At 37.0% G+C, this 126,482-nt stretch overlaps 1 protein-coding gene across 1 annotated transcript; it reads right to left on the bottom strand.

Moving 5' to 3' along the window:
- Window positions 1-10,058: 10,058 nt before the first annotated feature.
- LOC123665999 (nucleolysin TIA-1) lies at window positions 10,059-103,364 on the bottom strand. The gene is made up of 9 exons (XM_045600215.1): window positions 103,163-103,364; window positions 44,573-44,660; window positions 24,577-24,652; window positions 21,090-21,192; window positions 16,292-16,472; window positions 15,147-15,276; window positions 11,522-11,694; window positions 10,610-10,742; window positions 10,059-10,100 (listed from the first exon to the last, which is right to left on the bottom strand). The coding sequence occupies exons 1-9, from the start codon at window positions 103,362-103,364 to the stop codon at window positions 10,059-10,061; spliced, it is 1,128 nt and encodes a 375-aa protein (XP_045456171.1).
- Window positions 103,365-126,482: the final 23,118 nt, after the last annotated feature.

The following is a 126,482-nucleotide window of genomic DNA, read 5'->3' as shown; positions in this document are numbered from 1 at the left end:
TAACTTGTCACTGGGTTTATCGATTTTGATGATTATTACTTTAATTAATAGCTAATAAATTATTATTTATTATTATTAGTAATAATTGGCATGTAGTCTCATTAAAATTTGATCAAGATCTGATTACTATTTTTTAGTAATTTTTGATAACGCGTATTTACTTGACACTTTTTTAACCGAATTCCAAAAAAGGAGGAGGTTCTCAATTCGACTGTATTTTTTTTTGTTTTTTTTTTTTATGTATGTTTCATCACAACTTTTGCCCGTGTGGACCGATTTCGACAAATTTTCTTTTAATCGAAAGGTGGTGTATGCCAATTGGTCCCCTTTAAATTTATTTGAGATCTAACAACTACTCTAATAATGCGTTTTTACTTGACGCTTTTTTCGTCGACCTACGTTGTATTATACCGCATAACTTTCTACTGGATATACCGATTTTGATAATTCTTGTTTTGTTGGAAAAGAGATACCCCAAGTTTAGTACCATGATAAGGAAACCAGGATCTGATGATGCGATCCTAGAGAAATCGAGGAAAACTCTTGAAAATTTGCAATAACTTTTTACTCGGTGTACCGATTTTGATAATTCTTTTTTTGTTGGAAAGAAGATATCCCTAGTTTAGTACCATGATAAGGAAACCAGGATCTGATGATGGGATCTCAGAGAAATCGAGGGAACTTCTTGAAAATCCGCAATAACTTTTTATTAGGTGTACCGATTTTAATGATTTTTAATTTAATCGAAAGCCGATGTTTATCATGTGGTCACATTTAAATTTTATCGAAACCTGATAACTACTTTTTGAGTAATCTTTGACAATGCGTTGTTACTTGACTATTTTTTCGTCGATCTACGTTGTATTACTCGTCGATGTAATTGAAGTCGGTTTTTTTTCGTTTGCGAGCAAACACAATTATTGTATTATGCACTGTGGATTTTGATGTTTTCTTTTATAAATCGAAAGCTAATACTTGTCATGTGGTCTCATTTAAATATTATCGAGATATAATGAGTACTCTTTGAGTAATCTTTGATGACAAGTATTTGTGAGACAGTGCGACGCCACGCCATACCAATGCCATCTGTATGACTTCATTAAAACTACTTCAGTGAAGGATCGATCGAAGCATACATCTACTATAACGTAGTGAGCTGTATTATCCACTAGGGTACCAGTTTATTCTTTGTAAATAATTTTGAGAGTCTTGTTTTAATCGAATGCTGACGCTCGTCTTGTGTTCAAATTTAAATTTGATCGAGATTTACTTGACTATTTTTTCGTCTACTTACGCTGTATTACTTGTCGATGCAATTGAAGTCGGTTTTTTTTTTCATTTGTGAGCAAACATCATTATTTCCTTAAATTAACGCGCGTGAAACCTCAGGGCACGGCTAGTATATTATAATTATAAAGCTGAAAAGTTTGTTTGCTTAAACACTAATCTCAAGAATTACTGGTTCGTATTGAAAAATTCATTTCTTCTTCTTTTACTTTGGCTCCCTGAAGGATTTGCCAATATCTAAGTGAAGCTTAGTTAAAAAATTCGTTTTGTGTTAGATAGTGTGTTTTTAGGAAGGCTATAGGATACTGTAATATTAAAACAAGTCTTGATTTTTTATTACTGTTATGTGTGTTGTGCTGTGTGGCTACGGCACTAAAGAATTTAGCCACCCCCTCTCTTCCCGTGGGTGTCGTAAGAGGCGACTAAGGGATAACAAGGTTCCACAACCACCTTGGAACTTAAGAAGCCGACCGATGGCGGGATAACCATCCAACTGCTGGCTTTGAAATACACAGGCCGAAGACGGGCAGCAGCGTCTTCGGTGCGACAAAGCCAGTACTGCGGTCACCAACCCGCCTGCACAGCGTGGTGACTATGGGCAAAACACATGAGTTCGCGTTATTTTTCGCGCAAACTTGTGGAGGCCTATGCCCAGCAGTGGACTGTATAGGCTGTAATGATTGATGTGTGTTTTCTTTTTTCTATTGCTTATATTCGCTTAACATTAATTGGTAAAATAATAAATCGTTGTATTTGATTTGTATTACATATTGTTTTATGAATTATATTTTGCTGTGTTATTACTTCAAAACTAATAAATTAGTCCACAGAATGTCATTTTGTCATTGTCATTTTTGATATAAAATGTACTAAAATTAACCACATAAGAATTATTATTAAGCGCGGCATATCAACCATTTATGATTACAACTATAGTACTATAACAATGGTGAGTTTTTTAAGAAATATAATGTTATAGGAAGTGTTGGGATAAGGATGAAATAAAACACGTAATTCCCTTTATTTTATTTGTTATCGCATCTTATAATTCTTAGTCTATAGTATATTATATCTAAATTAATCTATAGGTAGGTACGGAGTATCATATCATTATGTCTAATTATATTTCATTTACATAAAAGAAACAGTCCAAATCAACAAATAAATGAAGTCGGAAGAAAATCGTCTCATTCTCGTTTTAAATGAATAATGAAAATCGGAAATACATTTAAATGAAAATAACAATAGAATAACGTCGATTTTCATTATAACGATAGAGATTTTTAAATTAAGTTATCGAAAAAATAAAAAACGTTCCTTTGAAACGATTTCCTCCACGCCTCATCTGTTTACGGATCAACAGAATTGTTTTTTCAGAAAACATAACCGTTTGAAACGAGACGAAATAACGTACAAGCGAATTCTTATCATTACTTCATTTAACACACTATTTAACTGACAATTAATCTAAAAATGCGACCTGAAATCAAAATACAATAAAAAAGGGGGGGGGTATAGAAAAACCTAAATTAATCCTAAGACCGATCACGTCGAGAAACGAAATAGTTTCGATCATATTTTACATTTTAAATCGATAATTTCATTTATTTCTCGACATTTATCGGCCAGAATGTATATATCATGCCCTAACATCACATTATGATATATGTATAAGTCGCGTAAGGATAGTCACTTTTTTTTTAATAAAAATACAAAATGGGGAAATCGTGTAAATCACTAACATTTCATGGTCATTTTGAGTAAGTTCACAAGATCACATAGGTACACTCTCTTCTTAAATAAAGCTCGGGTATTCTAATGAGAAATATTACAAAATGTGCGTTAGCATTGTTAAATAAAATATGAGCGAACGTAAATACTATGTCTACTGACAACATTCATGGACGGTAGAAAAAAGGAGGGGAAAGGGGAGCGTAAAATATTTACGTGCGATAGCCTATTGAACACGACCGGATTATTTGTGTACATCTTGACCAAGTGTTAAGGGACCCAACGGAATATAAGACAAAAATAACATATTTGAGCATTTTTAATAATAATATGTAATGCAAATAACATATTGTTATAATCTTTCAAACGAATATTAAATTAATTAGTTAAACATAATTAAGTAAAAATATGAAATTTTAGAAGATCCCAAAACAGTTCAGAGACATAGATGTCTTAATCCGGCCTTGTCGATAAACGTTAGTAAGTTATTAATTACATCCAAATAAAACGAGTTCAAATATTATTACCGTTAACATCAAACTAGCAGTACATGAAATAAAAACATCTACAACACCTATTGCATTATTATTGCTGTGAATTTTTAATATACTAAAATAATAATTGACATCTGAAACATTCGTTACGTTCGTTTCATAATTACATGTATATCATTCATTTAAATGTATAATTATTTTTATTTATTAAATGAATACATGTCAATTATTATTTCGTATATCTTTACAGTATATCATTAAAGATACTGTTAGATAAAGTACTTAGACCATAATTGACATAATATATAAATTGACATACATTTAATACGATTAATCTTAGTAAATTGTCTTTTATAACAAGTTGAGAACATTGTCATATCTTTGATCTTAAATGACAATAATTCTTTGAATTTAGATTCTTTCGTTTTCATTGAGTTATGTGGAAATATTGAAAAAAAAAAATCCTTTTTATAACATATAGTATTATATGTCATAAAGACGGATATATATACCATTTGTTGTTATGACCGTCTATATTAGTTATTGTGCGTAAAATAACTTCATAATTATTGATTTATCATTTTTATAAATATTAATATTGTACAGAATAATGAAAGAAAGAGATAAAAAAGGTCCAGAGTTACTGTAACTTTAAAAAAACTATTTGAAATATTTATAAATATTTCAGTGTTGATATAATAGAAAATACGAGTGACTTCTAGTCTTGTGCAAGTAATTTCTTAAATTATCGCAACCAATAAGTTAATTAATCAGATTATGTTGCAATCGACAAATATACAAATAATAACAGTCGGTACCGTTGTATGTATGTCATATTTATGTATTATGTCGAATTCTCACCACATAAGAAACGATGTCTTAGCCACACTATATTTTCCACAGATTTAAAAAGAAACATCTACAAGACATCGAATGGATTGGATATATCCATTTATTATAAACATCAAAAAATATTTATATATTTTTTTGTGTTTAAAACAATGTTTCTTAAGCACGCGATCTTTGGGATTTTATTACACTACAAAACATCAAAAGTCTAGCTTTTTCTAAAACAAAGGTAAAAACACTACTAGATTTTTTTTAAATAAAATGAAAACATTAAGTAAATATTATTCACGAACTATAGACTACGTATTTTACAGCCCTGAATAATAAAATATTCATTTGCATGTAAATTAAAATTAATTCATAAAATATATGTAAAAATAAACAACATATATAACAACATTATAACATTTACGGATGACATTGACAAAACGACGTTCATTTAAGAATGTAAATTAAATAATTATATAAATAAAAACACAATTACATTCATATATTATACGAATAAATGAAATGTATATAAAGTTCGTTTATTACTATTCTTATTATATTCAAGGCTGTAAAAGTTCAATTTAGAATCGCTCTTAGAGGATTATTCGCTTAAGTCTGATCATTGGTGTTATATTTTTTTTATATCGGAAAGACTGTATAGAAATTTAAATAAAATATTTATAACAAAATATTTTGGCACTTTGTGTGCTTAAAATGGTATATTCAACGTGCAACAGTCTTTGTTATTTCTTCATTTAAATCGATAATTATTAAAATATCCTTTACATTCTTTATTCATTTATGTAAATAGTATTTTTTTGTACAAAGCAGATGTATGTCGTAATCGTTAATCATGGTTGGTTATCAGATAAATGTGATAAAAATTATAACGATTTGAAGATACCATTTCAAACACAATGCTACATTTAATTTGAAAATGAAAATAAATGAATGGTAGAGAACGTTTTAAATATATAAGGCATTGTAAGTTTAGTTTTTTTTTTCATTTAAGATGAAAATGGATTTGCCGTTCCTACATTACGTTTACGAGGATTATATAATATTTGGTGTTATATTTGGGACTTAAAATTATATATCGTACCTTAGCATCGATGGAATGGACATAAAAGAAAAAAATATATATGAAAATAATACAAATGAATATAACCAAACTAAATACACATAAATTTTCATACCCTATCTAAACAACGTAAGATATTTGCTCAATAATTTTGTATATATAATATAATTCAATAAATCTTGGAATTTATCTAGCTAAACGTATTATTAATCCATTTTATAATGGAGTATTTTTTCATCGTTTTTTTTAAATTATTATTATATGTTTATTACCTAAGTCTTTATACCTATCAAGAACAAAAGAGCCGTACCTTATTATATTCTTACATTATATGTAGCACATAACTATATTTAAAGGAAGTATATAGCAACAAGAGAAAGGCAACGACACGTCGAAATATGGACAAAAGTTACAACTTTTGTCCAATAAACCTCAAATGATATTGTAAAAAAATTCTGTCAGAACTAACAGATACTGTCAGATTATTCAGGCTAATTTCATGGCAGCTGTCGAGAACTGAGGTTGTTGGTTGTTGAGCATGCAATGTATATAAGAGTCAATCAATTTTGTTCTATTACTGAATAAATAGCTTTCATTAAACATCACTGTTCATCAAGTTCCTGCTCCAGTTCAAACATATCATTTGAGTCGAGTTCTTTAGCCGACTCAAAAGATCAATTCTTCTGAGAAATATACCAAAAACGAGTGAATTATGTTTAGGCAGTGACAAGTTAGTAATAATAATAATAAATTATTATGACTAGCTGCAACCAGCCTGTTAGCTTCTAAGTATAAGTTACTGATTTAACCAAGTCTATTTTCTTTCGTATTCTGTCCATCTTTAATATTTCATTACACGTTATTGTTACTGATTCATGGGATCAACAGGTTCATACTTGTCATTGAGTTCATCTAAAAAAAATCCTCTTAAACAATATAATCTGTTTAAATACTATCATTGAGTGTTTGAGTGTTGAGAGTTTTAGTTAAATATTTTACTCAACTAAGGTACTGACAGTTTGAAGTAACCTTTTAAAGGGAACGTCAAGGTAATATCTGTGTAGTAGTACAAAAACTATACACGAAATAATTCTGTTAGAATTTATGTAACAGAACTTTTTTACAATATTCAAGGTAAATGACCGTCGGCAACATCTTACGATATATGATTTTTTTCCTTACAACTACTTGGATATATATGTAGCTAGCTATGAATCCTAATCAAGCAATTATAGGCGTAAATGAATTCATTTCGTAATCAATTTCTAGCAATTTATACGTCAACTACACCTAAAATTGTCTATCTAACGCCATTTCTTGACTATCATACATTTTTTTTGATACTATCTTTTTAAATTTTCGAAAGGGTCTTTTTATAATTTTTAATTATTAATAGTACAATTGCGTGTACTGTTAAATGAATTTCAAATATTAATAGTACATTCATATATTCTATTAATAAATGAAATATGAAACTCCGATTGACTGGGTGAAAGGAATTGACTTATGAATTTGTTCCTTAGCGGCAATAATACATAATTTTTATTAACATTATTATACATAATCCTATCATATAATTTTTTTTCTAGCGATATGTTTCACAGTATTTTCTACGCGAGAAATTATAAATTAAAAAATGCTAATCGAAACAATTCTACGACAGTCAAACGATAAATAATTATATTTTAAATATAATATATAAAATATAATTTCATTACAAATTACCGTATGATAGACGACGATACCGTCGGATTTTATTTTATTTTATTTATTTTTTATTAAAAAGTTTTCAAAAAAGACGCGGTAGTGTATAATGACTACCGCTTTTTTGTTCAAATAGTTATGCTTCAAAAAATTCTATTTTTTTCGCCTCTAACGAGGTACAAACACGAAGAAAAAAATTATAATAAAATAAAAAACAGCAAAATTTTATTTTCTTCCTCCCGAAGAGAGACGCAACGTCACACACCAGACACACGTTTAAACACTAACTACAGTAAATGATTAAATGCCTCTTATGTACTAAACAATAAATATTCTTCTTTTCGCTTATTCATTAAATATATCTAATATTTTGACTAAGTATAACAAACGCAGCCAACGATGACTGAAAAAATCGCACGATCAAACCGATAACTGGAGTATACATTTTTACTGCCTTTCATCGTTTCCTAGATCAGACATTTAATAAATATTTTTGCCATATACACAACGTCTTTTCCTAAGCATCAATCTTAAGCCTGTATTTTAAGTATCAGCTTACTTATAAATGATTTATTTAAAAAACATAGGTTGATAAGTAAATTAATAGACAATCATGACAGTCAGTGATGTTGCGACCTTAACTCGCGCCCGGGGCACAATAATCTTTTTAATAATAATAATAATAATAAATGTTTCTTTGCAAGAACGTGGTAGTTAGCATTAGTATAGTCAAAATATATTCTACCTTACAGTGTGCAAATATTAAATATCAATGTGGTTCAATACAGCTTTAGCAGGCCCTCCATTCGAAAACCATATATGTCAAGCAATTTTTTATTCGTACCATTGTAAGTAGCGCCCTTGCCCCCGCCTCGCTACGCCACTAATGCCATTGTTTTATTGGTTTGAGGTATACAAATATCATTTTCAACAATGCAATGCAATACAAAGCCATGTAAATTAAATAGTCATTCATAGACACACATTGCAGATTTAATTCATATATCATCAACTCTTCGATATCAGATTTAATCTGAAAGCAATACAAGAATAATCTAATGAACCTTCTAGGCTCATATACTTCATACCATCATCGCTTCAAGAGGTAATGACCGCTAAATCTTACGACGAGTTAGTAACTTGTCGCTTACCCATACAAAAGACGAGTTGCGTATACGGTAAATATCTAAATATATAAAAACCAATTACTGTCCGTTTGTCTTGCTAACTCGAGTATGGTTGGACCGATTCGGTTGATTTTGATATTGAAATATTTGTGGAAGTTCAGGGAAGGTTTAAAAGGTAAGAAATATAAATATGACAATTCAATTTTCAAATACAAAATGTTCCTAGTTGGTAAACATTTGAGGAGTATTACTATGCTCTGTGATTTGATGTCTTTTGTTTTTTCAGAAATAAAAAAATGTCACTTGGTTGTCAAATATTTACAGATGCGTTCAGTAAGTCTGTTCACAAGTATATGTAGGTAAGACGAAACGAACGAAGTTCATCGGGTCATCTAGTAAGCGATAAAAAATTATAAGCTGTATTATATTGTATCATTTTCGTCGCGTAAAACATTATTTGCATTATTTTACATCACTTCACGACGAATATCGATTCTCGTCATGTTTTTTCATGTCAGTATTGACATTGACATTTATGTTCTATTTTCAGTTATTAAGTTGGCAGTAAAAATGTATTTTCTGTAAACAAGTTCGAATAATTCGATTCTTGATGAGTCGTCGTTAGCTGCGGTTGCTGCATCGGCTATTTTTTATTTCTCCAAGATTTTTTATGATCTCAAGCCCATTTTTTTTTATATTAGACACAACCTTTTATTAAACAGTATTAGTATATCATAATAAGTCATGTTCGTACGGATCAGATTTGGCATTGTTGGTAAATTTTGGACAAAAAAAAAACAAAAACAAAAGTCAATAAAGTAATAAAAAAAATCGACTAAAAACTCTTTGTATAGCTTCCGTCTATTCGTATATACTTTTTTTTTTAAATATCTATTTGTCTTACCTTCCACAGTTGATATAAAATTTCTTAAAAAAGGTTTCTCACTCGCGTTCTGTACCATTCCTACGTTTTTTCTCCTAGGTTTTCTATTAAACATTTTTCCAAAAATCTACATTTTTTTCCACTAATCTTAGCCTAGACTTGTGCTAACAGATGTTTTGGTACCTTAGCTTTTATCATCGAAAAAAAAACAAACACTTTTTTTTTCACATATTTTTCGCAACCTTTTGGCCCTCGTCCGTCTGATATAACCTTAAGCCTATCTTAAATACGCTTAACTCATATAACTATATAATATTCTCTAAAAGTTACCACGTAATTAATAAACGCACGCATATGCAGTCATAAGCAGCGGTAGAAATAAATATTTCGTTAGTTGTGACTCACATTTTTTTTCCATATTTCGTCAAATATATATCTACGTACTGTAAAACAGACGTAATTCTCTATTCAAGGCTTAGCCTTTTTGCGCCGAATGCCTCACCTGCCACTGACAAAACCCCTCAGACAAAAAAACATAAAGAAAAACTCGAATAATCAATTGAATTAACTTTTTAAACAAAATTAAAAACAAGTAGCAGATATAGAAGACGAATTTTATTTCAATTGATTATCCGTAGTTTTAATAAGCGATAACGAATAATAAACTACGGTAAAACAAAACAATAAATTACAGGAATGACTAGAATAACAACAGAATCGTTACAATAACAACACAATCGCTACAATAACAACACAATCGTTACAATAACAACAGAATTGCCAAGAATAACGAGAATCGGCAAAAATAACAACAGAACGACTAGAATGTTGTCGTTTGAATATAGTACAGAGGGGGTTTACATCCACTCTTTGTGTACACAGCAGCAGGGGTCTTGGGGAGCGGCGCGTTGACCTCACACAAGCAAACTCGGTGCCAGCCATTCATCTTCTCCGATCTGTAATTATAGAAAAATATCGTAATTATTATATATATCAAAATCTCAAGTAAAAAGTATATACGATATTAATTTACATCACCAATTAATAATAGGAGTAAGTCAGTTAAATATCTATACTAATATTATAAAGCTGAAGAGTTTGTTTGTTTGCTTGAACGCGCTAATCTCAGGAACTACTTGTCCGATTTGAAAAATTCTTTAAATGTTAGATAGCGTTTTAGGCTGTATATCATCACGCTAAAACCAATAGGAGCTGAGCACCAATGAAGAATATTTCAAAATCCGAGTTTTTTCCCTTTTGAGAGCTCCGCTGCGTGCGCTGCGTAGACAGTTAAAGTTTCGCAAACGATTAAAGTTAAAGTCAGCCCAAAGTAACTTTTCCACGCAGACGAAGTCGTGGGCAGAAGCTAATTAAGAATATAGCCTGAAATATCTTTCTTAAAACCTGTAGCAGCCCGACAGGATTACGTTAAGGAAGGTAATGGTACAATAACACTGCAACTTACTGGTTGAACTTGAAAGTGCTGAACTGGGTAGTGCAGCACTTGAGGTGGTTGGGACATAGCAGCGACCCCTCCCACTCCTCCTACTCCGCCAACACCGCCACCTAGAGCCCACGGGAGCTGGACTCCTCCCATACTGCAAATATGTTATAATCATTTAGGGCTTATAAATTACAGATAATTAATAGCATGTGTTCTTATGCAATAATTGTTACCAAATAAATGATACTTTTCCAAAATTTGTTTTGATATGACATTGAAATGAAAATATTTATTTTGCATAGAATTTATTATCTACGTTACAAAAAGAAAAAAAAATGCAATTAAAATATTGATTGTAAAGTGAAGGTGTTGTGGCGACATCTATCGCGCGACTACTAGCTACGTAATTAGAGAAAACTGACGTATGCTACATCGCGCTATCAGAGATTTCAAAGTGATTGAGTATATATACAAGATCCCGACAACAACCGTCGGGCCAGTAGCCCACCAGACACAACACCCGTCTGGTCGGAGGATCCTCCCTTTTCGATGGGGGATGAGGGACTCAACACCATGGTTCTTACGCACCCCCAAAGTGTGAAATTCGCACACGGTAGAAGTGTAACATCTGAAAAGCTGTAGGAAGATAGGCCGTTGTGATTTGTTCTATCGACGATGATCAGGGTCTCGTGAGAAGCTCGTAAGTGCGCGTCGTAGTTACGCGTTTTGAGCAGTAATATAATCTAATCTATTTCTTTCTTAATCACGACGCAATTACGTTTCATCGAGTTTCAAATCAAAACGAATTCAAAGAAGATCCACTTCAAAAATATTTTCAAAGGCAAAGTAGTTTCGCCAATTTTCATTACATTTTCGTAATCATTTAGAAAGGCTTTGGTAATACTTAAAAAAATCATTTATCACAAATCTTACCCCATATACTGTTGCTGGTAGCCCGCGAACTGGCCCGCATAGGAGTAGCCCTGGACACCTTGCACGCCTTGCAGGAACCCTCCCAGTTGCTGAGGGTATGTATTGTACCAGTACGACGCGGGGGGAACGCCTCCGGTGTACGCTCCGAATGGGCTGTACGCTGTACCGCCGAGCTAGACGTATAATTTTCATTTATTAATAAGAGAAATAGACCTATGTCCAGTAGTGGACTGCGATAGGCTGAAATAATGATGATGATGAAGTAATGACATGGTGACATGATGTGGTGTAGTTGTGCGTGTTTGGCCAATTCCAGGTTCGATTCCCGCTCGGGATGGACATTTTTATTTGTGCAAATATTTCTTTTCAGTCTGGTTATAGGACAGACGTCCTTGTGGGTCTTTTTACTTGTGGTCTCATTTAAATTTGATTGACTGATAACTAATTTTTGAGTAATCTTTGATAACCTACATTTACTTGACTACTTTTTCGTCTTGAGTATCGTAAAACATGATAAAAGTTCACGCAAAAATTACCGATAGCAAGGAAACTTGGTACATAAATATCTGGAGTTCCAGATTAACAAATTTTGTCTTGGCACTTATGCGAGTAAAACTGAAAGAAACAGCTAGTATATTGAGGCTCAAATCTCAACTCTCAACTCACTAACTCAAGCTAAACCTCGAGGGGCTACAAGTCTTATCTTATCCTAATAGTATAAAGTTGAAAGGTTTGTTTGTTTGTTTGTTTAATCGCTGAAATTAAAAATTCTCTTTGTGTTGGACAGCCCATTTAACGAGGAAGGCCGAGACCAGCATCTTTATAAAATTGAAATGTATTCACGAAGTTGAGTAAAAAAAATACAGAAACTACATTATGATACAAAAGTTTAAATTAAATTTTGTTTGAACTGGAAATTGAAAACAAACACGCTTCAATACGTTTTATATTCCAGCTATTATCGTGGTATCGCCTGCTTCGAGCTAAGAGGGTTTGATGTAAAACAAATAAAGTCGCGGTTGTAAGCATGGGTATTTACCCTACGGCCAAAACGGCCATGGCCCAGAAGTTATGATTAGGTGAACGGTTTTCCATGATTTTTTTAAGCGAAAGGTGGCGCGGTTGATGCGGTGCGATTTAAATTTAATTGACTTCTAATAAATACTTTTTGATTAATGTCTAATAATGCGTATTTACTTAACTATTTTTTCGTCGATCGTCGTTGTATTACCCTTATAACTTTTTATTGCTTAGACAGGTTTCGATAATATGATTTTTAAACGATAGTTGGTGTTATTCGCATAGTTTCAATTAAATTTCATCAAGATTTGATTAGTACTTTTTGAGTAATCTTTGATAACTCAAATTTACTTGACTATTTTTTCGTCTATGTACGTTGTATTACTTGTCGATGTAATTGAAGTCGGGTTTATCTCGTTTGCAAGCAAACACAATTATTTCAACTAAAAGGTCAATCCTAAAAGCCTTTAAAACGTAATTAATATAAGCTATAGATATTATTTTAATCAAATAGAAAATCTACATACTAATTATGTTATTTCAATTATTAATCGTTCAATTAACATCAAAGCGCTTACAGAGACGAAAACGGAATTTTAATCCAACATAAATAATGTCAAAAGATATCTGAGGATCTTAGAAATGCAAAATCGGTAATGGATGAGACGGGAGGCTGTATTACCTAATAAAGCGGAAAAGTAAGTTTGTACGTGACGATTTCATGATTACGAAATTGTTTCGATAAAATTTAGATATTTTTTTGCAATGAATCAAGTTTGCACGCTTGACTTGGGGAGTAAGGTGAATGTGTGACGAGAGCGTTACGAAAAGTGTGATCGGGCGAGGCGAACGGAGCTTGAGAGTATTAGCACACATTTTCTTTCTCTCTCTCTCTCATAGCCAGTTACCACTATATCTAAGACACAGTGCAGGCCTATTGTGCAGAAGTTTTACTTCTGTCGTGTGGTCTAAAGCACACTCGTTTTTTATTTTCTGTTTGTTTGTTATGCGCGAACATCATCATTTCATCAACATTACAGCCTATACAGTCCACTGCTGGACATAGGCCTCCACAAGTTTACGCCAAAACTAACGTGAACTCATGTGTGTTGCCCATAGTCACCACGCTGGGCAGGCGGGTTGGTGACCGCAGGACTGGCTTTGTCGCACCGAAGACGCTGCTGCCCGTCTTCGGCCTGTGTATTTTAAAGCCAGCAGTTGGATGGTTATCCCGCCACCGGGTCGGCTTTTTAAGTTCCAAGGTGGTAGTGGAACTGTGTTATCCCTTAGTCGCCTCTTACGACACCCACGGGAAGAGAGGGGGTGGCTATATTCTTTAGTACCGTAGCCACACAGTATGCGCGAACATGTCCACGATTAATTATTATTTCTACATAATTCCTAGTCATACTTTTCTAGTTAATAATTAACATATTAAAAATAAATTGACACCATCGTTTTGTCCTTATATACAAGCAAAAAAAAAATCAATTTATTCATTTTTGTCCCCTAGGGGTCAAAATCAGAAACTTTGACAATCACTTTCAACTTTACTGGCCCTAATTAAGGTCCTAAATAAATATAATTTAAACATTACGTACAATCACATAATAAAGTGCAAATATTTATAAAACCTTTACAAAAATGTCATGTTAGAGAGAGGTTAGCTTATAATCTAATAATCCCGTGTCAACAAATAAATTATTAATTTTATTGTTGATTTTAAAGCGGTTACACACTGTCAATATTGGGGATAGAGTACGTCAATAATAGGAGAGGACAATGGGAATGGATATTTGTTATTATAAATAGTATGTATTTAGGATTGAAATTTGTAGTCAAATGAGACATTATTATATTATCTGTATATTATACTATACTAATATTACAAAGATTGATTTGATTTTTGTAGTTTAACTTTAAGTATCTTCTTTCCAACAAAAAAAAAAATGATTATCAAAATCGGTTCATAAACGACGAAGTTATCCCCGAACATACATTAAAAAAAAATTATATATGGTCGAATTGAGTAACCTTCCACCTTTTTTGGAAGTTAGAGTAAAATCGTGGGAAACAGTTACAAGACAGAGGGCTCAGGAGGTCGTCTGAGAGTTCTCTGAGAGAGAGAGATCTCTTGCAACAGTCAGAGTAAACATTCTTGAGGAGTACCAGTTGCGTGTCGGAGTGATATCATTAATTATAAATGTACAATATATAAGATATCTTAATGTATTATTCAAGTGAAAACGCGCGGTATACCGTGGTGTATATTGAATACCGTATACCTAGGTTTATATTTAATCCCAAAAACAAAGGCTTACATATGGCTGTGAAATATTTGCATTGTTTTGTATTTCAATATTTTTAACGCGAGCGATTTCAATATTTTTAACGTAAGCGATTATTATAGCTTATGGACGTTTGCAGCACCAAGTGTATTACTAAACTATTGGCGACTGACCCACGATAAACACATCCTTGGACTTAGAGTAAGATTCGAAGTCAAAGTTCTGGAGCAGAAAAGTGCCACTGCCAAACAGTTCTAGGAAAAAAGTAGCGAAATTGCTCATTCTACCAATATGGCAGTTAATCAAAATCAACGTACCTGTCCTTGTGTTTGAGCGTTGTTTGGGTCCCCGGATTCCTTGCCCCAGGAGCACTTAACTGGTTGCCCGTTGACATCAGTGTTATGAACAGCGACGATAGCATGGGTCGCACTCTCTTTTGTTGAGAATCTGGTGAAATTGGAAAAGAAATGTTAATGTCATTTTAGCGTATTGACAAACTATTTGTTATAAAGTTGTTTGAGTAAGACATATGTAAATCATTTGATCGGCAGAACACTGTACCGTAACATGGACAGGTTTGTGGACATACTCTGTGGCAGTCGAGTAAGCGAGCTGATATGAGTGGAAGATCAGCAGAACAGAAGAACAGTACTGTCCTTGAAAGAATTATTGGAGTTGAAAATTTACCAATTTTGTCATTGGCCGATCACAAAACTTTGGTATAGCTGCAAGTGCAAATTAATGGATACACTCAAAACTATGATGTTAAAATGATCATCGCGAAATATGGTAAATGTGACGTTTAAAGTCTCAGTGATACTGGTAGTGTCCAAGAATTATTAATAATATTTAATTACTAGCTGACTCGGCAAACGTTGTCTTGCCGCTAAACGCTATTAAAAATAGGGGTTGGTGGTAGAAGGGTGAAAATTTAGGGTTGTGTGTATTTTTTTAACGCCAAATCATAATAAAATAAAAAATAATTTACAATAGGCTCAAAAAATTTCACGAGCATCGGTCAAGCCGTTTCGGAGGAGTTTAACTACAAACACCGCGACACGAGAATTTTATATATTGGATAATAATATTTTATTGTTTCATTCTATTTTATTCTGTTTTGTTATCCTGGATAGATAAACAACTTTATTATTATTATTATATCATTACAAATTCTTACTTCAGAAGAGCCAGCTATTGTCCACAAATTAGGCTTTTGAATGTAGATGCAGCTGTTATAGTAGTTACAGCCTAATTTTTAAGGTCCTTTATATATCTACCTAATAAAATAAAAAAAAGCAAACCCTACCTACTTTACCTACTAAATTAAATATACCTCTTTGACAAGAGATTGGATGTACTAGTCTTAGGCATAGAGCGTTGCCGGATTTTTTTGATAAAAATCTTTTAAAAAAGTTAGAGATAAGAATTATATGGAACCCCTGGAGTGACTTTAAAGACGTACCTTATAAAAGCATATCCTTTGTCCTTAAACACACGGATCTCCTGAATGGTACCGAAGGGCTGGAAGGTCTTCTGCATGAGTTCCTCCGTAAGACCGGTGGTCAGACCGCCGCAGTAGACCGTGCAGTTGGTCGGTGAGCTCTGGTTGTAGACCTCGTCGAAGGTGAGTGGCTTTGAGTTCACTGTAGGTAAGAGGAAGAAAATTAAATGTTTGCGTTTTCTGGAAAACCGATAAAACCCGACTTCAAATTATAATTCAAAGAATAGTACAATACAAATTATTGAAGATAACTCAATAACTACTTGTCAGATCTCAATCAAATTTCAATAGGTCTACATGACGAGTACCACCTTTCAATTTAATAATAAATTATCTAAATTGATGCATCTACACAAAAGGTAAAAGGTAACGTAAGGAAAGGAAAGGTAAGGTAACGGTAAGGAAAGGTAAGGTAAGGAATTTGGATCAGACCGAATGGGGCAGTACAGCAACCTTACAGATGATCACAGCTAAATAACACAGTTCTCAAGCAGTGAGGGCTCCTGAGGGTAAGCAAATAGCTCCTTGTATTGCAGCCGTCCATAGAGGCGACCCAAACTCGCCTAAGCGAGCAGGTCGCCCGTAGTCCGAATTAGCGCTCCGCATAGCGTTCACTCCGTTCCGACTTTGTCTTAAGCCAAGGTGCGATCTCGTTAGGAAACTCTTAGGACGAACGACCTTCCCGAGCTCTTTAGTAGGGGTCTCATTTTCTTTCGCGGCTAGGTCTTTGGGGGTGTGATGGACAGGGTGTTAAATTCCTCATACCCCATTGAAAAGGGAGGATCCTCCAACCAGACGGATGTTGTGTCTGGTGGGCTAGCGCCCCAACGGTTGCTGTCGGGTTCTTGTATATATACTCAATCGCTCTGATAACTTTGATATAGCGATGTAGGATACGTCAGTTCTTAGTTCGTAATTCATATGTTGCTCGATAGATGTCGCTACAGGTCTAAATACTCGGTCACCCCGCCCGGTGACATAGTAAACTGTAAATGTGTCCATAGACTGGTATCCGCTTACCATAGGTTCTTTGCCACCCTAGTCGCATAAAAAAGCCAAATTGGTTTTTTTTCGGTTTGTATAAATATCCTCTAGGTATTTATTTAATTTCCTTTTAAGGAACATTTACAATTATTTCAACATAAATTGCGATAACAACTACGCTAATATTATTTTTTCACAAAACTTTATCACAAAGATATAATTAATAATATCTTAAGATTAAATTATTCTTTTTGTCATGTCTCTTAGCAAACGTAAAACTTATTTTTATTCTCTTTGATATTTAATTAATTTATATAATTTAATGAACATTGAAATTAGTTTCATTCCTTTTTATTTATAATATTAGCTGACGCGGCAATCGTTGTCTTGCTGCTATTAAAATTAAAATGCTATTATTATTAAAAATAGGGGTTGGTGGTAGAGGGTTGAAAATTTAGGGCTGTATGTATTTTTTTATATTGTATCATAAAAAAATAAAAATACTAATTTATCTAAAAATTAAAAAAAAAAAATTAGGAGTGGACTATCCTAAAAATTTAGGGGGATGAAAAATAGATGTTGTTCAATTCTCAGACCTACCCAATATGCACACAAAATTTCATGAGAATCGGTCAAACCGTTTCGGAGGAGTTTAACTACAAACACCGTGACACGAGAATTTTATATATTAGATATTTTGAATGACGCGTTGGCGCAACGGTCGATCCCCGCACATGACAAACATTGGCCATACAAATGTTTGCCGTGGTCTGGGTGCTTGTACAGTCCCTGTGGGTCTCCTCACCGTGCCTGGGAGAGCGAGTTAAGCTGTCGGTCCCGGTTGTTATCATGAACACCTGATAGTGATCTTTATACATAGTAGGGATCCGCCAAACCGCATTGGAGCAGCGTGGTCGATTAAGCTCTTCTCTCTCTTTATCCTTCTCCTACACGAGGAAAGAGGTCTATGCTCAGCAGTGGGATATTGCAGGCTGAAGCGATATTTTGGATAGTTCAAGTTTATCTTCACAAACAAGTTACTGGCAGATTATCGAAGACTGATATTTTTTACAGCAAGAGGTAATAATACTCTTAGAATTAGAAGCTTTTTCCTCTTGAAGAACACATTTTTAAATACTTTTTCATTAAGTATTGGAAGACATACGTAGGTCGTGTATATATATGTATTCAATTGTATTTCCAATCTTTTATAAATTAACTATGCAGAATCAAAAAATCATCAATCAAAACGATGGCACTTGCCAAATGATGATGCAATATTTAGAACAGACACGCAAACATGAATTACCACAAAATAAAAAGAGAGGTCAATAAATTAAAATGGCGAGCATGCAACTGCTCTCGTACAAATTGTAATCTAGATTTCAGCGCGCTTATTCCGAAACATACACGATTAGTCCCAATGCGTACTGGCGTTGTACATTATGGAACAAGATATACTTCTATGTTACTACAAATTATACGCGAGTATATGCGTACTGCTCTTCTATGGATTGGAAGAACTTCGTAAGAAAGCTTATTTCCAATCTATACGTGATTGTAAGATTTTAGATTAACATGTTTACTTCTATTATGAAAATTATTCGAGATGAGAGCTAAAGCCGTCAACATCTACCCGCAAACTCCAGTCTCGTGATCAAAACATTCGAAGTCCATGTCCCAATAAATATGGTAAATATCCAGTTTTCGAATAATTTTCGTAATATACGTGATTAGTTTCACACCCTTACGTTCTGATCTTGTACAGAATAGAAAGACGCGTCGTGACATAGACGATAAAAACATAAATTTTTACGTTTCAGCCTGTAATATCCCACTACTGGGCATAGGCCTCTTTCTCCATGTAGGAGAAGGATCAGAGCTTAATCCACCACGCTGCTCCAATGCGGGTTGGCGGATATATTCCCTACTTTGAGTAACGATCGCTATCAGGTGTATATGATAACAACCGGGACCGACGGCTTAACGTGCTCACCGAGGCACGGTGGGGAGACCCACAAGGACTGCACGAACACCCAGACCACGGCAAACACCTGTATGGCCAATACAAATGTTTGTCATGTGCGGGGGTCGAACCCGCAACCGCCAACGCAACTGATACAATCCATGGCTGTAACCGTTGCGCCAACGCGGCGTCAAAAACATAAATATCAAAATGAAAATTATTATCTTTCTACAAATAGGCTTCAAAAACACCTTCGAATCGTCAGTTTACAGATTAAAACCTTAATCATCGTTACAAATGAAGCTACCAACGGTTCGGAATGTAGATTCTGCAAAAAAGAATCGGTAGTATTCGTTTCAATATCATCATTGGCCTTAGTCCGTCTATTGCAGACGATTTAGACAGTGTCAAACAGACACCGTGTCGCCTAGGACACTCTTCAGGAAAACGCAGAGTTGCCTAAGCTCTGCGCCACCCTCTCGACCTCATTGGCTAGGCCCACAGGAACGACGAGTCAAACGTGTGGAGCCAGTTTGGCAGCAGGAGTCTTTCGCATTTTAGAGCTATGCCACGAATGCTTGACGGAGACCCCATTCCGGGTTTCAAATGAAGTTTTCCCTCTCCAGGACCCTGATGATTTTGAGCCAGGTTCATCCCTCACTCGACTTTGACGACCCCGCACGGAAAGAAAGGGAATTCAATATAAAATTGGTAATAATATGTTTTATTGCCACCTCAAAAAATCCACACATCTTTACTATTGATGTAATCCCGCTAGCTTTAGCTATTAATTTCTATGTAATCACGGCGTAATGTTCAAAAGGCCTTAAACCAGCTTTAAGCACGTCTCTGTTACGCTAAAATATCAAGGAGATATTTCTATAATCTCAAATCGCAAAAATTAATTTCTCACGCCACAGAGCGCGCCATCATTAATTCACTTTCAATATTAACTTTAAAGTTTCAGAAGCTTCGACCGCAAGCTCGGCTGGCTTTTCAAAGTTCATAATATATTAATGATAGTGTGTTAGACTTAGACAATAACCTTTGATTATGCAAAACGTTTAATGTTTAATCTATTCAAATATGTAGTATATATGTTGTAATTAAACTAGCTGTTGTCCGCTGTTTGGCTCGCGTTAACTTCAAGAAAAAAACATCATCATCATCATTACAGCCTATACAGTCCACTGCTGGATATAGGCCTCCACAAGTTTACACCAAAAATAACGTGAATTCATGTGTTTTGCCCATAGTCACCACGCTGGGCAGGCGGGTTGGTGACCGCAGTACTGGCTTTGTCGCACCGAAGACGCTGCTGCCCGTCTTCGGCCTGTGTATTTCAAAGCCAGCAGTTGGATGGTTATCCCGCCATCGGTCGGCTTCTTAAGTTCCAAGGTGGTTGTGGAACCTTGTTATCCCTTAGTCGCCTCTTACGACACCCACGGGAAGAGAGGGAGTGGCTAAATTCTTTAGTGCCCTAGCCACACAGCACGAAAAAACATACAAAAATTTAATATAGCCTATAGCTAAGAAGGCTTTCTTCAGTAATTAAACATAAAAATATATTTTAATTCGAACCATTAGTACCTGAGATTAGCGTGTAATAACATACAACATAAATAAAATGCATATTGAAATTAGGAATCTTAAAAAAAAATCTTAATAAAAATGGCATAAACTCATGTGTTTTGCCCATAGTCACCACGTTGGACAGGCGGTTGGGTGACCGCAGGGCTGGCTTTGTCGCACCGTCGCATGAGCGATCCTCAAGTACAGCAAGCAGTGTATAGTTGATAGATGACTTACGTTCATTTTTGGGCGCCGGAGGTTTCCTCGTAGCCCAGTTCGTTCTGATGGATCTTGAGCCCAGCCACTGACCATTCATCGCCGTGATCGCAGACTCTGCCTCCTAGAAAGAACGAAAATTATTGTAAAAGGCGTAGTTTTGTAGCGGAAGGTACCCAAATAAAAGTCAGGGATTGTAATGTTTTTACTGAAGTAAAACTACTTTACGCACGCTTGATTTGGAGAGGAAGCTGGTGAATGCGTGACGAGAGCGTTACGAAAAGTGTGATCGGGCGTGGTGAACGTTGAAGTTATGTTTCGTATATTACTGTAGGGACGATAAAAGAAGTTTTACTTCAGTCGTGTGGTCTAAAGCACACTGGTTTTTTATTAAATGACAAAAGCAATTATTTATTTACTATTGTATTTAATAAACTCATCGTCTCGGCTAATTATAGTCTTATTAAATCGTGAGAAAGGTCACATGTGCGCAATCGACGTTCGTACATTATTGATTAAAAATTTGCAATTATCGAAATCGATTTTAAATTAATTATATGTAATTAATTCTTCGGAATAATTATTCGGATATCGTGTGAAATTTTTACTTCAAAAATTAAAAGAGAACGTCGTGAACGTAGTTGAAAAAAATGACCAATTACACTGCAAAACAGCATTTTTGTTACATGGAATGTTTTTTATGAATCTAGCTGCATTTTCTGATTCTATATCTGTACTCATATTTTTGCTAGCAGCTCTACTTTTTGAGATATAAAGGGTAGCTATTTTAATCAAAAAAACATGGTATCCCGTCATAGAACAATTTATTTTGCTATCTAATTAGAACAAAACTTTCTTTAGTCAGCCATCATATTTTCACTCTAATAGCCCTTGGAACGCTCCTCCATGAAGCGAATATCCTGATGAAAGCGCTCTGTGTGCTCATGACATCGATCTAGGCGGCTATGTATAGAATGCATCTTAATGCCCATGTTGCATCCAAGTTGCTGAAAGTATAATAGTTACTGCTTGACGTGATCAAGAAAGTCGATGGACTTCTTATTTCTCCAAAAGTTCTTTGCGAGCCAAACAAAGTCATTCTAGGCATTTTTTCCAGCGGCTGTCATTTGTCATACTTTCAGTCAAACTTCCATAGTTTATTAAATTTCTAATTTGCGGTTCTTCGAAAATTCCAGCTTCTAAATTCTCAGCACTCAATTTTGGAAATGATCTGGATATATACTAAAATGCACTGAGATGTACTTGGTTGGGGTTCTAAGGTAACATATTTTAATTTATATTTGTTCGGGCGCTTATTACTTTTATTGGTATCTAATGTAACAGTTGAACGAAGGAAAGGCCTAGTAACTGATGGCACTGTAGGATAAACCCACTTGGAACGATTTTGGCGGTTAATTCCTGTTATGTTTACAACGCAGAAATAATAGTCATTGTGGTCGTTCGACGGTTCACGCCAAATAATAGGACTAATGAGATTCAAAGGATCCTTCATTTTATTTTACCATAAACGGAAAGACTCCACACACGTTTTACACACCATATTCGGTATCCAGGGCTTGTTGTTTGTTTCTAATGGCCGTTGATAGTACTCATGTAGGCATTTTTTAAGAAATCCGACACATTTAAACAGAATTTTTTAAGTGTATGTTTGCCACAAATGTGACAAAATCTATTTCTAAATCTATTTGCATTGTTTACATAGGTCCTTTTAGACGAAGCCATTGTAAAAAAGAAACAGATATTAGTAACACGGTAACGATAGCGATATCAACAGTCAAATGTAGAGTACATTTTAAGGTGGCACCTGTATCTCTTAAACTAGAGCTGCTAGAAAAAATCTGAGGGTAGATTTAAAACAAGCGAGCCTAAATTAGTAATTAACAGTTAAAAAATCTCATGCAACAAAAAAGGTCGATTTTGTTGTGCGGTATTACAAATACGCATTGTTAGGGGTAACTCAAAAACTACTAGATTGATTTTGATATATAAATCATAGTAGCATACACAAAAATACATTACAAACAACTTTTTTACATGGTCCTCCCGTGACCAAGCTTGCTATAGAGTTGTAAAGTATCAGAAACGTCGGGCATCTAAAAAACTTAATAAGCCGCGATAAAGTCTGAAAATGTTTCATTGTTATGAGTGAAATTCGCGGAAACATTAGAATATAATTGTGTTTGCTCGCAAACGAAAAAAAAACCGACTTCAATTACATCGACGACAACATACAACGTAAATCGACGAAAAAATAGTCAAGTAACTACGCTTTATCAAAGATTACTCAAAAAGTAGTTATCAGATCTCAATAAAATTTATATGTGACCACACGACAAACATCAGCTTTCGATTAAATAAAAAATTATTATAGTCGGTACACCCAGTAAAAAGTCATTGCATTTTCTTATCATGGTTCTAAACTAAGGATATCTCCTTTCTAACAAAAAAAGAATTATCAAAATCGGTACATCCAGTAGAAATTTATGCGATATAATACAACGTAGGTCGACGAAAAAAGCGTCAAGTAAAAATGCATTATTAGATATAACTCGAAAAGTTATCTTTAGACCTCAAATAAATTTTAATGGTACGTACGTTTTAATGGTATGCTAATGGTATGGTTTTAATGTAATTGACACACACCATCTTTTGATTAAAAAAAAATTGTCGAAATCGGTCCACGCGGTCAAAAGTTCTGATGTAACATACACAAAAAAATACAGTCGAATTGAGAACCTCCTCCTTTTTTGGAAGTCGGTTAAAAATACATAAAAATGGGCTTTGCTTGGGGTTTCTCTCAAAGATAGATTAGAGAGAGAGTGAAAGTAACCGATATAGCCCACATAATTATCAAGTTGAAGTGCCAGTAGGCTGATCATCTAAGTCGCAGGACCGATGGGCGTTGGAGTAGACGGGTCCTAGCGTGGAAACCGCGTCTTGGCAAACGCAGTGTGGGACGTCCTCCGGCCCGTTGGACCGACGATCTACGTAAGATTGGCGGTGTAGGCTGGATGAGGATTGCGGAAAATTGGGATGTTTGGCGCGAACTTGGGGAGGCCTATGTCTAGCAGTGGACTACAATAGGCTGAACTAACTGACTGACCGACTGACATAAAAATATAGTCAAATTCAGAAACTCCTTCTTTTTTGAAGTATTTTAACAAAATGTGTCTTTTAAAATATATTGAGTGCCTTTATTTATCTATAGAAATAAATAAAATTGGAGTGTCAATATGGATGCATACACGGTACGTATACCAAAATATAATTTTTTTTACAATTTTGTCTGTCTGTTTATTCCGGCTAATCTCTGAAACGGCTGGACCGATTTTGACGGGACTTTTACTGGCAGATAGCCGATGTAATAAGGTGTAACTTAGGTTACTTTTATTTTAGTTTTTTTTTTGTTACCGGGTACTGAACATTTTTTTAATTCCACGCGGACGAAGTCGCGAGCACAGATTTTTATATTAAAATCTTTACTTACCGATTTCTTTAAGAAGGAGACGAAGCCATATCCTTTCGATTTTAGCGTTTGTGGATCTCTCACGACGCGGCAGTCCCTGAAACAAAACAGTTAAGTTTAGACAGTCACTGATTGAGATTACTTCTCCAATGGTAACACTATAATAAAAAATGTACGCGTATAAGTAAAAAAATCCATGATGAATATAAAGGCACGGACAGCTAAAAACCCGTGGATGCTCTCGACACTTAACAGTAAAAAAATATGAAGTTAAAAATCGATTTTTCAGTGAAAAGATCATCATAGCTATTTTAAGTTGGTATATCTCACTTCAGCCTATCGAAGTCCACACTGCTGGACATAGGCCTCCACAAGTTTGCGCTATAATTGCGTGAACTCATGTGTGTTGCCCATGTCACCACGCTGGACAGGCGGGTTGGTAGGTATATCTAGACATGCTTTTTAACCCCCGAAGCAAAAAGAGGGGTGTTATAAGTTTGACGTGTCTGTCTGTAGCTCCGTAGCTCGCAAACGGATGAAGATATGAGCGGTCATCAACGCGATGTATTTTTTTTTGAATTATTAATACTCGTACATACTTAGATACTGTAAGGTTGAGTTTCTTTAATTACTTTTTACTTTTTAAAGGCAACTCAGGGTATTGTGTCGGGGGTTTTTCTAAATTTTTATTTTTATTTTTATTATACGTCATTCCGTCAGCTTAGACGTTGCAACACTTTGAAATTATACAACTAAAGCAAGCAGGCAAGCATTCAGCTTGTAACATCCCACTGCTGGGCATAGGTCTCTTTCTCGATATAGGAGAAGGAATGGAGCTTAATCCGCCAAGCTGCTCCACTGCGGGTTGGATATGTTGCCTACTATGAGTAACGATCGCTATCAGGTACATGATAACAACTGGGACCGACGGCTTAACGTGCTCTCCGAGGCACGGTGGGGAGACCCACAAGGAAAGACATCCAAACTGTAAAGAAATATTTTTACAAATACAAATATCAATCCCAAATGGAAATCGAACCTGCAAATCGTCGAACGAAATACAACAAAAATTGTATAGTAGTGAAGAGATATCTTGTGTTAGCGCAGCGGTCACAATACTGGCTCTTGCGCTAACAGTCGCGGAATCCGATCCGCGTACATGACATACATTTATATTGACCATATATATATGTGTGTGTTTTCATACTCCCGACACAAGAGAAAATCGTACTGAGGGCCGTTGAGTGTGAATCGTTTGTTATTATTTTATTATTATAATAATAATTATTATTAAGTTTATTAATATTACACAGCCTTTTTATTACTTATGAAGTTTCCAAAAATAATTTAATTACATCGACCAGTAATACAACGTAGGAAGACGAAAAGAATACTCAAGTAAATACGCATTATTAGAGACTAGCTTCTGTCTACGACTTCGTCCGCGTGGAATAGGAACAATTCCGTTACACATGACTTTTGCAAAACTTTTACTGTTTACGCAGGGCACGCAGCGGAAGCTCTCAAAAGAAAAAAAACGATTTTAAAACATTCTTCAGTGGTGCTCTGCTCCTATTGGTCTTAGCGTTATGATATATCTAACACTGAAATAATTTTTCAAATTGGACCAGTAGCTGCTGAGATTAGCGCGAACAAACAAACTCTTCAGCTTTATACTATTAGTATAGATTAGCGATTTAGAGATTATGCCACGAGTAACACCTTTCAATAAATACAAAAAAAAACAAAATCGGTCAACTCAGTAACAAGTTATGAAATAACAAATACGAAAATACAATCGAATCGTAGAACTTATTTTTTTAAGTCGGTTAAAAACAAGGCATTTAAAAATATATCTTCCTACGTCATTCTATCAACGCTTGATTTTCAGGAAATGTAGGCGTCTGTCAATCCCACGAAAGCTGCAGAGTGCTATATGACAATGCAACGTGTAGCTTGCTTGGAGGCAGTGTTGACAGCTGTGTCCCATTTGCCTAATGGCTCCCAGAGGCCTATCGACCTAAAAGTGTGTCTCCGTTACCTCTCTAATATATTAAATGACACAGATTTTAAAATTATCTGATTAGATTGATGTGACTTCAAAAACAAGAGGTTAATCAATTCGACCGAATGTATATATATATATATATATATATATATATATATATATATATATATATATATATATATATATATATATATATATCTATCTATAATCTATAATATATATAAAAGCGAAAGGTCACTCACTCATCACGAAATCTCCGAAACTATAACACCTACAAACTTGAAATTTGGCAGGTAGGCTCCTTATAAGACGTAGGCATCCGCTAAGAACGGATTTTACGAAACTCGACCCCTAAGGGGGTAAAACGGGGGTTGCAAGTTTGTATGAAAGTCCTATGTTTTTGAAGTAAGAGACTTGAAATTTAAAATGTATGCTTTATAGATAATGAGAAGGTGTCCAAATAATGTATTTTTAGAAATCAACTCCCTTTTGGGGTTAAAACGGGGTATGGTAGGTTGACTCACTCATCACGAAATCTCCGAAACTATAATACCTACATACTTGAAATTTGACAGGAAGGCTCCTTATAGGGCGTAATCTATTGCTAAGAATGGATTTGACGAAACTCGACCCCTAAGGGGGTAAAACGGGGGTTGGAAGTTTGTATGAAACTTGAAATTTAAAATGTATGCTCTATAGATGGTAACAAGGTGCCCAAATAATGTTTCTTAGAAATCAACTCCCTTTTGGGGTTAAAACGGGGGATGTTACGTTGACCCACTCATCACGAAATCTCCGAAACTATGTAACAGCTACAAATTTGACATTTGGCAGGTAGGTTCCATATAAAGCGTAGTCATATGCTAAGAACTGATTTAACGTAACTCGACCCTTAAAGGGGTAAAACGGGGGTTGGAACTTTGTATGAAAGTCCTATGTTTTTGAAGTAAGAGATTTGAAATTTAAAATGTATGTATAGATAGTAAAAAGGTATCCAAATAATGTATCTTTAGAAATCAACTCCTTTTTGGGGTTAAAACGGGGGATGGTACGTTGACTCACTGATCACGAAATCTCCGAAACTATAACACCTACAAACTTGAAATTTGGCAGGCAGGTTCCTTACAGGGCGTAGACACTTTTTAAGAACTGATTTTATGAAATTCGACCCTTAAGGGGGTAAAACGGGGATTGGAAGTTTGTGTGAAAGACCCATGTTTTTGAAGTAAGAGACTTGAGATTTAAAATGTATACCTTATAGATGATGAGAAGGTGTCCAAATAATGTATCTTAGAAATCAACTCTCTTTTTGAGTTAAAACGGGAGATGGTAGGTTGACTCACTTATCACGAAACCTCCAAAACTATAACAGCTATAAACTTGAAATTTGGCAGGTACGTTCCTTATAGGGCGTAGACATCCGTTAATCTAAAGGGATAAAACGGGGGTCGGAAGTTCGTATGAAAGTCTTATGTTTTTGAAGTAAGAGACTTGAAATTTAAAATATATGCTCTATAGATGGTGAGGAGGTGTCCAAATAATGTATCTTAATCTATAAATATAAAAGAGAAAGGTCACTAACTCACTCATCACGAGAACTCAAAAACCGCTGGATGGTCTATCCATCCAGGTTGGACAAAGATAAAATTTGGCACGGAGGTAGATTATAGTTAGCAGACGTCCGCTAAGAACGGATTTTACGATATTCCACCGCTAAGGGGGTTTAATGGGGTTGATAGTTTGTATGAAACATATACAGCCTGAAAATAAAACTAAAAATGTGGTGTATAGAGAGGTTTTATAAAAATAACTATTAAATTATACTAAATTGTGCCTTTTAAAAAGTTACTCAGTTTGATAAGCATTTCAAGTGATTGAAATAAAAAAATAATTTGCGTTAAACAACTTAATGGTAATGCATATCTTCATAACCACGCGGACGTAATCGCGGGCAACAGTTAGTGTATTATAAAACAAAGTCCCCAAAAGTGTATGTGACCGATTTGCTCAAAATCTACTGAACGGATTTTCATGCGGTTTCACCATTGGAGAGAGGGCTAATAGGAAGGTTTACGGAACGGCTAAGCCGATTTTGATGAGAGTTTAACTATAATTTTGCCGGGAAAACTTTGTGACACACTAATTTCAACGCGGGCGAAGCCGCGGGCACAGCTAGTATATATATATATATATATACTAGGTGTAGTATATATATATATATATATATATTCGGGGATAACTTCGTCGTTTATGAATCGATTTTGATAATTCTTTTTTTGTTGGAAAGGAGATATCCCAAGTGTGGTACCATGATAAGGAAACCAGGATTTGATGATGGGACACTGATCTGACGAGGGAAACCCTATAAAATCGTAGTGACATCTAGTGCGTTTATTAATTTTTTTCATCTACTTACGTTGTATTACTTGTGTTAATTGAAGTCGTTTTTTTTTCGTTTACGAACTAATAATATATCAAATATTAAGTTTAAAAAGGGATTCTAGAAGGACACTGCAAATTTTATTAATTAAATATTATATATATACTAGTTATTTATATATGTATTAAGGACCTTACTGTATACCTAATGTGTTTATAAATATGTAGAAATATGTATATTGTTAGTATGCTTAAATAAATAAATAAAATTATATTAAATCTGATACAGAAAATACATACCCTCTTTATTCACACAATCAGTTAAAACCCTATTCAAGAAATAGATCGTAAATTCACTAAAAACTTTGAAATACCGACAAAATTCTTATCAAAAGATATAAAGTTTAATTTCCCAATGACGAGCGAGCGAGGTAGATGCATATTTCGCCTTGAGAGTGAACGAGACGCAATATTTCTTAAAATATCGCCATCCTGCTCGTTTGAATGGAAAGGAAAGGGATGGGTATATATTCGCCTCGTAATTAAAACGTCGTTTATAATTATGACTTGCTATTTGTAGGACTTTGGTAACGTTTAAGTGACTTTTGATAATAAAAGGCTGTATTTGATCACAGTTTCTCAAATTCTTTTATAGAAAATTATCAATTTTCGGTGGTCTACTTTTGATTTTCTCATAAGTTATAATAGACTATAAAATCAATCAGTACTGCAACGTGGGTAGACGAAAAAATAGTCAAGTAAATACATGTTATCAAAGATATCTCAAAAAGTACTAGACAGAATTCGATCAAATTTATACGTTACCACATGACAAGTACCACCTTTTGATTAAAAATTAATTATTACAATTGTTCACTAATTAGTAAAAAGTTATAAGATAACACATATAAAAAAAAAATGAAAAATTACAGTCTAATTGAGAGCCTTCTCCTTTTTGGAGTTTAGTTGGTATATGTGTGCTACCTCCTAACTTGGTTCTGGACCGATTGACTGACGACGCATTGGCGCAACAATCACAGCACTGGTGTGGCTGTTGCGCTGGCGGGTTCGATCCCCGCACATTACAAAGTATTGACCATACAGATGTTTGCCGTGGTCTGGGTGTTTGTGCAGTCCTTGTGGGTCTTCCCACCGTGCCTCGGAGTCCACGTTAAGTTCAATCCGATGCTGACTACCGAGCTTAAATCGATGGCCGACGGTACATGATAACAAGTTGTTATCATGTACCGTCGGCCAAGAAAGTGGTGACCTGATAGCGATCGTTACTCATAGTAGGGAATACATCCGTCAACCCGCATTGGATTGGCGTGGTGGATTAGCTCTGATCATTCTCCTACACAGTCGATGTAATTGAAGTCGGTTTTTTTTTCGTTTTACAAACACAATTATTCCTATACAGAAAGGTCTTGGCCTAGCGATAGGGCTTTTAAAGATTGTTTCAATTCTGACATACTTTTTATGTAATAAGTGTTGTAACAATTGCGTAATTTTTGGCACGGCGCACTTGTAACAATAGTAAATATTCTCTTTACAAGAAACCTTGTGTTAGAGCCAAGATAGGTTAACATTTGAACTATAGACGAGACATATTTATAACTTATTAAATTTGTTTCTTTGATATTATTATTTATAACGCTAAGGTTGGGACGGTTTTTGAAGAGAAACTTTAGAATAATTGTGATTTGAAACTCGATGAAACGAAAATGCGTCACGGTAAAGCGAAAAACACATGAATATATAGGAGATATTTTGATACAATACATAACTGCTCAAGCGAGTAAGCGACATGTTTTGCATGATCCTTTTTTACGAGATTGTGATCCTTGATAAAGCAAATTGCACCAGCCTACCTTCCTCCGATTTTTTAGGAGTTTCACTTCTGCCGTGTGTGAAATGGACACACACACATTTTTAGATAAAGGCCAACTCATTAAGAAATAAAATTAGAGAAAACGAGTGGGCTTTAGTCCACACGACTGAAGTAAAATTTACGAAACGTAACTCTCTCTTTCCATCTTTACTAACTCATCGAGATCTGACGAGCCAATAATGCCAAATAATGTTTTTGTAATTGACTATTTTCTCAACTACCTTGTATTACTGGTCGATGTAACTGAAGTCGGTTTTTTTATTTGTCAGCAAACAAAATCACATGCATTATGTATTAATATAAATAAATTCATATACATATATTTATGTAGGTGAACATATAACGTCGAGGTAAACCACATTATCCTATATATCAGAATAATGTCCGCCATATTTCAGAATCAGCTCCGCATTATGAAAAACGAAATTTATCTTTATATAGTTATTTCCTGAAACTGAAATCGACTCTAAATTGATATGCTTAACGAGCTGGGGGCCCTAGTAAAGAGTAATGAGGGGCTGGTAATTTGGTTTAATGGAACCCTTGGTTACTGTTGATATGGAAAGTATTTTAGGGCTAACCTAATGGATGGCAATGAAAACTCAGTTGGGATATTTTGTTGATTTTGCTTACTTGAAATATTCTGAATGTAAGCTGTTGGCAAATCAAACAAGTGAGAAGCAATAGAGAAGGAAATATTTGTGTCATAATTTGAAGCATCTCAACCTCACAAAAGATCACAGCTAAATAATACTTATCTCAGGTAAGGCTTTAGATTAACAACCGTCAAATTACCTAAGCTCAAATTTTGACTATTTATCGACATGATTTCGTTACAAAAAAGACCCTAACCTATTTAACTTCAAAATGACGGTTCTTAATCTAAAGCCTAGCCCTACCTTTGAGTCGTGTTGTGTTCTTATGGTTAGTACGATAGCTAAATCATCAGAGGATCGGGGGTAATGTACGCTCAAGAAAAAGGCAATGCAAGTGTCTAAAGGCTAGGGTAATCGCTTACCATTAGTTGGGCCATACGTTTGCCACTTTAGTCGTGTAAGAAAAAGCGGTAGACACTATTGTTATTGTTGAAATGCCGTGTCCAACTGAGGTAGGGCACAGCAGGAATTTCCTGCTCAAAATAGATGGAGCAGCCCGACTGGGGTAGTATCTCGACCTTACAGAAGATCACAACAAAATAATACTGTTTTCAAGCAGTATTGTGTTCCTGTTGGTGAGTAAGGTGACCAGAGCTCCTGGGGGGGTTGGGGATTGGGTTGGCAACGCGCTTGCGATGCTTCTGGTGTTGCAGGCGTCTATAAGCTACGGTAATCGCTTACCATCAGGTGAGCCTTACGCTTGTTTGCCGACCTAGTGACATAAAAAAAAAGAAAAAAAGTCTTATCGTTTGTAAGGTTGAGCTTACCCAGTCTGATCAAAATATTGATCATGAATTTTTTTACTGAGATCGCTTATTGAAATAAAACTTACGTTACTTAACGTTTACGCACGCTTAATTTAGGGAGTGAGCTGGTGAATGCGTGACGAGGGCGTTGCTAAAAGTGTGATTGGGCGACGCGAACGGAGCAAGAGAGAGAGGTGCGAGCACACATCTTTCTCTGTTTCTGTCATAGCCGTGGCGTGTTTAAGATTGTAAATAGTACAACTCGACAAAAAAAACTACACCTGTTCTACGGGATTTACAAAATAAATACACCATTGCAAGGTGAGGTGCTATATTTGATAATATGAAGACATAACAATTTTTTTTTCGAATTGTCGAGTGCTGTTGGCCCTATCGGCGAGGGGTCGGGTACTGTAGACAGGGCTCGGGGAAAACGCACGTCCTAAGGGTGTCTCCTAGCGAGATCGCACCTCGGCTTAGAACGTCGTCGGAGAGGAGGAGGCGCTTTACGGAGCGCTGAGACGACTTACGGACGGTCCGCGACGCGCCCAGGTGCGTGCGAGCCGTCATAACGCGGGGACTTCGCCCTCGTCGGCGGGGGCGGTGTCTATGTGTCCTGTGTGTGGTGGTGTATATGGCGTTAAGCGCCGTGATTCTATCGTCAGGGTCGGTTAAGACGTGCATGGGACGTTTTTGTACTGTGTGTAAGTAACCTCTACCTATGTATTTGCAAGCCTCCGCTACGTGAGGCTTTGGGTGACTGCGCAACCCACTATACTGCGTACCTCAAAATATTCGCTACGGCGTATTTTAAAGTACTTCGCGATCGAATCGATCTTGAGGTCGCGACATAAGTCTATACAATTCATATGGAGACGCATATATCAAAACCGTAGAAGCAAACGATAGCGCGTTTTAAATGCGTACAACGACATCTATCGTTGAGTAGCATTATTACGTTATGAATTATATAAAATAACAAAACATTTAATTACTCTAGTATTAAACAAAGATACAGTGCAGGTTGTGCAGGCTTATTTATTAAGAAGTTTTACTTCAGTCCCGTGATCTAAAGCACACTTGTTTTTTTATAAGCCCTTAACGAAAGTTGTAACGGGTAGCAGTTAGGAAACGGATATTGTTACTGAAAATTAACATAAAAAATATATTTAATCAAAATACCGAGCACAAAACTTCGTGCTCCTTGTTCCCAATGGCTTTGACAGATATTTCCGGCGAGCCAACGTCTTATCATATTTTAAGGAAAAAAGAATGTTAATTAATTTTACCAACTTTAGTAATAATAATAAAAGTTAAGTATGCCATTTGGATGTTGGGGGAACATGACAAATAAAAATTATTTGACTAAGCTTCTATTAGTACGAGGGTTCAGTTAATTTGGCCTATTGTAGTCCATTGCTGGACATAAGTCTCCCCAAGTTTACGCCAGACATCCCGGTTTTCCGCAATCCTTATCCGGTCTACACCGGCAATCTTTTCATCGGCCATCGGTCCACAAGCCCATTGCCACTTCAAATTCTTCTGCAGGCTATGGTTACTTTCGCTCTCTCGCGGATAGCCTCATTTCTAATACTATATTTGAGAAAAACCCCAAGAATAGCCCGTTTCATTGCACGTTGAGCGACTTTGAATCTGTAGACCAGTCTCTTCATTGTCCACGTCTCGGCCGATTGGTAAAAGCAAAGAAATACAATCAAATTGAGAACCACCTTCTTTTTTGGAAGGGGTTAAAGAAAATCGACAAGTAATGAAATGAGAATATCAACGTAGGTAGTCGAAATTAATAGTGAATTAAATAGGCGTGCGTCATAAAAATGTAAATGTAGGTAATTAATTTTAGACCGAATTTTAATAAGCAGGAGGCTTTTTAATCGATTGTATTTTTTATATTATTTATTTATTTATTTATTTATTCTTAATGTACACAGAAATACACATAGACACATATAAAGAAGATACAATACGAGATGTATAAAGGCGATCTTATCGCTAAACAGCGATTTCTTTCAGATAACCTTTGGGTACTGGACACGATACAGTAGCAGCGGTTAGAAGTGTGCACAGATTAAGCAGGAAAAATCAATAATAAATAGATAAAAAGTACGATATGATAGACGTACATAATTATTAAAAAAAAACATATAAATAAGTAAATATTTATAATCTAATATATAAAATTCCGTGTTTGTAGTTAAACTCCTCCGAAACGGCTTGGCCGATTCTCATGAAATTTTGTGTGCATATCGGATAGGTCTGAGAATCGAACAACATCTATTTTTCACACCCCTAAGTTATGGGGGGGGGGGGGTTAAGAGGGTTAATAAAATATTATGAAATTTTGTGTGCATATCGGGTAGGTATGAGAATCGGCCAACATCTATTTTTCGTTTCCCTAAGTTATAAGATGGGGGATTGAGAAGGTTAATAAAATATATGACAAAATAACATTTGCGGGGTCAGCTAGTTATATACAATAATTAGTGTTTATAATAGTACTAGAATTATAAGCAAATAATAATAATAATAAAAAAAAAGAAAAAAAAAATAGAAATTGTACCATACATTAGAATAAGAACCGGTCGGTGGACTCACGTCTCTTTTGGAGACATTAAAAACATAGTCTAAAAGTCTAACTTGAACAGCGATGTTGCTGAGTAACGCCTACCTTGAAATAAAAAAAAAATAAAAAAAAAATTGCATGTTTTTAGAATAAAAAAGGACATGGGTTCATAAGCCCGTGGATGTATATCACTTGTAAAAAAATAAATAATAATTAGTGTTTTATTATTTATTTTATCTATCAAATAAACAAAAGAGTAACTTATTTATGACAAAATAGCATAAAAAAATCACGCAGGTTTATTACAGTGCTATCTAGTAACCAACGGGACAACAAAAATGACAACAAAAATGACAACAAAAAACAATGACAAATTTACACACCCTCCCATCAGAAACAAGCTACAAATAAAAATATCCTTTCCGCACACTTGACTTGGGAAATAAGCTGGTGAATGCGTGATGAGAGCTCTACGAAAATGACTTTAACTGAGGTAGGGCACAGCAGGAATTTCCTGCTCAAAATATGGAGCAGCCCGACTGGAGTACCTCGACCTTACAGAAGAAGAGAGAAGAGAGAGAGAGGTGCGAGCACACGTTTTCTTTCTCTCTTTCTCTCATAGCCAGTTACGTTTCGTATATCTGAGACACAGTGCAGGCCTATTGTGCAGAAGTCTTACTTCAGTCGTGTGGTCTAAAACACTCGTTTTTTTTCGACGTTCGTTAAGTGTGTGTAGGTCGAAATTAATATTTTCATTTAATATAATTTCAACACATCATACATCTATATATATTCGTACATCTTCTCCAATTAATATAAAACATAGTATAAAACAAAATCGCTTCCCGTTGTCTGTATGCTTGGATCTTTAAAACTAAGCAACGGATTTTGATGCGGTTTTCTTTAGTAAATAGAGTAATTTCAGAGAGATAGAGAGATATATATGTATAATATCTACATGCATAATATAGTAGAGGAACACTGATAGTTTTAGAGGTTTCTAATGTGATGTTGCAAATAAACAAATATTTTTGTGCTTAAATTGCAAATATTCATTTTATATTTTTAACCGACTTCCAAAAAAGGAGGAGGTTCTCAATTCGACTGTATTTTTTTTATGTATGTGACTTCGAAACTTTTGACTGGGTGGACCGATTTCGACAAAAAAATTTAATCGAAAAGTGGTGTGTGTTATTTGGTCCCATTTAAATTTATTTGAGATCTAACGACTACTTTTCGAGTTATATCTAAAATAATGCGTTTTTACTTGACGCTTTTTTCGTCGACCTATGTTGTATTATACCACATAACTTTTTACTGGATGTACCGATTTTAATGATTTTTAATTTAATCGAAAGCCGATGTTTATCATGTGGTCACATTTAAATTTCATCGAGATCTGATTACAACTTTTGGAGTAATCTTTGATAATGCGTATTTACTTGACTATTTTTTCGTCTACCTACGTTGTTTTACTTGTCGATGTAATTGAAGTCGGTTTTTTTTCGTTTGTGAGCAAATACAATTATTATATATTATTTATATATTTAGTATCAGCATTGAACCTGTGCGAAGACGGGGCGGATAACTAGTATTAGTAAAGAATTAATTAGCTTCAAAATATTTTTACTATCTCCTTTACTAGTTGTTGAAAGAGAAATGGCTGTCATCGTTATCTAAAACTTTGTCAAAGTGTTCGGCGCTATTCAATGTCTTTGACGATAAAGGATAACTTAAGTTGAACAGAATTTACATATTTGTGAATATTTAAGAATTTTTGGGCGACTTTTGTCTATTTTAGTTAAGAGTCTGGTTGTATGAACTTCGACTACTTCGTACAAAGTACTTCCATTGGTTTTTTTATGCAAGTAGGTCGGCAATCAAGCGTGTGAATCACCTTTGGGGGTGCGATGGAGTATGGGTGTGGTGAAGTTCCTCAAAGAAAGAGGGTGTAAAGGTCCTCATCCCCCATTGGAAAGGGAGGATCCTCTGACCAGACGGGTGTTTTGTCTGGTGGGCTACTGCCCCGATGGTTGTTGTCGGGTCTTGTATATATATATATTTATATTAAATCACTCTGATAACTTAGATATCGTAATGTAGGATACGTCAGTTTTCTCCAGTTTGTACGTTGCGAGATAGATGGCGCCACACACCTTATGGTAAGCGATTACCGTAGCCTATAGACGCCTGCAATACTAGAAGCATCGCAAGCGCGCTGATCCTACTCCAATCCCCCCCCCTCCAGGAGCTCTGACCTTACTCACCACAGAAACACAACACTGCTTAAAGGAAGCATTATTTAGCTGTTTTCTTCTGTAAGTTAGAGGTACTTCCCTAGTCGGCCTGCTCCGAATTTCGAACAGGATATTGCCTCTTGTATCCCTACCTCAGATGAACTAGATCAGTTCTTTACGCTACTTGTGTTTTTTAAAGATATAGGCATATTTTATCTCCTGATGTCCTATCAATAAGTTACTTACCAGATAAACGTTATTAGCTTACCGTTTAAACAGCCCGTTTGTATTATAAATATGTATAACTAATTCTGTTATGACGGTTCCGTGATAAGAACAAGCTTTTTTTAAGTACACTTTTTCAACGTGTGCAATTGTCAGTTCCGGATACTATCATGACGAACGACAAGCATTTGGAACCTCAACATTTAGTTGACACTTATGGTATGTTATGATATGATATGCCGTGTGGTGTCGGCCGAGTAGAATAGCACCACCCCCTTTCTTCCCGTGGAGGTCGTAAAAGGCGACCGAGGAATAAACTTGGCTCAAAATCATCTGGGTCCTGGACAAGGAAAACTTCATTTGAAATCTGGGATGGGGTCTCCGTCAAGCATTCGTAGCATAGCACTAAAATGCGAAAGACTCCCGCAGCCGAACTGGCTCCACACGTATCGACTCGTCGTTCATGTGGGCCTAGCCAGTGAGGTCGGGAGGGTGGCGCAGAGCTTAGGCAACTCTGCGTTTTCCTGAAGAGTGTCCTAGGCGACACAGTGTCTGTTTGACACTGCCTAAATCGTCTGCAATAGACGGACTAAGGCCAATGATGATGGTATTATACTGTATTTCATGCAAGATATTATTAATTTTGTACTAAAACACAGTTTATATATTATTTTCTGAAGAGTAACTGCGAAGTTTCTTGCCGATTCTTCTCTGTAGAATCAAAATTCCGAATCGGTGGTAGCTTTACTTTTAAAAATTGTAATCACTTTAAAATATCAATTTGTGAGCTGATGATTCGAATGTGCTCTTGGAGCCTATTTGAATAAAGCTGTTTTTGATTTTGATTTTACTCGTGGACTATCAAAATCGTTGAATTTTTAATGTTTTAACCGAGTTTAATAAAGGAGGAGTTGTCTCAATTCGACCGTATATATATTTTTTTCATATTTGTGTTCGCGGATAACTTCGTTGTTTATGAACCGATTTTGCTCATTCTTTTTTTGTTAGAAAGGAAATGTCCCAAGAGTAGTACTGTGACAAGGAAACCAGGATCTGTTGATGGCATCCCAGATAAATCGAGGAGAATCTTCAAAACCGCAGAGGCGACTAGTGCGTTTGTTAATTTTTTTCCTCTACTTGCGTTATATTACTCGTCGATGTAATTGAAGTCGTTTTTTTTTCGTTTGCTAACAAACACAATTATCGAAAAATTGTAGTATATTAGGTAATTTGGATTTCTAACTATCTTTATAACGAAATTTATTATAATCTATTTGGTAGCTTTTGCGTAAAAACGTCACGAAAATACTCGCACGAAAATACGTCACGAAAACATTCATATTCAAAAATTTGTCCACACAAACTTTTACGCTTTTCATGTTTCTAGGATGATTTTACCTTTTTATTGCCACATGCTGTAACTACGAAAACTTCCCGAACACAGAAACTCACGACTGCAGTGGCACGCTGCAGTGCACTTTTCTAAAATTACAATATTATCATAATGTATAATACTCGCTGATTCTACGAGATGGGTTGGTTTCATTAGTTCACTCCATCACTAACGATGTGAAGTACACATACACACACACTGCGCAATTTACTCAATTTTTCATTTTATTACAACCTTTACCAAAGTAACTTATCAAAAAAAGTGTGTGTGTGTGTGTGTCTGTGTGTTTGTGGGTGTCTCTCTCTCTCTCTCTCTCTCTGTGTGTGTGTGTGTGTGTGTGTGTCTGGGTGTGTACCATTCACACACAGTAGAAGTGGAAGTTCTGAAAATTCATAGGAGGCTGTTGTGATTTTTTTTCTATCAACGATGATGACGATCTCGTGAAAAAGGGTCGTAAGCGCCATGCGTTTTGAGCAGTAACGTATTCTGTCTCATTCTCTCATGTATACATTTATGTGTTTGTTTGTTTATCGTGACTCATTTTCATCATTGATGTACAAATCACAACGATTTCAAAGAAGTTTCACTCAAAAATTGAACGATTGGTCCATTTTCAGAACGGTTGGGCATTTCTCCAGTTTATTCCTCAATTCCAGATTTAGAGACTCATTTTCATTAGTTTACGGTTTTTAAACGACTTCAAAAAAAGGAGGAGGTTACTCAATACGACCGTACACACCGACATATATATCTATATAATATATATAAAAGCGAAAGGTCACTCACTCATCACGAAATCTCCGAAACTATAACACCTACAAACTTGAAATTTGGCAGGTAGGCTTCTTATAGGACGTAGACATCCGCTAAGAACGGATTTTACGAAATTCGACCCCTAAGGGGGTAAAACGGGGGTTGCAAGTTTGTATGAAAGTCCTATGTTTTTGAAGTAAGAGACTTGAAATTTAAAATGTATGCTCTATAGATAATGAGAAGGTGTCCAAATAATGTATCTGTAGAAATCAACTCCCTTTTGGGGTTAAAACGGGGGATGATAGCTTGACTCACTCATCACGAAATCTCCGAAACTATAACACCTACAAACTTAAATTTTAGCAGGTAGGCTCCTTATAAAACGTAGACATCCGCTAAGAACGGATTTTACGAAACTCGACCCTTAAGGGGGTAAAACGGGGGTTGCAAGTTTGTATTAAAGTCCTATGTTTTTGAAGTAAGAGACTTGAAATTTAAAATGTATGCTCTATAGATAATGAGAAAGTGTTCAAATAATGTATCTTTAGAAATCAACTCCCTTTTGGGGTTAAAATGGGGGATGATAGCTTGACTCACTCATCACAAAATCTCCGAAACTATAATACCTACAAACTTGAAATTTGGCAGAAAGGCTCCTTATAGGACGTAGACATCCGCTAACAACGGATTTTACGAAACTCGACCCTTAAGGGGGTAAAACGGGGGTTGGAAGTTTGTGTGAAAGTCTCATGTTTTTGAAGTAAGAGACTTGAAACTTAAAATGTATGGTCTATGGATGGTAAGAAGATGTCCAAATAATGTATCTTTAGAAACCAACTCCCTTTTGGGGTTAAAACGGGGGATGGTAGGTTGACTCACTCATCAGGAAATCTCCGAAACTAAAACACCTACATACTTGAAATTTGACAGGTAGGTTCCTCATAGGGCGTAAACATCCGCTAAGAATGATGATGATGCTGATTTTACGAAAATCGACCCCTAAGGGGATAAAACGGGGGTCGGAAGTTTGTATGAAAGTCTTATGTTTTTGAAGTAAGAGACTTGATATTTAAAATATATACTCTATAGATGGTGAGGAGGTGTCCAAATAATGAATCGTAATCTATATATATATATATAAAAGAGAAAGGTCACTAACTCACTCATCACGAGAACTCAAAAACCGCTGGATCTATCCAGGTTGGACAAAGATAAAATTTGGCAGGGAGGTAGATTAAAGATAGCAGACGTCCGCTGAGAACGGATTTTACGATATTACACCGCTAAGTGGGTTTAATTGGGGTTGATATTTTGTATGAAACATATACAGCCTGAAAATAAAACTAAAAATGTGGTGTATAGAGAGGTTTTAAAAAAATAGCTATTAAATTATACTAAATTGTGCCTTTTAAAAAGTTACTCAGAGTGATAAGCATTTCAAGTGACTGAAATAAAAAAATAATTTGCGTTAAACATCTTAATAGTAATGCATATCTTCATAACCACGCGGACGTAGTCGCGGGCAAGAGTTAGTGTATTATAAAACGAAGTCCCCAAAAGTGTTTGTAATCGATTCGCTCAAAATCTACTGAACGGATTTTCATGCGGTTTCAGCATTGGAGAGAGGGCTCCACCATTGGCAAGAGGAAGGTTAACGGAACGGCTAAGTCGATTTTAATGAGAGTTTCACTGGTAGTTTGCTGGGAAAATTTTGTGACACAATAATTTCAACGCGGGCGAAGCCGCGGGCACAGCTAGTCTATAATATATATAAACGCGAAAGGTCATTCATCACGAAATCTCCGAAACCATAACACCTGCAAACTTGAAATTTGGCAGGTAGGCTCCTTATAGGAAGTAGACATCCGCTAAGAACGGATTTGACGAAACTCGACCCCTAAGGGGGTAAAACGGGGGTTGGAAGTTTGTATGAAAGTCCCATGTTTTTGAAGTAAGAGACTTGAAATTTAAAATGTATGCTCTATAGATGGTAACAAGGTGCCCAAATAATGTTTCTTAGAAATCAACTCCCTTTGGGGGTTAAAACGGGGGATGTTACGTTGACCCACTCATCACGAAATCTCCGAAACTATATCAGCTACAAATTTGACATTTGGCAGGTAGGTACCATATAAAGCGTAGTCATATGCTAATAACTGATTTAACGTAACTCGACCCTTAAAGGGGTAAAACGGGGGTTGGAACTTTGTATGAAAGTCCTATGTTTTTGAAGTAAGAGATTTGAAATTTAAAATGTATGTATAGATAGTAAAAAGGTATCCAAATAATGTATCTTTAGAAATCAACTCCTTTTTGGGGTTAAAACGGGGGATAGTAGGTTGACTCACTCATCACGAAATCTCCGAAACTATAACAGTTATAAACTTAAAATTTGTCAGGTAGGTTTCTTATAAGGCGTAGACATCTGCTAAGAACTAATTTTACGAAACTCGACCCTTAAAAGGGTAAAACGGGGCTTGGAAGTTTATATAAAAGTCCTATGTTTTTGAAGTAAGAGACTTGAAATTTAAAATGTATGCTCTATACATGGTGAGGTGTTCAAATAATGCATTGTAATCTATAATATACATAAACGCGAAAGGTCACTCATCGTGAAATCTCCGAAACTATAACACCTACAAACTTGAAATTTGGCAGATAGGCTCCTTATAGGGCGTAGACATCCGCTAATAACTAATTTTACGAAACTCGACCCCTAAGGGGATATAACGGGGGTTGCAAGTTTGTGTGAAAGTCCTATGTTTTTGAAGTAAGAGACTTGAAATTTAAAATGTATGCTCTGTAGATGATGAGAAGGTGTCCCAATAATTTATCTTTAGAAATCAACTCCCTTTAGGGGTTAAAACGGGGGATGGTAAGTTGACTTACTCATTATGAAATCTCCGAAACTATAACACCTACAAACTTGAAATTTGGCCGGAAGGCTCCTTATAGGGCGTAGACAACCGCTAAGAACGAATTTTACGAAACTCAACCCCTAGGGGGTAAAATGGGGGTTGGAAGTTTGTGTGATAGTCCCATGTTTTTGAAGTAAGAGACTTGAAATTTAAAATGTATGCTATATAGATGGTAGAAATATGACCAAATAATCTATCTTTAGAAATCAACTCTCTTTTGGAGTTAAAACGGGGGATGGTAGGTTGATTCACTCATCACGGAATCTCCGAAACTATAACAGCCACAAACTTAAAGTTTGGCAGGTAGGTTCCTTATAGGGCGTTAACATCTGTCAATACCGGATTTTACAAAAATCGACCCCTACGGGGGTAAAATGGGGGTTGGAAGTTTGTATAAAAGTCCTATGTTTTTGAAGTAGGAGACTTGAAATTTAAAATGTATGCTCTATAGATGGTGAGGAAGTGTCCAAATAATGAATCGTAATCTATATATATATATATATATATATATATAAAAGAGAAAGGTCACTAACTCACTCATCACGAGAACTCAAAAACCGCTGGATGGTCTATCTGTCCATGTTGGACAAAGATAAAATTTGGCAGGGAGGTAGATTATAGTTAGCAGACGTCCGCTAAGAACGGATTTTACGATATTCCACCTCTAAGGGGGTTTAATTGGGGTTGATAGTTTGTATGAAACATATGCATCCTGAAAATAAAACTAAAAATGTTGTGTATACAGAGGTTTTATAAAAGTAACTATTAAATTGTACTAAATTGTGCCTTTTAAAAAGTTACTCAGTTTGATAAGCATTTCAAGTGACTGAAATAAAAAAATAATTTGCGTTAAGAATCTTAATAGTAATGCATATCTGCATAACCACGCGGACGTAGTCGTAAACAGTTAGTGTATTATAAAACAAAGTCTCCAAAAGTGTATATGATCGATTCGCTCAAAATATACTGAACGGATTTTCATGCGGTTTCACCAATGGAGAGAGGGCTCCACCATTGGCAAGAGGAAGGTTTACGGAACGGCTAAGCCGATTTTGATGAGAATTTCACTGGAAGTTTGCCGGGAAAACTTTGTGACACACTAATTTCAACGCGGGCGAAGCCGCGGGCACAGCTAGTCTAATATATAAAATTCTCGTGTCGCGGTGTTTGTAGTCAAACTCCTCCGAAACGGCTTGACTGATTCTCATGAAATTTTGTGTGCATATTGGGTAGGTCTGAAAATCGAACAACATCTAGTTTTCATACCCCTAAGTTATAAGGGGGATTGAGGGGCTTTATAATATATGGCAAAACAACGTTTGCGGGGTCAGCTAGTATATATATATTTTCTTATTTTTAATGTATCTTCGAGAATAAAATCGTCGTTTATGAAACGATTTTGATAATTCTTTTTTCATTGGAAAGGTGATATCCCAAGTGTGGTACCGTGATAAGGAAACCAGGATGTGATGATGGTATCCCAGAGAAATCGATGGAAAACCTCGAAAATCATAGTGCGTTTGTTAATTTTTTTTCGTCTACTTACGTACGTGTAATTGAAGTAGGTTTTTTTTCGTTTGTGAGCAAACACAATTATCTATACATATAATAAAATGATAGGAAAGTCAAAACTGTACATTGAATATTTTTTTAAAATAATACTTGGGGTGTGATCTACAATCGATACCGAAGCCAAAAATATAGTTCTTAGAATTGTTGTCTGTTTGTCTGTTTGTCCGGGATAAACTCAAAAAGTACTGCATGGATTTACTTCAAATTTGGCACGAATATTATTAAGAAGCCAGGTCAACATATAGGCTACATATTATCACGCTATTACCTACGGGGAACGAGCAGTGAACCTTTATTTCTTCAACGCATTCTGTAACAACGTGTAATCTAACGACGCATATTTAAATGTTGTTATTATGTTAATAACCACGCTATAAGCTAGCTTCACACTATAAATAAAGCCATTCTGTAGTATATTTAGTATCAGCATTGCACCCGTGCGAAGCCGGGGCGGGTTGCTAGTTCTATAATATTGAATAAACGAAATTGTAAGTAAATATGAAATGTAGTCTTTAGATCTGAAATGTAAAGAAGAAATAGGTAAGTGAATGTTATTTTAAAAGATATAATCGTAGGTATTTTTGGTGCTGTATAGCGTTCACGCAGACGACGTCGCGGGCAGCAGCTAGTTATAAATAGAGATGGATCTTTTACTTACGATATTTCGCCAAAAGGAGCGAAAGCATCTCGAAGGTTTTGCGTCTCGATTTCCGGACTCAGGTCACCAACGAAGATGTGGTAGTGTTCTGGAAGAGAAAAAAAAAAATTCAATCAATAATCAATATTTCTTAAATAAAACCGTGTCTGATTTGCCGTGTAGTAAGAAAAAACCTTTTGGAACGAAATTCCTTAAGAGGCGTTGCGGAGGAGTACCCAAGTTGGCAAAAAACATTCGTAACGTTATATAAAAGTAAGACTCTTATGTATAATCATGTATGGTGGCTATACATTTTTTTTTTTTTTTTTTTTTATTACGATATGGGCTTACTCTTGACCTCAGTCTAGCCCTAGAGCACAGACGAGGTCGAAGATGGAGCGAGTTCGCCCAGAAGAAGCCTGTTCACTCGCGCTTTAAATATGTTCGGGTTATATGAACTCGGAAATACAGACGCCGGCAGGGAATTCCATTCCTTGGCTGTGCGCATTAAAAAAGATGATTCGAAGCGCTTTGTACGTATGAAAGGTATATCAATCAGGTAGGAATGAAAGCCCGCGGTACGTCTGAAAGTCCGATGGAAGAAAGGAGATGGGGGTATGAGCTCGTGCAGCTCCAGGGCACACTCTCCAAAGTACAACCTGTAAAAGACCGTTAGACTGGCAACCTTTCTTCGGTGAGCCAGAGTATGAAGAGATTTCACCAACCTGGCATTACCGATAAGCCGCTTGGCTCTGCGTTCCACTGAGTCCAGTGTGGCGAGTTGATATTTAGCTGAGCCATCCCACAAGTGACTACAATATTCCATGCACGATCGGATTTGAGCTTTGTATAGCGTAAGAAGCTGTTTAGGCGTGAAATATCGCTTAACCTTATTTAAGATGCCAAGCTTTCTGGCCGCAGTTTGCGCTTTGGACTCAATGTAATTGCCAAAGTTGAGGTTAGAATTCAACTCTATGCCAAGGAGGTCGAGGGTATCGGACACAGGGACAGGTGTACCACGGAAAGTAGGAGTCAAGTTGAAAGGACTCCGTTTGGTGGAGAATAAACAGGCCTGCGTTTTGGCGGCGTTGAACGTGACCAGGTTGCAATCACCCCATTGGGATACTTGCTCCAGTATTGAATTTGTTCGTTCCACCATGGCCTCTCTCTGAGAACGTATTACGTCCCTGCTGTCTTTTGCGCTGGACAAATATCTCTCAACAATCGTACTGTCATCTGCGTATCCAACAATGCCTGGTCGTAGCATGTCGTTAATATGGAGCAGGAAAAGAGTTGCAGAGAGAACAGAACCTTGAGGGACGCCGGCGTTTATATCCATCAGGTCAGAGGAGCAGCCGTCCACGACCACTCTGATCGACCGTTCACTCAAAAAGTCTGAAATCCAGCTACAAAAGTCAACAGGGATGCCGTAAGCAGGAAGTTTGCTAAGGAGACTTGCGTGCCAAACCCTGTCGAAGGCCTTCGAGATATCTAGTGATACAGCGAGTGCCTCACCATGTTTCTCAATGGCTTCGCCCCAGCAGTGTGTGACATACACCAGAAGATCTCCAGTAGACCGCCCCTGACGAAAGCCGTATTGGTGGTCACTGAGGAGTTCATTGTCCTCTAGGTAGTTCAGCAACTTGCTGTTAAGTACCTTTTCCATGACTTTGCAGAGCATGGAGGTGATGGCGATTGGTCGGTAGTTGCAGGGATTCACTCGGCTACCCTTTTTGGGCACTGGCTGCACATTAGCCAGCTTCCAAGATTTTGGCACCGTTCTAGTTTGAAGAGAGAGGCGGTACAGGCGCGTGAGAACAGGAGACAGCTCAGGTGCACAGGCCTTTAGGACGCGCGCAGGTATACCGTCAGGTCCACTAGTCTTATTCACGTCAAGGTTCAGCAAAACTCTACGGACCTCTTTATTGTGGATCGTAATCTCTTGCATAGAAGAGTCACATCGAGGCAAGGATGGTGGTTGTGTAGAGCTAGCGTCAAGACGCGAATTGCTCGCAAAGAGAGATGCAAACAAGTTTGCCTTTTCCACTGCCGAGTGAGCTAGCGAACCATCAGGCTTCTGCAGAGGAGGCAATGTATGGCGGCAGAAATTGGACTCTACTGCCTTCGACAGAGACCAGAATTGTTTACTACCAGGGGGGTAGGAGGCAAGTTTAGCGCCTATACGACGGATATGGTCGAATCGGGCCTTTTGTAATATCCGTTTGCAGGACTTGGTGGCTGAATTAAAAGCTTTCTTCCTCGTGCGAACCCCCCGCGCTCCAGCTTTGGCATCGCGGACCTGTACCCAAGCTTTGTAAGCAGACTCTTTAAGGGCTTCAGCATGGGCGCACTCAGCGTTGTACCAAGGTCGGGATTTGTGGTCGAGCGATATGTCAGAGAAGGGTATAAAGTATTCCATTCCCTGTCGGATCACGCCCGCAACTGCCTCAGCCGAACACGAGGGGTCACCCGAGGAAAAACAGACTTGCCGCCATGGGAAAGATGCATAGAAATGCCGCATCTCTTCCCAGTCCGCTAACTCATATCGCCACACTCTTCTTGTGCCCCTTGGACAGTTGTCCGGAGGAGAGGCGGTCGATATGGATTTCACCAGACAATGGTCGGATGATCCTAGAGGGGCAGATACTGAGACCGAGTGTCTGTCTGGATCTGTAGTCAGCAGAAGGTCCAGGCAATTGGCTGTATGGCTAGCAATATCTGGTACCCGTGTTGCAACCTGTACCATCTGGGTAAGATCGAGTGCTAACGCGAATTTGCGCGCCTCCCTCCCAGCGTGGCATGTTTTCTCGTACGGGAACAACCACTGCTCGTGGTGGGCGTTAAAGTCCCCGAGAAAAACAAGTTCCGCCGTCGGATACCGTTGCTGCGCTTTGTCTGCCATCTCTGTAAGGTGGTCGAAGAGCCTGGTTGTCTCCTGATCTCCACTGTGCGACCGATAAACACAGGCGTAGACAGTCTTGTCCACGCCGGTGTCCACTAAAACCCACAATGTAGAGAACCCGGTCGCTTCAAAGCACCGGAGTCGCTTATAGCAAATGTCATTGCGGACGTACACACAGACCCCAGCGTGTTCCTTGAACTTATGTTCTAATGAGTAGCATGGGTAGTTGAGGTACGTCGCATCTGCTGGACATTTGATTTGCGTCTCCGTTAAGAAAAACAGATGCGGCTTCACGGTCTCGAGGTGGTGGTAGACCGGGTCAATATTGGAATGCAAACCTCGGATGTTAAAGAGGTGCACCTTCAGTGGGAGGAAGTGCAGCCGTTTTTTAACTTTTTTCCTTCTTTGTGCTTTTTTCATATTAAGGAGTGATGATGGGGAAGCAGTTGGATGTCGAGGCGCAGCTTTTACCATGCGGATTCCCTAGGCTAAGCCGACCATTAGAGGAGCTCATCTGGAGACTGCGGGGACGCCCGAGCCCCCCTGGAAATCGCCACCGGGTCCTCCCACCCAGTCGCCAACTGGCACGGTGGAGCCATCCCAGGATTTTTGGCGAGGTGGCGGGGCAGCCTTTGCCACGTGGCTGGCGCGCTAGGGCCCCCAACTGCCTGCGGTCGGTCAACGGCAAGACCGTGCCTCGGATCCCGCTACCCTCCAGTATGAGCTGCCCGGTACAGTGCAGTCCAAGATTCCGAAAAAAAAAAAAAACTGCGCAAGCTGCGCAACTGACACTCTTCTAATCCCCCAAAGGCACTGGTACTCCCGCTCACAGACGGAACGCAGCAAGCTGCTTGGCGTCTGGTTCCGACGGGAGGGTGGTCGCTGCCAGGCGGCCCCTAAGTGGGACCTACCACCGCGTTGTGTGGGGGTCGTTCAGCCGTCACCAAAAGTAAATTAGTGGTGCCGTTGCCCGGGGTGGACCACTAGGAGGTAGACCCCAACCACCCCAAAAACAGTGTCTAATGTACAGTCTACGTGATGACTGTTATTATTATTGCAGTGTGCTATTATTATTATATCATTCGATAATATAATTATTAAATATTTTTATAAATCATTGTAAATGAAATAAAGGTGTTAAGATAATTTAGTAGAGTTAATTATTTTTATCGATAAAAAATCCCCGATACCCGTATAATTATTTTCTTTATACCTCGAATAGAACTTGAAATTTATATTTTATAATATGGATCTTCGTTCCCATCTGGTGTCCCACGAGATCATATGGTATTTTTAAAATTGTCTTACTATATATATTTTGTCAGTTGTCCTACATAAATAAATGAATGAAAATAGGATTAAGATTTGCTTAATCAACATTATTACTAGAGACTAATAGTTTTTCACAAAAAGCGTAACATACATAGAAGATATAACGAGGTCAAAATTTGCTGTTTGTGTCTCAATTTTTGATTCCCTACTTTGGCCACGCAAAAATTATTTCCCCCCCTTTTTAACAGACACACACTCATTTTCGAACTGAATTTGCTAATGTTTTACGTCACGAATCGTTTATGCTTATAGCACATGACCCAGAAATCTATATGGTATGTTATGAAAAGTTGATGTCCATAGTTGGACATAGCCTTTCTGGAGGTAGCCTGAATTTCCATCATTGATGGTACTTCTTCGCCAAAAACAAGCAATTTCTCGTCGAAAGTTATCTATACACTGAGTAGGAATATTGTCCATAATGACTTCCTTTCCCAACTTTTAATCGATTACCAAATCTTCGAACTCCACTAATCGCAACTTCAGATTTGTCACACTTTGAGCAGTATTTTATTCCCATTCTTATTATTCTTAATATTATATGGCTTTCAGATTACAATAGGCCATATTTCTGATGTTTGCAATCTTCACTGTAATTAACTGATTCTTATTTTGACTTGATCCTTAGGAAAAGCACTTTTGAAGTAAGACTTCTTTTATCATCATCATCATTACAGCCTATATAGTCCACTGCTGAATATAGGCCTCCACAAGTTTACGCCAAAAAAAACTGAACTGGCTGGGCAGGCGGGTTGGTGACCGCAGGGCTGGCTTTGTCGCACCGAAGACGCTGCTGCCCGTCTTCGGCCTGTGTATTTCAAAGCCAGCAGTTGGATGGTTATCCCGCCACCGGTCGGCTTTTTAAGTTCCAAGGTGGTAGCGGAACTGTGTTATCCCTTCGTCGCCTCTTACGACACCCACGGGAAGAGAGGGGGTGGCTACATTCTTTTGTACCGTAGCCACACAGCACACTAAACACCACACAGTATACTTCTTTACGCACGCTTGACTTGGGGAGTAAACTGGTGAGTGCGTGACGAGAGCGTTACGAAAAGTGTGATCGGGCGAGGCGAATGGAAGTTGATACGGAGATATAAGTTAGTGAAGATAGAAAGAGAGAGAGTTACGTTCACTCTGGAGAAGTTTTACTTCAGTCGTGTGGTCTAAAGCAAACTTTTTTTTCGAAATATATCCACTTAAAGAAGCCTATCATGACGTAATATTGGAGTTTAATCGTAAAATGATACAAGGTACGCGATGTGAAAAAAAATATGGGGAATGTGAAATAACGAGACGCTTTACATCCAGCATTACCAGCATTTCAACAGCGATACGAATAGCAATATTTATGTTTTGCTGTGTGGTTATGGCATAAAAGAATATAGCCACCCCCTCTCTTCCCGTGGGTGTAGTAAGATGCGACTAAGGGATAACACAGTTCCACTACTACCTTGGAACTTAAAAAGCCGACTGATGGCGGGATAATCATCCAACTGCTGGCTTTGAAAGACACAGGCCGAAGACGGGCAGCAGCGTCTTCGGTGCGACAAAGCCAGCCCCGCGGTCACCAAACCGCCTGCCCAGCGTGATGACTATGGGTAAAACACATGAGTTCATGCAATCTTTGGCGTGAACTTGTGGAGGCCTATGTCCAGTAGTGGACTGTATAGGCTGTAATGATGATGATGATGATGATGATGATACTTCTTTTGGTGTGTTAGAAAAAAATGATAAGAGTAAATGTTTACGATGCGTGCGTACACTGTCACAAAAACCGACCCTGAAGTTAGCTAGTCAACGAAGGAGTTAGCAACGTGAAGTTAGCTAGCCAATGAAGTATAATTTATTATAATTTGACTAGCTGACTCGGCAAACGTTGTTTTGCCATATATTATTAAGCTCCTTAATCCCCCCCACCCCCTTATAACTTAGGGGTATGAAAACTAGATGTTGTTCAATTTTCAGACCGTTAAACGCTATTTAAAAATAGGGGTTTGTGGTAGAAGGGTGAAAATTTAGGGTTATATGTATTTTTCAACGCCAAATCATAATAAAATAAAAAATAAATAATTTAATATGTATGATTTTATTTTTGTGTTACCCATACATTAGGAATTCTAAACATTTTTGAATATCATATCAAAAATTGACCGCTCCAGCGGGGATCGAACCCGCGTCTCCGACTGACCGTGTCGGCGCTCTAGCTAATTAGCCAAATGGAGCGGTCAATTTTTGATATGTTATGCAAAAATAAATAATTTACCTAAAAATTAAAAAAAATAAATTGGTGTGGACTATCCTTAACATTTAGGGGGATAAAAAATTGATGTTGTTCGATTCTCAAGACCTACCCAATATGCACACAAAATTTCATGAGAATCTGTCAAGCCGTTTCGGAGGAGTTTAACTACAAACACCGCGACACGAGAATTTTATATATTAGATTTTCTTTCTATAAAATTTCCACACCTCAGTTCAGCGATAAGCGCCATCTATCGGCAAATTATACAAACTCACTAGCTCCACGCGACCTCATATCTGGAAGCGTCGTGTGAGAAGGGTTATTGAATGGAATGGAGCCTAATTTGGAAAGCGTTGCGGAGGATTTGATAGGGTTGACAGTTTAATCTTATTGCATACGTTTGATTTGATGGAAATTAAATTTCCTTAATATTTTTTGACACCCTTGAAGAGTACAAGCCAATATATTTTGAAATACTATATTTGAGAATTTAAAATAAAATTTAAATGTTTGATAAGTTCGTAGTAGTAGACGCAAATTATATTTTTTTATAAGAATATTTTGAAAACAGAAAATACCAAAAATTTGTTCACATAGTAAATAGCTTAGAACATAATGAATATTCCATGTAGAGAAACTAAAATCAAAAAACCCCACTAAAAAAATGTGTGAATATGTTTGTTCGCAAACAAAAAAAAAACGACTTCAATTACATCGACAAGTAATACAACGTAGGTATAGGAAAAAATAATCAAGTAAATACGAGTTATCAAAGATTATTCGAAAAGTACTTATTAGATGTCAATCAAATTTAAATAAAAATACATAACAAGCACCAACTATCGATTAAAACATTATCGAAATCGGTCCACCCAGTTATGCGGTATAATACAACGTAGGTTGACAAAAAAATAGTCAAGTCAAAAAATAGTCAAGTAAATACCCATTCATCTCAATTAAACTTAAATAGTACCAACACGTACAACCTTTAGATGTAAAAAAAATCATTGATATCGGTCCACCCAGTCAAAAGTTCTTAGGGTTATAATATACCTCGTCCTTTTTCGGAAGTCGTTTAAAAAAGCACATTAGTGACATGTAGCTACAATTGTCATTTATTTGGAATTTATTAATTGTCATTTTGAAGGAAATATTATTAATTGTCATTTAAAAGGAAACTTATTGCTCATTTTCACAAATAATATAGTTTTTTTTTTCACCTTGTTTATATATTCTCGTTTGTAATCATTTTTTAAAATAATTAATAATTTTATTTTGTGTTATGCAAGCTGAAAAAAAAATTGAATGTTATGCATCCTAGTTAATGATAAATACTAAATACATGTTACATATTAAGGATCTTATTGTGTACCTAATGTGCTTATTATAACAATTTAAAAATATGCTGAAATAAATAAATAAATAAATTTAAACAGAAGTCAGAGCATAATTATGAGTGTAATAATACATGCCACAGAATACACATGTACATGTACTTTACCGAAACATATAGGTGTCTTAGTAATGGCGAATGCTGCAATGTCCTTTGATCCACAGGGCCAATGATATACATAAGATTCACGGTGAAGGCAGGATGAGAATTACGGAGATCCGGAATTTCTGATGCCTACTTGGGGATGTCTATGTCCAGCAGTGATTTGAAGCAAAGCGGGGTCATCTTGACCCCTATTTATCATATAGTTTGTTTGACCATAATTATTGATCATAATTTATTCCAATACGAGAGTACTCTATATACACGAGATTTTCCTTTTTAGTTTATTATATTAAGCTCTCCGGGGGGTCAAAACACACAAAGTACTACCATTTGATGAATATAACTAACAAACGAAAATAGAACTTATTTCGTTATAAATAAGTGTCAAAATACTATGAATGGTTTTGTAATGTAACTTATTGTAGTCGTTTCTGTAATTACGTCGAATGAATGGGGTTTGATGGGATTATTAACCGATTGTGTAGGGAAAAGAGGGTTCTGATGTTATTTTCATTTGGTTATTAGCGTTTATGAGGGAAGGGGTCTAGGGGTCTTGTTAGTGGCAAATATGAGATAATGACTCGTTAATGTAAAAAGTACAAAATAAAACACAAAATGGGAAAGATTATATTCACGTAGGCCTTATAATATATCTGCCACCATGCCGTGGAGTAGTGTGGCGGATTAAGGTCTAATCCTTATCTTACAGGGAAAGAGGCCTATAACCAGCAGTGTGGGTGTGTGTGCAGGTGATACAAGCTGAATCGTAGACCTTTAAAAACAATTTATTATTCAATGTATTTTAATAAATTAATTAATAAATATATCATCAAAATAAAAATTCTCTTTATTCAAGTAGGCCAAAAAAGTACTTTTGAATTCATATTTCACAAATTATAATTATATAATTACTAAAGTAAAACGACTTGGGGAGTAAGCTGGTGAATACATGATGAGAGAACTACTAAAAGTGTGATCGGGCGAGGCGAACGATTCAAGAAAGAGAGGTGCAAGCACACATTTTCTTTCTCTTTCTCTCATAGCCAGTTACGTTTTGTATGTCTAAGACACAGTGCAGGCCTATTGTGCAGAAGTCTTACTTCAGTCGTGTGGTCTAAAGCACACTCGTTTTTTTTTTTACAGTTAAAGCGCTGATCCGGAATGTAGTTTCTGCAGAAAAGAATCGAAAAGAAACTCTTTTAAAAACTGTCAACCGTTATGAGTTTAATCATGGCTTGCATTTACGACATTCACCGCAATTAACTGAGATAGGGCATAGCAGGAAATCGACCTTACAGAAGATCACAGCTAAATAATACTGCTTTCAAGCAATGTTGTGGTTCTATAGTGACTAAGGATGTCAACACTCAAGGGGGGGGGGGGGGGGTTGGGTTAGGGTTTGCGATGCACTTGCGATGCTTCTGGTATTGCAATTGTCTATAAGCTACGGTAATCGCTTACCATCAGGCTGTACGCTTATTTGTGGACCTAGTTATATCAAAAGAATACACCCATCTTTATTATCAAAACAATTCCGTACAAAGGTATGGCTTGGGATAAAATAAAGCCTGAGAATATTCATACGAGAATTCCATATATTTTTAAAGAGCATAATCATAGATGAAGCGAATAATTGGATTGGTTTTTTTTTGTTCGTTTCAAAGGAACATGTTCCGCTTCATACGCCATTTCTATTCAATTTTACGTTCTTTTACTGGCTGGCTATATTCAATGCGTATTTAATGTTGACTGACTTCAAAGAGGGGTTTTCAATTTGTTAAATTTTGTATGGAAGTTGTATGAAGCGAAATAAGGAGGCGGAATTTTGATGGAACCAAACTGATAGGGATAAGGCGTTCAGTATTTTTGGAGTAACCTTTTTTGCTCTATGTATTTTGAATTTATGCTGCCTTAAGAAGAAGAGTCCATCTCAAAACCAAAATCGAAAATGATTCTATTCAAGTAACATAAGGTAACATACCTCAGAACTTTTGACCGGGTAGACCATATTTAATGGTATTTTTTTAATCGAAAGGTTGTGCGTGTCATATCATCCAATTTAAATTTAATTTCGATCTAACAAATAAGTTTCGAGTTATCTCTACTAATATTATAAATGTGAATGTAAGTTTGTTTGTTACGCTTTCACGCGAAAATTACTTAACCGATCATCATGAAACTTTGTACACATATTCTTGGAAGTATAAGAAGTAACATAGGATACTTTTTATAAAAAAAAACAATGCGAGCGAAGCTGCAGGTAAAAGCTAGTAAAAAACAATTCAATGCGAGTGAGTGCGATGCGAGTATTTCATAATGCGTATTTACTGGACTATTTTTTTGTTGACCTACGTTGTATTGTACCGCATAACTTGTCACTACCGATTTTGACAATTCTTGTTTTAATCCCGCTTAAATTTGATTGAGATATGATAACCACATTTTGAAGTAATCATTGATGACGCGCATTTACTTGACTATTTTTTCGTCTACTTACGTTGTATTACTTGTCTATGTAATTGAAGTCGGTTTTTTTCGTTTCCGAGCAACACTTGACGAAGGTTTATTATTAAGGTCACCTAGAGGTCGAAATTCGACCATAATTAAAAATTTAAATGAAAGAAAACCAAAAAATAATGAAAATAAAGATCTTTTTTTTTAATTTTTTGAATTTGACAATCAATAAAAGAGTATAATATGCGTGTGTGTTAAATACACACACTCCTTATGTAGTCCTCTGCCCAAAGGTTGCCTGGAAGAGATCGCTGTATTAGCGATAAGGTCGCCTGTTGCAACTGATGCAAATTATATTTTTATATATCATTTGTAATGCCGTTAAAATCGTGTATTGGTGTGCGAAAGTGTAAATAAATAAATAAATGAACACATTGTAGTGTGTGTAATGTTTTTTTTTTATTGATTTAATGCACTTTTTATGCATAATTTTAAGAAAATGTGAGTATTCTGCACTCCTCTATATAAACTATAAATGTGCGAAATTTCATACTCCTCCGTTCGCGTTATTTTCGTAAAAAAGGTTATAAAATTTTGCTTTACGTACTAACATATATATTTTTCGGAAGGTAAGTCCGATTATCACTTACCCGGTCTTAAAATAAGTCTCGTCATACGGCGACGTCTTGTACGTGCCTCATCAACCTTTATGTAAATTAATACAAGTAATGTATTCACACGGAGACCTGAAGATCTGACCTAGAAACACATTTCAGCGCCCTGCAGTAAATATATTTAGGGTTGAACTGATACTACACTGAAATACGTAAAAGAGAAGTGTGGATTTAGGGACGCTGTGTTTCATGTAAGATGTTACCAATTTTGTATTGTAACAGAGTTTATTTTCGAAGTATAACTTCTTTACGCACGCTTGACTTGCGGAGTGAGCTGGTGAATGCGTGACGAGAGTGTTACGAAAAGTGTGATCGGGTGAGGCGAACGGAGCAAGAGAGAGTGGTGTGAGCACACATTTTCTTTGTCATTTTGTCTCATAGCGAGTTATGTTTCGTGTATCTAAGACACTAAGACTAAGACTTTCTTATCGGTTCTTTTTTGCAGAATTTATATTCCGAATCGATGGTAGCTTCACTCTTAAACATAATTAATATTATAATTTGTGTGATGACAATTCGAAGGTGCTTTTGATACCCATTTGAATAAAGTTGTTTTTGATTTTGATTTTTTTTTAAATTAAAACAGGCCGTAAGGTTGTAGTGCAAGGGTTTATTTATTATCTATAATTGAAAACGATACCTAAATAATCATAATTGTGTTTGCTCAAAAACGACAAAAAACAGACTTCAATCACATCGACAAGCAATACAACGTAAGTGATGATAAAATATTCAGATAAATACGAGTTATCAAAGATTACTCAAAAAGTACTAATCAAATCTCGATGAAATTAAAATGAGACTATTCGACTGGCACCACCTATCTATTAAAAAAATATATCGAAATCTGTTTACCCAATAAAAAGTTATGCGATTTAATACAACGACGGTCGAAAAAAAAATATGGTCAACTAAATAGGTATTATTAAAGATTAATCAAAATGTACTTGTATTAGATCTCAATTAAATTGCAATGGGACCACATGACATGCTGCTGTGTGGTTACGTCAACGAAGAATATAGTCACCCCCACTCTTCCCTTGGGTGTCGTAAGAGGTGACTAAGGGATAACACCGTTCCACTACCACCTTGGAACTCAAAAAGCCGCCCGATTGCGGTATAACCATCCAACTGCTGGCTTTGAAATACACAGGTCGAAGACGAACACACATGAGTTCGCGCCATTTTCGGCGCAAACTTGTGGAGGGCTATATCCAGCAGTGGACTGCGATAGGCTGAAGTGATAATGTCACAATACACACCACCTTTCGCTTTAAAAAAAATCATTGAAATCGGTCCACCTAACCTTAACTTTTTGGCCATGGCCGTTTTGGCCGTAGGGTAAATACCCATGCTTACAACCGCGACTTTATTTGTTTTACATCAAACCCTCTTAGTTCAAAGCAGGCAAAGACACGATAATAGCTGATTATATGAAACTTATTGAAATGTGTTTGTTTTCAATTTCCAGTTCAAACACAATTTATTTAAACTTTTGTATCATAATGTAGTTTCTGTATTTTTTGCTAAGCTTCGTGAATACTATCAGTAATTTTCGCGTGGACTTTTATCATGTTTTGTGCTTTAGACCACAAGACTGAAATAAAACTTCTGCACAATGGCCTGCACTGTGTTTTAGATATACAAAACTATGAGAAAAATAGAGGGAAGTAATGTGTGCTCGGACTTCTTTCTCTTGCTCCGTTCGCCTCGCCCGATCAAACTTTACGTAACGCTCTCGTGATTCATTCACCAGCTCACTCCTTAAGTCAAACGTGGGTAAAAGTTTTACTTCAAAAGCATCATCGAATCTGTCTTGATTCTGATTCATTTAACTGAGGTAGGGCACAGCAGGAATTTCCTGCTCAAAATATGGAGCAGCCCGACTGGGGTAGTACCTCGACCTTACAGAAGATCACAGCAAAATAATACTGTTTTCAAGCAGTATTGTGTTCCTGTTGTTGAGTAAGGACCAGAGCTCCTGGGGGGATTGAGGATTGGGTCGGCAACGCGCTTGCGATGCTTCTGGTGTCGCAGGCGTCTATAAGCTACGGTAATCGCTTACCATCATGTGAGCCGTACGCTTGTTTGCCGACCTAGTGACATAAAAAAAAATGTTTTTCGAATCCATTAAAATAAAAAATAAATTACAAATATACACAATTGTACACATGTCATTCCCAAAGGAAATTTTAAGTTAAAATTGTCAATTTCGTACCAAAAACTCGATTGATCGTGCCTTTGGGATGTGTATTGTAATATACGTTGAATACAAATATATTGATGTAAGGAAATCACACTTAACAATTTCATTGTCACAATACAATATATAAATTATTTGCTCGTGTATATAATATAACGATTCCCACTAACGTTACCTTATATTTACTACCTTTTTTTCTTCTAATGTGAATTTTACTAATACTCAATTTGGCACACCCATAAATGTCTGCTCTTGTACGTCCTAAGGTTGACTGGTAGATAAAACTTTTAGCATTAAGCCCGCCTTTTGTATGATTTTTTAATGTATTGTGTAATCAAGTATTAATAAATAAATAAACACTGGTTTGTGGCTGTTGCGCTGGCGGTTGCGGGTTCGATCCCAGCTGTATGGCTAATATAAATGATTGTCATGTGCGGGAATTGTACCCGCGACCACTACCGCAACGACTGAAGTCATTGATGTCGTTTTATTTTTGTATAGGAATAACTAAAACTGTATCAGTTTCTCTTACTTCGATTTTGATTGTACTTTGATAATAGTAGTCATCATTTAATGACAGACGGATTTTAGTTATGTTTTCGTGTAGTAAACTATTCTTAAACTCAGCCCATCACAGTCCACTGCTGGACATAGGCCTCCATAAGTTCGTGCCAAAAACGGCATAAAATCATGCGTTTTGTCCATAGTCACTGGCAAGCCTGGCTATGTTACACCGAAGACGCTGCTGCCCGTCTTCGGCCTGTGTATTTCAAAGCCAGCAGTTGGATGGTTATCCCGCCATCGGTCGGCTTTTTAAGTTCCGAGGTGGTAGTGGAACTCTGTTATCCCTTAGTCGCCTCTAACGACCCACGGGAAGAGGTGGCTGTATTCTCTACTTCCGTAACCACACATCATACTACAACTAACTTAATCAATCAAATTATTTTATTTCAATTTATCTATAAATTCAATGCTTTCAATCCACAGTTGAACTCTTTCCAAATATTCTTATCTTTCAAGTCAGTTAAAAATTACTTCAGGGATAATTACTTCTTAAGTAATTAAATAAATTAATTAATAAAAAAAAAAAAATTAAATAAATAGAATAAAATATCACAGGAGTTCTTAAATAAGATTTGATTAAGTTATAAGGAAGTAAATAGAAACAATTATAACTTTATAAATATTACATTACATTAAAATTACATTCGTTCTCAGAAATAACATTTTATGATTGTATAATAATACGAAATGTACAAAGAAAAAACATTAGTCAAACTAAGTGTGTCACGCGGTTCCGTCCGAGTTCATTTGAGTAAATAGACTAAGATATTTACTCAATTAGACTAGCCCGTTGGCGCAGTTTGTAGTGACCCTGCTTTCTGTTCCGAGGGTTGTGGGTTCGATTCCCACCCCGAGTCTGGGTTTACTATAAATATTATTATTTATAAGTATGTCTATCGGGAAAAAATGTAGCTATATACCAGTCGGCTGTTACCTATAACACAAGCATTAAGTTGCTTACTTTAGGAACAGACGACCGTGTGTGAATTGTGTAGATATTTATTGTTATTATTAAATATTATCTAGCATATATGCCGTAGCCTTTCTCGGTAAGTGGGCTATCCAACACAAAAATATTCAATTTGAACCAGTGTATCCTGAAATTAGCGCATTCAATCAAATACGCTCTTCAGCTTTGAAATGTTAGTATAGATGACTAATTCGTGTATACGGTGACAATACCCACAAAATCAGACAAAAAAAAATATTTATACAAATGCAAATATCCATCCCGAGCGGGAATTAAACCTGTAAACCGTCGTTGTGTTATGCTACACGCACTAATACACCAGAACAGTTGTTAGAAGAGTCTTACCACGTTGCTGAATTTCCGATTGATGGACAATCTCCTTATTGTTAGGAGTTTATGATAATAAACGGAAACCGGCTTCGTGCTCTACGAGGCAAAATGAGGACACCCATGAGGTAAACATAGATTCATCATGATAATATATCTGCAAGATACAGAAAATGAAAGCTACAGATATATACCTAGGCAGTATAAAAATTCCTTTTAATTTTTTTAAATTCCCAACTTAAGCCGCTTGCCATTAGAGTAATCTGGCGTAGTTGTATTATGCGTATTATTTCTCCGCAATTTCAGTTTTATTATATTTTAACTTATCCTCTTAAATTATGAATATTTCAGGTTACAGCCATTGTACCTGTTGCGCTGGCGGTTGCGGGTTCGATCTCCGACATGACAAACATTTGTATTGGCCATACAGCTGTTTGCCGTGGTCTGGGTGTTTGTGCAGTCCTTGTGGGTCGCCCCACCGTCCCTCGGAGAGTACGTTAAGCCGTCGGTCCCGGTTGTTATCATGTACACCTGATAGCGATCGTTACTCATAGTAGGGAATATATCCGCCAACCCGCATTGGAGCAGCGTGGTGGATTAAGCTCTGATCCTTCTCGTACATGGGGAAAGAGGCCTATGCCCAGTAGCGGGATATTACAGGCTAAAGCATTATAAGGATATGATGATTTTTAATATATTTATAATTGTGTTTGCTCGCAAACGATAAAAAAACCGACTTCAGTCACATAGACAAGTAATACAAGGTATACGAATAAATATTCAAGTAATCGTTATCAAAGATTATATATATCTGGGCATACGCCTCTTAGCTCTTTCTTCATAACTTCCAAGTTAAAATATCACAAAAGTAAACAATGAGTTGTAAATTAACTGTTTTATTTTACAGAAATACCAACTTTAAATCCAAAAGACGCTAATCCCTTATTTAATATTCGGACGCCGGATTTATTTGCGTCTGAACGAAATTATTTATTTACTGGCAAACCAAGCTTCTCTGGTAATAAAACGACAATTTTGTGAAACGGAATTTTGCATTTGTCTGATTCGAAAATTATTTTTGTACATTAAATGATTAATTCAGCAGTAGCATTTCACAGCTGGGCATAGGACTCTTTTTTTCCAAGTAGGATAAGGGTCTTAGATTCAATTGCAACGCTGTTGCTATTGCAATCAGGTGTCCTTGATAACAAACGGGGTCAAAGCTTACGGATAGCTCAAAGTGCTCTACGGCATGATGATGAGACCAATTAGAACATATACTCTAGTATCAGACAGTAAAACATATATAACTGAAACCCAATTTTCGTATCGTCATTTTACAAATTTTTTATTTTAATTTTTAATTTTAAATATATAGACTAGCGCTTGCGGAAGATGTCTATTCACTCTTGATTTAAAGATACCCAAGTTATAGTTAGTTGGAAAAAACGGAAGCCGGAAGGGCATTCCAGATTTTCGCGGTGAGTATTGGAAACGATATTTCAACCGCGCTGCCGTGTCTTGTGGTTCGGTGATGGCGGAACCAAATTGTATAGTTCTTGAGCACACTCTCCGAAATATACCCTGTAAAATACCGACAGACAGGCAACCTTGAGTCGATGTTCCAGACATAGCAAATTAACATAATTGTGGTCCGAATTGATTAATAATAGCTCAAAGTAAAGCTACAATCAATTCGGAATGTAGATTCAGCAGAGAAGAACAGACGAGAGGATCGCTTACCAAAACACATCCATAACATATAAATTTCAATCGAATTCAATTGAACTGATAGCGAAAAAGTAGATTGACTAAAAATCCAAATATTACCGGATTTACTTGAAGAACAAAATAGAAGGCGCGTAAATGTCTGAAAGACGGGAGCGGGCTTAGGGTGTCTTTATAAATTTCAAATGAAAATATCCTTTGAGTTTGATCCTTTTTAGCGTTACAATTTTTAGGCGAGTATTTGATTTAAAAGGTATACGGGTTCTAGGAATTTCTTTGATGCTATAGAAGAACTACTGGTCTGGAAGAGATGTTACAATACTGGGCAGTGGAATTTTCATATGGAAAGTTAGAGCGACGAGGATTAATCTGCTTAATTTTTTGGACTAAATTTTCGTTACATACGCTTGACTTAGGGAGTTAGCTGGTGAATGTGTGACGAGAGTGTTACGAAAAGTGTGATCGGACGAGGCGAACTTATTACTCAGTGCAGGATTACATAGTTGATAAAGATGCGTGGACTTAGTGACGCTGTATTTCATGCAACATGTTACTAATTTTGTACTAAAACACAGTTTATATATTATTTTCAAAAGAGTAACTGCGGAGTTTCTTGTCGATTCTTCTCTGCAGAATCTACATTCCGAATCGGTGGTAGCTTTACGTCTACAAATATAATAATTTATTTTTAAAGTTTTAATTTGTAAAATAACGATTCGAAAGTGCTCTTGGGGCCTATTTGAATAAAGCTGTTTTGATTTTGATTTTTTGATTTTGAACGGAGCAAGAGAGAGAGGTGCCAGGACACATTTTCTTTTTCTCTTTCTCTCATAGCCAGTTATATTTTGTATATTTAAGACATAGTGCAGGCCTATTGTGTAAAAGTTTTACTTCAGTTGTGTGGTCTAAAGCACACGCTTTTTATCTGCTAGAGGATAAAAAAATTAGATATTTTCTGAATCAGCTTGGTGGGTTAAGTTCCAACCCTATTAGATAAAGAAAGATGCCTATGCCCAGCAGTGTAAACTAAAAAAATGAATAATAAAAAAAGTATTACAATAAATAAACATCTTGTAACTGGTATTGCTACATTTTTTGGACATATATTCATGTACTAGTCGTACCCCATTGTTTTGCTCACATTAATTAGGGAATAAGACGGAAAATGAACTATCCAACACAAATATAATTTTTTAAGTCAAACCAATATTTCCTTAAAATAACAAAGGAATTCTACGGAATCCAAGTTTAAATGAAAAAAATGTTCAGCTTTATAATATATATATATATATATATTATAATTATATAATATATATATATATATATATATTATAAAGCTGAACAGATTACACCTACTTGGGGCGGGAATCGAACTCATAATATCCGGAGCAGAAAATAAGGTTTCAAGCAACTGTACACTTCGTCGAAGGTCCAGTCAAAGTCGAGTAAAACCACGAGGAAAACAACTAGAGGTTGTCTTTTATCTACGAGTATACTAATATCAAAAAATTATTACATCCAAATTACATCTTTGTGTCGTTTGCAGTCGAAACACTTGGACCTTGGAGTAGCAGTGCTAAAAAAATTTTAAATGAGATAACACCTCGTCTTATTGCCTCCACTGGTGACAAGAGGGCTGGTGCATTTTTTGCCCAGAGAATCGGCATAGCGATTCAACGGGGAAATGCTGCCAGCATTCTTGGCACAATTCCACGCGGACATGATTTATACCAAAACTATCTGTAAATATTTAGTTCTTAAGTTGTGAATTGTAAATATGTATAATATTTTTTACTAATATTATAAAGAGGTAAAGTTTTTAACTTTAATTGCTTGTTTGTAGGTCTTCGCAAATACTGATCTGATCATGAAAATTCTTTCATTATTAGAAAGCTACACTATTCAGGAGTGTTATAGGCTACAATTTTTTGTTATTGAACAAAAAATTCATTGAAAAATAATAGTATTGTAAATTTACTATATATTTGCATTACCAAAATAATTATCGCCCAACGAAGTGGGCACGGGTCGGCTAGTAAATATGTATATAATTGAGGTAAACACAGCCGAAAATATCCTGGGGAAGTACCTCGATCTTATAGAAGATCACAGATAATTAATACTGCTTTCAAGCAGTGTTGTGTTCCGGTGTGAGAAAGGTGGCCAGAGCTTATGGGGCGGATTAAGGGTAGGGTTGCCAACGGGCTTGCAATGCTTCTGGTGTTGCTGGCGTACATAAGCCACGGTAACCGATTACCATTAGGTGAGCCGTATACTTCTTTGCTAGTCTAGTATAGAAAAAAGAATTGTTCACTGCGTCAATGTGCTAGTGAAAGTCGGGCCAAATCACGAGGAGTCTTTTATAATTGTCCGTAAGATGGAATATTTCCGCTAACCATTCACACAGGTCTGGGAACTAATTTCGCCTTATCTAAACCGCTTTGTGACGCGTTGTTGAATATTTCAATTACTTATATCATGCCTCTCGAAAATTCCAACTTTCCTTATTACAGTGCGGTCTGAGTTATGCGCTTAGAGCGATAAAATTAAAAAAAGGTAGTTGTTTTATAATTTGTGCTTGTGTGTGTTTTGAGATATTTCTCTCTATCTTCAACCTATCGCAGTCCACTGCTGGACATAAGCTTTCCCAAATATCGCGGTTCTATGTGACCCTCATCCAGCCTCCACCGGCAATCTTATGTACATAGATTGTCGGTCCAGCGGGCTGGAGGACGTCTCATACTGCGTTTTCCAATACGTGGTCTCCACTCCAGGGCTATTTGCATCACGTTAAAAAAAATGTGTCCCAAATTAAAATCAAAAATCAAAATTAGTTTTATTGAAATAGGATTCAGAAGTACCTTCGAATCGTAAATCTTACAAATTTAAATTTCAATTATTCTTAAAAGTGAAACTATCGTTGAATTGAAAAGTAGATTCTGCAGAGAAGTACTGACAAGAAAATCCGTAGTCAAACAAAAAAAAAAAAACTATTTTTTAGTACAAAATCGGTAATATATCGCATGATATACAGCGTCTAATGATAAAATGATGTAATATCGTATGATATACAGCGAATAATAATAATAATAATAAGCGTTTATTTCAGACGTGTACATCCATAGTGTATTAGTGTGTTAGTAACAATATTTACTTATAATCTATGTTAGTTATTGTTAGTAAGATGATAATAAAATAAAATAATCATTTTAATAAGCCATTAATTTATTTTTAATATAAACTTTAATCTCAGACAATTGCAAAATTCGTTCAATCGTATCAAATGTTTTATCGCCACCGCTCATGACTCCCACCGTCTCCAAACATACCCTCCCTCACTCGTAGAATGTCGGTACGATGTCTTTGTATTTCTTACATTCCCTCACTGTTTTTTTTATTGTCTCTTACAGAATCTCCCGCCCTCAGGGCACGCTGTTTTCATTTGTATACGAATGTAATTAACATATTCGATGAAAAAAAAATCTTATATTTGTTTCTCATGTTATTTCTAACTCGATTTCCACGAGAGTGAGTTCTGTGTTTGTGTTATTTTTATTGTCTGTGACAATAAATCATATAAACATTTATGTATAACGGTTGTAACAACAAGGAAATATAAATTTATATTAATACTAGATTCTACAAAAGGAAAAAAGAACCCCCGATTTTGAAACATTCTTCATTGGTGCTCCGCTCCTTTTGGTCTTAGCGTGATGATATATAGCCTATAACCTTCCTCGATAAATGGGCTATCGAACACTAAAAAAATTTTTCAAATCGGACCGGTAATTTCTGAGATTAGCGCGTTCAAACAAACAAACAAACTCTGCAGCTTTATAATATTAGTATAGATTATTAAACGGAAGAGTTTTATTGTTAGACCGCGCAAAAAAAAGATCTTTATCCGAGTTGGCTTTAAAAGCACTTTCAATTCGTCATTTTTAATAAAATAAATTAAAATAATATAAATTAAATTATAATAATATAAATTAAAATTATAATTGCCTTAATTTATTAAGCTAGTGGCCGCCCAGCGGTCGAAATTCGACCATAATTAATTTAATTTATAAGTTTGAACATTATCGAGGTTCAGTTGTCAAAGACTATACTTCTATAATAATAAACAAAAGAGTATATATGCGTCTGTGTGTGTGTGTGTGTCAAATACATAATAGTTTGTTTAATGTTTCTTTTATTGATGTATTTTTGTGCTTAATTTTAAAAAATATATTTATATTCTGCACTCTCTGTATAAACTATAAGTGTACGAAATTTCATAGTCTTCCGTCCGCGCAATTTCCGTAAAAAGGGGTATAAAGTTTTTGCTTCACGTATTAATATAAAGATTAAAAAAGGCTACCTACGATTCGAGATATCGATATTCAGAGAAGAAAAATTCTGAATTATCATAAAATTTGTAATATCTTGCATGAAATACAGCGCCGCTAAACCCACCATCTTTGTTATTAATATAATCTGGATCCGAATTATATGCTTTCCCTGTATCAGGAATTAGTGGTTCAAATTCAAAAAATATGTTTTAATTGGACAACCATTCTGGTGTAGTGTGCGCGTAACGTAAGGCGAAAGCGTTAGGGAAAAATGATACGAGTAAATGTTTACAATGCCTGCGTACACTTTTACAAAAAACCGACACCCCGAAGTTAGCTAGTCAACGAAGAAGTTAGCAACGTGAAGTTAGCTAGCCAATAACTTACGTGCTTACATAAGTACAAACACTTTTTTATTTTTAACCGACTTCCAAAAAAGGAGGAGGTTCTCAATTCGACTGTATTTTTTTTTAATAAATAAATAAATATCTACACAATACACACACGGTCGTCTGTCCCTAAAGTAAGCAACTTAATTCTTGTGTTATAGGTAACAGCCGACTGGTATAGCTACATTTTTTTTGATAAACATACTTATAAATAATACATATATAAATAAATATATACATTACACCCAGACTCAGGGTGGGAATCGAACCCACAACCCCCGGAGAAGAAAGCAGGGTCACTACAAACTGCGCTAACGGACTAGTCAATATATTTATATAGAAATTAAATTCTTAACAGATAACGTCGCGGGTAACGACTTGTTATAGTATAATTTGAATAATTAATAATTATAAAAGAAATATTCTTTTACTCAATTCTTTGAGAACGTGTAAAAATATGATTGTGAGTGCAGCTATGTAGGTTAAGTGGGGAAAATCAAGTGAGGCGCTGTCTCTGTGTGCGTTAATTATTTATCTACTTTTAACCGACTTTACAAATAATATATATAGTATTTTACGTGTCTGTGTGTTTGTATTACGTTAAATTACCAGATATTAAAGCAGATTATGGAAGCAAAATTTACATTCCAAATCCGTAGTATCCCCATAATAAACCTAATTAATTTCGCTTCATTATTTCGCTTTCCCCATGTAGGAGAAGGATCAGAGCTTAATCCACCACGCTGCTCCAATGCGGGTTGGCGGATATATTCCCTACTATGAGTAACGATCGCTATCAGGTGTACATGATAACAACCGGGACCGACGGCTTAACGTGCTCTCCGAGGCACGGTGGGGAGACCCACAAGGACAAACATCCATCCCACGTCGGTGTTTTAGGCGAATACTCGCTCCACTATACCAGACCAGTTGTTACTACAATAATTACAATTAGTTACTAAGCGCTTCAGCCCGTAATATACCACTGTTGGGCATAGGCCTCTTTCCCCATGTAGGAGAAGGATCAGAGTTTAACCTACCAAACTGCTCCAATGCGGATGGGCGGATAATTAGTTACTAACGTAATTACAATTTGGAACAGAACAATTCAAAAATACGTCGTTAAGCCGTCGGTCCCGGTTGTCATCATGTCCACCTGATAGCGATCGTTACTAGTTCGTTATAGCATAGTAGGGAATATATCCGCCAACCCGCATTGGAGCAGCGTGGTGGGTTAAGCTCTGATCCTTCTTCTATATGGGGAAAGAGGCCTATGCCCAGTAGTGGAATATTACAGGCTGAAGCGAAATTTAAAAATGCTTTTTTAAAAGCCTATTGGAATACAAAAGAAAGTGATTTTGATTTTGTAAATGTCAAAACAGATGACATCGCAGTGGATGGTATGTTAGAAATAATCTGAAAGTTAAAGCAAAAATTATTTTTTAAAAGGAAGAAAGAAAGAAGAAAAGAAACTTTCATTTCAATTTCAAATGAGAGCTAGTCATTGAAATTGAAAGTAAATGAAACGTGTTTGAAAATTCAGTTTAAATAATGTTTAAAATTGATATCGCTTTGAATTTTATGTCAAAGTTATTTTAAGTTATATTTCATACCGAGAGAGCTTAGTATTAAAATATACTTATGATAAAAGTATATAAGAAAAAAAACCTTCGTGGTTCGGTGTCGTTTCTTGTCAAGGATTTTCATTGTAATATGAAACTTTGAATAGTCACGGGTTTCTGTAAAGAGCTCGCTATAGACGGCGCTACGGTTCGCTTAAACCGAATATAAAAATCATCATATCAAAAATTTCGATCTAGCGGGTACATCGTTCCGTAGCTTAATTGGCTAGAGCGCCGACACGGTCAGTCGGAGACGCAGGTTCGGTCCCCGCTGGAGCGGTCAATTTTTGATATGGTATTCAAAAATGTTTAAAAAAACCTTCAATTACATCGAAGTAATTTAACGTAAGTAGACGAAAAAATTATCAAACGCACTAGTCGACACTACGATTTTCGAAGGTTTCCCTCGATTTCTCCGGGATGCCATCATCAGATCCTGGTTTCCTTGTCATGGTACCACCCTAGGGATATCTCCTTTCTAACAAAAAATATCATAAAAATCGGTTCATAAACAACGAAGTTATCGACCAAACATAACAAAATACTTTTTTGAAGTCGGTGAAAATAGTCAAATAAATACGCGTTATCAAAGATTCAATCGATTTCAATTAAATCTAAATGGGACCACGTGCACCATCTTTCGATTAAAAAAATATCGAAATATGGCAAAAGTTCCACAACAATTGAAAAGTTAAGAGATAACAGATATAAAAAATCTTCCCATCCGCCAACCCGCATTGGAGCAGCGTGGTGGATTAAGCTCTGATCCTTCTCCTACATGGAGAAAGAGGCCTATGCCCAGGAGTGGAATATTACAGGCTGAAGCGTAGATGTAAAAAATACAGTCTAATTGAGTATCTAAACCTTTTTTGGAAGTCGGTTAAAAAGCAATAGATTTCGTGATCAAATATTATGGCATAGCATGAAATGTGTTGTTCAAATCTGGAGCACTGGGAAAGTATCTTACAGAAGATCACAGCTAAATAGTGCTGTTTTCAAGTAATGTTGTGGTCATGTGGCGAGTAAGGTCAGAACTCTTAGTGGAGGTTGGGCATGCATGCGGTCACCAACCCGCCTGCCCAGCGTGGCGACTATGGGCAAAACACATGAGTTCACGCCATTTTTGGCGCGAACTTGTGGAGGCCTATGTCCAGCAGTGAACTGGAATAGGCTGAAATGATGTTGATGAATGATGATGTATGCAATGCTCCTGGCTGCAAGCGATTACTGGTTAAGGTATCGGCTCAGGGCCTGATTTAGATGTCTGGAGGCCAACTTCAAATATAAGGAAGATTTTCAATTTAATTGTGTGTGTTTTAAATGTGTCATGTCATAATTTCTAATTGGGTGTGATTTGAAGTCGGTTTCATTTTTAACCGACTTCCAAAAAAGGAGGAGGTTCTCAATTCGACTGTTTTTTTTTTTTTTTTTTTTATAACTAATATGATAAAATTACGTCAGTTAGGATCTGATACAACAGCACGCTACTATAACCACCGCGCCAACCTATCCTAAAATAATTGATACAAACGTAGTTACACTTCCGCACGCATAAAACACATTATTAAAATTAATTTTACTAATTAAAAACACGACCCTCTTTCTCATAAATGCGGTTAAGGTCGACGTCCTAACAGGATTTATGCGATGTATCCATTTACCCAGAGTACCGACGGTATGTTAAATTCAAAGGGAAAAAGCGTCTATTCCTAATGCAATACGGTTCGAAATCGTAAAGGAATGAAGATAGTGAAAGCTTTAAAGGAATATCAACTATACATTTTAAGCACTAGAGCTCAATTTCCTAGGCAGAATATATCTCGGATCCCGTCAATGGAATATCGACGTTGATGGTATTAAAATAAGGTACATTTTGGTATGTACTTATCTCGTATTTTCACCCCAGCAATTTCGCCTAAGCTCGAATACAGGCTTGCTTTGAATTTTTCATTTTATTGTTAAATTTCTTTTTTGATAACATTTACTTTGGAAGGTTTTTAAGAGTTGAAATTTTGATATTTTTTTTTGTGATCGTTAATTTCTGTTAATAAGAGCGTGGGGAGTTATAAACTGTGTAATGGGAAGATGATTTTCGCATTTATAACCGGGTCTCATTCGTCTTACCGGATGGACCAATTTCGATAACTCCTCTAGAGTAAAACCTCTTTACGCCCGCTTAACTTCAGGAGTAAGCTGGTGAATGCGTGACGAGAGCGTTACGGAAAGCGTGATCGGGTGAGGCGAACGGAGCAAGAGAGAGAGGTGACAAATTTTATTTATAGGTTTAATGTTATATAGTTATGTTTCGTATATCTAAGACACAGTGCAGATCAATTATGCAGAAGTTTTACTTCAGTCGTGTGGTCAAAATCACACTCCTTCTTTCTTTGTGTGTGATTCAAAAACTCAAAATATACTAATTTTATTAATTCTTCCATAAGGATATTGCTACGTTATCACTTAGTGTCATGGGCTATATTTTATTCACAGATATATAATGACGCGTATTTAACTGACTTCAATTACGTCAATGACGTTTTTATTTGATTACTTGTCTTGCAGATAAAATTATAACTGCTGAAAATAAAAAGTTTAAATCATGTTATTCACGCGGGCAAAGTCAGACGATGAGCTAGTATAAAATAATTTGTTAGCTAATTTAAAATGTCAAAAGTTTAGTATTGTTGTAACGGGCAGTAATTAAGACTTATTTGTAAACAAAAACCAAATAGAGATGGTCGTCGTGTGACAAGGAATTCTTTGATAAATGAGTTTGGGTTAGGGATTCTGAAATATGAGGTTGCTTTGGGTTAGTCGAGATGTTTGGGACAAAAATGTTAATAGCAATGGCTTTATGTGTTAATAGCACTTATATAAAACCACAATTTGAAAGAAATAAAAGGATTGAAGGAGGAATAGAGGATTTGGAGTATGTTAATATGATATCCTTTGTTTGGTATGACAGCGCACAAAGGTCGGCGAAATTGGAAATTGGTGACAATTTTGAAAAGAGCACCTAATCTACAGTTTTTCACAGCTGAAGTTAATTTTTTAGTACGGTTTTAGTTTTAAATTAAATATAATATTCTTAACCGACTTCGAAACAGGAGGTTCTCGATTCGATTATATATTTTTTACGTATGTTACCGAAGATCGGTCGGTTTCGGTGACGGTACTAAAGATGACACAAGATACATACAAAAATACGAACACATCAATCATTACAGCCTATACATTCCACTGCTGGACATAGGACTCCACAAGTTTACGTCAAAAATAACGTGAACTGTGTTTTGCCCATAGTCACCACGCTGGGCAGGCGGGTTGGTGACCGCAGGGCTGGCTTTGTCGTACCGAAGACGCCGCTGCCCGTCTTCAGCCTGTGTATTTCAAAGCCAGCAGTTGGATGGTTATCCCGCCACCGGTCGGCTTTTTAAGTTACAATGTGGTATTGGAACTGTGTTATCCCTTAGTCGCCTCTTACGACACCCACGGGAAGAGAGGGGGTGGCTATACCGCTATTCTTTAGTACCGTAGCCACACAGTACATAATACGAACACATTCACATATATTTATAAACTCAACATCTATATAAAACATTACCATAGTAATTTTTGAACCAACAATACAAATCTTTTTCTAGAAAAAATTAGAAGTTTTTCGGGAAAAAAATCCCTTAAAACCAGGTCAAGGAGTCGGGGTAATTAGGAAACAGAATTCAAAGACTAAGACGCTGTACTAGATAGGCGAAGGCTATCGATAGGCTGTAACAGACAGATAATTCTTGTAAAAAGCCAAAATCTAATCAAAAACCACGCCGTTCCTTAACCACGCCGTGACAACTTGTAAATAAAACAACACTCAGCAAATTATTGTAAACATTTTTGTTAAATCTGTATTAGTGTATGTTTTGTAAGTTGTTCTAAAATAAAACAAATAAATAAAAACAATTTTATTCTCGGGCTTTAAAAACACCTTCGAATCGTCATATTAGAAATTGAAATTTTAATTATTGTTAAACTAGCGACCCACCCCAACTTGGCACGGATGCTATTACTAAATATAAAATAGAAAACAAATATTTGCAATGTGAGCGCAAAATAATGTGTTTACTTACGACATCACATTACAAATCTCTAAAACTATAAGTGTTCCTCTACTATACTATGCATTTATTAAACATATTAACCTTCCTCTGGAACCAGTCTATTTACTAAAGAAAACCGCATCAAAATCCGTTGCGTAGTTTTAAAGATCTAAGCATACAGACAGCGGGAAGCGACTTCGTTTTATATATATAGTATGTAGTCAAGTGCTTCACTTCACTACCGTCGATTCGAAATGTAGTCTTTATTTTTTCGTCTACCTATGTATACGTTGTATCACTGTTCATGACAAACATTTGTATTGGCCATACATATGTTTACCGTGGTCTGGGTGTTTGTGCAGTCCTTGTGGGTCTCCCCACCGTGCCTGGGAGAGCACGTTAAGCCCGACCCGATTGTCATAATGTTCACCTGATACCGATCCTTACTTATAGTAGGAAATATATCCGCCAACCCGCATTGGAGCAGCGTGGTGGATTAAGCGCTGGTCCTTTTCCTACATGGGGAAAGAGGCAATGCCCAGCAGTGGGATATTACAGGTTAAAGCGTATGCACTGAAGCGTATCATTCCTACAAACTAGTTGGAAAAATATTTGAAAACTTAAAATTTAATTCAGTCGCGCTTTCATGTGTTTAATTAGGACACCCGTGTACATTATAATATTTTCGTTTAATAAGGTTCCTTTTTGGAACATATTGGGATCTGATGGATGCGGGTCTTTTTTATTTTAATACAATTCGTTCGGGAATCATTCATTCACTTCGTTATTCTTGAGTATTTTTTTTATTACTCTTTTTTTTGTCATATCACTAGGTCGGCAAACAAGCGTACAGCTCACCTGATGGTAAGCGATTACCATAGCTTATAGACGTCTGCAACACAAAAAGCATCACAAACGCGTCGCTGACCCTATCCCCAATTCCCCCAGGAGCTCCCTTACTCATCAATAGAAAACACAACACTGCTTGAAAACAGTATTATTTAGTTGGGATCTTCTGTAAGGTCTGAAGGTTGTATTTAAACAGCTTTATTAGATCTCTAAGCTTCAATTTCCATCATGGAGAAAGAGGCCGTTAGGCAACAGTGGACCGTTCAATCAAAGTTCGGTCTGAATCAATTACTTAATCAATGCTTAATGTCGCAATTTTATGGTACGTAGTTTGTCGTCTGGCCATCTTCTAATAGACTGTAAAACATAACGACATGTTAGCGTAAATGTAATCATAATAGGTAAAGTATTGTATACAAATAGTTAAACATACGTAACAAGCAAATAAGCGAATATGCAAGCCAACCGCACCCGGCCGCCATTTTTAATTTTACGTCAAAAGGAAAATTAATTACATTTTAACACACGAATAAGCGTGCTTTTAATATTATTGTTCTTATAATTATTATGTAATGTGGCGTGACTGACGCAGGTTTGGTATTTCGATGTTATTTGATTCGTCGGAATGTGTTACTCGATGTATGAGTAAGGCAGATGTTTACCTTAGCCTAGCTTTGTTGTTATAAAGAGTAACGGAGTTTCTTGCTGATTCTTCTCTGCAGAATTTACATTTCGAATCGGTGGTAGCTTTACTTTTAATGATAATTACAATTGACTAGCCCGTTAGCGTGTTCTGCGGGTTGCGGGCTCGATTCCCGCCTGAGTCTGGGTGTGATATTTCTATTTATATTCATATATGAATTATTTCTATGTATATTTATAAAAAAATAGTTATAACAGTCGGCTGTTACCTGTAACAAGCATTATGTTGCTTACCATGGGAACAGACGACAGTGTGTGTATGTGAAAAAAAAAAATTGCTGATGACGATTCGAAGGTGCTATTAATTTTAGATTTAAACACACAAATGAAAAGTTGTTACGGTGAGTGCTTTCGTTTCCAAATAATATCTTTTATTAAAAGTTGGATGGAAGAGACCGCTACAAGCGATAAGGCCGCCTTTGCATACATTACTTGTTTTTTTATCTAATCGTTTTAAAATGTATCTTCTTTTTTTGTGTGTGCAATTAAAGTTTAATATGTAAAAAATTAATAAAATAAATTATTTTGACGTGACAACGTATAATAAATCGATGAACGCCGGCTGCATGCACGAAAAAGGATAACTTATTGTAGCGTTACGCTCATTGTACGCTTGGGCCGCATCTATCTCTCTTCCACTCGATTGGCCTGTACGTCCGAGGAGATGTTATGTTATGATATTGTCACGTTAAACTATCTTCCGTAAACCAACTTCACAGACAACCAATTTTTGATTTTGAATTTATATTTAAACCGACAAATTAAAATTTGTTAAGCTTTGTGCTTTCGTTGTCAAATAATAACAATTATATTTTTGTTCAATATTTTTGTTTTGGGCCGAAAACACACAATACACAAGCACAATCACCCAGAAAACGAAAAATGCTTGAATGGTCATATTACAGTAGCCTATAGCAGTATGTAACACCAGAACCTCATGGAAAAAAAATCTCGTAAGCCTCATAATACGTGTAAACGTGTGTGCTTTAGATCACACGACTGAAGTAAAACTTTTTTAGCAAAAGGCCTGCACGATATGCCTGCACTGTGTCTTAGATATACGAAATTATTATTGTGACTTAGATATACGAAATTACGGAATTTAATCATTATTCCACAAATATAAACCGCTTCAGCCTGTAATATCCCACTGCTGGGCATAGGCCTCTTTTCCCATGCAGGAGAAGGACCAGAGCTTAATCTACCACGATGCTCCAATGCGGGTTGGCGGATATATTCCCTACTATGAGTAACGATCGCTATTAGGTATGCATGATAACAACCGGGACCGACGGCTTAACGTGCTCTCCGAGGCACGGTGGTGAGACCCACAAGGACAACAACACCTGCATGGCCAAAATGTTTGTCATGTGCGGGGATGGAACCCGCAACCGCCAGCGCAACAGGCACAATCCATGGCTGTGACCGTTGCGCCAAAGCGGCGTCTATAAATATATATTTGTTTTAATTAAATGCATTATAGTTATAGTTGTGTTTGCTCGCAAACGAAAAAAAAAACCGATTTCAATTACATCGACAAGTAATACAACGTAGGTAGACGATAAAATAGTCAAGTAAATACGCGTTATCAAAGATTACTTAAAAAGTAGTTATCAGATCTCAATAAAATTTAAATATGACCACAGGATAAACATCGGCTTTCGATTAAATTAAAAATTATCAAAATTGGTACACCCAGTAAAAAGTTATGCGGTATAATACAACGTAGGTCGACGAAAAAAGCGTCAAGTAAAAACGCATTATTAGATATAGCTCGAAAAGTAGTTGTTAGATCTCAAATAAATTTAAATAGGACCAATTGGCACACACCACCTTTCGATTAAAAGAAAATTTGTCGAAATCGCTCCACCCAGTCAAAAGTTCTGATGTAACATACATAAAAAAAAAAAAAAAATACAGTCGAATTGAGAACCTCCTCCTTTTTTGGAAGTCGGTTAAAAAATACAGTCGAATTGAGAACCTCCTCCTTTTTTGAAAGAAAATATGTCATTAAATTTCTCTGAAATTGAGACATTCAATAAAACCAAAACAATTTAATTAATAAAAAGCATTTCGAAGTAAAATAAACAATTACAATGTGCCACACGTAAATACTTCAACTTTTATTTAAGTCAAAACTTCGCACGACCCCACGGGGCTAAATAAAGGTCAGACTCATAATTAGTTGAATTCACGAGCAACCCCTGGAGGTTAGGGTTGTGTTATTTCAGCGACAATTTATTACCCGAGTTGAAGAAGCGAGAATTTTATTGTTTTGAGTCGATTTGACTGAAGTTTGTATGGGTCTCCCCCCCGTGCTTCGGAGAGCACGTAAGTTGTCGGTCAACGTCGTTAGCGATCGTTACTCATAGTAGGTAATATATCCGCTGCTAACCTGCAGTGGACCAGCGTGGTTGATGAAGGTCCAATCCTTCTCCTACATGGAGACAGAGGCATATGCCCAATTGTGGGATATTAAACCGAAATACATTGTTAGGGTCGCACTATTGGGATAAATCATTTTTAACCGATTTCAAAAAAGGAGGAGGATATCAATTCGACTGTATTTTTTTTGTACGTTTTACCTTAATTTTTTCTGGATGTAACGTTTTCAATATTTTTTTTATTCGAAAGGTGATGCTGTTATGTAGTCCTATTAAAATTGAATTGAGATCTGACAAGTACTTTTTGAGTTATCTCTGATAATGCGTATTTACTTGACTATTTTTTCGTCTACCCACATTGTGATACTGATCGATGTAATTGAAGTTGATTTTTTTAGTTTGCGAGCAAACACCATTATAATGTTATGTAAGTATACAAGACAAGTCGAATAACAATCCAAAATGAGAGTAAAACCACGATGAACGTCTAGTGCAACAGACAATGTCTACTCTTTCTTTAAACTTTATTATTGACCAATTAATAATGGGCACTCCCATTAATTGGTCAATACTAAATGTCTCATTTAAGGTGTGTTTTGTTATACGAACTTGGTATCACTTAATGTAAATGACTCAGCTTGACTACATACTTTTGGATAATTTGCAAACTGGCTTTTTGTGCACTTTGTACTAGATAACACACTGTATAACTGATTTATAAAAAAGTGTGTGTCAGCTTCGACGCACGATTGGAGTTTACTCCTTCAGATCGACTGTCTAAATGGGAACAAAAGAGGCTTACTTGTCTAAGAAATGAGAGACTATCCGCGAGAGAACGAAAGTAACCGACGTAGCCCACAGAATTAGCAAGTTGAAGTGGCAGTGGGTTGGTCATCTGTGTCGCAGGACCGATGGCCGTTGGAGTAGACGGGTCCTAGAGTGGAGACCGCGTCTTGGCAAACGCAGTGTGGGACGTCCTCCGGCCCCTTGGACCGACGATCTACGTAAGATTACCGGTGTAGGCTGGATGAGGATTGCGGAAGACCGGGATATCTGGCGCGAACTTGGGGAGGCCTATGTCCAGCAGTGGACTGCGATAGGCCGAAGTGTGTGTCTAAGAAAAAGGATTAATACCATATCAAATGGTAAATAAACGAATCAAATATCGCCAACAGATGGCGCACGAAAACGTAACGAGGTCATTCGTTCAGTAGATTTTACTGTTCCTATTTTTTTCCTACGGGGAGTTATATAAAAATCGATTCCTAAGGAGTTAACTCTAAAAATAAATCAAAGTTATCTGGTCTGATTTAAAGTTACTTATTACTATTGCAACTGAGGTAGGGCACAGCAGGAATTTCCTGCTCAAAATATGGAGCAGCCCGACTGGGGTAGTACCTCGACCTTACAGAAGATCACAGCTAAATAATACTGCTTTCAAGCAGTATTGTGTTCCTGTGATGAGTAAGGTGACCAGAGCTCCTGGGGGGATTGGGGATTGGGTCGGCAACGCGCTTGCGATGCTTCTGGTGTTGCAGGCGTCTATAAGCTACGGTAATCTCTTACCATCAGGTGAGCCGTACGCTTGTTTGCCAAACTAGTGATATAAAAAAAACGTTGAGGGAGATCTGACGAGTGATATTTGAGTTATTATAGTAATGCGTGTTGAAGTGACACCGACTATATTAATGTTCTTATTTTATTATTTGTCGATGTAAGATCGACGATGGGATTGGATGAGGACTACGGAGAACCAGGAATTTTAGAGCGAACTTGGGGAGGCCTACGTTCAATGATGCAAATGAACTTAGTTTTTATTTCAGGACAAACAAAATTATACACCCTATGTGTTAGAAATTTCATCCTTGCGTCTACAGACCTTTTTTACATAACATGTACACGTCGAAATTTAATTCGCCTTACTGACCAATTTCCTTTCATCCATTTCTCGTCACGCCAATGCGAAACTACCCTCGGACATCACAGCAACAATTGCTGACTTTTCTAAAGTCAAATGTCCAGCGATTTATGTTCCTACGGCTCATTCAATGTTCGCAATTCCTTTATGACCATGAGCCCTTCGTTTTGTAGTCGAGTGGATCAGGGTTGTGATCTGAATACATAAGTTGGCTCTGAAAGGCTGACGTTTATTATTTCTTTTAAACAATTTGTATTACAATTTCAGTATATTTTGTTAACTGACGTCCTAAAAAGGAGGAGATTCTCAGATCGATTGTATTATTGTATCTCACCTGACCATGATTTTTTTAAATAGAAATTGTGTGAGTTATATCTAATAATGCGTATTTACTTGACATTTTTTTTGTCATCCTACATTGTATTAATACAGAATAATTTTTGATTGAGTACACGGTTTTTTATGATTCTTGTCGTAATCGAAAGATTATGCTAATTTTGTAGTGCCATTTAAATTTGATCGAGCTCGCTTTAGCCTGTAATATCCCACTACTGGGCATAGGCCTCTTTTCCCATATAGGAGAAGGATCAGAGCTTAATCCACCACGCTGCTCTAATGCGGGTTGGCGGATATATTCCCTACTATGAGTAACGTACTCTCCGAGGCACGGTGGGGAGACCCACAAGGACTGTACAAACACCCAGACCATGGCAAAACACCTGTATGGCCAATACAAATATTTGTCATGTGCGGGGATCGAACTCACAACCGACAGCGCAACAGGTACAATCCATGGCTGTAACCGTTGCACCGACGCGGCGTCTCGTAAATTTGATCGAGATTTGAGGACAATTTTTTGAGTAATCTTTGATAACGCGCATTTACTTGACAATGTCGATGTAATGGTCGTTTTATTGTCGTTTGAGAGCAAACACAATAATTACAATACTCAAAAATATATTTGTGACTTTGGCGTGATAATAAGCGTACAACGCGTTTGACAAGCGGTTACCGAGAACATTTCGAACGCGTCGCTTGACCTATCCACGACAGTTCCAAAGAGTTCTGACCACCTTTACCACAAGGACAATCCACTACATGAGAACGGTGTTATTTAGCTGTGATATTCTTTAAGGCTGAGGTAATAAATAATTATAATAAATAAACATCTACACAATACACACAAGGTCGTCTGTTCCTGAAATAAGTGACTTATTGTTTGTGTTATAGGTACTCGTAACAGCCGACTGGTATAACTACATAATTTTTTTTTCGATAACCATACTTATAAATACTACATATCTTTATATATATATATATATATATATATTTCCTGAGTGCGTATGTATGTCACTGAACTCCTCCTTGACGGCTGGACCGATTTTGATGAAATTTTTTGTGTGAGTTCAAGGGGATTCGAGGATGGTTTAGATTCACAATTTGGTCCACTGGAAAATGTTTATTTAACTAATTTTTCATTTATAAGTAGTTGTTAATTTTGGAATGTTTTACGTTGGATCCGGTAGACTGCGCTACCATCGCAACACCAAAAATTAAATATTATTCTATTTTAATTTCGGTTTGTCCCGACAAATTGGTGCTGCGATCAAATTGAGAAAAATATTTGAAATTTTGTGTTATGGCAAAACAACATTTGCGGGCTCAGCTAGTATAAATATATAAATAAATATTTATATTACATCCGGACTCGGGGTGGGAATCGTATCAACAACCCTCGGAGCAGAAAGCAGGGTCACTACAAACTGCGCCAACGGGCTAGTCGATCTGCTCCAGACTTTAAGCAGGATATTATCTTCTGTGCCCGACTATAAAGCATCAATGCATTGTTAATAATATTGTGTTTGCAGACAAACGAAAAAAAACCAACTTCAATTACATCGACAAGTAATACAACGTAGATCGACGAAAAAATAGTCAAGTAACTACGCGTTATCAAAGATTACTCAAAAAGTAGTTATCAGATCTCGATAAAATTTATATGTGACTACATGATAAACATCAGCTTTTGATTAAATTAAAAATTATCAAAATCGGTACATCCAGTATAAAGTTATTGCGGATTTTCGAGAGTTTCCCTCGATTTGTCTGAGATCCCATCATCAGATTCCTGGTTTCCTTACCATGATACTAAACTAGGGATATCCCCTTTCTAACAAAAAAAGAATTATTCAAATCGATATATCCAGTAGAAAGTTATGCGGTATAATACAACGTAGGTCGACGAAAAACGTCAAGTAAAAACGCATTATTAGATATAGCTCGAAAAGTAGTTGTTAGATCTCAAATAAATTTAAATGGGACCAATTGACACACACCACCTTTCGATTAAAAAAAAAATTGTCGAAATCGGTCCACCCAGTCAAAAGTTCTGATGTAACATACATAAAAAAAAAGAAAAAAAAAATACAGTCGAATTGAGAACCTCCTCCTTTTTTTGAAGTCGGTTAAAAATAATTTTAAAGTTACTTGCGTCGTCAACGTGACAAAATCATAGTATGCATAATTATATGAGTCAGTTTTTGATGATCAGCCACCAAAATCCATTTTATATAAATGCTATATATGAAATTCTGTACCTAAATATTAGCATATTTCCATAGAAATTTCAAACGATCCGATCTCCCGTTACATAGGGAACAATTGGGCATAATTATCTTTAATTAGTTTGTCGAGTTACACTAATTACAATCTATTAATTTTAATGACAAATAATTACTTATTTACTTCTTAAGTTATAGCTACTGTAATTATCATAATGGGGGTTGTGAAATTTTGACACGTATTTTGTTTGTCCCTTATTACCCCAAATAGCCACTCTTTTTACTGCCATTAAAACGTATAATAGAAAAGTTTTTTTTTTATAAATCAAGGTCGGTCAACAAGCATACGGTTCGCCTGATGATAAGCGATTATCGTAGCCTACAGACGCAAGCACGTTAACAACCCTACCCCAAATCCTTCCAACCCCAAACTCTGGTCACCTTACCCACTACAGGAACCCAACACTGCTTGAAAGTAGTGTTATTTAGCTGTGATCTTCTGTAAGTTCAAGGTACCCCAATCGGGCTGCTCTAGATTTGAGCAGGATATTTCGTGCTGTGCCCTTCCTCAGCTAAGAATCTAGGGAAGTAGCTAATAATACGCTCAAGTAGTTTTGTGTTCCTATGATGAAAAAGGTCTCTTAGGGGGGGGGGTCTGGTATCCATAAACTATGATATACGCTTCCCATCACGCAGACTATACGCTCGTTTTCCATCTTAATAGTAAACAAAATGAGCTCGAAGCCTGCACACAACGGATATGCACTAATTAATAAATAAAAAAACGGTTCACACTCAACATCCCGCAGTAGAATTATCTCCTGTGTCTGGAAACACACGCAATACACAAGCACAAACGTCTGTCGTGAGCGGGGATCGAACCCGCTGACCGCCAGCGCAACAGGCAGTACTGTGACAGCTACGCCAACTTATTATAGGTAACTGTATCATATTATTCACTTCATGTACAATGACAAAGATGATTGTGTTCTAATTATATGGATAACATCAGTCAGCAGAGCACTCAGGCCACAACACATCTATACCCCCTGTATAAATACTTTGTTTAAAATAAAATAAAAATTAATTAAGCTTCCGAACCTCAAATGGAATAAACGGAACCCTTATAGAATCACTTTGTTGTCCATCTGTCTGTCGTCAAGCTGAAATTCATATAAAACACTCAAGTTTTTTGTCCCTTGGAGTTTTAAAAAATTCAAATTTCTAAGCCAATGAGATCAAAAGATATAGCCGTTTATACTGCAAACTTTCGACACTCGCAAGGGATTCAAAATCCACAGGGTATTGCCGTGAACTCAGAATCTTGAAATTTTGTACTAAGCAACGTCTTATAGCACAGATAAAGTAAAAATTGCGAAAAGCATAAATTTTTAGTTACATCACATAAGAATAAAATGTTTGTACGAAACCCGAGTCGAACTTGAACTTAGCCGGTTTTTTTACAAAAGTAACTCTGGCGTTTCTTATCTTTTCTGCAGAATTTTAGGATACATCTAAAGAGGTGGTATCTTCAATTAAGATGTAATTAATTTATTAATAACGAATTCAGTATTCATTGTGGAATGTCGATGTTCATATTTGTTTGTTCAGCCAAAAATTCATTTAATTTTACATTATTTGTATTGAAGTATATTTTTTTCTATATTTTTTGAGTAGGGAACGTAAATGCGTCATGTTTGCATGCATAATGTTGAATTTACAAATTATACACATAATTGCGCTGCTACCTTTTCAATGCATATTATCCTATATCTAAAGGTTGTCTGTCGTCTCTCGTCACGCATTCACCAGATTACTTCCCAAGTCACACTGAACGATAGGATAATATTTTTGTTAGTATTGCAACTTCAGTGATGTATGTTCGTGGTGTTCGCTTCAGCCTGTAATATCCCACTACTGGGAATAGGCCTCTTTCACCATGTAGGAGAAAGATCAGAGCTTAATCCACCACGCTGCTCCAATGCGTTTGGCGGATATATGAGCAACTATGAGTAACGATTGCTATCAGGTGTACATGATAACAACCGGGACCGACGGCTTAGCGTGCTCTCTGAGGCACGGTGGGGAGACCCACAAGGACTGCACAAACATTCAGACCACGCAAACACCTGTATGACCAATATAAATGTTTGTCATGTGCGGGGACCGAACCCACCACCGCCAGCATCCGTGCAAACATGTAGGTGGTGTACTTATACATATTATGACGATTACAACTCTTCAACTTTTAAATCATCATTACAGCCTATACAGTCCACTGCCGGACATAGGCCTTCACAAGTTTACGCCAAAAATAACGCGAACTCATGTGTTTTTCCCATAGCCACCACGCTGGGCAGGCGGAATGGTGACCGCAGTACTGGCTTTGTCGCACCGAAGACGCTGCTGCCCGTCTTCGGCCTGTGTATTTCAAAGTCAGCAATTGGATGGTTATCCCGCCACCGGTCGGCTTTTTAAGTTCGGAGGTGGTAGCTGTGGACCTGTGTTATTCCTTAGTCGCCTCTTACGACACACACGGGAAGAGAGGGGGTGATTATATTCTTTAAAGCCGTAGCCACACAGTACAACTCAACTTTTGAAACGTTATATTTCAAAAACGATTTATAGATCTGGTCTATAATTTTCGTCAGGACTAATTTTATGATAACATTTATCGTTTTGCTGAATTACGAAAAACCCTTTTTCAAGGTCATAAGACATTTGACGCCGAGTCTTTTCCAGGTGTCGGATCGATGAGGACTTTTTGGATAACATTTACGATGGTATTTTCAACTATTATCAGCTGGTTGAGAATATTTGCAACCTCACTCCTATTCTTTGGTCTAATTTGACCGGACTAATTATTTTGTAAATAAATTTTTGTAAAATCTTATCTCGAATTTTTATATAAAATACGAAGAAATTTTTCCCCGGACCGAATATAAAGCATACGACATAAATAAACACACACGAGAGTAGATCAGCCCCATCCCCCTAATATTATATTCAACGAATGGGGTCATTCAACCCTTTCAAGTTGGCACGACATACGCAAGCTAAAAAAAATTTCCTATGAAATGTTCTCATTTATAGACAAGTTGTTTCATGCGACTTTATCTATGTTAATAATTACATTAAAAAATAAATATTTGGAATGAAATCCCTTAATTTTTAACCGACTTCAAAAAAAAGGAGGAGGTTACTCAATTCGACCGTATATATATATATATTTTTTTTTTATGTATATTCGGGGATAACTCCGTCGTTTATGAACCGATTTTGATAATTATTTTTTTGTTGGAAAGGAGATATCCCTAGTTTGGTACCATGATAAGGAAACCAGGGTCTGATGATGGGATCCGAGAGAAATCGACGGAAACTCTCGAAAGTCCGCATAACTTTTAACTGGGTGTACCGATTTTGATGATTTTTAATTTAATCGAAAGCCAATGTTTATCGTGTGGTCACATTAAATTTCATCGAGATCTGATTACAACTTTTGGAGTAATCTTTGATATTGCGTATTTACTTGATTATTTTTTCGTCTACCTACGTTGTATTACTTGTCGATATAATTGAAGTCGGTTTTCTTCGTTTGCCTGCAAACACAATTATAATTATATTATAAGTTTGAACATTATTAAGATTCTGTTGTCAAATAATATACTTCTATAATAATAAACAATAGTGTAGGACACTATTCGTCACTTTTCTCTGTAGTCTTTCCTATCGATTTCACTATAACATGTTTTATATGCCCAAAGGTTGTCTGGAAGAGATCGTTTTTCTAGCAATAAGGTCGCCTTTTATACTGTTTTTTCTTTGTAATGTGTTATTGTAATGATTTTTGTTTTGGATAATAAAGAGTATGAATAAATAAATTAATTAACTAATAAATAATTGTGTTTGCTTACAAACGAAAATCATGATATACCTTTTTAAAATCCTTGTATTGTGTATATATCATTTGATACCCATATTGTAGTATTCGAGAAAAAAAATTTTTTTCATTAACTACAATGGCTTCGCGCAGCCGCCATGTTTGATTTTTTTTAATGTCACCTATCTAAGAACACTTGGACAGCTAAGACGAACCTAACGATATCTCAATTATGTAAATCCGTTCAGTGGTTCTGGAAATATGAGGTAGTAAAGAATATTTACATACAATCATACATACATACAAGATACGTGCGAAAAACATAACCCTTCCTTGGTAGTCGGGTAAAAAACCGACTTCAATTACATCGACGAGTAATACAACGTAGATCGACGAAAAAATAGTCAAAATCGGTACACCCAGTAAAAAGTTATTGCGGATTTTCGAGAGTTTCCCTCGATTACCCTGGGATCCCATCATCAGATCCTGGTTTCCTTATCATGGTACTAAACTAAGGATATTTTCTTTCCAACAAAAAAAGAATTATCAAAATCGGTATATCCAGTAGAAAGTTATGTGGTATAATACAACGTAGGTCGAAGAAAAAAGCGTTAAGTAATAACGCATTATTAATGAAAAGTAGTAGTTAGATCTCAAATAAATTTAAATGGGACCAATTGGCACACACTACCTTTCGATTAAAAAAAATTGTCGAAATCGGTCCATCCGATCAAAAGTTCTGAGGTAACATACATAAAAAAAAAATACAGTCGAATTGAGAACCTCCTCCTTTTTTGGAAGTCGGTTAAAAAATGCGTGCCTACAAAGCACGCATGTCAGAAGTGAAACTTCTTTGCTAAACTAATTTTTATATCTCGTTTACATTTATACAAATCTAAAGCTTTAGATTTCCGTTCCAGCGCCATCCACAAAAACATAGCCGTTTCATTCGTAAAAATTTTACCTTCATACGCTCAGAGAAGTTTCACTTCAATAAATAAAATTCCAGACAAAATAATGGATGACCATTTGTATGAATAAAAGTAATAAAATTTTAAGCATTTTTTTAACTTAGGACCTTTTTAAGATAAACTACAAATTATCGAAATAATAATACTAAAGAAAGACAGGAATTTGATGGTAATCGAGAAAATATATATTGAAATTTTATCTGTTGGATAATAATATATATTAGATAGTATTATCAGCGACTGACAAAGGGCATATTTATAGAGTTCGGTACTCAAAGGGTAAAATGAGACCGTATTACTAAGACTCTGTTGTCCCTCCGTCCGTCCGTCTGTCACCAAGCTGTATACATGAACCGTGATAGTTAGACAGTTGAAATTTTCACAGATGATGTATTTCTGTTGTCGCTATAACATAAAATACTAAAAAACAGAATAAAATAAATATTTAAGGAGGCTCCCATACAACAAACGTGATTTTTTGCTCATATTTTGCTCAATATTGATAACGGCAACAAGTACGCAAATATTCACAGCATATTTAGTTATATATTCAATTCAAAAATAAATAAATTAAAGTAAAACAAATATTTAAGAGGGTCTCCCATATATCAAACATGATTTTTTTGCCGTGTTTATAGATAATAGTACGGAACCCTTCGTGAGCAAATTCGACTCATACTCGACGTTTTATTTAGAATTATATAAAAAAAAAATTTAACACATCAGTTCATCATCGACGGTCCAACCAATCGCAGTCCATTGTTAGACATAGGCCTCCACAAGTTCACGCCAAAAATGGCACGAGCTTATGTGTATTGCCCATAGTCACCACTGTGCGCAGGCGGGTTGGTGACCACAGGACTGGCTTTATCGCATCGAAGACGCAGCTGCCCGTCTTTGGCCTGTGTATTTCAAAGCCAGCAGTTGGATGGTTATCCTGCCATCGGCCGGCTTATTAAGTTCCAAGGTAGTAGTTGACTTGTGCTATCCTTTAGTCGCCTCTTACGACAGCCACGGGAAGAGAAGGGGGTGGCTATATTCTTTACTGCCGTAACCACACAGCAGAAATTTTTCAGCAAAATTTAACACATATTTTGTTTAAGATTTTTATTAGTTTATTCTTTGATTAGTTACTCATTTTAAATAAAATAATAAAATATTTATTCCAAGAAGCAAAAAACTGCAAGCAAAAGCTAGCATTATTTTAAGAATCTCCGCTTAAACTAAATAATATCACAAAAAAGGCATGAAAATTCAATTTCCCTTGTCACTTTAGACCTCTTACCTTGTCAATGAAATTTCAACTCTACGTAGAGTTAATACAGTTTAATTTGTAATGATGTACGAGGGTATCCTATTAGGGCAGTGAGGGGGATACTTAAGCTCTATTTAGTCCAATGGCCCGACTATTTATAATCCACTCTTCTAATGATTTACATCATGACTAACTCTGTCCTATTTTCCCTAGTAATTTCTGAGGAATTTTACAAAAAATAATTGTATTTGCTCGCAAATGAAAAAAAGATACTCCAATTACATCGACAATACAACGTAGGTCGACGAAAAAATAGTCAAGTAAAAACGCATTATTAGATATAACTCGAAAATTTGTCAGATCTCAAATAAATTTAAGTGGGACCAAATGACACGTACCACCTTTCGATTTAAAAAAATTTTCGACATCGGTCCACCCAGTCAAAAGTTCTGAAGTAACATACATAAAAAAAATACAGTCGAATTGAGAACCTCCTCCTTTTTTGGAAGTCGGTTAAAAAAGAAAAAGCAAACAAGTATGCCACTCCACACGACTGAAGTAAAACTCTCAACTTCCGTTCGCCTCGCCCAATCACATTTTTCGTAACGCTCTCGTCACGCATTCACCAGCTTACTTCCCAAGTCGTGCGTAAAAGTTTTACTTCAAAAGTAAAAATCGACGCTTGTTACATTTATTGTTGCAATAACTGCTGGTATACTGTTATACCTATGCTTTACAACTAAAGCGGCATCTCAGCGTTGATTCGTACGATTTCACAAAGCTTCTTTCAAATCTCATCTTTAATTGTTTCCTAAGGAGTAAACTCTAAAGCAAATTGATAAGTAAATATATGATCATCATCATCATCATCATCATCATCGTCACCATCATTTCACCCTATTATAATAGTCCACTGCTGGACATAGGCCTCCACAAGTTCGTGCCGAAAAATGGCGTAAACTCATGGCGTAAACTCATGTGTTTGGCCCATAGTCACCACGCTGGGCAGGCGGGTTGGTGACCGCAGCGCTGGATTTGTCGCACCGAAGACGCTGCTGCCCGTCTTCGGCCTGTATATTTCAAAGCCTGCAGTTGGATAGTTATCCCGCCATCGGTCGGCTTTTTAAGTTCCAAGGTGATAGTGGAACTGTGTTATCCCTTAGTCGCCTCTTACGACACCCATGGGAAGAGAGGGTGGCTATATTCATTACTACCGTAGCCACGCAGCAGAAATATATTATAATGATAACTAACTCTACTTGCTCTTTGCGAGCTACTGGAAAATCAGAAATTAGAAACAAAATCAAAATCATAAATTATTTTATCAAGTAGCCCATAAAAGAAGAAAGAAGAAAAAACCTTTTGATTGGGTCCGAATTTGATGATTTTTTTTAATCGAAAGGTGTTGCGTGTTATATGGTCCCATTTAAATTTAATTGAGATCTAACAGGTACTTTTTAACCGACTTCCAAAAAAGGAGGAGGTTCTCAATTCGACTGTATTTTTTTTTTTTTTTTTTTTATGTATGTTACCTCAGAACTTTTGACCGGTTGGACCGATTTCGACAATTTTTTTTTTAATCGAAAGGTGGTGTGTGTCAATTGGTCTTATTTAAATTTATTTGAGATCTAACAACTACTTTTCGTGTTATATCTAATAATGCGTTTTTACTTGACGCTTTTTTCTTCGACCTACGTTGTATTATACCGCATAACTTTCTACTGGATGTACCGATTTTGATAATTCTTTTTTTGTTAGAAAGAAGATATCCCTAGTTTAGTACCATGATAAGGAAACCAGGATCTGATGATGGGATGCCAGAGAAATCGATGGAAACTCTTGAAAATCCGCAATAACTTATTACTGGGTGTACCGATTTTGATAATTTTTAATTTAATCGAAAGCTGATGTTTATCATGTCGTCACATATAAATTTTATCGAGATCTGATAATTACTTTTTAGTAATCTTTGATAACGCGTAGTTACTTGACTATTTTTTCGTCGATCTTCGTTGTATTACTCGTCGATGTAATTGAAGTCGTTTTTTTTTCGTTTGTCTGCAAACACAATTATTTTTCGTCTATGTACATTGTATTACTTGCCGATGTAGTTGAAGTTGGATTTTTTTATGTTTGCACGCAAATATACATATTAAAACTGTCTTCTTACCTAATCTTGAACCAAAAAGTGTGCTTTAACTATTAAATTATTAATGTTTAGATATTTGTATGTAAGTTTATTATAATATAATTGCACCACATACCCGATCTTTTAAATAAATAATACTTAATCCTATTTCGGGTTGTCTGGAACAAATGGCTAACTAGTCATAACACCGTTTCTTGTACTACACATTCTTAAGTTGGCTGTATTATTATTATTTTATTTTTGCATATTGTGGTGTACAATAAAGAGTAAATAAATAAATAAAAATAAATAAATTCTTTAAAAAATATTATTATAAATGTTTAAATTTAATTATTAATTTAATATTAATCTTTAAATTTATTTTCTCTCTATTGTAAAATCAATCGTTGGATTTCGCTTCGAATAATTTAGGTATCAAAGCATATAATTTCTTTTTAATCGTGCTAAGTTAGATGCTTATTAAACCTTTTTTTTATGTCACTAGGTCGGCCAACAAGCGTACGGCTCACCTGATGGTAAGCGATTACCGTAGCTTATAGACACCTGCAACACCAGAAGCATCGCAAGCGCGTTGCCGACCCAATCCCCAATCCCCCTAGGAGCTCTGGTCACCTTACTTACCAACAGGAACACAAAACTGCTTGAAAACAGTATTATTTTGCTGTGATCTTCTGTAAGGTCGAGGTACTACCCCAGTCGGGCTGCTCCATATTTTGAGCAGGAAATTCCTGCTGTGCCCTACCTCAGTTAAACCTTTCAGGAAATATCGTCAGACCTTCAAACATAACTCAAAATCATGCTAAAGGCGCGTCACATAAAATATTTGACAGGTTTTTTATATCGCCATATCATTTCACGTCGAATTACCCATTAAGCAAGGTCGTAACTTTATAAAGACCCTTTTTGTTTATATACACATGTACGTTTAATCGTTATATACACGCAAGCCATAATATCATTACGTTATGAATATATTATTTTTTTATCTTTTTTTAACGTGTTTGCTTTATAATTAGGTTAATTGTATTCGCATTGTGTTTGTGTGTTTTTGAAGTGAGAACTCTTTTTGGCACATCGAACACACATTTTTCCGTAAGTAATAAGTTAAGCTGATCCGTCACGCTCTGAGGTGAAAGGCTCGATCGGGTGAACTCGGGACTTATTGCTTGAATGCGATTGTCAATGAAGCTTTATATACCTTATTCATCACAGGAACACAATAATACTTTTAATCATTATTATTTAGATATGATCTTCTACACGGTTACAATACTTCTCCAGATTTTGAGCAGAATATATCCTGGTGTATCCTACCTTATCCTATCTGAATATTAGTGCGTTAGTTTGTTTGTAGTGTATGTTTTTTTAATGATCGGATCCAGTCTGTAACGTTCGATTTTTGGGCATAAGGATCCAGTCTGTAACGTCCGATTTTTAGGTATAAGGATCCAGTCTGTAACGTCCGATTTTTGGGCATAAGGTCCAGTCTGTAACGTTCGATTTTTGGGCATAAGGATCCAGTCTGTAACGTTCGATTTTTGGGCATAAGGATCCAGTCTGTAACGTTCGATTTTTGGGCATAAGGATCCAGTCTGTAACGTTCGATTTTTGGGCATAAGCGCTTTCACCATGTGGGAGAAATGTGTGTAAGAAATGAGAAATCTGGGGAAGCTTAAAAGTAGCACCCGTGACGGAGAATACGAGGAGCAATAGTTTAGCGTGGCATGGGCATGTAATGAGGAGGGATGAACGCTATGTTGGTAAAAGAATATTAGGGATGAATGTCGAAGGACGAAGAGCGATCGGCAGACCAAAAAAGCGATGGATTGTGTGAGTGAGGATATGAGAAAGAAAGGGGTAAGCACTGAAGTGACGAATAATAGAGGAATGGAAAAGGAAAACATGTTGTGCCGAACCTACATAAGTGGGATAAGGGAGGAAGATGATGATGACCATGTGGGAGAAATGTCAGAGCTTAATCATGCTGCTCCACTGTGAGTTGGTGGTTATATTCCCTACTATGAATAACGATCGCTATGATAACAACTTGGACCGACGCGACGGCTTAACGTGCTATCCGAGACACGGTAGGGGAACTTACTAGTGTATACTTACTGTCTCGCTACTGGAATTTTTTCATACCACTACGAAGGCATGTTTGTGGCTTATGATCAATGTGATTTCCGCCCCTGACATTGAAGTATTAATTACGTAATTTTTAAAACTGATGATACAGCCGACAGTATCCTGCTCAAAATCTGGAGCAGCCCAACTGGAGAAGTATATCGACATTACAGACGATCACAGCTAAATAGCACTGCTTTCAAGCAATGTTGTGTTCTTGTGGTGAGTAAGGTGAGCAAAGTTCCTGAAGGGGATTGGGGGTCGGCAATGCGCTTGCGATGCTTGTAGTGTTGCAGGCGTCTATCGGCTACGGTAATCGCCCACAATCAGACCATACACTTGTTTACCGACCTAGTTATATAAAAAATGTATTCTTTATATATGAAATATAATTTTGTTTGCTCTCAAACCAAAAAAAAAGCGAGATCACGATCATCATAGCGAGATCACGGGTGCAATATTGCTAAGGGCGACCCGGAGACCAAAGTTGTGGTCCCTAACAGAGAGGCGGACGGTACAGGATGCGCTTTGCGCTTCATACAAGCAAACCTGCAGCGCTCAAAGTTGGCAACGAGCGAACTGCTTCAGGTGGCCCATAAAAAAGGGATCTCTTTCGCCCTAGTACAAGAACCGTATACCGGAAGAACGGGCGAAATGAGGCAATACCCTGGCACGAAGATCATCCAGTGCACCATGGGCCGCCAGAAACCAGTAAAGGCGGCGATTATCGTGTTCGGTGACAACGTGGAAGTCATTCATGACCCCCAAATTGTCACCGAGAACGTGGCCGCCGTCTTCGTAAAGGCCGGCCGACTCGAGCTTGGCATACTGTCCGTCTACTTCGAACCAAGGGACCAAGATATGGAACCATATCTCAGACAGGCGAGAACGGCTACCGCGAAGTTTCCCACACACCATCACATAGTGGCCGGTGACGTTAATGCCTGGAGTCACTGGTGGGGCAGCAGCTCGGAAGACCATCGCGGAGCACAACTCCACGGTTTTATCACCGAAATGGACCTCCACATTCATAACAGTGGCGATGTGCCCACATTCGAGACCTACAGAGGAGACAGGTTATACTCGAGCTGCGTGGACTTGACCCTAACCAGTCAGTCCCTTCTCGCGAGACTAGAAACCTGGCAAGTGGAACGAAATCTGATCACATCTGATCACAACGCCATAACGTTTAGTCTACGCACTGAGGGGCCCTTAAAACCATTGGTCCCAATCTCGACGCGCAGATACAACACCAAAAAGGCGCGATGGACAGATTTCTCCGCTACCCTAACAACTGGCCTCGCGGAAGAAAGCGTCACTCTGGAAGCCGTCCTAAATGTCTCGAACAAGGACGATCTCGATGGAATAATCGCAAAATACGTCGCGATCATTCACCGCACGTGCGAGAGTACCATCCCGAAGATAAAACCTTGGAAAGGCGACCCCCGACCGCCCTGGTGGTCGGTAGAGCTAGATTCCCTGAAAAGGGAGCAACTAAGAGCCAAACGTCGCATCAGAAATGCTGCACCCCGCAGAAGGGCTGGCGTCATCGAAGAATACGTACGGGCCAAGGAAAAATATAAACAGGCAGCAGAAGAAGCAGCCACTCAGAGCTGGAAAGACTTCTGCACGGCACAGGACCGTGAAAGCGTGTGGGACGGCATCTACAGAGTCATCAGGAAGACCTCTCGTAGACACGAGGACGCATTGCTAAGGAACGAATCAGGCGAAACACTGTCACCAGAACAGTCGGCTAAACTCCTAGCAAAAACGTTCTACCCTGACGACTCTGTAGAGACCGAAACCGCCCATCACAAACAGATCCGAGAGGCCATAGAAGGCAGAACTCCCGCGGAGTTAGAAGATCTGTCCGACGACGACCCGCCGTTTACGGCCGCAGAGCTGGAACAGGTTCTTTTGAGCCAAAATCCCAAAAAAGCTCCAGGCCCAGACGGGTTAACGTCGGATATATGCGCGGCGGCAATAAACTGCAACAGGGAGTTATTCCTAGCGCTGGCGAACAAATGCCTATCGCTATCCTACTTCCCCAAGCAGTGGAAGGTCGCCCACGTATGCATCCTCCGCAAACCAGCCAAAGAAGACTACACTCACCCGAAGTCCTATAGACCTATCGGACTCCTGTCGATCCTAGGAAAGACAGTTGAGAAAATGATGGTGGGTAGACTTCAGTGGAGGCTCTTCCCTACGCTGCACCGAAGCCAGTACGGATTCATGCCACAGAAGGGAACGGAAGACGCCCTCTACGATCTCGTCAGGCATATCAGGCAGGAAATGGACTCTAAGAAGATAGTACTTCTGGTATCGCTTGACATAGAGGGCGCTTTCGATAATGCATGGTGGCCGGCTCTCAAAAAACAGCTGGTGGACAAGCATTGCCCGAGAAACCTATTTGCTATGGTCGCCTCATACCTCCAGGATCGAAAGGTCATTGTTAATTACGCCAGAGCGACCAGTGAGAAGGAGACCACGAAGGGTTGCGTCCAAGGATCCATTGGCGGGCCAACCTTCTGGAACCTCATACTGGATTCGCTGCTGAGAAAGATCAGCGATATGGGAGTGTATTGCCAGGCCTTTGCGGACGATGTGGTCCTCGTCTTCTCCAGCCAAAAATCCGGCAACCTACAGGCCTCAGCCGAAACCACCTTAGCTGCCGTACAAGAGTGGGGTATACATAACAAACTGAGCTTCGCCGCGCATAAGACCAACGCGATGGTGCTCACTAAAAAGTTGAAATACGATACCCCCATAATCCATATGTCCGGCACTCGACTGAGGCTTGTAGGTCAAATAAAACTGCTGGGGCTCATTTTGGACTCGAAGCTCACTTTCAACGCGCACGTATCCGCAGTATGCAAAAAAGCTGCGGACATTTATAAACAGCTTGCGCGCGCGGCGAGAGTGACTTGGGGTCTGAACGGAGAGATTGTACGGACCATTTATCTGGCGGTGATAGAGCCCATTGTTCTGTACGCAGCGAGCGTATGGTCCTCTGCAGCAGAGAAGTTGACGGTACGAAAGCAACTAAACTCACTGCAGAGAGGATTTGCTCTGAAAATGTGCAGGGCGTACAGAACGGTGTCGCTTACATCGGCACTAGTCCTCTCAGGTTTGCTCCCGTTAGACCTTCGTGTTCGAGAGGCGGCCATACTATTTGAGGCCAAAAAGGGTTACAGCACGGACCTTCTTCCACCGGGAAGAGAGCTGGAGCGCAAGGTGGGACCAATGCAAAACCCCCACCCTTCTCTACTCATGACAACGGAGTACGAGCGCTTAGAGAGTCTGAACCCCGAAGTCCTTGAGGAACACAGCATCGTCGGGCCTCTTATCTTTACCGACGGAAGCAAAATAGAGGGTAAAGTTGGAGCCGCCCTCACATGTTGGGACCAAGACAGGGAAGTAAGATACTCCACTTTCCGGTTAGAGCCGCACAACACTGTCTTTCAATCCGAGATGTACGCACTCTTCAGAGCAGTGGAAATAGCAAAAACCTCAAAGTCACGCTCCATCAACATCTTGAGCGACTCGAGGTCATCTTTGGATCTGCTGAGGAGCCCCTCAGTGACTCACCCTCTGGCCGTGGAAATGAAGAGTCGAATCAGACAGCTCCGGGAGGAAAATAAGACAGTGCGGTTCTTTTGGTTGAGGGCCCATGTTGGAACACCGGGCAATGAGAGAGCGGACGAGCTGGCCAAAAGGGCGGCTTTAACAAAAAATACGGCACCTGACTACGACAGAGTACCAATCTCGTATGTCAGAAGGCAGATCCGGGAAGCGACTGTCAGGGTCTGGCAGGATAGATACAATTCTTCGAAGACTGGCTCGGTCACGAAAATATTCCTACCGGATGTAAAGACCGCTTACAGACTGGTAAGGAAATCGGCACCAACATCTGTCGACACGCAAATTCTGACCGGCCACGGAGGATTTGCGGCGTATCTTCACAGATTCCACCTCACTGACAGTCCCTCGTGTATCTGCGACCCGAATTGTGAGGAGACAGTTCTGCATATTATACTGAATTGCCCGAGGTTCAGTAAGGAAAGGCTGGATCTGGAACTCAAACTCCAGATTAAACTGGACCAGCCATCGCTCCATACCATCCTGGAGAGCGAGGCCAGCAGAACGTCCTTCCTCACATTCGCGAGAAAGGCCGTCAATACAGCCGCAAAGAGGAACAGCACGCTTTCTCCATCACCGGCTTTAACACCTGCGCAGAGTGCCAACACCGTCGTTCATACAACACACACTCAGATACACTACACACAAGCACAAATAGAGCAAAACCGTGTCCAACAAGCCGCTCAGCGAGATAACACAACAGCTCCGCGGATGTCTCCTGGCCGCACCCTTCTGGGCCAAATAACTAGGACCATGTCTTCCTCACTCCAGGACCTGTTCAGGAATAGAGCCAACCAAAACGCACCTCCGCAGCCGACTCAGAGCAGGATGACACAATCCTCGCCCAGTGAAGTGAATGGAAGTGGAGAAGTTGGTATTAGGACCAGATGCGTGGCTCTATTCATGGACAGCGAAGTGGAGAGGATGGGGATAAGCTTCTGCCGCTCCGAAGAACTCAATCGGCTGGCGATTTCACCGGGACTCGCCTTATTGATAAACGGTAGCACTCAAAAGACAAGCATAAGGCGCACAAAAATCACAGCGCTAGCGCAAGAGCAGGAGGGCGACTCGACCTATCGTTTGTTGCGGTTAAAAAACAAAGAGATCGCACTCTTCGAATGGGGAGAGACGTCCGCCTTCGCGCAGTCCAGCTTGTGGCTACAGCGGATGAGCGAGATCCCCGGGGGAATCCCCGGAAGAATCAGTGTTGATTCGATGAGAGTCGGCTATGATAGAGGCGACGTATCAGATAGGTACGGTTGCCTAATGGCCTCCAAGAACAGTGAGGTCATTGTCTACGAAGACAGGGGGGAGGACCTTGGTTACTTAAGACCAAAATCAAAATCACCTTCACCCTCTGCATCGCCGGCTCTCGGGGAAGCCGCACCGAGCGACTCGGAGCGCCTACAACTAAAGGTCGAGGCCCAGAAGGTGGAACAACGTAGGGCAACGGCCGCACCCAAATCTGAGCCGAGCTCGATGTCATTGGCGACATTTATCCAGGCAACCATCTCCCCGAAGCAAAGTAAGCTTCCCCATCACCCCTCTCCCAAAAAGGCTGGACAGGGAGAGCGACTATCGGAGGCGCTGAGCAGGTTCACCAAAGACAATAGTCCGAGGCAACCAGCGGCGTCACCGGCCGCTCGAACTAGGGCCGATATGGGACAAGTATCACCACCGAGACTTCGACCGGCGTCCACACCGCTTCAACACGCGGAAAATGCCCTAATCGAGTTCCTGGCCATTATTAAGGCAAACCGCGAGGTAAGCTTGGCCACCTGCAAAAAGATCATGCAGGCCTACCAGTACGATCACCAAAGATTACTGGAGGTGGAACTCGAAGAAGCCGAAGCAGCCATATACAATAGTGATACCCGACAAATACTCAAGGGCAAGATGTCGGGTAGGTATATGGCCGCATATAACATCACAGCAGGCTTCGTGAGCGCGGTCGAGTCTGAGGGTAATGACGAGGAGTCACAAACCTTTGAAACACCCGAAGGGGACCCGGTGGTGGTAGTGGCGAGATGCACGAAAGTAATGCTGGGCGACCGGATGCTACGGATGGCAAAAACCATCACGGGCGACCGGGCCGAAGCCGGCTTACCGTACGTGACCTGGGAACTACCATCACTGGAGTGGATAAACGGGGTACCAGGATGCGGCAAGACAACCCGAATAGTCAGGGACTTCGATGGGGACACGGAAGTCGTGATTACGACCACAGTCGAGGCGGCTAAAGATCTAAAAGAAAAACTGGTGCACCGCTATGGCAACAAGGTCAAGCAAAGGGTACGTACTATGGCCTCCGTTCTGGTAAATGGCTTCCGTGAGGGTTTAAAAATCAACCGCCTAACGGTGGACGAAGCCCTCATGAACCATTTCGGAGCCATAGTAATGGCCGCCCGACTATCGGGAGCTGAGAAGGTAGTCCTCATCGGAGACATAAACCAACTGCCGTACATCGACAGGGATAACCTGTTCGAAATGCGGTATTGTAGACCAACCCTTATAACGACTATTTCGTGCGAGTTGTCGTGCACGCATCGTAACCCCAAAGATGTCGCCTTTGCCATCAGTGAGGTTTACAAGTCCGTGTACAGCTCAAGCACAAAGATCCGATCTTTGCGAGTGGAGAGTCTCACAGGCGCGCGCATTCCTGTAGGAAGGGACCGAACCCTGTACCTGGTATTTACGCAAGAGGAGAAGAGATTGCTGACTGACCAGGGATACGGGTCCGGTGAGGGATCGCGCGTCTTAACCATTCATGAGGCGCAGGGCCAGACCTATGAGGACGTCATCGTCCTCCAGACAAATACAAGGAGGCTCAAGATCCACGACAGCGTTTCGCACGCTGTAGTCGCGGTGACTAGACACACCAACACCTGTGTCTATTACACCGACGACCGTGACGACGCAATTGGTCGCTTTGTGGCGAGGGCAGCGGAGATGACGGACAAGAAAATCCTTGAGCATAGTCTCGAGATGGCCATTCACCATAGAGATGCTGCCGTCATTGAGAATGTGCTCAAAATGTTGAAAAATGTAGAGGTGTGAAGACATTATTGTATTGTAAGTATAAATTATGCGTAGATAAAAGTGTAAAGTAAGTAATATAAATAATAAAATTGAATGTAATAGTATAGGAATAGGATAATGTAATTGTAATGATAAGGCTTAGTCATATAATATATTAATAAAAATTAAAAAAAAAAAAAAAAAAAAATTTAAATGGACAAAACGATTCCTAACCACAAAAAAAAAAAGTACCTAACTACTAACAATAACATAGGTTAAGTGTACATTGTAAGTAGCAAATAAGTGTACATATATTGTAGTTAGAAAATAAGTGTACATATATTGTAGTTAGCAAATAAGTGTAAATATAATAAAAATAATTAGTATATAAGAATATAAAATAAGCAATATGTAGAATAGTCTTGGTCAGTGGACTCGCGTCGACTTTTAAAAATTTGAAATTTTAAGACTAGTTATTAAGGCTTCTAGATTCTAAGTTGCGGTGAAGTACCGATGCATGTTAAAAAAAAAAAAAAATAATAACAATATATGGAATAACAAAAGCACGGGCATAATAAGCCTGTGGATATATCACATAACTAAAAAAAAAAAAAAAAAAAAAAAAAAAAAAAAAAAAAAAAAAAAAAAAAAAAAACCAAAAAAAAAACCGACTTCAATTACATCGACGAGTAATGCAACGTGGATCGACGAAAAAATAGTCAATAGTCAGATCTCAATAAAATTTATATGTGACCACATGACAAACATCAGCTTTCGATTAAATTAAAAATTATTAAAATCGGTACACCCAGTAAAAAGTTATTGCGGATTTTCAAGAGTTTCCCTCGATTTCTCTGGGATCCCATCATCAGATCCTGGTTTTCTTATCATAGAACTAAACTAGGAATATCTCCTTTCCAACAAAAAAAGAATTATCAAAATCGGTACATTCAGTAGAAAGTTATGCGGTATAATACAACGTAGGTCGACGAAAAAAGCGTCAAGTAAAAACGCATTATTAGATATAACTCGAAAAGTAGTTGTAAGATCTCAAATAAATTTAAATGGGACCAATTGACACACACCACCTTTCGATAAAAAAAAAAAAAATGTCGAAATCGGTCCACTCGGTCAAAAGTTAAAGTAACATACATTAAAAAAAAGATACAGTCGAATTGAGAACCTCCTCCTTTTTTTGGAAGTTGGTTGAAAATCGGAATTACGTCAACTTGTTAATGAATTACAACTAAGCATGTACATTTACACTTTTGTCCCATATCTCAAGAGAGTCATGCTGGGAAGTTAGGGGTGGATGTTACCCTGTCTCCTAACGTAGTAAGAACTAAGTTTATAGAAAAGTTTAATTGTGATGTTAAACCGACGTAGCTTTATAGCGTTGTTTGGAGTAAAACCATTTAGCTATTTACTATTTACCAGAATATTTTATATTGATATTCGCGAGGATAATATAGAGTCAGTCAGTCAGTCAGTCAGTTCAGCGTATTGCAGTCCACTGTTGGACATAGGCCTCCCCAAGTTCGCGCCAGACATCCCGGTTTTCCGCAATCCTCATCCAGCTTACACCGCCAATTTTACGAAGCTCGTCCGTTCCAGCGGACCGAAGGACGTCCTACACTGTTTGCTAAGACGCGGTCTCCACTCCAGGACCCGTCTACTCCAACGGCCATCGGTCCTGCGACACAACTAATATCGACGCATGTATAATTACGAGGGACGTCTGTCTAAGCTATCAAATCACCGATCATGCGCTGTGATATCGTTTCTAGAGGATTTATAGATTATGATAACAGCCTGAGGAAGAACAAATGTCTGTAATAACAATAATCCATCGTATACTACGGTTATCGTACGGGTATGCTGTTTTTATACGATTTTTATTAGCTTCACCTGTATGTTTGTATGTTTGTAACTGACTTCTTTAGACTTCATTTTGACCCACTTCAAACATTCAGATTTAATTTAACCTTAATAGAATTATCGAGAACCGATGGCAATACACTAATTTGATAAAATTTACTTTTTTAGTTTGGTTTATTTATAACAGTGTGGTTTTTTTTAGTTTTTTTTACTATTATTTTTTATTGTTATCTAATATATGTATCTGCTCCAGGAGATGTGGGTTTAGGTTCATATTCTGCGTTGAGTCTAACAATATAATAAAGAAAAGACTTCATATTACATCGACAAGTAAAATAGCAACATCTTATGATGTTGGGACCACTCAAAAACGAATCGTCAGATTTTGCTCAAATTCAAACAAATTTACATGACAAGCATCAGCTTTCGAATAAAAAAAGGATATTCAAAATCGGTACGTTTAGTAAAATTTATGAGGTAAAATACATAAAAAAAAAAGAAATAAACCGCGGTGTCGAGGGACACCAGATAGGAACGAACTTCCTTATTATAAAATATTAATTTCAAGTTCTATTCGAAGTATAAAGAAAATAATTGTTCGGGTATAGTTGTCGGGTATCTGTCCGAGTTGTCGGGTAGTGTTGTATAGGTATTGTTTTTATTATGATTTATTTATCTATAAAATAAAAATAAAAAACCTTTTTTACAACATTATCTTAACACCTTTATTTTATTTACAACTATAGCTGTGGTCGCGACTTCGTTCACGTAGAATTTAACAAAATAATTATTGTTCAGTTCGCAGAGTTATAAAAATATATTCTTAAATAAAAGTAGCTTAAGTTAGTTCTTATTACATTAGCTACCTGCCCGTGAAAGTCCCGTCAAAATCGGTCCAGCCGTTTCAGAAATTAGCCGGAACAGCCGCAAAAAATGCTATTTTGGTATACGTACCGTATATGCATCCATATCCATTTAGTCAAAAGCGTTGATTTTAATATTACAAACAGACAGTCTAATTTATTTATTTGTATGTAATAATAGTCACCACATAGACTATACATTTTTACGCTTTTTTTAACGTTAGGGACATTTTTTGCTGGCTAGGGTACCTCTCCGTAACTCCCCATTAGGAACTTCGTTCCAAAAAAATGTTGTCAAACTGAGAAGTTCTCATTTTTCGAAGACGTTTAAAACGGTTGGCACGATGAGTGACGTTAATGATGATCGAACCCACGAACGCGTCACAGTTTTACCGTCCACTCGTCTGTCAAGTGAATGTATATGTATAATAAAATAAAAAAGCCTTTTATTTCATGCAATTTTTTTTTCATGACTGTAACAAGATATTAAATAACGAATGTTCAAAAAAAAAAAAAAAACAATAAAAGAATGTATATGTATATGCGCGTAAAAATAATTTCATATTATTCAAATATTCCCCAATTTTCAATGTTCTTCTGATGTAACATATTGCTATGGATTATATAGACAACCCCGTGGGATTGCTACAAATTTTTCTCATTCTTCGATGCGCAAACTTACCTGTACGGGTAATATAAATGTGTTATATATGTATCAGCTTTCAATTAATAATTCAAGATGTGAAAAGCGCTTCGCTTCCGAATTCTTGCTAATGTTATACAAATTTTATGCATTTATTAACCTACTTCAAAAAGGAGTGTGTTATCAATTCAATAGTATTTATTTAATGTGTGCTAGCTCATAACTTTTTACTGGGTGGACTGATTTCGATGATTCTGATTGAGGACGAAAGGAAATTATGATGAGCAGGAACGAGCGCAATGAAAAAAGTAAAAAAGGGACTTCGTCAACTTGACGATGTCGCCCCGTAAATCTTTATACATATTATTTAAATTATTTTAAAATTATGCATTCAGCTTGTAGGAGAAGGATTAGAGCTTCATACACCACACTGCTCCACTGCGGGTTGGCGGTATAGGTATTTATGGTAACAACCGGGACCGATGGCTTAGCGTGATCTGCGGGGCACGGTGGGGAGACCCACGAGGACTGACAACTTGACCAGAAATAAATATTTGTAAAAATACAAATATCCATCCCGAGCGGGAATCGAATCCACAAACCGTCGGTGCTTTAGGCGACCACTCGCACCACTACATCAGAGCGTATAACATTTTAGCATTAACAATATAATAATTAACACAATCAACAAAAAATAATAAATACTGGGTTGTGATTATAAATCTTAAACAATACAGGTCAATATTTCTCTATACTCTTCCGAAAAAACGACTCAAGTAAAACTTCTGCACAATAGATCTGCGCGGTCTCTTAGATATACGAAACGTAACTGGCTATGATGATGATGATGATGATGATATTTGAAGGGCGCGAATTAGTCAACAACATTACGGTATTCTGATAGGAATTTACATTTATGTAATGACAAAAGCGAGGACGTACTTTTTTATTTGGTCTTACTTCTTAAGAATCGATTTACATATACCTAAAGTTCACGGTATGAAAAAAATATGAGGAGATCTACTGAATGAATAATCTCATTACGTTTCTCATTACGCCATCTATCGGAACTCCATTCGTTTATTTACCATTTGATATGGTATGCTGTGTGGTTATGGCAGTAAGAATATAGCCACCCCCTCTCTTCCCGTGGATGTTGTATGAGGCGACTAAGGGATAACACAGTTCCAACCTTGGAACTTAAAAAGCTGACCGATGGCGGCATAACCATCCAACTGCGGCTTTCAAATACACAGGCCGAAGACGGGCAGCAGCGTCTTTGGTGCAACAAAGCCAGCCCTGTGGTCACCAACCCGCCTGTCCAGAGTGGTGACTATTGGCAGAACACATGAGTCCACGCCATTTTTGGGGCGTACTTGTGGAGGCCTATGTGCAGCAGTGGACTGTATCAGGCTGAAGTGATGATGGTATTAATCTTTTTCTTAGACTAGTAAGTCTTATTGGTGCCTATTTAGGCATTCAGTCTGAAGGAGTATACTCCAGTCGTGCGTGGGAGCTGACACACACACTTTTTATGAATGTTTGTAATCGAGAAAGTTAAAACCCATCGGACTGATTTTCAAATTTCTTACACTAAGAAAATTCAACCTTATCGTGACACAAGCTATGTGATAAAATGGAACAGCCTAAACACTAATCCAAACGAGTGACATACCAAACAGGAAGTTATTAAACAATATAAATGAGAACAAATACATACATTTATTTATAGTTCAAATATTACAGTTAAAAAACAGTGTTTCTGACGTGTATGGGGTGCGTTGTTTCACCGCGTCACGCTTGCGTTGGCATTAAAACAGCAATTTTAGTAATTACATTTGAGTGTATACTCATGAATTAAAATCGTATGAATGTTTTAATTAATATTGCAAAGTGTTAACAGCACGCTAAAGATTATCATGTTATATTACAAAGATTTTTGTAGTGATAACTTCTTTTGACGCACCGCGCACACATTTTTTCGTAGATAAGTTAGGCTGATCCGTCACGCTCTGAGGTGAAAGGCTCGATCGGGTGAACTCGGAATCGCCGATTGTACCCGAGCAAGAAATATATAGTCAGCTGCTCGGCGCTGTATTTAGTATATTCAATATGAAGTTTTCACTTGACACACACAACCAATTTTTTTTAGACATACATCTTTGGACTGGCAGCTTAAAAGACTACACAATACTTTTTATACATAGTACACAGCTTACACTACAGTCGCTGTACTACGTGCAGATGTTAAACTTTACCATGGAAAATAATAAGTAGTATCAGATGTCTACAATAACCATTAAAGACGTTTCTTTAGGGTACGTACCCGCTGAGGTACGGTGGGGCACATAAGGAAAAATTCGGAAATAAAATAAATTATAGGAATACAAAAATCAATGTTTGTCTTAACTATATCCATATATATATTTGTATATATTATTTATAGCACTTACCAAGTTTATTGTTGTTGCCGTGTGAATGCTGATGGTGATGCTGTTGCGGCTGTTGATGTTGTATTTGGGGCATCAACGCTGGGTGGGGCAACTGGAGTAACTTCGGTTCTAGTTTATTAGCTGCGGCTACAGGTATCGGTCCGGCGTTAGTCATTGTAGTCATAGTCGCGGCTGGCATCATGAGTGTGGACATTGTTAGCATTTTGGCGTTAACGCTTTGACCCAACACTTATACCAACATTATCACGGGTCAATTGGGGACAACAGATTTCCTCCGTTTATGTTTGGGTCACTTAGATTTGTTTTTGTTTGTAAATATTTATTTTTTTTCCTTATTTTATTTTACATAATATTTTGTTTTATTACACTAAATCACTTTTTTGTTTATTTAAAATAGTATAATTTAATATATAATTATTTTTTGAAACTATTTGAAATTATTATCTAAACTATTGCCTGTGAAAAGTATGATATCAATATTTATTATTTCGTTTATTATATTTAAGTAACTAGATTTGTGGCCTTTATAATTATGATTTTTTTATATGATGACATAATTTTTGATACGTGTGAGAAAAAAAACAAAACAAAAATTATAAATAACAAAAAAAAATAAAGATACTAAAAAGTAAAAAAAAAAAATGATAATAAATTAAACGGCGAAAAATTTTTACATATTGTTTTTTTATACATAATTGTGTTGCTTGCAAACGAAAAAAAACTGACTTCAATTACATTGACCAATAATAACCATACAACGTAAGTAGATGAAAAAATAGTCAAGTAAGTATTATTAGATATAACTCATAAAGTATATATCAGCTCTCAATTAAATTTAAAACGGGCCCCATGTCAGGCACCACCTTTCGAATAAAAAGGAATCATGGAAATTACAAATTACAAATATTAAATATAAATACATATATACAGTCGAGAACCTCCTCCTTTTTTGAAATCGGTGAAAGAGGATAGTTCTTTATGTGTGTGTAAGAACTAAAACATCATATATAAAATTCTCGTGTCGCGGTGTTTGTACTCGTAGTTAAACTCCTCTGAAACGGCTTGACCGATTCTCATGAAATTTTGTGTGCATGGTCTGAGAATCGAACAACATCTATTTTTCATCCCCCAAATGTTAAGGGTAATCCACCCCTAAATACTTTTTTTTAATTTTGACATACATTTTTTTTTATTTTATTATGATTTAGCGTTGAAAAATACATATAACCCTAAATTTTCACCCTTCTACCACCAACCCCTATTTTTAAATAGCGTTTAGTGGCACGACGTTTGCCGAGTCAGCTAGTCTTTTATTTAAATTGTTATTCAGTTGCGATTCCCAATCATCAATTTAATCAAAACTAACATTCTAGATAGTAAATTAAAATTATATCTAGATTTTTTTGTCAAAGGTAACGTTGTATATGTCGATGTAATTGAAGTCGAATTTTTTTCCGTTTGAAAGCAGACACTTATTAACGCGTGCTCTCCCCTTACACAAACGTCAAAGTCTATAACGAATACCGAATACTGGCTACGTCAAATTACTTTATCTGTTCCGATATCAAAAACCAAATAAAAAAAAAATCATAAACCTGAAAAGTTTGTTGGTTTGTTTATCGTACTAATCTGACAAACCACTGGTTCGAATTGAACTTTTCGTGTTCGATAGCCCATTTACAGAGGAAGACTATAGGCTATTTTTCCTCAAATTAATGCGGGACACCTCGGGTATATGTAAATATGATATAAGATTTTATGTTAAGAATAAATGACATGTCTACGTACAATTGATTAAAGGTACTTGAACAGTGTTAAGGTTAAAAATAATGTGTTAAATAGAACGAGAAGGCCTTTTTAACGCTACATTTGACGCGAACCTTTCCTGATTAGAAACACGGTTGGGTGTGAATAATGCCTAAATGTCATTTTTTAAATATTTTAAATTTCGAAAAAGGAAGTTCTCAATTCGAGTGTATTTTTGAAATAATACTACTTTTGACGGGTTAGGGAATAATTATGGGAGTAAATTATTACGATGCGCGCGCACACTATCACAAAAACCGACACCCTGAAGTTAGCTAGTCAACGAAGAAGAAGTTAGCAACGCGAAGTTAGCTAGCCAATGAAGTATAACTTCTTACGTGCGTACATAAGCACACACACTTTTTTAATTTTGACGACTACATCATCATCGTATCATGTACACCTGATAGCGATCGTTACTCATAGTAGGGAATATATCCGCCAACCCGCATTGGAGCAACGTGGTGGATTAAGCTCTGATCCTTCTCCTACATGGGGAAAGAGGCCTATGCCCAGTAGTGGGATATTACAGGCTGAAGCATAACTTCTTCGTTGACTAGCTAACTTCAGGGTGTCGGTTTTTTGTGACGGTGTGCGCGCGCATCGCAAAAATTTACTCTCATCATTTTTCTCTAACGCGTCAAAATAGTGTAACTTCAAAGATGTAAAGAGAAGATTATAAAAGAATATGATTATCGATGTATCATTTAATTATTTTTTATTGTTATTTAACTAGCTCGTTGGCGCATTTTGGCGCATTTCGTTTGGTTTAATATTTGTATTTATATATTTATATATGTAATGTAATATTTCTACGTATATGTATAAAAAAATAGTATTTAAATATATCAGCCGGCTGATACCTATAACACAAGCATTAAATTTCCTTCAGATAGGAACAGACGACCGTCATCATCATCATCATTTCAGCTTATTACCGTCCACTGCTGGACATAAACCTCCACAAGTTCGCGCTAAAAATGGTGCAAACTCATGTGTTTTGCCCATAGTCACCACGCTGGGCGAGTGAGTTGATGGCCGCAGGGCTGGCTTTGTCACACCGAAGACGCTGCTGCCCATCTTCGACCTGTGTATTTCAAAGCCAGCAGTTGGATGGTTATCCCGTCATCGGTCGGCGTTTTAAGTTCCAAGGTGGTAGTGGAACTGTGTTATCCCTATGACCGTATGTGTATGTTATAAGATATATGTAAGCTTTGTGTTGACGTTGACACCGACATTGACTTTTAAGTATGTACCTATGAGTTAAGCTACAAGAGGGAGCCACCAGTGGGGAGAATATAAAAGCGTATTTTTTCTTTTGTCCAAATCAAATAGTTAGAATTAATTAGATTACAAATGTTTTCTTTATAATGTCTTTAAAACGTAGTTGTTTGTGAATTTGCTTCAATTCAAAGTGTAAAGAACTATTTAAGTTTTTATAATAACAATTGTAAAGCATGAACATCTAATTGTCGATTCTTTGTTTTAGGTTAGTACCTACCTAATTATTTTTTGATTGTGATAATTGTTATGTAAAACCTATCTGTTTTTAATAAATAAATCTTTGTTTTAGATGAATCAAAATTGTCTTATGCTTTAACAAAAAAATATAACTCATTGGTCTTATATATATGCTAATTTACACAATATTTTCACAACGATATTGATCCAACGATAGCTGTAATGTAATTAATTATTCAGTAATTACGTTTGTCCGTTAAACAAAGCATCATTTGGATATATTGAATCATATTGTTAGACATTTATTTGATTATGTTAATCGTTTGTAATTGGTAAGCCGTTTGTGTTGTTATTTATTTAGTGGTAATGTTGGGTTTCGTGGTTATCGACTTTTGTTTGAAAAGATAAGTCTAAAATATCACGTTTCAGTCTGAAATATCCAGCTGCATAGACCTCTTTTTCCATGTAGCAGGATTGGTGTTTAATTCAGGATATTCGTAGTATGTCGCTTCAGCCTGTAATATCCCACTATTGGGCATAGGCTTTTGTCCCCATGTAGGAGAAGGATCAGAGCCTTATTCCGCTGCTCCAATGCGAGTTGGTGGATATATTCCCTACTACGAGTAATGATCGTATAGTGTTAGTGAGAAAACGATTAGTATGAGTAACTATGGTTATCAGGTATATATAATAAACAATCGGGACCGATAGTTTAAAGTGCTCTCCGGGGCACGGTGGGGAGATTCACAAGGACGTCATTATAACTGGAAAGAAATATCTGTAATTATAAAATATCCATTTCGAGCGAAAATCGGCCCTGTAACTGAGAAGTTTCGGCGCCAACGTGGCACACGCCCCACTACACTAGAGCTGTGGATTAATACATATGTCAGATAAAAATCTGTGTCTGATCTGTAATATACAGAAAATTAAATATATGGTTGATGGCAAAGTTGGACTTATCCATGGAAGACATCTCTTCCAGTCAAATAATTTCATATATTTCAGTATATCAAAGACTAGCTTTGCCCGCTTTTGTTCAGTTTGCAGAGTTATAAAATTAAAATGTCTAAATTAAAGTAGCTTAAGTTACTCCTTATTACATCAGCTATCTACCAGTGAAAGTTCCGTCAAAATTGGTCTGGCCGTTTCAGAGATTAGCCGGAACAAACAGACAGACAGACAGACAAAAATTGTAAAAAAAAATGTCATTTTGGTATATGTACCATGTATACATCCATATGCACTTAGTAAAAAGCGATTATTTTAATAATACAAACAGATAATCCGTTTTTATTGATTTGTATAGATAGTAGAAAGAGAGAAAAGATAACATGGTAGCAGAAAATTTGTGAATCCTGCACAAAATCTGGAGCAACTCGACTGATGAAGTAGCTCGACCTTACAGAAGATCACAGCTAAATAATAGTGCTCTGAAATTGTGTTGTGTTCCTGTTGGTGATTAAGGTAGTTGAGGAAATTTTGACGAACCATTTATGACATGATGACCTTGGAATTTTTTGAATCACAAACCCTAAGTCAGTAAACTTCGACTTTCTATACGAAAAGTATCACGATTTAGCTTGTAACATCCCACTGCTCACGCAAGAGGCTCATGCCCAGCAGTCATGCAGGGGCAGCATGCCAGCAGTAGGGGTAGGGTCCGCCAAGCTGCTCCACTGCGGTGTTTCTGAACCCGTTAGATATTATTATACTGACGTAAAACTTATCAAATCAAATCAAATCAAATCAAAAATAGTTTATTTAACTGTAAAGATACACATTACATGAAAAGAACAGTGAATCCCACACTAGGCAATGCCTGTGTCGTGGGATTCAACAACTCAAATAAATAATTACCAGGCGTAGTGCGGCTTAAGAAGATAATAGGTATATTTAGAACTAACTATTGATAACTGAATTCGCGTGAATTAGTAAAACATACGAGTATCTATAGTGAGCCAGAACTAGAACTATATATTGGTAGGAATGAGATTGACAGTTAAATTACAGAAATCTCAACCCAAAAGTTACAAGTAAAAATAATTTGCAATGTTACTAACTTGTCACTAACTTTAAACTGAATGTTGTCAGTCAGTATGTACGATATATCTTGAAGTGTGTACGTTACGTGTATCGTTAGTATGTGTGTATTTGAGTGTGTTTGTGTGTGTGTGTGTGTGTGCGTGCGCGCGTGTGTGTGTGTGTGCGCGTGTGTGTATGTGTGTGTATTTGTGTGTGTATGTTTGTGTGTATGTATGTGTGCGTATGTGTGTGTGTGTGTGTGTTTGTGTGTGTGTTTGTGTGTGTGTGTTTGTGTTTGTGTGTGTGTGTGTGTGCGTGTGTAAAGTGAGCTCGAGCAGAAGAGTCAGAGGGATCAGTAGACCTACGAATAGTTAGTCTCTTGGGGTCGGACGGCAAGCAAAATTACAGTCCACTACAATTACCTAAACACGAAGTATTTCTTCCGACTTGTCGTAATCCCAGGATAACAAGAGCCTATGAACCTGAGATTTAGCTTCTTTAATAGAGCCGTGCCTCAAATCACAGAGTCCCGATAATCTATTATATATGTGCGGTAGAAGAAATCTGGCAAATCTCTTTGCAAACGCCGTGTTGACGCGAGGTTTAGACATTTTATAAATTCGCTTTTGAATCATATCATCGCGATCTAAAGATCTCAAATTCTGCATGTGGACATATGTGACAGCACGCATTAGAAAAAGCCTCCGGACACCCAGAACTTGAGCTTCCCGGAAGAGTTCAGAAGTAGGGTACCGTCGAGACCTTCGCAATGACAATTTCAAAACAGCTCTATGCGCCCTTTCCAACAGTATTAAGTTAGATTTAGCTGAGCCACCCCACGCAAGTATACAATAGCTCAATATGGACTGACAAAGTGCTAGATACACCATTCTAAGTAGCTGAGTATCGGCGGATTCCCTCAGCAGCTTCATCGTGTATACAAGCTTACGAACCCGGCCTGCTGTCATTGAAGTGTGATTTTTGAAGTTAAGCTTTTCGTCTAATATGACGCCTAGATATCTAAGTGATTATATTATTTATTTACGCACGCTTGACTTGGGGACTTAGCTGGTGAATACGTGACGGGGGCGTTACGAAAAGTGTGATTGGGCGAGGTAAACGGAAGTTGAGAAGAAGATAGTGAAGCTAGGAAGAGGGAGAATTACGTTTCGTATATTACTGTAGCGGTAATTTAAGAAGTTTTACTTTTGTCGTGTGGTCTAAAGCACACTCGTTTTTTTTAACTAATTTAGTTTATTTATTCATTTATTTAAATTTCGCTTGGTAACTTAAGTAAATATATACAAAATGCCCATCCCTTGAGTGTTGGTTTGTAAAATTTCATTAGACAAGCGGTTGCGGTCGAGTTACTAATTTTAGAATAGTGACGTGCTCTTTGCATCGATGTAAGTTTATCGATATTTGTAAAATAATTAATAAAACTCATTAATACTCAAACTCGTAAAATAATAAAGACAAAAACACATTTAATTATGATATTCCGATAGTTGATAATTTTGGTTAGTAAATAGATTTTTTAAATTACATTTTATTTATAAGTATGTATATAAAAAATGGCATTTATAGAGACTGCCGATAGAAGTGAAAGCTTAGAACTTTAATTATTAAAATTTAAAATTTCTTATTGCTAAGCGTCTAACGCGCACAGCACCGACCGCAGCGCAGCCATTCATGAGTATGTCGATGACGCGAACCCATAATATTTTTTCCTACCAAAAAGTGCCCAACACGGCTAAGAACTTTTAACTTTTCACTTCAAAAGGTGTGTGTGAAATTTATACACCGCAGAAGTGTAACTTCTGAAAAGTCTCAGGAAGGTAGGTGTTGCAATTTGTTCTATCGATGCTTCACCGTTTTTAGAGCGGTAATGTATTCTGTCTCATTCTCATACTCTGTCACACATTTGTGTGTTTGTTTCTTTATCGTGACGTATTATCGCTGTACCGAGTTTCAAATCACGACGATTCTAAAAAAGTTTCACTTCAAAAATCTATAATAATCCTTCAGTTTTTAATCCTACAAGAAAATTTGAAAAATCGTTACTACCACACATGCCATCCTACTAGTAAGACTTTGCCGTGTGGTGTAGGCCGAGTAGAATAGCTCCACCCCTTTCTTCCGTGGGGATCGTAAAAGGCGATCGAGGGATAAGCCTGGCTAAAAATCATCAGGGTCCTGGAGAAGGAAATCTTCATTTGAAACCGTTATGGGGTCTCCGTCAAGCATTCGTGACATAGCTCTAAAATCTGAAAGACTCCTGCAGCCGAACTGGTGACGAGAGGGTGGCGCAGAGCTTAAGCAACTTTGCGTTTTCCTGAAGAGTGTCCGAGGTGACACAGTATCTGTCTGACGCTGTCTAAATCGTCTACAATAGACGGACTAAGGCCAATGATGAGTGACACAGAAAATTCCACATTCTCTTCACACAAGTAAACTTCATAGCACTTTTGAAAAGTTTTGAGTATTTTTGAAAGTATAAGTTAATATAGTTTTAAAAAATAACAATATGTTTTAACCGACTTCAAAGTGGAGGAGGGGAGGAGGTTCTCAATTCGATTGTATTTTTATTTATTTATTTATCGATGATTATTTTTGTAATCGAAAGATAGTGCTTGTTTTGTTATTTCATTTGAATTTAATTGAGATATTCTGATCATTACTTTTGAGTTATTTCTAATAATGCTCATTAACTTCACTTTTTTTATTGATCTTCGTTGTAAGACTGGTCGATGTAGTTGAAGTCGGTTTCTTTGTCTTAGATCAGACACAATTACATATGGAAAATATTGGTAGAAAATTAAATATAAATTCTATCGACAATAACATCGCGTCACTAGAACTTGACAATTAACGAACATTGTTGACTGAGGAAGGATTGAATGAAATAATTAAACCGGAATATGGACGGAGGAAATAGGAACTGATATACAAAATTACAAGAATCAACGCGTTGCAAAGTTAATTAACGTCTGAATGGTGTTATCCGCCAACTCGTAGTGAAGCAGCGTGGTGGATTAAGCTCCGATCCTTCCAGTACCGATTACCGAATTGTGGTGGTTTGTTTCATATTACTTATTGTAGTTAAAACTATTATAATTTGAATTGATAAAATGACAATTCAAAAGCCTAGTTCAATCATCATCATCATCATTACAGCCTATACAGTCCACTGCTGGACATAGGCCTCCACAAGTTTACGCCAAAAATAACGTGAACTCATGTGTTTTGCCCATAATCACCACGCTGGGCAGGCGGGTTGGTGACCGCAGTACTGGCTTTGTCGCACCGAAGACGCTAGTTCAATGGAGAAATTTTAATTTTTAAAGTCGTTTGTGAAATATAATATGAAGTTCCTATGTATTATTATTATTATAACCCTCAAACATAAAAAAATTGTAGTCAATTACGTACGACAGAAGCGAGTCTTCTGAATAGTCGTCGGACGGTAAGCCGTTACGATTTGTTCTATCAACGATGATCAGAGTCTAACAAGAAAGGCTGTAAAAGGCCGTCTATCTCTTTTTCTCCTACACATTCATGTATTTCTTTCCTTATCCTTACGAATCTTCATGTCATCGGGTTTCAAATCACTTTTTAAAGAAGTATCATATCAAAAAAACGTGAGTGAAAACACGTTGATTATCTAGTATAGCACATATACAAACAATGTTTTAGTTTAAAAACAATTAAAACTATTTTTTGTCGATAAAACAATTTATGTCTGAAAGTTAGTAAGCAAAAGAAAAACATTATATTTAAACATAAGTTGATTCTGAAAGTTATTATCTTTCCTGAAAGAAGTTTCTTTGGGAAATTTCTCAACTAATGTAAGGCGGAGATAAAAAATATTTTCTTAGTAAGTAAAGTTATTTTATCTGACTTTTAAAATAGGACGATCTCATTCTATATAATACTAGTTGACCCCGCAAACATTGTTTTGCCATATATGTTATTAAACCCCTAACCCCCCCCTATTACTAAGGGGTATGAAAAATAGATGTTGGCCGATTCTCAGACCTATTCGATATGCACACAAAATGTCATAAAAACCTGTTCAGCCGTTACGGAGGAGAATTTTAACTAACATCGTGACATTTTTTTTTTTAATATCATATCAAAAATCGACCATCGTAATATGAAACTTTGAATCATCATCATCATCATTACAGCCTATACAATCCACTGCTGGATATAGGCCTCCACAAGTTTACGCCAAAAATAACGTGAACTCGTGTGTTTTGCCCATAGTCACCACGCTGGGCAGGCGGGTTGGTGACCGCAGTGCTGGCTTTGTCGCACCGAAGACGCTGCTGCCCGTCTTCGGCCTGTGTATTTCAAAGCTAGCAGTTGGATGGTTATCCCGCCACCGGTCGGCTTTTTAAGTTCCAATGTGGTAGTGGAACTGTGTTATCCCTTAGTCGCCTCTTACGACACCCACGGGAAGAGAGGGGGTGGCTAAATTCTTTAGTACCGTAGCCACACAGTACTTTGGTACAGAAACTTTGAATAGTTACGGGTTTCTGTAAAGAGCTCACTATAGATGGTGTCACGGTCGCTTAGACCGAATATAAAATCATCATATCAAGAATTTCGATCTAACGAGTACATCGTTCCATAGCTTAATTGGCTAGAGTACCGACACGGTCAGTCGGAGATGCAGGTTCGATCCCCGCTGGAACGGTCGATTTTTGATATGATATTAAAAAAATGTTTGGAATTTCCTGATGTGTGGGTAACAGAAAAATAAAATCGTACAAATTAACATCGTGACACTAGAATTTTATATATTAGATGGATATTATAATAGTTAACGCTATTAGAATAGGGTAGGACAGGAAATCACGGTTCAGCCTCTAACATCCCATTTCTGAGCCTTAGTTTAGTTATTATTCTCCATGTTCAAGAAGGATCTGAGCTTACCTACCACGCTATTCCATTTCGGGTTAGCGGATTTGTTCCCTACTGTGAGTAACGATAAGACAACAACCGGTACAGCTTGCCGTGCTCTCCGAGGCACGATGGGGAGATCCAAATTGGTAAATAAATATTTGTTCATATTCAAATATCCATCCCGAGCGGGGATCGAACCCGTAATAATTTTAGGTTTTTAGGCACCACAACATCTCGTCGATGTGACGTCATGGATTGTAGCTGTTGCACTGGCGTTGCGGGTTCAATTCCCGCACATGATAAACATTTATATTGGCCACACAGGTGTTTGCCGTGGTCTGGGTGTTTATGGAGTCTTTTTGGGTATCCCCATAGTGCCTCGGAGAGTACGTCTAGCCGTCAGTCCCGGTTGTTATCATGTACACCTGATAGCGATCGTTACTCATAGTAGGGAATATATCCGCCAACCCACATTGGAGCAACGTGGTGGATTAAGCTCTGATCCTTCTCCTACATGGGGAAAGAGGCCTATGCCCAGTATTACAGGCTGAAGCAGCAGGCACCAGAACATCAGAGCAGTTGTTGTTGAGCAGGACATATCTTGGACTAAATATTGAGTAGACTGACCTTAGTTACTCAATTTTAAAGAAAATAACAGCCAAATAAAGCTATAATGAAATTCTAAAGACCACGTGTACATGTTAGGCGTAAATAAAATTTTATTTAAATATTGTTCTGGATTCTTATAAATAAATGGATAAATTTTTTATATAACTACGTCGGCAAACAAGCGTACGGCTCACCTGATGGTAAGCGATTACTGTAGCTTATAGACGCCTGCAATACTACGCAAGCGCATTGCCGACCCCATTCCCAATACCCCACAGGAGTTCTGGTCACCTTATTCACCAAAAGGACGACAACGCTGCTTGAAAATGGTATTCGTTCGTATTATGGTAGCTGTGATCTTCTATACGGTCGAGGTGCTACCCCAGTCGGGCTTCATATTTTGAGTAGGAAATATCTTATAACATACACACACGGTCGTCTGTTTCTGTAGTAAGCAACTTAATGCTTGTGTTTAGGTAATGGTCAGTTTTTTATCAAATTTTGGTTTAAAAATGGTATTAGCTTAAGTAGCTCCAGACCTGTTTCTTTGTTCCCCTTTCCATTTGTGAGACAATCTGTAACAAAAATAAATAAAAATTATTATAGTCCACATAAATATGATACACTAATAACACATAGAATATTCATTCGAATAATCCTACGATTGTATAATTACAACGATGAATAATAAATCAATATATATTTGCTGCGTGGCTACGGCAGTAAGAATATAGCAACCCCCTCTCTTCCCGTGGGTGTCGTAAGAGGCGACTAAGGGATAACACAGATCCACTACCACCTTGGAACTTAAAAAGCCGACCGATAGCGGGGTAACCATCCAACTGCTGGCTTTGTAATACACAGGCCGATGATGGGCAGCAGCGTCTTCGGTGCGACAAAGCCAGCGTAACTATGGGCAAAACATATGAGTTCGTGCCATAATGTCTGTCGCAAATTTGGGTAGGCCTATGTCCAGCAGTGGACTGCGGTAGGTTGAAGTGAATACCGTGACTATCACAAGTGCTTTGCCGACTCTACCCTCAACCCTCCCCAAGAGCTCTGGCCACCTTACTATCACAGAAACACAAGATTATTTGAGAGCAGTATCATTTTTATATGATTGTCTGCAAAGTCAAGTATTTCAGCAGTCGGGCTGTCCCAGATTTTAAGCCGGATAGTTTGCTTAAGTCTTATTATAGTAAATTTTATAGTTATTTTGATTAAAAATACCGTTTTTTAGACTCTATTTAATTTTAATAAAATGTTCCTGGAAGATTCTGATAAAAGCGTTGACGCGAAATTTCACACTTTATCTTCATCTACTAAGTTCACTGTGTATCATTTTTGTTATAAATATTAAATAAACATTCAATTTTGTACTAGACTAGTGCCTCGTGTTTAACTGAGGTAGGGCTCAGCAGGAATTTCCTGCTCAAAATATGGAGCAGCCCGACTGGGGACGTACCTCGACCATACAGAAGATCACAGATAAATAATATTGTTTTCAAGCAGTATTGTGTTTCTGCTGGTGAGTAAGGTGACCAGAGCTCCTGGGGGCGATTGGGGATTGGGTCGGCAACGCGCTTGCGATGCTTCTGGTGTTGCAGGCGTCTATAAGCTACGGTGATCTCTTACCATCAGGTGAGCCGTACGCTTGTTTGCCGACCTAGTGACATAAAAAAAGTGCCGTGTGGTTTTTGAAGAAAAACTTCTTTACGTAAGCTTGACATGGGGAGTAAGCTGATGAATGCGTGACGAGTGATACGAAAAGTGTGATCGGGCCAGACGAACGGAGCAAGAGAGAAGTACGAGCACACATTTTCTTTATCTCTTTCTCTAATAGCCAGTTACGTTTCGTATATCTGAGACACAATGCAGGTCTATTATGTATAAGTTTTACTTCAGTTGTGTGGTCTAAAGCACATTCGTTTTTCTTTTCTTTATATGTACTTTTAAGTTGAATTGCTTATTTATTAAAAATGGTAATGCATTTAGAAATATTTTTCAAACGGGACATGTTCTTAATTTAACGGTTCGTTAGCGAAACGAACCGTTTTCTATACAAAGCCACCTGGTGTTAGTTGAATCTGGTATTATCACGCCGTTTCATACACTAGCATCAAATCAAAGACAAAACAATGCCAATTTTATTGTAAGCACGAAATAAAAAATGGATTTAATCAAGTAGGCTTTATTTTGAGTATCTTAATTTAATTACAGTAAAAATGTTATACAAAACATTTAAACACAAATAAAAGGCAAGTAAAGCCACGCTAAACATACAGTTTAAAGCATACTGCAGTTCAACTGGTGTTTCCTATATTATAAATGTATATCCCTCCTAACAAAGAGGAATACACTACGCATGCGCGAGAAGAGCGAGACAGGGCATCGGTCGAAGTCATTTAACATCACGAGTGCGAGAAGGACAGACACACTCATAAATTTCATGTTTAATTAGGCGACTTTTTAGTTATGTCGCAACAAGCTAGGTCACATTTTGAATAATTTTTACGTTGTTTTAATAATTTCGCACACGGCACTAGTCGACGTGTTTCGTCGTGTATTGATTTGAATGTTTTTTAACAGACTTCCACTAAAATCAGAGGTTTTCAATTCGATTCGTATTTTTAATGTATGTTACCTCAGAACTTTTCATGTGGTCCTACGTATTTAACTGTTTTTTCGTCAACTTACCGTGTATTATGCAGTATAACTTTTCACTGAGTGTACCGATTTCAACGTACCGACATATGACATGCGCTAACTCTCGATTACGAAAAAATAATCAAAATCAGAATGAAAAATACAGAAATAAGAACATCCTCCTTTTTTCAAGTCAATTAAAAGTAGTACTAAGTAAATTTTGAAGTTATACTTCTTTTAAAAAATGATGAGAGTAATTTTTTACGATTTACGCGCATAGCATCAGAATAATTGTGTTTGCTCGCAAACGAAAAAAAACCGACATCAATTACATCGACGAGTAGTACAACGTAGATCGACGAAAAAATAGTCAAGTAACTGCGCGTTATCAAAGATTACTCAAAAAGTAGTTATCAGATCTCAATAAAATTTATATGTGACCATATGACAAACATCAGCTTTCGATTAAATTAAAAATTATTAAAATCGGTACACCCAGTAAAAAGTTATTGCGGATTTTCAAGAAGTTCCCTCGAATTCTCTGGGATCCCATCATCAGATCCTGGTTTCCTCATCATGGTACCAAACTAGAAATATCCCCTTTCCAACAAAAAAAGAATTATCAAAATCGGTACACCCAGTAAAAAGTTATTGCGGATTTTCAAGAATTTCCATCAATTTATCTGGGATCCCATCATCAGATCCTGGTTTCCTTATCATGGTACTAAACTTGGGATATCTCCTTTCCAACAAAAAAAGAATTATCAAAATCAGTACATCCAGTAGAAAGTTATGTGGTATAATACAACGTAGGTCGACGAAAAAAGCGTCAAGTAAAAACGCATTATTAGATATAGCTCGAAAAGTAGTTGTTAAATCTCAAATAAATTTAAATAGGACCAATTGGCACACACCACCTTTCGATTAAAAGAAAATTTGTCGAAATCGCTCCACCCAGTCAAAAGTTCTGATGTAACATACATTAAAAAAAAAAATACAGTCGAATTAAGAACCTCCTCCTTTTTTGGAAGTCGGTTAAAAAACCAACACCCTGAAGTTAGCTAGTCAACGAAGAAGTTAGCAACGTGAAGTTAGCTAGCCAATGAGGTATAACTTCTGACATGCGAACATAAGTACACATATTTTTAATTTCTGGTTACAAGATCAGGCCCTTATGGGTCCCCCCAACATACAATAGCGCGTAGAGCCATCGTCCCGGTTGTCACCATTAACCCTTGATAACGATCGTTACTTTTGTCAAGGAAATTGCCCCTTAAACCGCAGATGTTATATGATGGATTAGGCTTAAGCCCTTCCATAGCGAAGCCCTTGCCCAACGATGGGATGTTAATGGGACCTTTTAGTTCAGTTGACACATAAATACATAAAAATATATATTGTTATAATTAATAAGTATAATAATCATTTTACAAAATTACAAAAAAGTATTTATACGCGAGTTGATTTGAAATTTAACAAAAAAAAAAAAACTACCGACCACCTATCATGTTGACGTTGTTTCAAAATTAAGACCGTCGTTTAAATAATTTGAATAATTAATTAATATACAAAAACAGAAGCAAAAATATTTTTTTTAGTTAAAAATGCCGGTAGAGCAAGCAATTATCTATAAAATGATATATAATTTATATGGACTAAATGTGAGGTGTTGACGAGGGAGGCAAAAATTTTAACCTCTAAAAACGGAGGCAAACATACCTTAGCGTATTAATATATAATATGATGATATAACTAAAATAACTTCTATTCGGTACTTTGAGGATAGTTATGAAAAATTGTGTGCCGGAATTTACGGTTACATTTAAAAATTAAAATCATTAGTTAAATGAATCCAATTATAAGTAATTACAACAACAAAATAAATCACAACATAAATAGGCGCTTGCTATCTGTATTGCTGAAGTAAATGCTGTTTTATATTTTTTAACGACTTCAAAAAAGAAGGAGGTTACTCAATTCGACCGTATATATGTATACGGTCGTTTATGAACCGATTTTGATAGTTCTTTTATGTTAGAAAGTATATCCCAAGGGTGGTACCATGATAAGGAAACCAGGCTCTGATGATGGAGTTTCAGAGAAATCGAGGGAAACCCTCGAAAATCCTAGTGACGAGTAGTGTTGTTAACTTTTTTTCGCCTACTTACGTTGTATTACTTAGCGATGTAATTGAAGTCAGTTTTTTTCGTTTGCGAACAAACACAATAATTTTAATTATTGTTCAGTTCGCAGCGTCATAAAATAAATAAATTTCTAAAATAAAAGTAGCCAAAGTTACTCTTTATAACATTAACACCTACTGTCAGAGAAAATCCCGTCAAAATCCCGTCCAGCCATTTCAGAGATTAGCTAATCTCTGAATGGAACAAACAGAAAGACAGACAGATAGACAAACAAGTTCTATTCGAGATATAAAGAAAATAATATTCAGGTATACATTTTTTATTATGATTTTTTATTGATAAATAAACTACTATACTTAATTATCTTAACACCTTTATTTTATTTACAATGATTTATAAATATATATAATAACTATCGAATGATATACCAATAATAGCAAAGTGCAATAATAATAACAGTCATCACGTAGACTATACATTAGACACTGTATAGCCATCATACACAGACTATACATAAAAATCTTACGCTTTTTTAACGGCACGGTAAAAAACAGAGTTCCAACAAATATTTTCAATTCATATTAACATAGTTGAAAAAATATATGAAAAAATCTTAACATAAATATTCAATTTACCCAAACCCATATTCGAGTAACAGTTATTGAAGGTAAGGAACACAATATGGACTTCGCTGGAGGCCTTATTGGCAATAATGGTCCCTTCGTGGGACTATTAAGGACTCAGAACGAATTTGAATATAACAAAAAATTATACAAGAAAATATCGACCAAGTTATGTTTAACAATATAGGTTTGTTAAGATTAACATCCATTATCCATTTATAATCGACTTCAAAAAAGGAGGAGGTTATATATATATATATATATATATATATATATATATATATATATATATATATATATATATATATATATTGATTTAAATGTACTTTTCAAGTCGAATTATTGATTTCGATTTTGGAATATCGTCTATCAGAATGGAAAACCGGAAAACGAGAAAATCGGAAAACGGGAAGAATATCAATTTTAAAAAAACTATCCCATACTTTATCCTTCTTTTATTTTTAACCGACTTCAAAAAAGGGGAGGTTACTAAATTCGACCGTATAATTTTTTATGTATGTTCGGGGATAACTATGTCGTTTATGAACCGAATTTGATAATTCTTTTTTTTGTTGGAAAGGACATATTCCTAGTGTGGTACCATGATAAGGAAACTAGGATCTGATGATGGAATCCCAGAGAAATCGACGGAAACTCTCGAAAATCCGCATAACTTTTTACTGGGTGTACCGATTTTGATGATTTTTAATTTAATCGAAAGCCGATGTTTATCATGTGGTTACAGATCATCAGATCTGATTTCAACTTTTGGAGTAATCTTTGATAATGCGTATTTACTTGACTAATTTTTCGTCTACCTACATTGTATTACTTGTCGATATAATTGTAGTCGATTTTTTTTTCGTTTGCCTGCAAACACAATTATTATTATGTCCGTTTCCATAAATTGATAGTTCTGATTGGATTTCAACAATGTTTTGCTACACGCATTGAATAGATTTCTTTGTATTACGGTCTTCTAAAATCCTTTTTATTTGTTATATAGTAATATTAACTTTTTACTTCATTGTATTTGAGGTAAGCACGGATATCGCAGCCATTGTAGCTGAACAAGGTGTAATATTTGTATGCTTATTACATATGGAATTGTGTAATAAAAATCCTGTAGCTTTATTGAAATGATCCTGCTGCAAGGGATCGTTTGAATCCAAGGAAGAGCGTGAATCCGATATTTCATTCGTATAATATTGATAGTTCAGTAGCTATTCAATGACTTTATGTGAATAGTTTTGGGTTGGATTGCGTCAATAGTACAATTATGTTTCCAATGATATTAAAATGGAGTTGAATGTTTATGATAATGGATGATTGCTTGTTTCTATTTACTTTTTAAATTTAATCAATGATACTAGTTACGTTGATAGCTGAAGATTATAATTATAATCAATAAATTAATAATAAATAAATATCTACACGATACACACACGGTCATCTGTTCCTAAAGTAAGCAACTTAATGCTTGTGTTATAGGTAACAGCCGACTGGTATAGCTACATTTTTTTTTTCGATAAACATACTTATAAATAATACATATATAAATAAATATTTATTTTACACCCAGACTCTGGGCGGAAAACGAACCCACAACCCTCGGAGCCCCCGTCAGAAAGCAGGGTCACTATAAACTGCGCCAATGATCACAATAATAGACATACCTGAGGTTGGGCACAGCAGGAAATTTCCCGCTTTAAATATGGAGCAGCCCGACTGGGGAAGTACCTCGAACTTACAGAAGATCGCTAAATAATACTGTTTTCAATTGTTAATTGTTTCATTCGTTGGCGATGCGCTTGTGATGCTTCTGGAGTTGCAAAAATAAACACTTATCTGTGCCGGGAGAAAAAATTGCTAATGATAATTAAACGAAAATGATAATTATTATATTTTTAATTAAGTTATTATAATATCGCAACACTTCAGCCTATCGCAGTCCACTGCCGGACATAGGCCTGCCCAAGTTCGCGCCACACATCCCGGTCTTCCGCAATCCTCATCCAGCCTACACCGGCAATCTTACGTAGATCGTCGGTCCAACGGGCCGGAGGACGTCCCACACTGCGTTTGCTAAGACGCGGTCTCCACTCTAGGACCCGTCTACTCCAACGGCCATCGGTCCTGCGACACAGATGACCAGCCCACTGCTACTTCAACTTGCTAATTCTGTGGGCTATGTCGGTTACTTTCGTTCTCTCGCGGATAGTCTCATTTCTAATCCTGTCTTTGAGAGAGACCCCAAGCATAGCCTGTTCCATTGTATGTTGAGCGACTTTAAACTTGTGGACCAGTCCCTTCGTCAGTGTCCACGTCTCGGCTTCGTATGTTAACACAGGCAGGACGCATTGCTCGAAAACTTTTGTCTTCAAGCATTGCGGAATCTTCGAAGTGAGGACTCGACGGAGTCTGCCAAACGCCGCCCAGCCCAACCGAATCCTCCTATCGGCCTCCTTCTCGAAGTTGTTGCGGCCTAGTTGAATAGTATGGCCTAGGTAAATATAATCCTGAACAACTTCGAGAAGGGTACCATCGGCCAATACCGGTATCGGTATGACTCGGTTGTTAAACATAACTTTCGTCTTATCCAAGATCATACAGAGACCGACACGTCAGGAGGACTCGCTTAGGCCGGTCAGCATTTGGCCTAACTCATCCAGCGTCTCCGCAAAGATGACAATATCGTCGGCGAAACGAAGGTGAGAGATGAATTCACCGTTGACGTTGATGCCTCGTTCCCCCCAATCCAAGGTCTTAAAAACATCCTCTAGCGCAGTGGTAAACAGTTTCGGTGATATTACACCCCCCTGTCTTACCCCACGCCGGAGGGAAATAGGTCTTGTTCTTAATAATATCGCAAAAAGATACAAAAACGTGAATTAGCTTTATTAACATATTATTTATTATTTACGGACTCTTCATCTAAGAAAATTTTATAATATGGCAACGAATTTTCAATTACCTATTTTTATGTAGCCCGAGGGTAACAAGTATTTTTCATTATAATTTTTTTGTAAAGTTATTGTTATTCTTGTGGAAAATGTAAAATGTAATTATATTAAATTTGCTAAGAGATTTTTTTCGTATTTTCATTACGGTATAATTTTTTTTTTTTTGAGAATATAATTGTGTACGAATTTTTCTATTTATTTGAAGTAGTGGTCGCTCAGCGGTCCAAATTCGATTATGATTAATTTAAGTTGTAATTTTGAATAATAAACAAAAGAATATATATGCGTGCCTGTGTCAAATACATGGTGTGTAATGTTTTTATTATTATTGATTTAATGTTTTTTTTAAATATGATGAAATAAATATTAGCATTCTGCACTCCTCTATATAAACTATAAGTGTGCGAAAGTTCGTACTCCTCCAAAGGGGTACAAAGTTTTTACTTTAAATATTAATATATAGATTTTTACAACTAGCTAGCTCAACCAATTTGTTCTGTCAGATTTCATGTCCTCTCTTGGAAACTGTCAACGCGTAAAACTTAAATAGTTCTTTGTTTTCTGAAACTTTTCAATTTTCTTAATGGTTTTCTTTTGTATATTCCTTTTAAAAATATAAGAAAAAATAAAAATATATTAAAATAATTCCACTTCGCTTCGTCAGCCTGTAATATCCCACTACTGGGCATAGGCCTCTTTCCCCATGTAGGAGAAGGACCAGAGCTTAATCCACCACGCTGCTCCAATGCGGGTTGGCGGATATATTCCCTACTATGAGTAACGATCGCTATCAGGTGTATACGATAACAACCGGGACCGACGGCTTAATGTGTTCTCGGAGGCACGGTGAGAAGACCCACAAGGACTGCACAAATACCCAGACCACGGCAAACACTTGTATGGCCAATACCAATGTTTGTCATGTGCGGTATCGAACCCGCAACCGCCAGCGCAACAGGTACAATCCGTGGCTGTGACCGTTGTGCCAACGCGGCGTCAATTCCACTTAATAAAATTAATTTCTGTATGTACATACATACATGTAGACATACTGAAACTGATATAATCATCATTATTAATATATGGAGAGCCCTCTTTTTGTTCGGCTATACTGCAAAAAGTACTCAACCGATCGAAATGATACTTATACCAGAAGATGCAGTGTGTTTTGGAGCAGGCTTTCGTATATGACATGTTGGTGATTACTTATTGTGTATTGCTACAATAATGCTATATATAACATTTTTTTATTGCCCGACTGCCAAGGAAGGGTTATGTTTTTCGCGCGTATCTTGTATGTATGTATATTTGTATGTAATATTCTTTACTACCTCATATTTCCAGAACCACTGAACGGGTTTACATAATTGAGGTATCGTTAGGTTCGTCTTAGCTGCCCAAGTGTTCTTAGATAGGTGACATTAAAAAAAAAAAAAAAAAAACATGGCGGCTGCGCGAAGCCATTGTAGTTAATGAAAATTTTTTTTTTATCTTCTCGTCTAATTAGAGTCGGCATATCTCTCGGGATGCTTCTGGTGTTAGAGACCTCTATAAGCCATTGTAATCGCTTCCCATCAGGTTAGACATACGCTTGTTGGCCAACCTAGTGTAGTGTTGTTGTTTGTAGTTAAACTCCTCCGAAACGGCTTGACCGATTCTCATGAAATTTTGTGTGCATATTGGGTAGGTCTAAGAATCGAACAACATCTATTTTTCATCCCCCTAAATGTTAAGGGTAGTCCACCCTTTTTTTTTCTAGATAAAATATTTATTCTTTATTTTATTATGATTTGGCGTTAAAAAATACATACAACCCTAAATTTTCACCCTTCTACCACCAACCCCTATTTTTAAATAGCTTTTAGCGGCAAGACAACGTTTGCCGAGTCAGCTCGTATATATATATATATATATATATAAATCTATACGATTTTTTTCTGCCATAGTTACACGATTTTTCATAATATTTATTGTGCTGAATCTCAAAAAATGTGTTAAGTAAACTTTTATTAATCGATTCGTAAGACCTTTCGTGTTGGAGTAGCGTTTGGACAATTTTTCCTTAGAATAGCCAGTACCGAGAAGGCGGGTCGCCTAAGGTTAAACAAACACTGCCCTCAAACTTCCACAGCAACAGAGAAACCGCAAAGGGACGCTAGTTACTGAAACTTTCCCTACGTTTCGGTAACTATCTAGCAAGCTAGTTTAAGGGCGTTAAGGGTGGGAAAAGGGGGGAAGGTAGTTACATTTTCTCTCACTCATTAAGCTAAATAATAAATTAGTTAATATCTTATAACATACACACACGGTCGTCTGTTCCTACGGTAAGCAACTAAACGCTTGTGTTATAAGTAACAGCGGTTATAGCTAAATATTTTTTTGATAAATAAACATGGAAATAATATATATATCAACACAAATATTACGACCAGACTCAGGTGGGAATCGAACCTCCATCTCGCGGAGCCACCCCGCCTGCCCGGGTGACTATGGGCAAAACACATGAGTTTACTCCATTTTAGGCGCGAACTTGTGGATGCCTATGTCCACCAGTGGACTGCAATAGGCTGAAATGATGATGACGAAAAAATTGACTTCTGTTACCATCGACGAGTTACAAAATGAGAATATTGTCAACGTTGTCGAAGCTTATTAAATACGAATTTTCTGATCTCGAACAAATTTAAATGGGACCACATGACACACCGTGTTTCGAAAATCGGTAGTAAAAAGTTATGGCGCAACATACAAACAAGCTACCACCTTGGGACTTATAAAGCCGACCGAAGGCGGGATAACCACCCAACTGCTGGCTTTGAAATACACAGGTCGAAGACGGGCAGCAGCTTCTTCGGTGAGACAAAGCCAGCCCTGCGGTCACCAACCCGCCTGCCCAGCGTGGTGACTATGGGCAACACACATGAGTTCACGTTATTTTGGCCTAAACTTGTGGATGCCTATGTCCAGCAGTGGACTGCAATAGGCTGAAATGATGATGATGATACAAAAAACAAATACCGTCGAATCTAAAACCTCCATTATTTTTAGGTTGATTAAAAATCGATTCCACACTCCTCAGTGTTAATTTAGTTATTAACTACATACTAATTGTCACCCTCATTTGGGGTCGATCTGAGTAGTAAACACGAAACCCAAATTGCTACAAACGTTTGATCATGTTTCGATTACATTTCGTCCCTTGCAAGCGGCGTGATGTTTACTTTGACAACTGAGCAGGAGATGGATTGTAAACAGTGAATTAGCATTTTGTAAAATTTGGTTCATTAAAGTTTGAAGGTTACATCATGGTGGATGGTAGTATTATGTGTATGTTTAACTGCGCTAATGTCAGGTCTGTTTCGAATTGAAGAATTCTTTTTGTGTTGAACTGTCCATTTACCGAGGATAGCTATAGCCATGGGCAGAGGTGTCAAACTCAATTTTAAAATAAGTATAAGCTATATAATATTAATTATGTTTTTTTTTATTTCAAATAATTTTTTTTTAAATTAATAGTATTTACTCGCAAAAAAACTTCAAATACATCGACAAGTATAAAAAATAATTAAATACAATGTAAGCAGACGAAAGAATAGTCAAGTAAATACGCGTTATTAAACATTACTCAAAACGAAGCTATAAAATCTTAGTAAAATTAAAAACAAAATAAGTACCGACTTTCGTTTTAAATAAAAATATAATTGTGTTTGCAGGCAAACGAAGAAAAACTGACTTCAATTATATCGACAAGTAATACAACGTAGGTAGACGAAAAAATTGTCAAGTAAATACGCATTATCAAAGATTACTCCAAAAGTTGTAATCAGATCTCGATGAAATTTAAATGCTGATTAAATTAAAAATCATCAAAATCGGTACGGAGTAGTAACCAGTAAAGAGTTATGTGGATTTTCGAGAGTTTCCTTCGATTTCTCTGGGATCCCATAATCAGATCCTGGTTTCCTTATAATGGTACCAAAGTAGGGATATCTTATTTCCAAAAAAAAGAATTATCAAAATCGGTTCATAAACGACGGAGTTATCCCCGAACATACATACAAAAATATATATATACGGTCGAATTGAGTAACCTCCTTCTTTTTTTGAAGTCGTATAAAAAATAATCAAAATC

This window comes from Melitaea cinxia, chromosome 25 (assembly GCF_905220565.1).
Source record: "Melitaea cinxia chromosome 25, ilMelCinx1.1, whole genome shotgun sequence".
In the NCBI taxonomy this organism is placed as follows: Eukaryota; Metazoa; Arthropoda; class Insecta; order Lepidoptera; family Nymphalidae; genus Melitaea; species Melitaea cinxia.
Note: the sequence above shows the minus strand (reverse complement) of the source record. Positions and strands in the feature narration are given on the sequence as shown.

Excerpts from the sequence above, each read along its gene's own strand:
- LOC123665999 (XM_045600215.1), bottom strand. The coding sequence starts at position 103,364 with ATGCTAACAATGTCCACACTCATGATGCCAGCCGCGACTATGACTACA. Across the intron at positions 21,193-24,576 it reads TCTCCTTCTTAAAGAAATCG|GAGGCAGAGTCTGCGATCAC; the intron begins GTAAGTAAAGAT and ends CGTTCTTTCTAG. Across the intron at positions 10,743-11,521 it reads TACCAGCAACAGTATATGGG|TATGGGAGGAGTCCAGCTCC; the intron begins GTAAGATTTGTG and ends ACATATTTGCAG.